Source organism: Ruditapes philippinarum, unplaced genomic scaffold (assembly GCF_026571515.1).
Source record: "Ruditapes philippinarum isolate M1 unplaced genomic scaffold, ASM2657151v2 ctg1374_1_1_1_1, whole genome shotgun sequence".
Classification (NCBI taxonomy): Eukaryota; Metazoa; Mollusca; class Bivalvia; order Venerida; family Veneridae; genus Ruditapes; species Ruditapes philippinarum.
Genome location: NW_026862168.1, coordinates 26,648 through 165,461, shown reverse-complemented (window position 1 = coordinate 165,461; position 138,814 = coordinate 26,648). Strand labels below are relative to the sequence as shown.

General features: G+C 33.1%; 9 protein-coding genes across 10 annotated transcripts; 5 read left to right on the top strand and 4 right to left on the bottom strand.

The window, feature by feature from the left end:
* Positions 1-1,880: 1,880 nt before the first annotated feature.
* LOC132718170 (b(0,+)-type amino acid transporter 1-like) lies at positions 1,881-12,594 on the top strand. The gene is made up of 12 exons (XM_060701797.1): positions 1,881-2,212; positions 4,701-4,802; positions 5,464-5,591; positions 6,165-6,303; positions 6,771-6,896; positions 7,392-7,491; positions 9,355-9,399; positions 9,731-9,854; positions 10,222-10,326; positions 10,692-10,787; positions 11,444-11,593; positions 12,193-12,594. The coding sequence occupies exons 1-12, from the start codon at positions 2,107-2,109 to the stop codon at positions 12,577-12,579; spliced, it is 1,608 nt and encodes a 535-aa protein (XP_060557780.1). The 5' UTR covers positions 1,881-2,106; the 3' UTR covers positions 12,580-12,594.
* A 5,547-nt stretch (positions 12,595-18,141) lies between these two features.
* Positions 18,142-37,766, top strand: LOC132718169 (glycine cleavage system H protein-like). Its single transcript, XM_060701796.1, has 5 exons — positions 18,142-18,280; positions 25,888-25,973; positions 28,401-28,464; positions 30,793-30,924; positions 33,302-37,766. The coding sequence occupies exons 1-5, from the start codon at positions 18,154-18,156 to the stop codon at positions 33,394-33,396; spliced, it is 504 nt and encodes a 167-aa protein (XP_060557779.1). The 5' UTR covers positions 18,142-18,153; the 3' UTR covers positions 33,397-37,766.
* A 4,088-nt stretch (positions 37,767-41,854) lies between these two features.
* On the top strand, positions 41,855-45,550 carry LOC132718162 (hydroxylysine kinase-like). 2 transcript variants are annotated; one of them, XM_060701786.1, is made up of 5 exons: positions 41,855-42,125; positions 42,493-42,612; positions 43,468-43,595; positions 44,520-44,694; positions 45,030-45,546. In XM_060701786.1, the coding sequence occupies exons 1-5, from the start codon at positions 41,930-41,932 to the stop codon at positions 45,464-45,466; spliced, it is 1,056 nt and encodes a 351-aa protein (XP_060557769.1). In that variant the 5' UTR covers positions 41,855-41,929; the 3' UTR covers positions 45,467-45,546. The 2 variants fall into 2 exon arrangements, with proteins under 2 accessions (XP_060557769.1, XP_060557771.1); XM_060701788.1 differs by having other exon boundaries at positions 41,988-42,125; positions 42,501-42,612; positions 45,030-45,550.
* Positions 45,551-47,449: 1,899 nt separating this feature from the next.
* Positions 47,450-51,169, bottom strand: LOC132718161 (hydroxylysine kinase-like). The gene is made up of 4 exons (XM_060701785.1): positions 51,067-51,169; positions 49,447-49,571; positions 48,513-48,687; positions 47,450-48,116 (listed from the first exon to the last, which is right to left on the bottom strand). Exons 1-4 carry the CDS (start codon positions 51,158-51,160, stop codon positions 47,662-47,664), a joined length of 849 nt encoding a protein of 282 aa, XP_060557768.1. The 5' UTR covers positions 51,161-51,169; the 3' UTR covers positions 47,450-47,661.
* Positions 51,170-57,760: 6,591 nt separating this feature from the next.
* Positions 57,761-68,693, top strand: LOC132718168 (low-density lipoprotein receptor-related protein 12-like). The gene is made up of 6 exons (XM_060701795.1): positions 57,761-58,027; positions 64,584-64,669; positions 65,370-65,532; positions 66,501-66,641; positions 67,302-67,576; positions 67,801-68,693. Exons 1-6 carry the CDS (start codon positions 57,955-57,957, stop codon positions 68,020-68,022), a joined length of 960 nt encoding a protein of 319 aa, XP_060557778.1. The 5' UTR covers positions 57,761-57,954; the 3' UTR covers positions 68,023-68,693.
* Positions 68,694-72,280: 3,587 nt separating this feature from the next.
* LOC132718160 (uncharacterized) lies at positions 72,281-75,494 on the bottom strand. Its single transcript, XM_060701784.1, has 2 exons — positions 74,979-75,494; positions 72,281-73,948 (listed from the first exon to the last, which is right to left on the bottom strand). The coding sequence occupies exons 1-2, from the start codon at positions 75,084-75,086 to the stop codon at positions 72,758-72,760; spliced, it is 1,299 nt and encodes a 432-aa protein (XP_060557767.1). The 5' UTR covers positions 75,087-75,494; the 3' UTR covers positions 72,281-72,757.
* A 2,022-nt stretch (positions 75,495-77,516) lies between these two features.
* Positions 77,517-85,105, top strand: LOC132718166 (uncharacterized). The gene is made up of 6 exons (XM_060701794.1): positions 77,517-77,946; positions 79,124-79,381; positions 79,686-79,826; positions 80,138-80,379; positions 81,040-81,574; positions 84,804-85,105. The coding sequence occupies exons 1-5, from the start codon at positions 77,865-77,867 to the stop codon at positions 81,544-81,546; spliced, it is 1,230 nt and encodes a 409-aa protein (XP_060557777.1). The 5' UTR covers positions 77,517-77,864; the 3' UTR covers positions 81,547-81,574; positions 84,804-85,105.
* A 5,364-nt stretch (positions 85,106-90,469) lies between these two features.
* Positions 90,470-100,449, bottom strand: LOC132718164 (uncharacterized). Its single transcript, XM_060701790.1, has 3 exons — positions 99,033-100,449; positions 91,954-92,078; positions 90,470-90,694 (listed from the first exon to the last, which is right to left on the bottom strand). The coding sequence occupies exons 1-3, from the start codon at positions 100,039-100,041 to the stop codon at positions 90,470-90,472; spliced, it is 1,359 nt and encodes a 452-aa protein (XP_060557773.1). The 5' UTR covers positions 100,042-100,449.
* Positions 100,450-137,350: 36,901 nt separating this feature from the next.
* Positions 137,351-138,307, bottom strand: LOC132718163 (uncharacterized). Its single transcript, XM_060701789.1, has one exon. The coding sequence runs from the start codon at positions 138,305-138,307 to the stop codon at positions 137,351-137,353; it is 957 nt and encodes a 318-aa protein (XP_060557772.1).
* Between the last annotated feature and the right edge of the window lie 507 nt (positions 138,308-138,814).

Here is a 138,814-nt window from a genome sequence, read left to right as displayed (position 1 = left end):
TTTTCACATGAACGATCATAACGTAGCATATACTTTAAAGTCTATATTTTTATAGCTCAAGTTTTTATCAAAATATGTTAATCAGCATTGTGCTTTCTGTGCTTGTGCAGTCAATAACCAACGTGGACAGAATTGAGAGGCGGAATCATATCTTATAAATCTAGTATTCGACATGTGTATGCCACATACATAACAAATTAAAATACTTTAGTTTAAATAACTTTATATATCACTATCCTCTCCCAAATCTAATTTCAAGAAAGACTGTTTTCCCTCTGTGACTGTCAGGTAAAACAAATGGCGCTTTTGATTACTTTGACATTGTGACCTTGAATTGTACTGACTATGACTAAGAAGCAGAAACGGTGTTTATTTTGTGAATACTATCCAGTATCTATGTTACATATACTTATTTTGTTATATCTCATGTGCACGGTGTTGCAAAAAAACAAACAAAAAAACAACAGCAAACGGCATCAAACAACAACAACAAAAACAACAACAAATAAAAAATACAAAATAACATGAATGTTGCATAATTACACTATTACACTGTTTTTTCTTCTTCAGATTTTGTCAGTGTGACCTTGAAAATTTGTTTACTATATGTTTATAGTGTTCATTAATTATTTGGTATATATTTGTTGTTAGTTTGATAAGTTTAAACATGAGTTTATTTTGACACATATTCTACTTGAAAAACACCGGCGGGAGAATTAAAAATTAAAACTGTATGTAAGAAATCAAGTGAAATTAATTCAGTGATATTGCTGAGTGATTTAGTGATATTTTGATAGTGGTATAAATTTATATGTTAAAAAACTGTATAATATATGATATTTTGCTCCCTTGAGAGACTTGTATAAATGTGTTGCAACCATCAAAGGAAATGCTTCAGGCACAGTTCATTAGTTAATATGTCGAATTGGTAACCTTTTTGAACTATAAAACGCGTAACAACACAAAACAAAGACATGCATTATTCTTTATATACCGGAAACTACATTTAGAGCACCATCTTCAGAAACCTATGCGTACTCGTTAAGTAAGCACTTCATTCGTAATAAATGTTAAGTTAAGCGCACTCGTTTCGTATACAGTTCATTCGTAATGAAAGTAGTTTAGTGGACTCGTTTCGCATACAGTTCATTCGTAATGAATGTAGTTAAGCGTACTAATTTCGCACACAGTTAATTCGTAAAGAATGGTAAGTTCAACGTACTCGTTTCTTGTAATGAATGTAGTTTAGCGTACTCTTTTGACATACAGTTCATTCGTAATGAATGTAGCTTATCGTATTTGTTACGTGTACGCGGGTTCCGATAATGATAGAGCTCTTGAAATTTTGAAAAGATGAGCTCCATCGAGAGTTGTGTGCGCAAAAATTTATCATTATTGCGCTTCTTTTTGGAAAATATGTCAAAAAACTATTATTTTCTAAGCAGCATCATAATAAATAAGTTTTTATTTTATTCTTTTTGTTTATTTTTTTCTTTTATTATTTATTTATTTATTTATTCATTTATTTATTTATCTAATTATTTATTTATTTATTTGTTGTTGCTGTTTTGTTTTTTTGTTGTTTTTTTGCAAGGAAAATTTAAAAAGATATTTAAATGATATAAATCATTTATAAATTTGATAAAACAACTAAATCTGATTCCTTACGTAACCCTTGAATTCAATCGATATGTTTTATTACTGTGAATGACTCGAAGCTTCTTGTATATTTGTCAATACAATGTATGAGTATAGATTTTTGATTGACAAAAATAACAAACAAAATGAAAGTTGTGTAGGTTTCTTTTTTTCCACTTTTTTATATAATTTGTGATTAAACTATGCGATGATAGGTGATGTTAAATAATTTGTTACATAATTACATCGTAGCGTAGACTATACGGATCAATGCGTATTTATTCTCATGTATTTTGCCTATTGCAATCATTTTAAACGCGTTGCTATATCCATATTCAATTTTATTATAAATTTATACAGTGATGTAACAGATCGCAAATGAAACATCTCTGGAATTAAAAGATCCCGACACGTGATTTCAACATTTAAGATTTGTTCACTGCCGGAAATTACTTGATTGGAAATAAAATGGGGATAGAAAATGGAGGAAGACCAAATACCAAATCCAACACAGAACTAGAGAAGAATGTCGGACTCCTGTCTGCCACAGCACTTATTGTTGGGACAATGATAGGTAAGTTTTCTATTTATTTTTTTTTTCTTGACAACCTGCATTTCCTAAACATTTATTGTTAACAAATAAATAAATAAATGAATAAATAAATAAATACATTAATAAATACATAAATAGATGAATTAAACAATTGATATAAAAAAAATAAGTTTTTTATTTAATATTATCCAATACCACCTGGCATTTTTGTTATTTTGCCTTCCTCTATATCGAAAGGACCTTGCCGGTCTGAGGTGAGCGTTTTGAATTCGGTTTGATTGATCTATAGATCCAATGAAATCACAACCCATGCTCTTGTTCAATACGTTAGTATATATTTTTTGAAATTTAACAATTCAGATGTGAACAACGTTATCTAGATTATAGCTTATTAAGACGAAAAGAAATATAAAGCCAGTGATAATATTGTGCAACTTGTTTAGAATGCAACAAGTTTCCAAAAAAATCAAATAACCCTTGCGTACTTACAAAGCATAATCTTGAATGTAATATCAGCACATCACTTTTGATGCAACTAGGGCACAGATATATATAAAGATAATTACAATTTACGAGCAAAGGAATTAGCAAGTATTACAAAATAACTAATAATTACATAAAAGTAATGAAACTCCTTTTATCTCGAGCTGTCTGATATATATTAAGAGTCCCTCAGAGCTATATTTTGTTTTATGTTCATTCTTTATGTCTGAGCGCAAATGTATAAATGTTTGATGTTTGAAGTTGCGTCTACTTTGAGCATTAATTAGATCATGTTAACTGCTGCAGTGTTTTAAAATATGAGTATTTTCTAATATGTGTTTCTATAGTGATTCGGATAGAACTGGCTTGAACTGCAACAGCTTGTGTGAATGTATACAAAATGTATTTTATAAACCAAAGCATGTTGTCAGGGAACAATCATGATCAATAATAATAGTAACTTGTATACAAAAGAGATGAAAAGTTATGAAATAGAATTATTTTAGATAAAGTCTTAATAGTAAGTAATCAATTCAAGTTTTTACAGTTATATGTGATCGTAGATAAAATTATAAAAATCTGAAAAAGGTGATCCCTCTGAAGCATTAACCACAAAAAATTACATGAAAATTGCAGACTCGGTTCAAGTGAGTCTATACATGAGGGATAATGGATAAGTGCAACATCCCTTATGTGCACTAGCACCGGCTTGAGCGGTACTCAATTTTCAACATTTAAAAGTCAATGGCCATCAAATATAACAACACTGTAGTGATAGGCTACAATGAATATATTGTAAACGTTCAATATATTTGTATATATATAATTACAACGATATTCGAGATATGTTTAAAAAAAAGCTGTTACTTGCTATTTTTATTTTTGAAAATTGTTCTAAAAGTTTCAACAAGCTCTGTCCTTCCAAATACGCGCCATCTACCTTCATGTACATCTTAAGCCGTCAGTTCATTTTAAAGGTAAAACTTTACAGTCTGAAATGAGAACACGCGGTCATTTCACTTTTTAAAGCATATTTCATGTGCAATCTTGATAAATTGTAGACCTAATGTGATTTTTGGTATTGTATCTGAGGATATTGGAGGACGGTAACTTTCTTGGATGTCAAATAAATTTTGTAAAATGCTTTCAATTTTCTGAGAACATTTAGAAATGGATTTATTAGTACCAGTGAACGTTTTGTTCTTATCTACCAAGTGCCTTATCATCAAAGAAATTAAATTACTTGTAAAAACCTTTTCATTGTTCGAAACAGTCCTATTTGTAATACCAGGGCTTTTTTTACATTTGTGGTGGCCAAAAGTCGATTCGAACACTTTGGTTTGGGTATAAGTTAAATCTTCAGTAATCATATCACCATAAGCTTTCTTGTTATATTTAAATACGTTTTCATGACCTACTTTGCTTTTTCCGCTTTGATACTCTTTTGCTCATTTTGCAACACATTTCATATCCATTTTGCAGGTGTTTTTTTTATCTTCCTCAGTTCAAGATGTGCAAAAATATGACGAACAATTTTGCATTACGGCCCAACATCTTCGATGAAAATCGGGCATCTTTTCCCAAAATATTGCGATTTTGTCAAGGTTACCTTTAGATTTAGTTGTTGCGGAACTATCTTTCCGAGATCTTTATGCTTCTTTATTTCGCATGTGCCTGCGTCCAAATTTAGCCACCGATCTACAAATAGATATTTTAGACATCTTATCAACCTTGTAAATGGTGCACATTTCACGGTAAATATTTATTTTATACCGTGCAGAGACCTGCCTTTGATACATACCCCTTTTTAATTGGATTTGCGGACCTCCTGCCATTCCTTATGATCATATTGTTTTATTATTATCATTAATGTTATTATTATTATTATTATTATTATTATTAACCATGCTTTTCAAGACATAGGACACAGATGGAACAACCCTCGTATGGATATAACAAAATTCAGATTGAATTTTGAATGTTATCAGTTTTCTCTCAAAATATATTATTTTAAATATCATTACAGGTTCGGGAATTTTCATTTCACCAAAAGGAGTTTTGGAGGGGACCGGTTCTGTCGGATTAAGTTTGATAACATGGGCTGCCTGTGGATTACTCTCTATGTTTGGTAATATAATAAATAGAGCATATATCATAAAATATATGATATTTGATCGTTTTACCCTTGTATTTCTATTAAAGTTTGTAATGGATTTGTCCTGTTTGAATTTGGAATAGTCCATTAAATGTTAAAGGGATTTCAGTATCAAACTAAAATACTGGATTTCAGCACTTATGAAATTATATCATATTTTTATATTTTCGCACAACATTTCAGCATATTTTACTATAAACTGATAATCGACACTTTACATAGAAATATATTATATACTATTCAAAATATTTGTACATGTTAAGTAAAAAAAAGAATGATTGTAAGAGCATTTCGGAGTCCAATTACATTGTAATTTAACTTTTATTCCATCCAAGCACAAAGAAGTCAAATTAACTTTATTTTTATACCAACCTACAACTTTAAATTTGACCTTTTTAAGCATTTCAAGTTGAACAACTATATATTATATTAAAAAGTCACACTAAGGGAGGATGATGATGTTATTTCTTTTTTAGAAGTTAACTACACAAAGTTATGCAATCTCAGGCATACCATTAGATGGTATATTTCAATATAAAAAAGGTGACAGTGAAGACACTACTATTTTTCAATTTATCATACAAATTATATATATGTATTTTGATTAATATACTTTAACATATATATTAATCAGGTGCATTGGCCTACGCGGAATTAGGTACAAGTATTCCAAAATCAGGAGGCGAGCATGCATATCTCATGTACACGTTTGCAAGTGGAAAGCGAAAAATTGGGACTTTAGTCGCATTCCTGTATGACTGGGTGGGTATAGCCTCAAATGGACTTTTTCGTAGGAGTTTATGGTGCCATGGTAATAATCTTATTTGCTGCAAAACAAATAAAGCTTTGCAACAAAGTCCATGAAAAAAAAAACGGTAGGGGTGTATAAAAATGTGAAATCCTTCTTATGGTGCTGTGAACAATTACTCAAAACTTAACATTCAAATATTTCAATGACAAAACTTTTGATTGATCAGTCTTTTATTTTTGATTTGGTGTCTTGTTTTAATTTCAAAAAATTATTCAGTTACCCACTGGCCCATTACCTGAACAAGATGAATCTTCTGTTACTTATTGCCAATTTGTATAATTATAGTAATTTGGCATTTTGTATGACATTGTTTGCATTTTGCCTCTTTTATAACAATCATTTCGCATTCATCGCTATTTTTTTGTAATTTCTTCTGTTGATAAATTAATATAAAGCCGTTATTTAAACGTTTTAAAACTCTTGGTAAGGGGGAAATCTTCATTTCTGAGGCATAATGAGGCGTAATCTGTCTTAAAGAAGGCATTATATATGAAGATAACACATGTTTTGCTTCCGTATTTCAGGTCGGAATTTTAATTCTAAGACCTACAATGTTTACAGTGATGACACTATCTCTAGGGACCTATATGGTTAAACCATTCTATTCTACTTGTAAAGATCCACCTGATCTACCAGTTAAATTATGCACGATAGCCGCCATGTGTGAGTCAAGATATCTTTGTTATATATATCATATATGTATAAAATATATAGGGTATGTATATTCCTATAGTATATACTATTTAAAGTGGCATTATGCTCATTTTTTTTCATTTTCGTGTTGAGCTGAATTGTCTTTATATTGGAAAAAAGGACTGCCGCACTCTTTTCGTAATTTGTAAATTGAAAACATACTTTGACTTTCGCCTGTTTATTCATTATGTACCCTTGGAATGGGCATAATGTCACTTAAAAAATCAGTATTGGGTATTTCAGACATAATATTTAAATCTGTTTCACTGAATTGTTTATATTTTCTGCGATATCCTCTCTAAAATAAAAGAATGGGATTTTTTATTTTTGAAGAGTCTTTTTCATGTATATATACATCTTGGCAATTTATGATTATTTTATATAATAAATAATATACTTTGACGTGAAAAAAAAATCATTTTATTCACGATTTTCAGTGTTTCTGGCTGTTGTTAATTCATACAGTGTAAAGTGGGCCACATATTTACAGAATATTACCACTTGCATAAAACTCTTTGCTATTGTTATAATAACTGGCGGAGGATTGTACAAAATCTGTTCAGGTATCACAAATTACATTGTAATAATAAATTTTTGAAGTACAATATAAGCAATAATATATACCTTTCACTTTGATATTTACACCTTAAAATCTCATTTTCGAGGAAGCCAAAGGCATAAGGACTAGATGTCAACTATGCCATAATTACAAGAATACAAAAACAACCCCACAATTTATCAGCGTGTAATCCTGTAGGTCATTTAATTAATATACATACAGTCAAAGGTCATTTTTTGTCAAGTATCAAGTGTTGATATTTGTGTGTATCTATAGGTGTATCTTTGACGATAAAACCATCAATTTAAAGTACACATTATTAACCTTCTGGTTTTTCCATATGCGTGTCTTCTCCATATCAACTTGGGCTTACATAATATCACATAAACGTAATAAGTCAAAAGTCAACATTCAAAATAGATCTAGTAAGACACCTTTTTCACGCCCCATTTTATAATATTTAGTTCTCAGAGTGTTTGTACATTTGTATTTAATAAAGGAAACACGATGTATATAGCTGAAGGTTTTCAAGACACTGCAAAGGATCCCTCATTAATTGCAATAGCATTTTACAATGGACTTTGGGCATACGAAGGATGGTAAATATATGCACTACGAAGAAAATATTTGTTTTTCTATTTCCAAGAATAATGAGATAGACATATTGTTTGGATAATATTCAGAAGAATTACATCAAAGAAAAAAAAAGAGCGTTTCTTTTATTCTTTGGTTGTTACAACGTTAAGTACAGGTAATGGAATATTTTGTAATTTGAATGCATACTTAGGTACAAATAATCAAAACATCTGTGTATTTTACTAACAAATTTAATCAAACGTGGATAGTTTTTTTTTGTTTTGTTATGCCCCCACTTTAAAGAAGTATATTGCTTTGCATTTGTCGGTCCGTCGGTCCGTCGGTCCGTAGACCAAATGGTTTCCGATCAATAACTAAAGAACCCTTAATCCTAGGAACTTCAAACTTAGTATGGTAATTGGTCATGACCAGTAGATGACCCCTATTGATTTTGGGATCAAGGGATCAAAGGTCAAGGTCACATTGACCTTGTAAGTAAAAACGGTTTCCGATCAATAACTAAAGAACGCTTAGGCCTAGGAACTTCAAACTTGGTATGGTGATTGATCATGACCAGCAGATTGCCCCTATTGATTTTGGGGTCAATGGGTCAAAGGTTAAGGTCATATTGGCCTCGTAGGTAAAAACGGTTTCTGATCAATAACTAAAGAACGCTTAGGCCTAGGAACTTCAAACTTGGTATGATGATTGGTCATGACCAGTAGATGACCCCTATTGAGTTTGGGGTCAAGGGGTCAGTGTCATATTGACCTTGTACTTAATGACGGTTTCTGACCAATAACTCAACAACTAAAGTTGCCTTGGTTGATATTTTTATATTAAACTAAAAATGCTTTTGGTATACACATTTGAAGGTCTTATGTAATATAACAATTTGGCTGTCATTAATGAGGCCTACATGATTCATAAAATTTATGCATATATTATTTGGTAAGATTTGTAATAACTTAAATTGCTACACACAACCTATGGGGTCACAATAATTATTACCTTGTGACTAGTCATGACCAGTAGATACTAGATAACCCTTATTAATTTTTTGTTCACTGGGTCAGAGGTCATGCATAATAACCTGATCACATGACTTATTGGCTGCCGATAGGGGGCAAACATATCTTGTTTTTTTAATTTCTAACTTTTTGTTTCAATATTTCTTTCTGCACATAAAGACATAGATGAAACGAAATGATTACTGATTCCGTATTGAATTTATTGAACAATTGAAATTGAACAGTATGAAAACAGTTTGAAGCGAAATACTGATGATATACACGAATTCAGTGTTATTTTTATTACATACCCTGAAAATACAAAGAAAGAAAATGCATCGGTTTGACTTTACTGCTATTAACGAGAGTGCGTTGTTAGGTTTTTTTTTCTTTCAAATTTTTTTCTGTTGTCAATATGAATAATATTGCTTTGAAAATATCTAGATATACGTATAAAAAAACATTCCTTGTTGACTAACACAAAATGATAAATCATTTTAACATTACATTTGTAAAACATTGATACAACTGCTAAAATATGTTTCATGTTTACGGAGTCAGAAAAGTGACACTAGTATGTGATAATATTCAATTCCATTCTTAAGCTTACCAATAAATATTGTTTTTATCTGTTGAGCAAAATCCATAGAACACACAGTATAGCACGGTGTTCTTATCTAACTTTTGGTTGGCGTGCGTCAATTCATATACCGGTATTTCAGAAAAAAGTAGTTTTCTTGATACTCCGTGTAACACAAATACAACATATTCACTGAAAACGAGAAACACACATCCTACATTAACGTTGTACCTTTAAAAAGATCTTATATGTCATAGGTATTTTCAACTTAATATAGAGACGCATATGCATTTCAGGAATAACCTGAATTATGTTACTGAAGAACTGAAAAACCCAGAAAGGTAGTATTTTTTATCAGTGATTAAAACGTTTTCAATACTTGATAGGCGTTGAAAAGGAGTAATGACAGTTAATGGTTATTATTTATAAGGCAACAGATGTAAAATTGAAGTCTATTTAATGAAGTATTAAAATTTGGCAACGCATTAAAATGGTTAATTCGTTTGCTTTTTTCAGATATTTAAGTATTACATAGATGCAATACATTGTCATGCTTTTGTTCATTTCCTTTTATCATATGTTTTAAATTGCTTTCAATTTCATCTTCTGAAAAAAAAATCCTCTTGCCACGTTGTATTTATGAATACAGTAATTCCATGTTTCTTGTTTAAGGAATCTGCCGCTTGCAATATACCTCGGAATACCCCTCACAACAGTGGCATATGTCCTCACAAATATTGGATTTTTCGCTGTTATGTCCAAGGAAGAAATCTTAGTTTCACACGCAGTTGCAGTTGTAAGTCAAATACAAATTTGTATCTGTGTCAATCATGTAATTTAACATGCAAATGGTAGACTCTCAGAGGTGAAATGGGAAATTTTGAATTTTTAAAGAAGATATATACATTGTATTTCATATTCATTCAAAGCAGGCAATAATATGTTATTGCTTTATTTATTGGTGAAAACTGTTTTGTGAAAAAAGTTAAATTTATACCTAACTAGTAACATAGGAGATGGGAAGAACTGTATTCTTTATTCGTTTACAAATTCGTTAGGTTTGCATATCTTTAAAATAAAGTGTGTTACAATTACATCAAATTGAAAACATCAATAAACATTTAACTATAACTTTTAATTCACAGACTGACTTTTATATTTAGACTTGGTCAAATGAAATGCTTGGTGTGATGTCGTGGATTATGCCTGTGTTTGTCTGCTGCTCGTGTCTAGGTTCGGCTAATGGTTGTTTATTTGCTTCTGGAAGGGTAAACTAATTTTTGTTCAATTCAGCTTCTACAATGCTTCGATCTTAATCTCTAACAATATCTAAAGGTTTTTTCTTTATGAAGATTGTTTTCCAAAAAGGTCGATTAGAATAGTGACCATTGGTTTATAGTGAACTAGCATCTCTTTTTCGTGAGCAAATTGTCAAGTATGCTCTGGAATTTGATGCTACTTGATTGCCTGCTTTGGCATCAGTAGCTTTAATCCAACCAATGACTTTCACTATAATTTTACCGGAACCACTCATACCATGAAACAATGAACACTTTTTTCCATTTCCTGTATTTTGAACATTGAACAATGTATATTGATTTTTATAAAAATGCATATTTTGTGATTTTATAGGCTATGTTTTGCTGCCGCCAGAGATGAACACATTCCTACAATATTGTCATTCATTCAGATTAAGAGGTTAACACCAATGCCTTCTATATTATTTACAGTAAGATCATTTCTTGTTTCATACTCAGTAAAAGGTAACTTTAATCCGAATTATAATAAACGTTAATGTTTTAAATGCAAGTTTAAGCTCACGGCATCATATTCAAATAACCTGCTGCATTTGTCTAATGGATTTACCAAGCTTTGTTTGAATTTGATACATTGCATTCACAGGTCAGGGGATTACACTATTGAAATACAAAATTTGAGCAAGACTGACCATGCTGCACGGTGGTAAACGCTAAAATCTTTTGATTCCAGCAGGCTTAGGTTTAAAATGTAATTCATGCAACAGTACTGACGTTTCAAGTAACCCAACGTTTTCGTGCCTTTAGGCACTTGCATAACCTAAATAAATGTACATTTAATGAATATACCATAATATGGCATAACAAAGTTGAAACAAATATAACCAGTCATCTTATTCGTTATATTGCTTTGGACGCACGAGCAGTTTGTTGTGTACAGGAAAATATTGATATACTGTAATTAACAATTACCTTTGTTTGTGATGCCAATAAACTATGTCAGCCCCTTTAAGCATTCAATCCCACAAAGGTGAACCTGATTTAAGCTATTTTATCTGTCTATGACTTTATATTCTTTTATAGCCCAAAACATCTATTTTATTTAATTCCTATCATTCTTCCTTTGCAGACGACAATTGCAATAATAACGCTGATTCCGGGAGATTTGAGTACATTGATAGATTTTTACAGTTTTTCCATATGGCTCGGATACGGGGTTACAATTTTAGCCTTACTGGTTCTGAGATATACAGAACCCGATCTCAAACGACCATATAAGGTAAGCAAGAGTCTGATCAAAAACCGGCAAAGTGCCTGATATAAAACGACCATGAGAGTGAAGGCAAGAATGAGATCTAAAATGACCATATAATTATATTATATATGGTTACCTGAAAGCGCCATTTGAAACGAACATATTGTGTTAGCCAAACTTTCAAATATTGGTATAAATTTTGATAATTACATTTTGTTTGTAAGAAGGCTCTTTGAAAATATCTTTGATAATAAAAGTACAAATGTTTAATAATTGATCTACAATTTTTTTTTTTTCATGGTTTTACATAATACACTTAAAATGAAGCAAAGTGTGGAAAAAACAAAGCAGCATGTTATCAAAAGCAAATGATCATTCTTCCTAAAAAAAGTTATAGATCTAGACATGTATTACATGCAATTTGAAATTTATAATGTTATATTAAGTCAATGATAGTTCTGAGCACGATTTGGAGTCTGAATAAGTTTAGCAATAATATTGTAATACATTTCAAGAATAGCATATTGAAATAGTTACTATTTATATTGTTCAATTTTCATGGTACAAATGTTGTAACATCTCTGAACGCTATAGAGTAAATGTAAATATATTGGCCATTTCAGGTTCCAATTCTAATCCCCATTCTGGTGTTACTGATGTCATTTTACTTGACTTTGTCACCTGTGATACAAACTGGTCGTGTTACATTCCTCTATGCTGTGTTCTTTATTATATCAGGACTGATATTTTACTTCCCATTTATCTATTATAAATTGAAAGTGCCCTATTTCAGTGAGTATTATAATTATTTACTTGTTTCATTTCTAAGCAAATGTCATCCAAATTTAAAGAACGAGTTGTTGAACATTTTTGGAACACATTTAAACATAATAAATCTTTTCGGTAAAGTATCGCTTTGTTTTGTATTGAAATGCAATTCTATAAAATCAAGCAATTACTTTAAATTGAATTTGAGCTCTGCCCATTTGTATAAATTAGATATTTCATAACAGTGATACCAATAATAACTACACAGGGTTTAAACAATTGGAAACTTCGTTCGGTTCGTATTACATTTAATATGTTTACACATCTGTTTATGTCTGTAAAAAGTCTCTTTAAATATGTATATACTTTTAGAGTTTATGTTTCTTGCTAATTGTCACATACATATCCAAAATAAACGATAATTATTCAAAGTAAGTAATAAATTAAAAAAAAATCCGTTGACTAAGAATTGACATTTTAATTATTCCAGGGAAAATTCTACATGTTTCGTACAGATACTGTTACTCAAGCGTTCCAACAAAGCACGAGTGATAAACATATATATACACCTTCACAAAGAAACAAAATGTGCGCTTAATTTGATATGATAAAGAGAAAAAAACTTGCAGAATGTGAAAATGCATTGTTCCTTCCCGGGAAACACCAAATCAATATTGCCAGTTGATATGACCTTAGATTGTGCATATTAAAACCGACTAGACAATAATAAATGAGTTCATGAGATATAAAAGTGAATTGAATTCGACTTCCTTCAAAGGGAGGACATTATCTTAACATCAGCACGTTGGCCGTGTTGTCATCTATTGACTTCATATGTCTTGCGTAATACTAAGATAGAAACACATGGCTGATTACTGGTATTAATTGAACGGCCAAGTACATGAGTTACAACTTTCTGAAACCTTCGAATATACATATTACAAAGGCAGAATTCCCTGCTAAATTGTTTTTGTTTTTTTCATATGAAAAACGTTAAATTGCTTAGAAAATATAGCTTTATTTGGAGTGCTCTACAGAATGAAATAATACGTTGTGCAGTACAGATGCACTGTATGAGAATCACGAGGGTCAAAGCAATGTGTAATACGTTGCTATTATAGAAGCTACAATGTGATCATAAAGAGTTGCAAACAGATATTAATTATTGAGCTATATGTTATTTTATTAATAAATTGAAAACAGTGCATGTTATTTACGACATTTAATATGTCAGGTGGAGTCTTTTAGAGTTTGCCGTTCTATATTTTATTATATAATATATGATAACTTTTAAGGTATTTATATATTCTGGAATTTATTTGCAATAAAATTGTTTTTTATTACATAGGGTGTTCATTTCATTTTAATGATTTTATCGTTATTTTTCTTTATTTTTAATTGTTATTATAAGTATTTTGGGAAAAAAGGTGTGAAGGTTTTTGGTGAAAGTTGTTAGTCATCCCTACAATGTAGGGGTCATTTTGCGATTTTCCAGCTTTACAAATGGAGGAAGACCTAAGATCCTACTCTTTTTAATAATCCAGGCATCTGAGTCCTCACATGAGAAGTAAAAGTTCAATGTAAGAGCTTAATAACAATATCGAAGTTAGGCCAAAGACTAGAAATACGAGACCAATAATATGTGCCAAGGTGTCGCCTAAATGTTACTAGATAGTAGTGGTAAAAAAAAGTTAGTTGGGGGGTATTTACATGCTTCAGAAAAATATATTATAAATTGAATGTTTAACAATATTGTCTGGTGTAAAAGCCTTAATTAAGAGCTTATTTGTCAACAGAGGTCGTTACTGATCGTCAAGATCAAAGGTACTAAATTCTGTAACAACTTCACAAAATAAAAATTATAATAGCAAGGTAGGCTTTGTTTTTGACTGTGAAAGTTCTAAGACTTGTAATTTATAACCATGTTATGAATAAACTTTTAGTAGATGACGATAAAGCTCAACTTAACATAAGAAAATGAACAATTACCTTAAGATATATGTATTATTTACCAATCTCTTTCAGATTCTTTATTTTAAGAAACATGACTTAAATTGCAATGATCTAAGATTCATGCAATTTCCACCAGAATCAACAAATTCTTAATCTAAATAATACCATTAGAGATTGAAATGTAAGCTTCGTTTTAAAATTAAAAAAAATACCCATCATATTACTAATAAGTATATTACATCAAAAAAGATAATGTTGTCCATACAATACCACAGACACCAAAATTGTATGAGTACAAGTTTGCAACCGTTATGCGCATGATCAAGATATTTGTGTGTATTGAAACTTTATTTGAGACATGCAAAGTAAAACATTCATACAGTTTACACAGAAACATATTTTCTGTTGATTGATGTACTTAAAAAAACTTACTTGCTAGGGGTCGTGAGGTATGTTGCACTGTACAGACAAAAATACCGAGTCTGTAATTTTCATTCAAAATTGCTGTTTTTTTATGCTTCCGAGGGATCACATTTTTTCAGATATTTTCAAAGATTGAATAAATAAGTAGAAAAAAAGACCAGAAAGGTCACTAGTCAAATCACAAAATATGTAAATGACCAGTTTATTTCTTCAGTAACTTCGTCAGAAGCTAGGAAGCTGAAACATAAAACCGTGTTTGTCATAAGCATTGCCTTAATGCATGGACATATTAAAACTCAAATTCTAACACTATCGGATTTTTTTCTATATAGACAAAGAAGGCCCGAAGCGTGCATTATTCTACAACAATGCACTCGCCGTTCTTATTACCTCCCTGTGTATTTTCACATTGAGGGCGCCATTTGTTTAAAAAATCTGATAAATAAAAACATTTTTTGTCGAATTTTGTTATGAAAGCTATCTAGAATGAAAGAAAATGGTCTAACTAAGAAAATGAATCCGAACACCAATATCTTTAATTCAGTCGTTAACGCTGTACAGACGTTTAAAGTGTTGTTTACGTGTCGTCACAATATAGCGCCAAACAGCACGTGCAAAACAATCAAATCAAGTACGCTATTTTAATGTCGCAAACAAGTTAAGTTTCACATTTATTTCACTTTTAAAAATTTGTATTTCGCTTGAAAAATTATAGAGTGAAATAAAATAAACAAGCAAAGTTTTACCAACGTTTTCAAAAATTGTTTTTCTCAAAATGTTTCTACACACAGTATAGATTTATCGACAGCTTTTTTCAACCAACTGGGACAGCCTATGGGAAACTCTGAGGCGAAAACAAATTAAACCACCAAACATAGAGTCCAACTTTATAGTAATAATTATATTTTTTCTTGACGTGTTAGAATGGAAATAGATATTAATTCTTCGTGCATTATTGTATAATAATGCACGTTTTTCGTTCAAATGCTTTGTAATTAATCACTCAGGCCTATCGGCCTTCGTGATTATATTACTACGCATTTGAACTCAAACCGTGCATTATTCTACAACAATGCACTCAGAATTGATATCTATTTCCTAAATAACATACGAATTAATACTAACTTGTATGAAATACGTGCGGGGGTTATTAATATATATGACTCGTTAGCCATTTTATCAGTTTCCAACCATTTCGCTCGCTCAGAGACTTTCAAATCCTTTCAAATGGGCTGCTGTGATTGACTGCAAGATAAAAAAAGATCAAATTTGAGCAGTAAAAACTATTGACAGTGCTAAACTGGTAAAACTGTAATTTGCGAGCCGAAATCTTAACCTGATGAATTTGTGAAATGGACTTATCAAGCCTCCATTTTGAAATTAACTTGTCATTGTCATTTATAAAGTTAGTCAGCCAACAGTACAGAGCAAGATCAGGTAATTTTAAGTACGAAGAATTTCGTGTTCTTTACCATAATACAAAAAACTTCCCACCACGTATTCTAGAAACAACCACTTTAGTTTTATCAATATTAACATTCATACTCGCGGGAAGTTTTTACATCTAACTTTCAAGATTTGGAAAATATGTCCTCTTGCAATATTATCATTGAAGGTCAGAAATTTATCAATGTCCACCTTTTCATTACTATGTATTATCTTTAACAACTGAATCTGATCAAATATTGAGCGTATATAGTATAGTCTTTAGTAAAGTGTTGGAAGATTCAAACATTTTAAGCGATTCTCATAAGACATATGATTTAAACGTGGTACAATTTTCTAGCAATTGGCGTATCTTTACTGTAGATGATTTCCAAACGGGCGATCCGTAGTTAAAACTTAATTATCATATAAGTGATTAGTATAAAAACCGTGTTTTACCAGGAAGGTGAAAGATTTTTTATCATTGCTAGTAACTGATTTGCTTTGCTTGTCTTTTTTGTTTATGTGAGTGTTCAATTTAAGATTTTCCTGGAGAAAAAAAATCAAGGTCACATTCTTCATCTTCGATAGGTAGCTCCTGAGAATCATTGCAACTGTCTGTCATCGTATATTCATGTCTTACATTTCCAGTCTGTATGCATTTGCATGAAATTTAATTTGTCATTCATTACTCCATTCACAAAATCAGCCAATGTCTTCTAAAAAGCTATCCTGATAGTTGAATTACTTATTGCAGCATAAATGTTAGTACCTGCAAACATTTTAGGAAGTTACGTACCTGATCAAGCATGTCATTTATATATATCAATAATATCATGAATAGTACAGGTCCTAGTGTAGTCCCTTGGGGGAATTCGCGATGAAACATTTCGCCACTCAGAAGATTGACCCCTAACTATGACACACTTATATCATAAAAAAAATAAATCCATTATAATAAATCACCCTGTATACCTTTTTTTTAAAGTTTTGCAATCAACCTGATATTGGGGAAACACTGTCAAATGATTTTTGTATATCTAAGTACATTGTATACGTATAACACCCTAAATTATCAATTAATTGCGAAAACATCATCGGCGAAATGATTTCCACTTGACGTAGGTCTAAAAAATCAGAATAAACTTTACAATGTTTTAATGTTTTATACAAGATTATATATATCTCTTACAAGCCGAAGCAATACATACATGTGCCCCTTATACCAATATTATATAACTTGAACCACACGGCATTTCTGTAATACTATCAAAAGCCTTTTTTTCAAAATCGACAAATACGTATACGCAGTATACACGTGCAATAAAATGTATCGGACATCTACAGTTGAATTCCATTACCATTTGAATAACCTTGAGAGTAACACAATTTTTGCTTCAAAATATAATCTGTTGTTGTTGTTGTTATTTGTTTTTGTTTTTTCTTTCAAATCAACTAAAAACAACTGATATAGATGCATTTGATAGTGAATATTTGAAGGCGTTTTTCTCAAAGTGGTAAAAATGAAGAGAGACCTTTGACTTTCCATAGCAGTCAGTGAATTCTTTAATAACCAGTGACTTCCAAAGCAATCAACTAACCATGGCAACCAGTTACATCCATACCAACTATTGATTTTTCCTAGAAACTAGCGACTTCCATAGCAACCAGTGACTTTCCATAGCAACCAGTGACTTCTACCGCAAACATTGATTTTTGCATTTAAACTAGTATCTTCGTTGGCGACTATTGACATTCAGTAGCAACCAGTGAATCTACAGTTGGGTTTTTTGTGAGTTTGTTAAAGAAGATACAGTATAGGTTTAAAAATTACAGTAAATATGTTAGAAAATAGAGCATATTTTCTCACAAAACAATTTGAATATTACATTTTTAAAATATCTTTAAAAAATGAAACTTTAATTCACATTAGACAGCGCATTTATATATCGGAAACTGTCACAGACTTGTACTTGCTGTTGTTTAATTTTCTTTGCGTTCATTAACTAATAGAGATGGCTTCCTGCGTTTTCCGAAATTTTGTAAAGCCGCAAGTTTTCCGTTGTCTTTCACAGACTACAGCACCGATTAATGTAATTAAAAGTCAGTCTAGAAAGATACATTCTACTCCAATTGTTTTAAGTAAGTTAGCATGTATGACATTTTATATTTACAATAAAACCTGTTTATTGTTTTTGAAGGACGCTCTTAAAAGATGAATTACCTCCCTTGGAAGTTGAGAAAAAGCAAAATTTAGGCTAGTTCTGGCTTCCAAAACTTTATTAGCCGCTCTTAGAACATTTTTTCTTTCGTCTGATGCGGTATTAAAGTTTTGAATTATACAAGTTATGAAACCTTGCCAGAATAAGACACGTTGGTAAAGCTTTCTTTTAATTTGCAAAATTATAAACACTCAGATAAACATGATACAAATCCTTTTCCTAATTATTGTAGATATAAATTTTGTCAAGGTTCAGAACTATTCACTAATAAGGGGAGATGTGTGTAAGTATCCAGAAAGCTCATTCGGTGAAGCCATGGCAGGGCATTTTTTGTCAAAATTGTGAAGGGGCCTGGACCTGTTCATTTTGTGAAAAAAGTGTGATTTGTCATAAAATTCAGTGTTGCATCTAGAATTTCAAAATTATGGGGGATTGTCCCCCACTCAACTGAAAAATGTTGGGGACTTGAAAAAAAATTGGGGGACACACATTTACAATACACTATGACTTATCAAAAAGAATTCATTTATTTTACGTTCAGGCATTTTTGACAGCTATCGTCCGCTCAAAAACGGAAGTAGTCATAGTCAGAATTGATTGTTCAGGTGTAACATGTAGATGTAGATGAATAAAATATTGACGAATACTACAAAACACTCGCGAGATGACCCAGTCGGCTGCTACACGCTTTTTAGTACGTATTTTAGTCATTACCACAAGTGAAAACAAACATGGCTGAAGCTTTCAAGGCACGATGAAGATGAAATGAATAAAGTTAAAAAATTGTCAGATGCGCGACTTGGCGCGCGTTGACTTCATTTAAATGCGCGATCTGCATAAAATATGCGCAAATCGCGCAATCGCGCGTCCTAGATGCAACACTGAAAATTGTGAAAAAAATTACATCATTATTTGGCATTTAGTGACAATATGAAACCGGAAAATCTGCTTCAAGTTGGTACTTTAACCCGCTTAACATATGCTTAAACCATTTAACTTGATTAAAACTATTTCTGTGTTCTTGAAATTGGCATAAATCATGTTTGACTGTAAGGTAAACAATGTATTTCAAAGACAAATTCCCAATATTTTGTGAAATTTCTTTTGAAATTGTGAATTTTTAGCTCGACTTTTCTATGAAAAGGGGAGCTATCCTACTCGCCCCGGCGTCGGCGTCGGCGTTGGCGTCGGCGTTGGCGTCACACCTTGGTTAAGTTTTTCGTACCACCCCACTTTATTTCAGAAGTATTACAAGTATGGCTTTGAAACTTACCATACTTGTTCACCATCATAACCTCCATCTACAGACAAGAGTACATAACTCTGTCAAGGTTTTTGACAGAATTATGGCCCTTTTTTGACTTAGAAAGTGTATTGAGCTTGGTTAAGTTTTTTGTTACCACCTCACTTTATTTCAAAACCATTGGAGGTATTGCTTTGAAACTGACCATACTTGTTTACCATCACGACCTTCATCAACAGACAAGAGGACATAACTCTGTCAAGGTTTTTGACAGAATTATGCCCCTTTTTGACTTAGAAAATACATTGAATATGGGTAAAATCCACTTATTGCCTTAACCCTTTGAGATATTGCTTTGAAAACTTTTAATGCTATTTCACATCATTACCCCCATCTGTACGCAAGAGAAGGTAACTCTGTCAAGGATTTGTTTTAAAAATTAAGGCCTTTTATCGACTTAGAATCTTGGTTAAGTTTTTAGTACCAGTCCACTTTTTGACTGAACTGTTTGAGATATTAATTTGAAAGTTGGAATACTTGTTTACAATCATGATTCCCAAATTTATTTAAGGCTCAACTCAGTTTTTTTTTCTTTCTTAACAGCCCTCTTTTGACTTAAACATTTCAAACTTTGCTGCAGTGTTCAAGGGTATCACACAATTCAGTAAAATAATTCTTCACTAAATATCTTAATGCTCATGGCCATTGTTCACTTTAAAAATACAGAGATTCTTGTATTGCCTTTTACTGCAAAAACTTTTTTTATTGGCAAGCAATAAAAAAGTCGAGCGCGCTGTCTTACGGACAGCTCTTGTTTTTTCTCCACTTAAAATTGTGAAAAAAAAGTGCAATTTTGAATTGTGAAGGGGCCTAATATCGGCCCCTGTTATAGAAGGAATAAAAGCCCTGCATGGTACAGTATTCAGAGGAATCTGAGTTGGAGTCCCAGTCAGCCTCAAATTTTTCTCTTCCTGTGACAAATGGTGTCCAATGGGGGACCATGACTGCAAATAGATCAGAGTTTCATACACATTGCTCTGTTACCCTGAAAATTTGAGGATGATTTTCAATAAAGCAGTGGAGTATGACGCAGCTCGGAACTGTTAACTAATTTGTGGAGATAATGTGTAAGAGGCCGGATAACTCAGTCGGTAGAGCCCTGGTATGGTATTCCAAGGGTCCTATAGGCTCGAATCCTGGTCAGGCTTAACATTTGTCTCACCCTGTGGCAATATAAATTCAACATCGTTCTACACTATTTAAATTATTAAAATATTAACACTGTCAATAAAGTTGCAAACCATATAGCATATCATCAATTAAACCGGCTGATGTCACCCATGACACTTAAGAAATCTATTATTTCGTGGGAACAGCTTAGAGTACTGGTACCCAGCGTCATCTCCTTTTCCTAAAAAAAAAACACCACTGATATGTTGATACTTGGGGCGTCCGTGGCCGAGTGGTTAAGGTCATTGACTTCAAACCACTTGCCCCTCACCGCTGTGGGTTCGAATCCCGACAGGGACTTTGGATTCTTTCATGTAAGGAAGCTATCCAGCTAGCTTACGGAACGTCGTTGGTTCTACTCAGGTGCCCGTTCGTGCCTGAAATAATGCACGGGAGGACACCTGAGGTCTTCCTCCACCAGTAAAGCTGGAACGTCGCGATATGACCTATACTGTGTCGATTTGACATAAAACCCGAAACAAAAAAAACAAAAATGTTGATACTTGGCTTATTAGTAGATTATGTATAGTTCTATCAGCATATTACTTCACTTTACTATTGAAATGGAGTTCTTCATGAATGAATACAAACAGACCATATTACGCAATCAATAGTTAAAAGCAGGTTAAAAGACTTCATAAAAACTTCAAAATCATTATCAACCTTTTTATAAAAAAGAAATAATGATATGTAGAAACTGTACTGGTTGTGAACCAGTTTCTGGACAGGACCATTTTCAGGACTTATAATACCGGCTTTTTAGCTCACCTGTCACAAAGTGACAGGGTGAGCTTTTGTGATAGCTTTTCGTCCGGCGTCCGTCCGTCCGTCGTCCGTCCGTAAACTTTTGCTTTAAATGACATCTCCTCATAAACCACTGAGCCAATTTCATCCAAACTTCACAGGAATGTTCCTTTGGTGGTCACCTTTAAAAATTGTTCATAGAATTTAATTCCATGCAGAACTCTGGTTGCCATGGCAACCAAAAGAAAAAACTTTAAATATCTTCTTTTAAAAAACCATAAGAGCTAGAGCTTAGATATTTGGCATGAAACATCTTCTAGTGAGTGTCTACCAAGTTTGTTCAAATAAAAGCCCTGGGGGTCAAAATTGGCCCCACCCCTGGGGGTCATTGATTTTCCCTATATGCATATAGTAAAAACTTAAAAAATCTTCTTTTAAAGAACCGTAAGAGCTAGAGCTTAGATATTTGGCATGAAACATCTTCTAGTGAATGTCTACCAAGTTTGTTCAAATAAAAGCCCTGGGGTCAAAATTGGCCCCGAACCCAGGGGGTCATTGATTTTTCCTATATGCATATAGTAAAAACTTAAAAAATCTTCTTTTAAAGAACCCAAAGAGCTAGAGCTAAGATATTAAGCATGAAACATCTTCTAGTGAGTGTCTACCAAGTTTGTTCAAATTAAAGCCCTGGGGTCAAAATTGGCCCCGCCCCGGGGGTCATTGATTTTCCCTATATGCGTATAGTAAAAACTTAAAAAATCTTCTTTTAAAGAACCATAAGAGCTAGAGCTTAGATATATGGCATGAAACATCTTCTAGTGAATGTCTACCAATTTTGTTCAAATAAAAGCCCTGGGGTCAAAATTGACCCCGCCCCAGGGGGTCATAGATTTTCCCTATATGCATATAGTAAAAACTTAAAAAAATTTCTTTTAAAGAACCAAAGAGCTAGAGCTAAGATATTAAGCATGAAACATCTTCTAGTGAGTGTCTACCAAGTTTGTTCAAATTAAAGACCTGGGGTCAAAATTGGCCCCGCCCCGGGTCATTGATTTTCCCTATATGCATATGGTAAAAACTTAAAAAAATCTTCTTTTAAAGAACCATAAGAGCTAGAGCTTAGATATTTGGCATGAAACATCTTCTAGTGAATGTCTACCAAGTTTGTTCAAATAAAAGCCCTGGGGTCAAAATTGACCCTGCCCCAGGGGGTCATAGATTTTCCCTATATGCATATAGTAAAAAACTTAAAAAATCTTCTTTTAAAGAACCCAAAGAGCTAGAGCTAAGATATTTAGCATGAAACATCTTCTAATGAGTGTCTACCAAGTTTGTTCAAATAAAAGCTCTGGGGTCAAAATTGGCCCCGCCCCAGGGGGTCATTGATTTTCCCTATATGCATATAATAAAAACTTAAAAAATCTTCTTTTAAAGAACTCAAAGAGCTAGAGCTAAGATATTTAGCATGAAACATGTTCTAATGGGTGTCTACCAAGTATGTTCAAATAAAAGCCCTGGGGTCAAAACTGGCCCGGCCCGGGGGGGGGGGGGTCATTGATTTTCCTTATATGTGTATAGCAAAAACTTAAAAATCTTCTTTGGAAAAACCCAAATAGCTAGAGTTTAGATATTAAGCATGAAACATCTTTAAGTAAATATCTACAAAGTTTGTTAAAATAAACGCCCGGGGGTTAAAACTGGCCCTGCCCCCGGGGTGACATTGTTTTTAACTATATGTGTATAGTAAAAACTTTAAAAATCTTCTTTTAAAAATGCCAATGAGCTAGAACTTAGATGTTTAGCATGAAACATCTTCTTATGGGTGTCTACCAAGTCTGTTCAAATAAACAAATAAAAGCCCTTGGGTAAAAATTGGCCCGGGGGTGGGGGGCCTATATACAGGTGAGCGACCTCAGGGCTATCATGGCCCTCTTGTTTCTGTAGTGTAGAGTGGTTCATGAGTAATGCATGGTGCAGAATGGTGACAAATATTATGAAAGGCAATATTTGATATTGTGTCTTATGAAAATAAATACTTCTTTCATGTCAGAGTAATCTTTGTACTTATTCCTGGAAATGGTTTCATTATAACAGGTTATTTAACCTTTCAATTGAGTTATTTGTTTCCAATGACAGAAGATATCAGTTCAGTAAATTTGCTTGTTCTTGCCCTTAGTCAGCAAAGATAAGAGAGGTATGGGCTCTAGATTGGTAATGCATAGTGGTGCCCCCTTAAGTCTGTGTTTAAAATTTTCCAAGGAACACAAAGTATGCCACATATGAATCTAGATTTTTTTTGTTAAAAAATAGGTGAATGTTAAATTACCCATTATTGAAATTCAATTAAACACATGACAAGACTAAGTGATTGACATGTAGCCTTTGTCATGATGATATAGTTCCTTTTTATTAAAAGACATCACATGTTAAATGACACAGGTTGAGATTAAGCAGTAGTTAATTATTGGAACTTGAACCCACGGTTATACATAATTATGCCCCCACTTCAAAGAAGAGGGGGTATATTGCTTTGCACTTGTCGGTCCGTAGACCAAATGGTTTCCAAGTGATAACTAAAGAACGCTTAGGCCTAGGAACTTCAAACTTGGTATGGTGATTGGTCATGACCAGCAGATAACCCCTATTGATTTTGGGGTAAAGGGGTCAAAGGTCAAGGTCACATTGACCTTGTAAGTAAAAACGGTTTCCGATCAATAACTGAAGAATGCTTAGGCCTAGGAACTTCAAACTTGGTATGGTGATTGGTCATGACCAGCAGATGACCCCTATTGATTTTGGGGTCAAGGGGTCAAAGGTCAAGGTCACATTGACCTTGTAGGTAAAAACGGTTTCCGATCATTAGGCCTAGGAACTTTAAACTTGGTATGGTGACTGGTCATGACCAGTAGAAGACCCCTATTGATTTTGGGGTCAAGGGGTCAAATGTCAAGGTCACATTGACCTTGTAAGTAAAAACGGTTTCCGATCAATAACTAAAGAATGCTTAGGCCTAGGAATTTCAAACTTGGTATGGTGATCGGTTATGACCAGCAGATGACCCCTATTGATTTTGGGGTCAAGGGGTCAAAGGTCAAGGTCACATTGGCCTTGTAGGTAAAAACGATTTCCGATCAATAACTAAAGAATGCCTAGGCCTAGGAACTTCAAACTTGGTATGATCATTGGTCATGACCAGCAGATGACCCCTATTGATTTTGGGGTCAAGGGGTCAAAGGTCAAGGTCACATTGACCTTGTAGGTAAAAATGGTTTCTGATCAATAACTAACGAACGCTTAGGCCTAGGAACTTCAAACTTGGTATGGTGATTGGTCATGATCAGCAGATGACCCCTATTGATTTTGGGGTCAAGGGGTCAAAGGTCAAGGACACATTGACCTTGTAGGTAAAAATGGTTCCGAACAATAACTAAAGAACGCTTAGGCCTAGGAACTTCAAACTTGGTATGGTGATTGGTCATGACCAGCAGATGACCCCTATTGAGTTTGGGGTCAAGGGGTCAAAGGTCAAGGTCACATTGACCTTGTAGGTGAAAACAGTTTCCAATGAATAACTTAAGAACACTTAGGCCTAGAAACTTCAAACTTGGTATGATGATTGGTCATGACCAGCAGATGACCCCTATTGATTTTGGGGTCAAAGGGTCAAAGGTCAAGGTCACGTTGACCTTGTAGGTAAAAACGGTTTCTGATCAATAACTAAAGAATGCATAGGCCTAGGAACTTCAAACTTGGTATGATGATTGGTCATGACCAGTAGATGACCCCTATTGATTTTGGGGTCAAGGGGTCAATGTCATATTGACCTTGTACTTAATGACGGTTTGTGACCAATAACTCAACAACTCAAGTTGCCTTGGTTGATATTTTTATATTAAACTAAAAATGCTTTTGGTATACACATTTGAAGGTCTTATGTAATATAACAACTTGGCTGTCATTAATGAGGCCTACATGATTCATAAAATTTATGCATATATTATTTGTAAGATTTGTAATAACTTAAATTGCTGCACACAACCTATGGGGTCACAATAATTATTACCTTGTGACTAGTCATGACCTGTAGATACTAGATAACCCTTATTAATCGTTTGTTCACAGGGTCAGAAGTCATGCATAATAACCTGATCATATGACTAATTGGCTGCCAATAGGGGGCATACATGTTTTACAAACATATCTTGTTATATACTGTTCTGCAGGGCTGGTCTTTTCCCTTACAAAAAACAAAACAGTAAATTTTATATATTTTATTCTTCTAAAAACAAATCTTAATTGTATGATTTCAGAGAAGTATTTCACAGAGAAACATGAGTGGATTGATGTAGATGATGGGAACACTCAAGGTACAGTTGGAATTACAGATTATGCTCAGGTATGATCTCATTGTCACATTTTGTGTCCGGTCCATAACTTGATAATTTATCAAGGGATGTTGAAATAACTTAGCACAAATTTTCACCATAAGAAGATGCTGTGTCATGGGCAAAATCAAGACTCCTACCGCCAAGGTCAAGGTCACAATTAGAGGCCAAAGGCCAACATTATCTGATGGACAGTATATTTTGTGTCAAGGCCATAACTTTTTAGCTCGACTATTCGATAAGAATAAGTAGAGCTATTGTAGTCACCCGAGCGTCCGCGTAACCACTTATGCAGAGATCTGCCGAGGATGCGATTTTGCGCCATTGGCGCTAAAAAAATGAGAATGGCGCAGGAAAATCGGCAGCAAAGGGCCATGGGCGCATCTAAAATCTGTGCCAGACTTATAAGAAAACAAAACTGTCTGCTGGGTTATTTAGTCATCCAGTCAAAACTGGTACCAACAGCAACATGTTACCCATGCTCCTGTAAAATATTTTCATTTTTGCCTGCAATTAATATTAGTTAGAAAGTTACCATGTAGGCATAATTTTTAATTATTGGTAAAGTACTGAATTATAAGTGAACCACTTGTCATAAAATATGATTTAAGTTTTATTACCGGGGAAATTCAATTACATGTATCTACAAACTTTTTAACAGTTATTTTGGTCAATGTTTACTTATTTTCCCAAGGCCCATACTTTGGTAAAAATGGCCCATCATTTTCAGACCAAGTGGGCCCAGGGCCCAGTACTTTCAAATTCTTGGCAGATCTCTGACTTATGTTAAAGTTTTTGTAATAGTTTAAATATTTTCAAAGTCCATTGACATTTGGCTTTGAAACTTTGCACACCTGTTCACCATCATTACCCCAACCTGTAAACAGGAGGAGGTAACTGTATCAAGCATTTTGACAGAATTATGCTCCTTTTTTTTTGACTTAGAATTTATGTTAAAGTTTTTGTAATACCTCAAATATTTTCAAAGTCCATTGACATATGGCTTTGAAACTTTGCACACTTGTTCACCATCATTACCCCAACCTGTAAACAGGAGGAGGTAACTGTATCAAGCATTTTTGTTTACAATCAAGCACTAAGAATAGTCGAGCGTTGCTGTCCTACCGACAGCTCTTGTTCATCCATCAAAGAGTTTTGAAATAACTTGGCACTTGTTTTCACCATAGTAAGGCAGCAAGTCATGTCCAACACCAAGACCCCCTACCCCAAAGGTCAAGGTCACACTTTATATAATTCATATCCATCAATGAATTTTGAAATGACTTGGCACAAATGTTAACCTTAATAAGTTAATTTGCTATCTGTAACACCCAGACCCCTACCTCCAAGGTCAAAGTCACTCTACGAGGTCAAAGCCTAACATAGTTATAGACCCTGTTTGTTTGTGGTCCACATTTTTTCCATTCTGAATAAGTTTGCACAAATATTCACCGTATTAAGGCACTGTGTCATGTGCAACCATTAAGACACCCTACCACTCAGGTCAAGTTCACACTTGCATGTGTAGGTCAGATTTCAATATATATCATAATCAGTACCGGTAATGAATTTATTGTTGCATGTGCAGATCTATCATTAATCAAGATTTTGCGTTAAAAATCCAGATCCTTACTTCAAAATTTTGGAATAATACTATAGGGCTGTCATTGAATATCGCGATATTGATATATCATAGATATTCTTCATCCAATACAATATCAATACACATTTTCAAATATAGATACAAGCTAAAATTTATTTATTTCTGTTAGTAAGTATATACCTCTCAATTTTGCCTAAAAAGAGAAGTTACTTTTTTCCAGTTTTCTTGAACTTTAAACTTTGTTTTCAAATGTCAGTGACAAAAATAACAGAAAAAAGAAACTTTCTGTTAGTTTATAGTATTTGTAGTCTAATACAAGCATGCATAACACCAATTTACAACACACATTTAAAGGTTTTTCATTGTACCTACTGTTAAAGTCAATATATGGATATATCGTTGACATTTGTTTCTCGATATATCAATACAAAATTGTCCATCAATGACAGCCCTATAATACTATTGTGTGCTTCATGTAAAACTTTCCTGTGGTGATATATCTCTGTTACAAGCTCTTATGAAATAGTTAATAAGTTAGATACAATTTGTAAAAAGATACAATTTGTAAGTAACATTTAAGTATTGTTTAATTTATAGCCTTGTTTTCTGGTAGAAACAATTTCTTCTTTGTTAATTTTGCCTGAATGTCACTGGATTGAAGCATAATAACTTAATAATCTTGGGTGAGCAATCTAGGGCCATCATGGTTTTCTGTTTATCGACTACTGAGCAAGGGAACATTTCATGCATATTCATATATTATAGCCAGTTATTGCATTTTTTTGAGATTCTTATTCCACATTAAAATAAATAATAATATTTTTCTTTTAAACAGGATAAGTTAGGAGAAGTGGTATATGTACAACTGCCAGATATTGGACAGACATTGGAATCTGATGGTATGTGTTATATTCAAAATTTTAAGGATAAATTTCATGATTGATAATTCTGACGTTAAAACTCAAATAATATGTTTGGTCCCTTGAAATTCAAGTTATTTATTAAAAAAAAATATGTTTTTATGCCACCGCAGCATCTGCGATGCGGTGGCATATAGCGATTCACCTGTGTGTGTGTGCGTGTGTTTGTGCGTGTGTTTGTGTGTGTGTTTGTGTGTGTGTTATATAGATTATATAGTGAACTTAAAAAATCTTCTTGTGAAAAACCACTAGTCCAATTTCAACCAAACTTGGCAGGATTGTTCCTTGGGTGAAGGGCTTCCAAAGTTGTTCAAAGAATTTCATTCCATGCAGAAATCTGGTTGCCATGGCAACCAAAAGGAATTATAAGAATAAATTTAAAAAATCTTCTTGTAAAGACCCAAAAGGCCTAGAACTTAGATATTTTGCATAAGGCATTGTCTGGTAGACCTCTGACAAGATTGTTCAAATTATAGCCCTTGGGTCAAAATTGGCCCCGCCCCGGGGTCATTGATTTTCACTATATGTACATATAGTAAAAACTTAAAACACCTTCTTGTAAAGACCCAAAAGGCCTAGAGCTTATATATTTTGCATAAAGCATTGTCTGGTAGACCTCTACCCAGATTGTTCAAATTATAGCCCTGGGGTCAAAATCGGCTCCGAACCGGGGGTCATTGGTTTTCCTTATATGTATATAGTAAAAACTTATAGTAAAAACTTTAAAAAAAATTCTTCTAGCAATTGACAAATGCTAGAGGTTAGATATTTTGCATGAAACATTGTGTAGTAAACCTCTAGCAAGATTGTTCAAATTATAGCCCTGGGGTCAAAATTGCCCCCGCCCTTGGAGTCATTGATTTCAAAATATACATATAGTAAAAAATAAATAAATCTTATTGTCTGAAGGTACAAGGCTTAGAGCTTTAATATTTGTTAAATAATATCATCTAAAGGTACTCTACAAACGTTATTTAAATTTTGCCTCTTGTGTCAAAATTAGCCCCGCCCCCGGTGGCCATAGGTTTTCCTTATATGTATATAGTAAAAACTTAAAAAATCATCTTCTCTAAATTTACAAAGGCTAGAGTTAAGATATTTTGCATGAAACATTGTGTAGTGAACCTCTTGCAAGATTGTTCAAATTATAGCCCTGGGGTCAAAATTGGTTCCGCCCCGGGGGTCATTGATTTTCATTATGTACATATAGTGAAAAAATAAAAAAATTTTTGTCTGAAGGTACAAGGCATAGAGCTTTGATGTTTGATATATAATATCATTTATAGGTCCTCTACCAAAGTTGTTCAAAATTTCCCCTGGTGTCAAAATTGCCCTGCCCGGGGCAGTGATTTCTCATTATGTACACATAGTAAAAACAGAAAATAAAACAAATGTTTTCTGAATGGGAGAAAGCTATAGCTTAGATATTTGACTTGAAATGTTGTTTTGTGGACCTGTATCAAAATTGTTTTGAATTAAACCCTTGGGTCAAAATTATGCCTTGCCCAAGGGGACAGTGACCTACTTTCTTGTCCTTTGATGTACAGTAATGACATTTTGACCATGTGCACAGTTTTAGTTGTAAAATTGAACTTTGATATCAGGTGACCTAGATTTTGATGATGTGACCTACTTTCTTGTCCTTTGATGTACAGCTATGAAATTTGAACCATGCGGTGGCATAGCATTTTTCTCAAATGCAATCTTGTTTTAACTTTTTAATTCAGAAATATAATGATTATAGAAAAAATTAATTGGGAAATAAAGAGAACCAGTAGATACCTTGACAATTTGTATAAAAACCTTGTTTTTTGACATGTTTTTATCAGGATAATTCAGATAAAATATCAGATAAGAAATCAAGGGTTTGATCTCTGGTTTGTTAAATCCTCAGGGAAGCATAGTTTGTCTGTGACATTTGATCACTGACATGTTAGTCCTATCTTCACTGCTGCTTCATAAATCATGTGGGATCAATAGTTGACCACATGCAGTGAAATTGATAATTACTAGTTATTCAGGAAATTAGGTTTAGTGGATGGACTTCTGAGATTGAGATATGACCAAATAATGTCTTAAAAAACATGAAAAACAAACAATGATATTAATAAATATGATAGTGATACAAAATTTCTATCTTATTTGACTTACCACTATCAACTTATGGTGCAAAAAAAGGCTGTTAAATCTGGTCAAGAAATTATTATGGTATAAAGGTAATGTTTTTTTAGTGTTCTTAATTTGAGTGAATGGATTTTCATAATTATACACATGAATTATGCTCATGAATACTATATATATTATCAGGTGATGCCGGTGTACTTGAAAGTGTTAAAGCAGCTAGTGATATATACAGTCCTGTTAGCGGGGAAGTGACAGAAATTAACCAGGCTGTTGCTGACAGCCCTCAAAAAATAAATCAAAGTCCTTTTGAAGAAGGTATGTCATTATATATTGTTTTTGTTTTTAAAGAGGCTTCTAACCAAAAAATGTCTAAGTTTTAAAAATTATAAAACTTAATGAAAGGAAATCGAAAGCTTATGAAATAACCTAAATAACCACCTTCCTGGTAGCAGTTTTTTCCATGGAATTTGGAATTTCAGCAATGTTGTGTGAAAAAAAAGGGAAAAAATGCATGACTCAAATTTGGCAGTGATTGATTGAATGCAATGAACCACTGTCTAGGATGGCGTCTTCAAACATTTAACCCTTTCACTGTTATTTTTGGCGTATTTGCCATATGGACAGCTTTCGCCGTTTCTATAATTATAATGATGATAATAATAAATTAATAATAATAATAAAAAAATATAAAGAAAATTATACCATCGACAATGATTATCATTATACTAACAGATTTGGAATTATATATAATTATTATAATACTAATAACAAATAAGTATAATTATATTAATTAATAATATAGTAATTTCTTAGAAAACCCTCTGGCAAATAGGTGATCAATAAAACAATAACCCTCTGGCAGCGAAAGGGTTAAACACCATAACAGTGAAGAAGCCCTTACTTTGAAAGATTTGAGAATTTGTTATTCAATATTTTTATTTTGTAACTTACAGTTATGAATTTTTTCATGTGGATTGGGAAAATAATATACTTTTTATGCCCCCACAATGTGGGAGCATATAGCGTTGCACTTGTCCGTCCGTCCGTCAATCAGTCCGTCCGTCCGTCCGTCAGTCTGTCCGTACGTCCCGAAATCTTGTGAACGCAACTCCTCTTAAACCGCATGGCAGATTTTGCTTAAACTTACAGGGATGAACAACCTTAATGTGTAGATGGTAGTAAAGGAAGGAATTTTCGCTGCGACCAAATTTAACAGAATTATGGCCCTTTGTTGATTTTTTCACTAGATACTATGTAGAAATTTTGTGAACGCAACTCCTCTTAAACCGCATGGCAGATTTTGCTTAAACTTACAGGGATGAACAACCTTAATGTGTAGATGGTAGTAAAGGAAGGAATTTTTGCTGCGACCAAATATAACAGAATTATGGCCCTTTGTTGATTTTTTCACAATATACTATGTAGAAATTTTGTGAACGCAACTCCTCTTAAACCGCATGGCAGATTTTGCTTAAACTTACAGGGATGAACAACCTTAATGTGAAGATGGTAGTAAAGGAAGGAATTTTTGCTGCGACCAAATTTAACAGAATTATGGCCCTTTGTTGATTTTTTCACTATATACTATGTAGAAATTTTGTGAACGCAACTCCTCTTAAACCGCGTGGCAGATTTTGCTTAAACTTCCAGGGATGAACAACCTTAAGGTGAAGATGGTAGTAAAGGAAGGAATTTTCGCTGCGACCAAATTTAACAGAATTATGGCCCTTTGTTGATTTTTTCACTATATACTATGTAGAAATTTTGTGAACGCAACTCCTCTTAAACCGCATGGCAGATTTTGCTTAAACTTCCAGGGATGAACAACCTTAAGGTGAAGATGGTAGTAAAGGAAGGAATTTTCGCTGCGACCAAATTTAACAGAATTATGGCCCTTTGTTGATTTTTTCACTAGATACTATGTAGAAATTTTGTGAACGCAACTCCTCTTAAACCGCATGGCAGATTTTGCTTAAACTTACAGGGATGAACAACCTTAATGTGTAGATGGTAGTAAAGGAAGGAATTTTTGCTGCGACCAAATATAACAGAATTATGGCCCTTTGTTGATTTTTTCACAATATACTATGTAGAAATTTTGTGAACGCAACTCCTCTTAAACCGCATGGCAGATTTTGCTTAAACTTACAGGGATGAACAACCTTAATGTGTAGATGGTAGTAAAGGAAGGAATTTTTGCTGCGACCAAATTTAACAGAATTATGGCCCTTTGTTGATTTTTTCACTATATACTATGTAGAAATTTTGTGAACGCAACTCCTCTTAAACCGCGTGGCAGATTTTGCTTAAACTTCCAGGGATGAACAACCTTAAGGTGAAGATGGTAGTAAAGGAAGGAATTTTCGCTGCGACCAAATTTAACAGAATTATGGCCCTTTGTTGATTTTTAGTTTTCAACTTGTGGCACATGTAATCCAAAAAATATTTGACCTAGAGTCATAAGATTGACAGAACAGTGGCGTGTGGGGGCATCCGTGTCCTATGGACACATTTCTAGTTTCATTTGGGAATATGACCAAATATCGGCTGTAAAATAAACAAAAACAAATTTCTTTGGAAGTGATCTCTATGTTTTACACAAGGTGGGCTTTATTTACAAGTTTTTAACCAATAGCCAAAATGGCAGTGCGAAATAATTTCTTTTTAAACATTTTTTCTTCACATTTTATAGGCTGGCTATACAAGATGACACTTTCAACCCCGAGTGAACTAGAGGAACTCATGAGTGAAGAAGGTTACAATGAATACCTCCAAAACATTGAATGATGAAAACCTGTATTGTTCGAATAATATATATTAATGTTTACCTTGTATATCTGGTGTGTGAGTGTTGTTGTTGTTATTTTTGTTGTTTTATAAAATAAATTACGCTGAGTTTTGATGAATACGAATGCCAAATAATACATTATTACTGTCCAAACAAAGATCTCCATGAATAATCTTGATTAATTAATAATTGACCCTTAAGCCTCATGAATTTGCCCTGTTTTGAATTTGGAACTCCATTTGATGCTCAAGGAATTTCATTACTAAAATACTAAATATTGAGTTACCAACAAATAAACTTAAGCCTTGTCAGACATACAGAGTGGGTTAAAATTGGTGACAAAATTAAAGCTAATTTATTCAGTGTCATTAGATAAAGGGTTAACTTATGAAATATTTATTGCTAAAAACCAATCGGACCAGTGCATTAAACCATCTAGCAATATTTATCTTATAGTAAGACCATCTAGCAATATTTATTAATCTTATAGATTGCCATCATTTACTTTCAAATAAAATGCTCAAAAGGGTATCATATAGAACATGATTGTAATTATGTAAAGTTATTTTGGTATTTTATGGTCTGGCAGTTAAAGTTGACAGCTGTGTTTGACTTTTTCCCCACCATTATCATTTATGGGTACAAATCTTAGCATTGACTTTGGATTTTTTTTTATGTAAGGGCATTATCCTGCTATGTGATGGAATGTTGGTCCCTACTCGTGTGCCAGTTCACCCCTCAAATAATGCACCGAGGGTTCTTGGAGGTTTTATTCAACAATCAACTGTGGCAATTTTCCCACTACAGTTCATATTTGTAGATGTGATTAGAAAACCCAACTAAATAAATCTTGATCTCTGGTTGATACTCATATAGACAAGTGTGACAGTTGTTAATAATAGGATTATCCGAATCAAGTGGCAATAATGATGGGTTACAGTTCTGTTGTACAGAATATAATTCATATACATTATACTTTATCTGGAAAGTAATGATGATTAAATTACTTGTAAAAAATTTTTTTTTTTTTTTTTTTTTTCTTTTTTAATCTTGAGATAGGCCTATTCCAGTATCTTTCTTTCCTTACTTTTATCACCATTAGGGCTACTTTACTTAATTTGTTTAAAGTACTATTTCAGCTTTGACTTTATAATTGACCAGTTTTAGTTGCGAGAGAATTTCAACATGGAATATCAATACAGATATGTCATTAAATGAAAGAGTTTTCAATTGCCTAAATAATGCATGAAATAATAAGATTTTATGACATACAGAAAGTAAAACACATAAAATGAATAGCATGTGTACCAGTCCGAAGGTGAAAGATATGTGTTGTTATGAAAGTTGTGATTTTTTTCAAAATGTATGTTTTATTATGATTATAACAGAAGCAATGCTCTTCTATCACACATGTATATATTATATATGTATATCTTTTATAGTTTATGCTTGCTGTATTGTTTAGATATAATTCTGTTAAGGCTTTGATGATTGAAAATTCTTTCATAGGTGATGAATTTGTTGTTTTTGAATTGTCAGTTTAGTGTCTTCTGGATGTTACATTCTAAAATGGTGATTGCACTTTACAGATAGATCTTTTCATTTAGAGCTTTAATATAACTGCATAAATGTACATTGTAGTAAATCATTAACTCTTAGCCTGCTGGCAGAAGCATATCGTACTTATACAACCAGTGCAGATCAAGATCAGCTCTGTTCATTGTCTGCATTGTTTGTTATTTTGCTGGTAAAATATGCTTCAAAATTGTCAACAACCACAACAACAAACTGATAGAAGGTTTTTGACCATTACCTTGGTAAGGGTTTTTGTTGTTAAGATCTGTTCATTGATTTTAGTGCTTTTTGATCACAGATACTAAAACCTGTCAGTTAATTAAGAGGTTATATAGATACAATTTTTATGGACTGCTTAGATCTCTGAATAAGTCTGTTACTTAATTAAGAGATTATAATGGTTTTGCTGGTCACATGCAATGTTGTCTTCTTACTGTTAAGCAATTATTATTTAATAAAAATTAACCTAAACAAAATAGGTATTTCATTGATGAACTCACCTTTAAGATCTACCTATAAACTGTTGCTTTGGAGATGATGAGAGTCTTTTCAGTACAAATCATGTGCATTTGTGGATGATCACCCATAGGCATTTTATAGATATGAGAAAGTGTGCTAGTAAATATGTATGTGAGTGAGTGTAATTTAAGCATGTTTATTGTATCAATAGAAGATGCTGTACTGTAGTGGATTATACAGTGATTAATACAACCTAACTGCACATTTTTTTCCAAGTTTTGTTAAAATGCTATTTATACAGTATATACAGCCAAGATCTGTTTGTTGATATATTTTTTTTTTGAATCTGTCTAGATTATTATATTTTACTTTTTTGTTATAGAAAAAGTGACGTTCATTAAAGAATCTCAAAATAGAAATGAAAAAACACCCACACATAAACAGCACAAATGTTAAAGGTGCTGAAATATCTTCTTTATAGACTCTTGTTATGATCTCACAATGTTAGTATTACATTTATTACTTTATTGAATACAGTATAACCATACTTTTAAGGTCAGAATTCTACGAGTTTTATATATTCCATTGTAAATCCCTGCCGATTCGAATACTTGACTGGTATGTTTAGAGGGTACGAAGGGGTTAAATACGAGACTTTCAGACCCTTGACTGTTGGTTCAAATTACGGTACAGAATGGATTATTGTAGATACAGATGAGGACACTAGCATATATCATCACCTTAGTGCAGTAATGGGTTAACTCTTTATGTAATTTTAATAGGAGTTAACGCGTTACTGCACTAAGGTGACACTAAGGTGACAATATGTATTAAAGGTTAGGGATTCTTTAGGGGTGCCTGCTTGTTACTGATTTAAAAATAAAAATACAAAACTTGTTTTACTTTATATTTTAATCATGCATTTACATATATATATTGTCATGACAAAACCAACATAGTCCGCGCAGTCTGATCAGGATCCATGCCGTTCGCTATCAGTTTCTCTACTTGATGTAGGGTTTGTAAGCAAACAGCACATATCCTGATCAGACTGTGCGGATGCGCAGGCTGGTCTGGATCCTTGCTGGTGGCAAACCAATTATGTTGGTTTTGTCATGATGCGGCTCATATACCTCAGTTAATAGAAGCTGTCTTATCTATTTACATGATTTAACTAACATATTGACATGTAATTATTGAAGCCATTTAAGTCTCATCTTAAATGCATTTTTGTTCTTTGAATTTTTTCCTGTTTACTGACAAGTTCAATAATTTATAAATTGTTTGATAAACTTGAGAGTTCTTCGAAACAAAATATAAAAAAGCAAAAAACCCACATACACAATAAATGTCAAAATGTGGGAGATATTTGAAGGAATGAGAGAGATTTATCTAAAAAAATGTAAATATTTCATTTTAAGCAGCTTTGTTTACACTAATCTCATTCCTGGGCATTACAGGTAAAGGTAAGCATGTTCTACCACTAAATTTTCTGCTCAAATTATACATTTTGATCAGCACGTCTGTTTTGAAGAATAAGTGGAGCTATTATGATTGGTGTGACGTCTGTGTGGTTTTAGCCTGGTTTGTTGTGCAAAAACTTTAATGTAGCCCATTATTAAAACATTTTAGAATTTGTCAACATGAATGTGGTTATCTTGACAAGGTGCAGTTGTTAGACAAGGAACATAATTTTTTTGGAGTTATGCCTCTTTTTAACTTAGAAATTTATATTTTTGGAGTTATGCCCCTTTTTTTGTTTAAAGTGTTTTTTACTGTGAGACAAGCATATTTTGTGCTCTTGTTTTTATTGAAGAATGATTTTATGAAATGCGGTGGCTCAGATGAATTTTCTAATATGTTGGTTTCATATGTACCGGTATGTCTGAAAAAAAAATTGACCAGGCATACAGTTGTGTAGATTGAGTGTGAGACTTTTTTGTGTGAATCATGGAGAATATGAAGACATCCATTTATTTGTACCCCTATATTGTGTAATTATATTGATATTAACTCTCGGCTGTCCTATCATGATCTGATCACTGTCTGCGCTGTTCGGTCCGCACTGTTTGCTGTACCGGTCCGCACTGTTTGCTGTACCGTCAGTAAATATTCTGAAACATTTTCCAAAGAATTAAGGAATGGCCTTGTCCAGATTAAAAAGAATTTTAAGTTATTTTGTGTGGTAACAGTTTATCCTGACCCAGTTTTTGTCATTATTGTACCCCAAAAGTGTGTAATAATTATGTATTTATAAAATAAAATGTTGATATTTGGTATCTGATCACTGACCATTTACAAAATTGTTGTTAAGATATAGATTTATTCCTGCGGATATAGATTTATTCCTGCGGAAAGAAATAAACAATATTTTAATGTGTAAATGTGTCAGCTTTTAGTTTGTAAACTTAACTTTGAATAAAAACGTATTAAGTAAGTTTTGTGTGAAATTTAAAGGTTTGTAAACACAGATTGTTGTTCAAGTTTATAAACAAGCGTGACAAATGTGAAATAAACATGCAATGGTATAATCCAAGCGTGAGAAAATTCAACTTGTATTTATAATATATGTCTACATATGAAATGTCAGTGAAATGCACAGAAGAATGTATAAGTTGTTGAGACTGGTCTTGTATGGTGATAATCTATACTTGTATAATAAGGGGGTTTTGGTTAATAAACATGATTTTTATGTACATTTATGTTTGTTTTCCTTGATACAACATGCATTTTGTAATGTAAGAGAATGATAAGCTGTAACTTCAAAGGAATGAGAGATATATAGGTCAAGATCTATTTGGTATAAACTGTACTTTATTTCTAGGTATGAATACAAGACTTTCATTTATTACCCTGGATAATGTAATCTTGGCTAAATCCAAAGGAAGTAAATTACTGGCTGGCACAATATTATAATACAGTGAAGAAGCTGGAAAGAAAACTTGTATAATGTGTGTGGTGGTGAAAGGAAACATAGAATGAATAGCTACAGTAAACTCTAAAAAATTTGAAGTACTTTCTACAGTTATGTGCTCTTCGCATTGAGCATAAACAAATTGGTATACAGTAATAATTTCTGACAGACTGACAAGTGAGCCCTTCTTTCCTCTTGTCCGCCAGGAGTTTGTTAATATTGGGAATGCAAACAATTTTTAGCATGACTTTTTAGCTTACCAGAACCGAAGGTTCAGGGTGAGCTATTAGTATCAAAGGGGGTTAGTCCATCATCATGTGTCAACAATCATCTTCTCTGAAACTGATGGACAGATTTACCTCAAATTTGGTCTGTAGCATCTTTGTGACAGTCACACTTAAATTGGCTCATTTTAATTTGATTGGCCCCTTTTAGGGGTCTCTAGTGATAAAAATAGAAAAACCTTTAGATATCTTCTACAAAACTAATTGATGGATGATCACCAAACTTTGTCTGTAGCATTCTAAGGTAGCCTTTTATCAAGTTTGTTCATATTAATTTGATTGGCGCCTTTTAGGGGCTGCTAGAGCTAACAAAAAGAAATATATTTAAAAGTCTCCTTCTACAGAACTAATTGATGAATGATCACCAACCTTGTTTGTAGCATTCTTAAGTAGTGTTTTATCAAGTTTGCCCATATTAGTTTGACTGGCCCCTTTCTAGGTGCCGCTAAAGCTAAAAATAGAAATACCTTTAAACGTCTGCTTCTACAGAACTAATGGATGGATGGTCATCAAACTTTGTCTGTAACATTTTTAGGTAGTCTTTTATCAAGTAAGCTCATATTAATTTGATTGGCCCCTTTTAGAGGCTGCTGAAGATAAAAATAGAAATACCTTTAAACTCTCCTTCTACAGAACTAATTAATGGATGATCACCAAATTGTGTCTGTAGCATTCCCAGGTAGTCTTTTATCAAATTTGCTCATATAGCAGCTTATGCTAAAAATAGAAAAAAGCTTTGAATATCATCTCCTACTGCAATAATTGATGGATGATCACTAAACTTCGTCTGTAGCATTCTTAGGTAGTCTTTTATCAAGTTTGCTCAATTTAATTTGATTGGCGCCTTTTAGGGGCCGCTTAAGCTTAAAGTAGAAAAACCTTTGAACTTTGTCTGTAGCATTCTAAGGTAGAGTTCTATCAAGTTCGTCATATTACTTTGGTTGCCCCCTTTTAGGGGCAGCTAAAGCTAAAAATAGAAATACCTTTAAACGTCTGCTTCTTCAGAACTAATGGATGGATGATCACCAAACTTTGTCTGTAGCATTCTTAGGTAGTCTTTTATTTTTAATTGAAAAAGCAGTTGTTTCTGGTGAGCGACTCAGGGCCATCATGGCCCTCTTGTTTTCTTTTATTACAGTCCTGTCAGTGTTGCCCTTGCCGTCCCCCAATCTTTAATGTCGATCCTAACGTTTAGTTCTTAGTGTACTGTCTTCACACTTGGCCACAACAACCCTTGGGACAACTTCACAAGATCTTCAAGTAGACCAAACAAAAGTTGACCTTCATTTATAAATGACCTTGACCTTTAAGGTCAAATGTCTAAATTTTGCTTGATTTTTGCTATTAGCAGCTATAACTTTGTTACTTTTAAATAGATTGTCTTAAAACTTGAAGACAACAATCTCTTAGGATAGACCTTCAGGTGAACCAGACAGATAATGACCTTGACCTCAAAGGTCAAATTATTTTAATTTTCTCCTTATTGTTAATTTAATTGGCAATAACTTTGTAATTAATGCATGGATTGACTTCATATTAAGGCACAATATTATTTAGGTTAGAAGTTTCGTGTACATGAATCTTAAATTGATCTTGGTTCATTTGTGACCTTGACCTTGAAGGTTGAATTAATCAATGTTCACTGATTTTTGCTATAATTGACTGTAGCTTGTAATTTATAATTGGATTATTTTCATACTTGGACAAACAATTCTTTGAAACCTTCTAAAAGGTTTAACTGACATTGACTTTGAGCTTTATATGACCTTGACAGTTAAGGGCAAATTATTGAAATTTGGTTAAATTGTCATAATTATGTTATTTATGAACGGATTTGTCAAAACGAAGACTTGCTACCAAACAAACATATTTATTAATTTAGATGTGACTTTGACCTTTAATTGACCTTTACCATTCTTTTGTCTTGAGCCCAATCTCAATAAATGTTTCAACAAGGGTTTGTTTGAATGTTAAGCATCGTTTGGTGGTAAGATTTTGTGAAAACTCTGTATTTGTATTTGAATACCTCGATGAAGACTGCATAAAAATCTGAACAAAATTTGGTAAATATAGAGGAAAGCCAGGAGGGTAGAATCATATTTCGAATTTCTTAAAACAGCTTTAATTTTATATAAATGTTTAAACGTTGAAAACTTAACCTGTGTGTGACCTATTTTCTCCTTCACATATCGAGTTAAAGCGCACACCTGGAGTAGGGGAAATTCACATAGGCCTATATTTTTTACCGATGTTCAATTTTGAGATCCATATGGGGTTCCACCCCCGTGAATATTTTTCATAAAATTGATCATCTTCATTCACGCATTATTACTTTTTTGGGCGGTCCGTAAACGCACTGTTATCTTAAGTTTGCGAAATAGTCATCATGCTCAGTGAGCGGTTGGCTGTTCCAGTTATTCTAACGCAAACATATAGAGGCCGCCCGGTAAGCACAATATGAATATAGGTAACACGTTGGACTGTGAATCGGGTTAAACGGATTCGATTCCCGGACGGTGCAGGTCACTTTCGTTGTGATTGATCATGAAATCCTTTCCCAGGTCATTCGCACTGGACCTATGTTCTGGCATGTATTCAAACGTTATTAGTTCCTTGCGAAAATGAAGGCCACATGTTCTGGTAAACTGCTTGTCAGGGTGCCCAGGCACGATCTGGTGGCTGAACTGTGCTCTGGTAAATTCAATGTGGCTACCTGTGGTGATCCGGAGTGAAAACTACCAACACCACTAGCGCAAAACATAGTACTAGCTACTTTCCCCGTGAAACTAGCTTCTTTCCCCGTGCAACTGTTTTACAATAACCGGCGTTGATATGATGTTTTAATTAAAGGTGCATCGGGTTGATTTTAATTAAAGAGCCAATTTTTATAAAAGCGAAATATTGTCTTTATATAAAATAATAATGTAGACATGCAATTATGGTTTGCATGTTTCTATAAATAAATAAATAAATAAATATGAAAGTAAACGCAAGCAAACTATATATACAATAGTATAATTCTTTTTTTACAGAATGTGTCGTTGTTTGTTTTTTGCATGTCAGATTTAAGGCTACATATATGCAAATTAGATCTATTCTTATATTTGTTCTAAGACACGATGTTGTTATTTAATATAGAATCACTTCTAATGCACGGCCTTCATTGAAAATTTAAAGTCTTTGGTATTATAGTTATTTGGAAAATATTACAGCGTCCATTTTGTTTAAGATTTAGTCATAACCGGATATAAACAAATGACATTATGTAGTGTAAATTAAAACTTTTTAAACCTTTTGACAATGGTTTGTGTAAATGAGGACGTGATTAAATCGGTTATGAAGGACGAATACGGCAAAACGGTCGTAAATATAACACCTCTTGACGGATATATAGATGCAAACTTTAAAATAGATATTGTAGATGGGATTTCGGATGGACATTCCGGATATGAATCGGTGATATTGAAAATATCGTCGGGGAGTACCGATTCAATAAGTATGCTTAGACTTTTATTTGCAAATTACTTTAAGAAGTGTTTACTTGATTTTTGAAATGATTAAAAATAGATTATAAATAAGATGGTGTACAGTTTGAGTTAAGTTGAAACAGTAACTGGCGAAACTGTTACAATTTCAAAAAACTTCAAATTGTTTTTATTTTTACTAAGTTGAACTTAGTAAGTTCATTTGTCTAATTTTACTGACAGCGACGTTTACATACCCAGGTCTAATTTAACGCATATCAATTACATATGTACAGTACACTGAACGAAAATATTCTCTAACAAAATATTTAATTTGATCATAATTCATTATTTTAATTGATTTTTAACTTATCTTGTCAATGAATTTAACCTTGTCAGTTTTGCAGCACAGTATTATGACATACCTCGATGTAAACGGTATAACTACATGTACACCAGTGAAAACAACATCTGGGAGCACTTATTGTACAGAAAATTTTCACGAAGATACTAATAATGGTAGGCATATGCATCACAATTACGTACGTAAATTAATAATGAGAAATATCTTATTGTTATATAATTATACTTCTGCCGAAATAAGTACATTTAGATATTTTTAATTTATTTGTTTGCAGATAAAATTAATATAGATCGATCTAATTAAAATGTGTTTCCTTAGAGGCATTTTGTTTGTTAAGTAATATTCAAAAAAATATAAAACAAAAACGTGTTTACTTCATATCATAAGCTTCTAATTAATTGCAGGTGGTCACTAATCAAATGAATGAATGAGTCAATCATAATTATCACCTAATTAATCGGACTCCTTAACATACTCACTTATTGATAATAATAGCCCATAACAATACACATTGTTTGACACTAAAGGTATTAAAGTCAGAAATACAGTGAGATATACGCAATCGGTTATCTTTACTCGCAATTTTACTGATAAGAAAAGCCTGTCTGCTGCTAATTCGTAAACTATCAATAGGTGTATTACAAATAATTACAATAATTACAATAAATAATGATAACACAAACCTAAATATTAATAATTGAAAAGTGGGCCGAGTTGACCCGTGCCGAGTTGGAATAGGGCCGAGCTGACTCGGGGGCCGAGTACGTTTTAGGGCCGAGCTGACCCGAATTCTTACATTGTGTATGGTTCCCGAACGGAGTATATATTTTAATAACTGTACAAAGGACTCTTTTAAAAAAACATGCTTTTAGGTACTTGCTTAATATTCGAATCTGCAGTTCTTTCTTATTGTACTGTTTAATGTGTGATTTTAACATTTTAAGACGTATAATACTGCACTTTATTTGACATCCATGTAATACTATGTGTTTTAAATACATTATTCTCAGATTCAGAAGAACAAGTATGCACGGTCCTTTCTTATTTACCTGGCATCACATTAAGGTCGGCAGGAAATCCAATATATTTGATGGAAGACTTAGGGGGATTTGCGGGTAGAGTTGATAAACTCCTGCAGGTAAAGTGTGCTGTTATAATTATATTACCCAATTAGACTACGTATATCAGTTCAGCTAAGAAAGTAAAGTGCATGGAGTTCCCTTTCATTTAATGCCAGGAAGACAGAACGTATAAAAGCCTGTTTTCTTGTAAGATATTCTTGAAGATGTACACGTCATTATAAACAACTGATGGCATGTGCAGATAGAATTGATTGTCGCAATTGCAGATATCAAAGTCTAAGACCTTACTTATTTCACGTGGCGTGACATCCAAGATTCCGTATACATTGCCTTAATTTCTTATATACTGCGTTGATTTCGAATAAGACTGCGAGCTGTTGTGGCATATAAGACCGCATTTATTGCCTAAAAGACAGCTGTTGCCTGATTGCGTGTATGGCAGCACATTTTGAGTATTAGACTTCCCTTCTTGCATGCGAAACATCCTAACTAGTTTAAACATACCACACCTTTCGGCTCGTTGATTGAAGTAGACTAGAATTGACCAGACGCCAAACGGCTTATAGCTCCGTCCACTTTATCACGTGGGACAAAGAAAAGAAACCTTAAGACAATCATTATCTAAATGAATACAGTTGCATATGCTTTACAATTTGTTTCTTTGGGTTATTTAGAGCAGAAATAGCTGTCAAAAGTCAATACCATATCAAGTATTTTATATGAAAGTTTACTGGAAAACAACTGCGATAATCGCCGTTATAATGCTCTTTTTCTACGTGAAGTTACTTCCAGAACTATAAATTATTTTCATCTTCACTCACATCAGACTGTGACATTGGGGATTGACATTGACCAGGGTCGTTTATACTATTTCAAAGACCCTGCATTGCCACTGCGTTATTTCTGGCGTATATTCTAAAACCCAATTATTTGCGATATTAATTTAATTGCTATGTGCGCTATATTTAATCTTGAAATAGACATTTGAACAAGAAGACATTCAACCCTCTGAGACAATATGGGAACTTACAGGAACACCAAAATTGAAACCGCTCATTGAGAAATACTGCGATAACGACATCAAGGAACTTGCTGAGAATATCATCAAAGCATTCGAGAACAAAATCTTGCCGGTTATTACCTCATTTCAGAAAGGTTATATACTATATGAAATAGTTTCGATATCTACCTTAAAAAATTAAATACTAGTATAAACTTTCTGTTTTGTTATGTTATTTGAAATAATTTGTGAGAACTATATAATTTAAGAGTTAATTTAATATAAGAATTTGTTACATAGGAACATTAATAATCATAATCATCATATAATTATTGTAAAATTATCAAAATACATCAAAATATCAACATTTGATTTCAGAAAAAAATTGTCCATTTGATAGACAATCTTGATATCAAAAGAAAAGATTTTCCATTTTGATAGACAATCTTGTAAGTTTAGAGCGTTATTTTATGGTCTTTTCTTTTTATAGGATACATTCACGGAGATTTCAATGACTGTAATTTCATCGTGTTGCAAACTTTAACAAAAGTTGATAAATATACTATTTCCGGTTTAATTGATTACGGAGACGCTTGTGTCAGCTTCTACGTGTACGAGATCGCCACATTAATGGCGGACATGATGGCAGTGTGCCAAGGAAAGCAAAATCCGTTTGAAGTTGGAAAACTTATACTACGAGGATATAGAAAAGAATTTGAATTAAATAGTGTTGAATTGGATAATCTTAGATTAATTATTTGTATAAGAATGATACAGTATTATGTACTGGGTGCTGAGATTTTAGAAAAGGATCCGAGTAATGAGTATGCTGGACTTGATAGGGACGAATACATCAGTTTGTGTAAATATTTGTGGGATATTGATGACGAGCGATTTAGACTAGAACTTGTCGAAAATTTGAACTAAGAGATAAATAATTGATTAAACACACTGCACAAATTAAACTTGGATTTTTCTTTATCTTGAACCAATAAACATGTATTTTCACACGTGTTGTCTTGACTGCTCGGCTCGCACAAATTAAGTTCACATTACATTCATTCACAAAACAGGCTTGTATCTTTTTATTGGAAAGACATTTTTTAAAGCATGCAATAAAATGCTAGTATGTACTTTCTAGTTATTTTCCATGTTGATTTATTTGTTTGATTGGGTTTTACGTCGCACCGACACAGTTTAGGTCTATGGCGACTTTCAAGCTTAATTAGTGGAGGAAAACCTCAGATGCCCTTCCGTGCATTATTTCAGACACAAACGGGCACCTGACTAGAACCATCGACGCTGGATAGCTTCGTCACATGAAAGAATCCAAAGTCCCCGTCGGGATTTGAACCCACAGCGGTGAGGTTCAAGTTGTTTGAATTTTCACGTTAACATTATATATACCGGTATGTGATTATATCATTTTAAACATGTTCAATTGTTCAAGGTTCTTACATATTCTCAGTAGATAAACGAAATCACATTACCCCGAATAGCGAGCCTATACCGCCTATACAGCCTATACAATTCAATGTAAGAGTACAACACTTGTTACTTTCAATCACTGCACCTGTCTTGGGAGCAGATGTATTTTAACTTGAACATTTCTTGCAATAACAGGAAATAGACTTGTTTATATACTGTGTTATTATCACCTGATCCCCACATATATTCAAAGACGCTTATTTATCATGCAACTACTATGGTAACTGCCCGATAACACTTGCCTGATAATTATTTTTGATATCAGGTCAGTAACCTGATATCAAAAATAAGCCCCGCTCATTTTAACGGACTTTTTTCAATTGCTTACATTCTCATTTTTACCAGCATGTGAATTCTACAATGTAATCTCATACCCTTACAAGTCTTGAATCAAGGTGCGATATTTAGGCCTATTATTTCGATTTCAATTACGAATAAATTAGATAGCGAATAGTTTTAGCTCCAACTAAATGAAGTGACGTCATAATTTATATTGCAAATGACATCATCGATGTTCACGTCATACTATACATGTAATCATAACAAACAGGCTAGACGATTTTCATTGAGATCTTGTAAATGTTTACTTTATTTCGCCGGATTATTATTCAATAAGTGAACAAATTGTTTCGTTTAAAAAATAAGACGCATGTTTGTGTAGCTTGTGTTTGATTGCCGATTTGACTTTTCTTTGATTGAAATTATCGTGAACTTTTGAATTTGACAATTCAAGACAAAAATTGCAGTAAAGTTTAGTTTATGTGATTCTAAGTGGATTTTTGGATCGATGTTTAAATTAAAGGTAAGAATTTTATCGTATTAGGCCTACAATCTGTTGTATCTTTTATCCGAGTCGAAAGAAAAAATGGCCGCCAATAACAAATTCTAAGTTTCAGGGGCGGAGGAATTTTTTTCAAGAATTATTTCTTTGAACAAAAATCCCCCTTTTTAACGAAATTCGCTATTTAAAAGTAGATTATTCTTTTATTTTGACAGTTGTTATGTGTTACATGATAAATAGAAAAACATGCTACTGTCTTTTGATATCAATTTTATCAGGCTCGGCTGATATGGGCAGAAAGGGCTCGGCAAGCCTCGCCCTTTCTAGCCCATATCAGCCTCGCCTGATAAAATTGATATCAAAAGACAGTAGCATGTTATTCTCTATTTATAAGTCAGCATATTTCTTTCTGTAATTTAAATAATATCGAACATGTTTTTTTCTTCAGGACTTCACAACTGGTTGCAAATGATATTGTGTAAAACCTGCTTATGACTATGTACTGTCACGATTTTTTGTCTGGGTTTTACTAGTAATAACACAGTAGAGGTCATACGGCGATTTTCCAGCTTTACTGGTTGAGGAGACCTCAGGTGTCCCTTCGTGCATTATTTCATGGGCACGAACGAGCACCTAGGTAGTACCACCGGCGTAACGTCATGCATTGTATTCAAAGGTATCAAACAGTTTATTAAACAATAAGGCGATTCAATCAATTGTTTACATGGAAAATTGGTTTAAATTGTGTAATTTATGTTTTAACGTCAGTACATTTTTATTGTTTATTGTTTCATCCGTGCGATACTCAAAGAAAATTCATTCGTTCATAGACTTGTATTAATTTATTTACCATCTATATATTTCCTACTACAGTGTCTGTGAAAACTTCATCGGTAACCATCCATAGATATTTGCAAACATCTAAGAAATTATGCCTACATTTTTCAAAATATTCATCATTCTGGAGATTGTCTTGGGTAGTTTTGATATGTTCAATAAGCAGATGAACTTGAAGTAATCTGACACAAATGCATAGCTTTAATAATTTCAGCTCTAGGTTTGTCAACTGAAATTGCTCTCTTATTCCTTCTAGAAGTTGTTTGCCGACAATGAGTGGGTAAATAGACGGGAAATACGTAGACATCAGTTCGGCAATTACAACGGAAATTTCGTAAATGTAGGCGCTTTTGCAAGCGTCTCCTAAATCGATGATTCCGGAAATGACGTACTCTATGTTACCAGACGAGCTTCCGTTTGTAGATCGTTTTACAATGATATTTCTGCTGTTGATATCACCGCATATAAATCCTGAAACGTATTATACATGTACATGAGATTTATGGTGGAATAGCTAGGCATGTATTTGTATTTAAAAAAAACCATCTGCAAATAAATTCGCGATATATATCCGCAAATCAATTACATTTATAATCTAATCATTAAATGATGCGAAGTAATGATATTTCTTACAGAATTGTCTCGCATGGGTTAATATCATGTATAGAACATTGAATTTTAAAACACATTTTAAAGCTGTGTGACAAGAGCTATACAAAAGTTCTGAAAATATAAAGCTTTAGTTAATAATAATATCATTGAAAATTCATTAAGACTTAGATAATTGAATTCATAATCCAAATAATTATTAAGAAAACAAAATAACTGTACTATTCTTCTATATGAACGCTAAAAAATGAAATTCACCATGTTGCAACTTCTCCAGATTTGGTTGAACTTTTTTGGCATATTGTTCCAAAATTTGTCTTGCCATATCTCTATTACATCCATTTAAATATTTGTCAGTTAGATTTTCCAACGCCAATGCCTTATGAAGAATAAATAAGGAGGTCGTTTCTTTGTAATTTTCAAATTGAAAATCCTGGAAGAGACACATGGTCTTGTTTCATCTACATTATTGTGCAATCTTCTCTGGTTTTGTTAACAGAACAGAACAAGTACAATAATTTTTCTTGACTATCTGACAAAGAATGTTTTAAAACAAGTAGTTATTATGTGGTTTTATACTTCATTAAAGCAGACTGCACACCTCCAGATGAGCAAAAATATTTTTTTAAATGAAAAATGTACGAAAAGTAAGTGTTCGTAATCCAAGAAATAATTAACATGCTGTATACAAATAATGATCTGATTTTACAGTATTTATCAACATATTTCTACTGCGTTACTAGCGTAGTAATGTATATTTTTCCCATATCATTATCTATTTTTGGTAATTTTGGTAGATTTTAGGTGCCGTTTGCAATGTGTAAGTTACTTCCTTTCTTCACCTGACACCATTGTACCTTTTAATTCATTTTACTTGTTTTTCATGAAAATAAGCAAGAATCTGGAGACGTGCTGCTCTTCTGAATTACGATGTTAAAGTTCGTGATGGTTGACGATTGCTATCTTTGAACGGGTCCATTCAGTCATTAACACGCATACAGTCATGTAATTGAAAGTAAAAAAAAAACAATTTAGAAACAAGTTTCGTACATTATTCTTATCATGCGTGGATAATGTTACTAAATGTGAAGGTCATTAAAAAATGTCGCTGCAGTTATTTTTTGTGTGACAACGGTGTTAAGTCTCAATGCTAACCTATAAAAAGGTATGATTGTAACATACATGTACGTACCTTTAGGGTGCTGCATATTCTGCCAACCAACACTCCAATAGAGTGGAGCAAATAGCTCGGTTTACCGCTTTCTTCAAATGTCACTCCATCAATAAAGTTCAACAGGCGGGCATATATCTTCCTATCTAGTTAAAAATGAAATATATTGAACATATACTATAGATTATAATTACGTGACTTCCCTTCTTTGTTTATTTGTTTGTTTCGTTGGGTTTTCTTGTGGTTGCTTTTATTGTTGTTGTTTGTTGTTATTGGTTGTGGTGGTGCTGGTCTTTAACTATAGTTCAACTATTTATTTCTTCAGTAATATGACTATTACGTATTTTTTTAGGATTAAACCTGTGTAATAAAGCGGCCTGTTTATAAAAGAAATTTGTGGCTGTAACTATATTTTGTCCAATGAAATCCTTCCATTTTTTTAAATTCTTGGATACATTTAACCAACTCCTCACTTTAATCATGTCATTACATTGATTTCTGCTGATAAAGTGCATGCCTGATAATTTAGCAGAATCAGTCACCTCATCAAAACATATTGAAATAGGATTTTTTTTACCTCATACTAGTTTGAAAATAATTATGAAACTGATAAACTTTGAATCGAATATATTTTGTTAATATTAAAGGCACATTACGACTCAGAAATCCCTTTTTCAGAGGCTCGCTAACTAGTTTTTGCTAAGAGTTCCATTGAAGTTTACGTCGAATGACAACTCCTTTTTTTGAGCCTATAGCAAGACCTAATGATATTAATATTGTGATTGTATGATAATTGAAATATTTGAGCATGTCTATTCTATCAATAACACGCACATAGCTATGTAATTAAAGTCAAAATTTTAATTAGACACAATGTCGCACATTTTCATTATTATGCGTTATTTTGCAATATGCAGTTACATGTATTATGAAACTAGCAAATAAAATAACAAATATTTAAAGCAATATATTAAAGAGCCCATATATAATAGTTCTAGACTGTCTAGTCATAGTCTTTGCAATCAGCACAGGCGCAATGCATGCAATGTATCTAAAAGTCTTGTCAGATACCATACTACATGTACCCTTAAAAGTCACCGGAATATAGTTCATTCAGAGAAGAGAAATATAAATAAAAAATTTGAAATTTACGTTAAATCTTCATTTGTGTAGCATTTGATAAAACAGTTTCAGTTTATCGAACTCAACTTTTATGCGGGAATATCATACGCTGCATTTCGGGTTTTCTCGAGGGAAAATGTCCTCGTTGTCCCCAAGGCCATGCTTTTTCCTATAATTTATTTATTTTTGAAAATTTTGATACAAACGAATTATATCAACCATGTAACATTTCTAGCAGGCGACAAATTTGAGGTATGCCAAGGGCTGTCTATATATGTACTGGATTGTATGCGGACATTACAAAACCACAGACACTTATGGTCAGATCCTGCGCCCCCCGCCCCTCCCAAACGTGATACGCCCCTGTAAACACTACCAAAACTATTGATATTTAAAAACGAATGGTACATCTATTACAACGATAAAAATGGTTTTCAAACAATTTTTACATATATGAAAAAATACCGTATACCATCAAGTCTCAATAAAGTTTATTGATGGTGAATAAATTCTGCAAACCTCCCATTGTTGTAAACAATTCAGTGTATTTTCCTCGCGTTGTCGCTTTTGGTACACACGCCACTATCCTATGGTTCGCTAAATACAGCATCATTTGGTTTTGAAGTTCTGAAATAGAACTTAAACTAGAACAACAATAATACTTTGTAACATGAATGATATACAAACATAATGTAAATGTGATATTTTAACATTTTGGTGTCCAACCATTAAAACATTTATAAACATAAAGAAGGTATTCAATTTGAAACAGACAAACGCCGCCCAGTCGATCCCCACTAAATGAGGGCCACACAGTAGAGCTGTTGTGGTTATAGTTGTCTCGGGTTCTACATGTAGCCCTCCCCACATGCGTATATTTTAGTATACTAGACAGTTACCATCCATGTAAAAAGTACTCACTGGTAGACGGACCCCGAAAGAAGTGATGTCGTAAAACAATTTACGTAACTGCTTTGTCTACGAGCACTTTATTCCTTTTAACCCCCCCCCCCCCCTTCCTTACCATTGGCCCCATAAACCCATACAAGGGAAAATAAGTCTACTTTATCTTAGGAAATTATTTTGTTCTTGTTTGGATTAATTGTCTGTTGTTATTGTTTTTGCTGTTGTTTCTTTCACACACAAAAGTATATGTGCGATGCGAAAAGCAGTTGATTATAGCTTGAATTTATAAAGAAATTTGTATGTTTTGAGAAAAATACTACTATGAATATTTGTTAAAATAAAAAGACATTTTCAATTGCATCTTCATGAATTCACGATTTCAACTTCACGAATTCACGATTTCAACTTCATTTGCTATCGTGAATTCGAAGTTAAAATAGCATGATGTTGAAATCGTTAAGTTGAAATCGTTAAGTTGAAATCGTGAATTGACGTGGTTGAATTCGTGAAATTTAAATCGTAAATTCGTGAAGTTGAAGTCGTGAATTCATGAAGTTGAAAAATCGAGAATTCGTGAGATTGTAATCGTGAATTCATGAAGTTGAAATCGTGAATTCATGAAGTTGAAATCGTGAATTCAGGATGTTGAAATAATGAATTAATAAAGTTGAATTTGTTAAGTTGAAATCGTGAATTCCGTGTGTTTAAAACGTGAATTCACGAAGTTAAATATTATGAATTCACGAAGATCAGGAATTCGTGAAGTTAAAATGTCCCCACAGGTCTTTCGTATCTTTTAGTATAACCGGGTACAAACAAGTAATTCCGAGAAACATAAAGCAGTTTCGAGAGTTCCAGTTATATCGACTATACTTCTAGGTACCATGGTACCAACAGTAGTACCCGAGACGTCAATTACCCAAACAGCTCTAGCAGAGGAACTATGAAGTTTGACTATCAAAGGCATGGTTACTATTAAAAAAAATGTTTCAAGAAAATAGAACCATTTACAATTACTTTCATATATTCTCAGTGTGCCAATTTATTTTAAAAATATCCATGAATGAGTTATAAATGATGACCAGACACAACCATCTACGTGCTATTTTGACGTTCACTTCGTCATGGCGTTTGTGTGTGACAAGTTTCCCTAATGTGCCATAAATGTATGTCTAATTATTTCACAAAACAGAAAAAATGGACTCACGGAGTTTGTGATATATTATTATTATTATTATCAAAAGAGCACCACCCCGACGAACCCCGCACTTAAATAGTCGTATGTACAAAATACGACTAAATATGTATGTCACTGAATGGACAAAGATATGGACTTGACATGGCTATCAATGCATCCTATCATGAATATGTTGACATTTAAGCATGAACTTGACAAATCTATGCACATAAGGAAACCATTTATTCACAATATATGTGACAATGACCTTTAAACTGAAATCCTGACTCCTATGCACGACATGTCATTATCTAGGCCAAGTTATTTTAAAATCACTCCGTAAATGGCTGAATTGTTGACCGGAGACAACTTTCAGTGCACTTTAAGAATTATTTTATCATGACTTTGGTATATAGATGTGATTTGGACCTTTAAGCTGGAGACGTGATTCTTGCATGTGACACCTAGTCACATCATGTACAATGAACAAAACACTTAGGCAAAGTTGTTTCAAAATCAGATCATGAATGATCAACATCATGACTTTGAAATACAAGTGTGACCTTGACATAAGAGCTAGCTACCTGACTTATGCGCACGACATATTGTCATTATGTCCAACACAAATATTTATGGTCATTTTTTAATCATTTTAAAAATGAACAAAATGTTGAACGAACACGGACATCAGTGCACTTTTAAATGAAAAAAATATCATACAACAATTTTGGATCTATAAATGTGGCCTTGACCTTTGAGAAAGGGTCATGATTTTTGCGCGACACATCGTCATTCTGGTCCAACCATTTATGAATAGTAACTTTTAAATCAATCCAGGAATGACAGGAACGAACATTCGTGCTTATATGAAAAAAAGAACTTAGAAGTCCAGGTGTAAACTTGACCTTTGAGCTGAAGACCTAGATCCTTTCCACCCATAAATGACAAAGTTATGGACGGACACAAAGTCGTTACGGAAACACGGACGAATACGTGACGGAAAGACGGACGAAAAGGCAGACGGAAGGATGGACACTGCAAAAACTATATGTCTCCAAATACATACTTCCGGTGGTGACATAAAAAGTTTGATGAACCCCTTTTACCAATCACATAACGCTAAATACTTTACTAAGTCGCACATGTGCTTAACATACACAATTATCACATACTACAAATATGACAAAACAAGAGGCAGGGAAGTTTTCATTGTTATATTCATTATAATGTGATGGGGTCTATCCTCATCAACAAAATTGATAGGTGTGCTATAAATATACTGATTGATATCGTAGTAAAAATAAAACAAAAGCATACCGAGTGTATTTATATCCGTAGTAAAATGTGAAATCTTGAAGACGTAAACATTATCAACTACATCTGTTGATGTAGATCTACTAGAAAGTGTTTTCTTGACTCGAACCTTTAGGTTAATGTCTTCATATCCCTCCAGTTTTGTTACATCCAACACATGTAGAGAATAATTTTCTGCAATGAATTGACACAGGTCCGTATCTGTCAAATACTGACTTAAGTCCATATTTCATTAAAACCTAGTTAAATCAGCACTGAATTAATCCGGTCAGGCGTAATCACGTATATTTTTTAATAAAAATTCAAAGTCCATTCAGAGACAACTAGTTTTTTAAATACTTTTTTCCCCTTTTTATGAGTGTCTCTACATAGAATGAGCGTTCATTATGTATATGTACGTTGCGATTATCAGATAAAAACGACCTGATATAACACAAATACATGAATGTTGAAGTTATTGAATAACAGTCTATAAATACATCATCATACCGACAAAATAACGCATTCATGTATGTCCTGTTACAATACACCTACTTTCAAATTAAATCAAACTCATCATGCACCATCAGTATATGCAGCAGGTCGAACGTATAGCGGTGCGATACTTTTTAAGCGAGGTGAAATTCGGTGAAAAGCGAGGTGCGATTCGGAATAATGGCGGATTTCAGAATGTAAACACACGTCAGAGTGAGAATATTTTATAAAATATAGCAGTCACTGACGATTAAAAATGAAAATTTTGTGTGGAGGATGTGAGGCTCTGACCTACATGTATTTCCTCGAAATCATAGAAGTTTAGGTACAATAGTAAAAAAGCTATTGAATGAAAATTGGCAATAACTTATTTTGTGTCCGTGACAAAGTCATAAGTTTAAATTAAGCCAGTATCGTGAATGCTAGTTGTTATTTCTACTTACAACTTACGTAAATACTCATTATTGAGCTGCCTAGCAAAAACTACTGTCCTAAGATATATACTTATGCATTGTTGTTAAAATATTAATGTTATGACGGGTTTTGGCACGATAAGACGACTGTACGCCACAAAAGGTCCGATAAGTTGACAGTGCTAATATAGCTACTTCAAATATATACCAGAAATAATCTTTTTCTTTATGGGGGAGGGGGTTACTGATTACTGCCGGCATTTACCTTGCTTACACTTGGAAGTACTCACATTATGCTATCACCTTTATCTCAAGAATTTTCTTCCCTTTGATTTTCGTGATGATTTCTTTATTTACTCTATAGATTTTCTCTCCTTTCTATTTTATGACTAAAGAATTACTTCGAATTTTATGCAGTTTATCGGAGTGCAAAACAGAAATCTTATTTGATCTATATCTAACTTCCATTGTTCATGTCTGATACTAGACCTTTTTCGTATAAAACGGTAAAATAAAATGTTTTTTACTTTTATAAGATATTTCAGGAAATTTTGAGGCAGTTTGAAGAAAGTAAGGGAAGTGGGAGTGTAATTTGTTAGAATGTGCACAAGGCTGAAGAAAGACTGCTCGAAAACATCGGGTTTTTATCATATTACCATCGCGACATCGCGATTTCACCATCGTACCATCGTGTTTTCACCATCGTATCATCGTGTTTTCATCATCGTGTCATCGTACTATCGCGTTTTCACCATCGTACCATAGTGCATCGCGGGTAAGGACGAAACAAAAAAACACTATTGTCCAAACGGAACACCGTAGGAAGTGAATAGAACACATTGTGTTTCAACGGTTTGTTTTAGAAAATGCTTTCAACTACCATTCCTAATGAAATGTTATCTCGTAGGAAGCAATTTTTGGCTTCCGTAGGTTCCATTCTATTTTCCTATATTTGGATATGAGTCGACCATTGAAACATATACATGGCGCAAAATAAAGGCTGTCACGTTTTATAGGTCAATGATAAATTAAAAAATTTAGATACGTGTGTCCATGTTAATACACAAAGTTTTAAATTTGAATTCTACCGGGAACACAATTTTTTGACCCTGTGCAATTCACTTCACCGTTCCTGTCATAATGTAATGTTTTCCAAAATGCTAAAATCGGGAGCAATTACAAAATTAAGAAAGATCACTAAATCATTTCATTTTCTTATTTTAAAAGAACGTAGCATTCATTTTACAATGACTCGCAGTGCATGACATTATTTCCTGTAATTACGTGCTCTAACACGCGCGTTTATGTCACAAACAACTTGATAACGTTTTCCGGAAGTTGCAGTTTTCGATTTGTTTAGTGCCAATTCGGAGCAATAGACTACAGTTTCACGTGGCTTGGGTCTCTATAAAAATGCTTGAAATCTGTCATCGCTTTAAAGGTCTAGAGAAAAAATACCGTTCAAAGAGCGACCATGCCAGGGCGGTCTCGAACGGCTAAATTGCTAAGATTTTGATTTTGGAATAACAAACAAAAGGAAAGGGCTAATCTACACCATAATCAGACAAAGGGCGTTTTAATGGCTGGCTGAAGAATTTGGTACTTTTAACTAACAATCTTAGACATTATGTAAGAAAGAACAAATCACCGAACCAAAACATGACCATACCACGCGGGCCTCTAGTGTATACATTTTCATAGAAACACTTTTTTTGGAGCCAACACTAAAAACATCATTTGCCTGATTCCGTTCCGTATTAAAAATTGCATTAGTGAACGTTTTTCCATACAGTAATATAAGACACAAAGCTACAACCCACGAAAATTGGCCTCGAGAGTTCCACATGGCATGATCGATTTCGGTATCACAAAATTCTTCATATAAATTAAGGAAGTTTTGTAATTCATTTCACTGTTAGCTTAAATGACAGTTTCGGCAATAAATAATTTCAAAAAATTTCTGTATATCATCTGTACTTTCACTATCAGGTATAAGTATTCCATTTATATTTACATTTTGGTAAAAAGATTAAAATGGCGCAAACCATTTAGATAATCTTGTGTAAAACCAATATTACAATTACAATCATTAAACGTGTAACATGTTTTATTTAAATTAAAACATTTACCATTAATATTACAATTACCTAATTTCATCCAAACACCTCTACATTGAATACATAAACAACAAATATTATTATAGACAATTCGTATCGGCGACTGGTAGCTTCGGACATACAGTTGTCTACCTTTTCAAGCAGTTCAAAGGTACTATTAAATTCAAAAATATAAAAATCGTATTTTTTCTTCAATGAAAGTTGTTTGTTTAATTGTTTGTTTGGTTGGTTGGATTTTTTTTTGTTCGTTGTTCGTTTGTTTGTTCGTTCGTTCGTTCGTTTGTTTGTTTGGGCTTTAAGTAACAACAACACTGTACGATCATATGGGATCTTTCCAGCTTTACTGGTGCCTTTATTATGCATGCATACTGTGAAGTGGTTCACCAAGAGACTTCTGACTTCGATCAAACCTTACCTTTTCTGTGAAACAGTAAAGAATGAAAAACAAACATATTTCAGGAAAATCTAAAATCCCTCAAGAGATATTTTCCTCTCTACAAATTAAAATGCGATAGTTGAAATATTGACGTGTACATGTCGCTAAATATATCTTCTTTGAAACATCGGTAGTTAAAAGCAAGGAAATAAATTACGTTTTGGTGGACTCATAATTCAAATTATCAAGGTCACTGCGTTAGATTTATAATCTTTTTTTTTAGGTATTATTTTACCTGTACCGGCGTTTTTTGTTCCCTTCTAAACAAAAAACTGACTAATTTTCCTTTTTGAATGTAATCGATCATGTTTTACACATTATGCAACGTTCTATTGATTTTTTTGTTTCTTCAGAAACTGAGTGTGCTTAGATTGACATCTGCCTTTTAGCGCCTAAAATTGACTGTCGTCTGCATTTATAAAGTAGTATTGTTCGAGAAATCTCCGCTCCAGTTCATGTTCAAAAACAACACACTGGTTAAGTCGCTTTACCCGTTAACTGCCTATTTTGAAGAGAAAGAATCTTTGTTTTAAAGAAAAAGAAAAACATTTTAAAGGACTAAATTCCGAAATGGATAGAATTGGATTTATTTGTGTTACGTTGATGTTTTTCTTTCCGCAATGCATGGCATCCTCCGAGAGATGTAAGTTTAAACTTATTAAATATCTTTACAATCATGTTTCATATTTAAACTCATCATTTTTGAAACGTTTTATAATTAAATAATTTTCCGCCAGTTTACAAATCGATTACATCTCGAAATAAAAAAAAAATTATGTAAGATTATGCATGATATTGTTAATGTAAAAGTAGTTTGAGTATCTATTCATTTAAAATATGACTTTAAATATAAGATGACAATAATCATGATTGGACGATCTGATTTGTTTAGAAAAAAAGTATGTATACGGAAAAAATGTAAGTATAAATGGAGTCCCTTCAACGTTTCCAAAGGGATCAAAATCTAACTGATACATGTTACAGGATCGTACATGTCTTAGCACGTGTGGTACATAACTTAGCACGTGTGGTACATAACTTAGCACGTATGAGTATGTACACTTAGAAAATAGAAATAAATGAAGCAAAATGTGAAACATAATTTATCAAAAACGTAAATTAGCAGTTACATCAGTAACATTCAGCCTAGACAGCGGTTTTTACCTCCCAGTTTGGTTATTTCGATACAAATATGTACATGCCATGTTTGTTATTATGTAACATTTGTCATGTTTGTTATTATGTAACATTTGTCATTTATGGCATTTAATAAATGCCCTATTTCATTCAACCTAAGTGTTGTGTTTTATCTCATACCAAACAAGTTCGTCTTGCCAGTTATATTTGCTTGACCTGGACAATACATAAAAATTAGCAGTTACATCAGTAACATTCAGCCTAGACAGTCATGGCTTTTATAATTATATATTATGTCAATGCCAAAAAAATACATGATATCTTTAAAGAAAAAATGTTTTACTTTAAGGCCTAGTTTGTTTTGATCGTATTTAAAGCCCATAAAATTACTTTTTTGATATTATATATCTCCATAAAGTTTTGAAGTTTTGGGTAAGTTCACGAAGTCTTTACTTAAAGTAACCTTGGAAATATAAGTAGACAGTATGGAAATTATACGTGTATTTGATAACTTGTATCTATTTTAGTCAAAATTTATATCCTATGTTACCGTTCTCATTTTGTAACGAAGACAAAATTGTTATTATATTTTGATAAATTTCAACATTTATATATTCTGTTTTACTGTACTTGTTTGTTTATATATGATACCCAACCCATTTCTGTTTGGATTTAACGCACACTGAAACTGTTTAACTAATTGATTCTCCCATTAAATACAACACATTCTTGTTACTTAAATTTAATGGGCTATTTGGCTTAGACTCAACATTTGAATGTTTAAATTTTACGCACTGGTTATGCAAATTACGTTTTATTTTCGACTTTCCGCACACATAAAATATTTATTTGTACTTGGCTACTGGGAGCGACACTGTAATTATTCGTAAATTAATCGCTCTACATTCCTGGCCATGAAAATTCCTAGCTATTGTTACAGTTTAAGCTCATTTTTAATACAGAGAAAAATATTTTAAAGAGCACAATAGGCGACAGATCTTCAGTCACGTTTAATAAATGTTTAATCAATCAGCAAGGAATATTTGACGCTTTAACGGTTGAATATCTGTCCATTTTTATCAGTTTGCAATCTTTAACTCTACATATTTTTTTGGAATGGGCACGCTCTGCTTTAAATTTAGAAATATTTATTCTGAATTTTGGGGATGTTAGAAAGACCTAACATTATATGTGAGTGACCTGACTGCACGGAAGTGCGTGCACTGGTGCCATCGGCATTTCATTATCGCCACTACCATTCATCTAGCATACATTGTAACTTTATCGTTCTCGATTATCGACAAAAATCGTTTCTAACTATTTATTGACATATCGGTCCTTTTTGTTCTCAGAGATTGTTCAGAATCTACACTTGTGTATAAAAGTATATGCCTGGCATAACACGTGACACGTGTAAGAAACAGCTGCATAACGACGTATACGAATTGATCAGCATGCTGTTGTTCTGATACCTGTAATAACCAGTTACCTTTAAATCAAATTTAATATTCCCCATTATTCGACAAGCTGTGTACGATATTTGATAAAGGGCTCGTCTCGACACATACTGTTCGTCTAAATATCTTTCTACAGCTGATAATAAATTCTCGTAAAATTTGCAAATATGATGGGGAAAAAATCCCTTTGCTGCATTTTTAATTATGACAGGCTGCTGCATTTTTATGACAGGCAATTATTTAAACATATTTTGTAATAGTCATATTCAGATTTAACGTCCATTTGTTAAATTAATTTTTCGACAGTCTTTTTAATGTAATTAAAAAGTGGGATTTTACGTCATAACCTTCACCTTTTCTCGTTCGACGCAGATCTCTTTACGAAATAAATCATCTTAATGCATTTTTCTATCTATTTTTCTTTCATGTTCGGCATTTGATTGAAAATGTTAGTTTATTACATAAAAGAAAGTTATTCCCCCAGAGCTACGTACGCACTTTCTACTTCATAGGTTTGACTGATTGAGGGTGGGGTGCCATACTTTGCGTTATTACATTGTTCCCTTCCCTTGCTTGATAGAGTTGTTGTTTTTGTTGTTGTTGTTGCTGCTACTGCTATTACTGCTGTTGCTGCTGATAATGATGTTGTTGTTGTCGTTGTTGTCTTTGTAGGTAGCGTTTGTAGATACAATGTATAGGAAAGTGGGTCAAAGTTAATGTCAATCTGTCACAGGATAATCTATAAATCCACATTTTGTATAGTATCTTATATATATAATAGCTTTTCATGCAATAAAATATCTAGTTCAAATACAAATTGCTAAAGATTAATTGCTAAAGATGATGATCATAAAGAAAACGTTTTAGCAACAAGAGTTGTAAAACAATTGCTTACAGCTAAATAAAGTAAATAAAATCGTGTAGATTGACAGATATTTCATTAAAAGTCCATTCAACTGCTTGCGGCATTATGACTTATAAAATTTTGATGATTGACAATATTTTCTTTAAAAACGCTTCCTACATTTTGTAGCGTTGTCTTATTTTTAATTTATAATCAAAATAGATTTAATAATTGTTACTCTGAACATGACCCGCCTCCATCTGTTAACATTTTGATTATTTATTAAAATTTTTAGAGATCACTCTTGAAGATTAATAAAAATCTATTTAAGTTCTTTGATAGTTTATAATTTGTTTGGCTGCTAGCTTGTTGGTTGGTTTTTAGTTGGCTGTTTTTTTGTTTTGTTTTTTGGTTGATTGGTTGGTTGGCTGGCTAGGTAGCTGGATGGTTGGTTAGTAAGTTACTTATCCGTGCTATCATTGCTAGTAATAAGGAGTTTGATTCCGAAATAAGCAGCATGTACTTAAACTCTATTGAAACTGATAGCGTCTGTTCATGCACGACAGTGGTAAATGTCTGTTAACGTCCTAGCCTCCCTAGCACCGGCCTTTAAGTTTTAACTATTTAAATTCTTCAAGATAACTAACTCGTTTGTGTATAAACTTAAGGAGAACCCTTGAAATAGAGAAAAATATTTGCATTAAATATTAATATTTCAAAATGGCAACAATATCATCAAGGGAGTCAAATTACGCGCAATTTTGTTTACGGTTTGAATAAGCTAACAATAACCTAGTTTTGATTTTTAAACTATGCCAGGTGAAACAATATGATATCGATTATCGATTGAGTCATGACAGTGACTTTGTCATATGAATAATTGATGAAAGTAGTATCAACTTAGATTTTTCTTAAATTTTTGCTATCGGAGGCACTGTCACATGGAAATACTGTCAAACTGATGACCTGTAAGGAGAGACCACCTTAATGTAAAGACTATGATCCTATCTACAAACATCCTGTAAATGTTTTGAATTTAATCTGTAGATAAATGCAATGTGTCAAAAGAGGTACATATGAACGTCTCCCCAAGAGTAGTTTTACCATAGATGATGTATATATTGATTCTAACGTACGATATGAAAACGTTACTATACCGTTTGTTCAAGATTAACTTAGTGCATCAATCGGGTATAGCATCTAACAACGCTCCTTTGTGACATCTAGGGGTAAATTGGCCGTAACCATGTCATTTTGTACGTTTAGACTTAAGGTCCGACCATCCATTAAGGCAGATAATTCATAAACATGAACAGATGATAAACAATTTATTGAAAGCCGATTATTATATGACATTTTTGTTAATGAAAAAGTAAATATCGATAATTTAGAGTTTCGATCGCGATCAGTTATTGATTACATACTAGTATAAATATTAACCTAATCATTATATTAATACACCATACCCGAGTGGTACGAACTGGCTTCAGGAAATGTCGGTCGAGTCCAATCTTACTAAAACCCTGTCTCCTAAATATTTGCTACTACATGTATATAATAAAATAAGTTGTTATCTGAACTCTTGGAGAGCAATTGCCGATGTCCTGACTTTAGCCGAAAGACGTTGTCCAACAAAGCGACCGGGTCGACGAGAAATGGTACTGGGATGCATGAACCCCTTATACGAAGGAGACGGATCGAAAAGCAGGGAACGCCACTACATTGTAGATGCAGGAACGACGAGGAATGCTTTAAAGATATATCTTTGGGTTAAAAATTAACACTTTAAGTGCGTGACTGTTGGCATTTCCGGTTTTTGTTTGCACTCGATAGCATAATGACTTTTTGTGATAACCGCACACGTTGTAACAATCTGTTAGCCTGTTGGCGGCAACTGGATCTATCAATGCGATTTGTGCCGACCAACCAGTGCAGACCAAGATCACCTGGCACATCCATGTAACACAGTGTACGGTACACGCTTGATTGATTTTCAGCAAGTGGAGGTGTAATATAATTGGCAGAAAGTTTGAATTCGAACCATTTTTATTTGTCTATTTATTTTAGTTTGTTTTTCTTGTAAACTCTGACAAACACTTGTAAAAAAATATTATTTTTTTCCTAGGGTTTCATAAAAACACCAAATACACACAACACAGCACTTATTTTCAACGTAAAACATTAATCTTATAGGTTTTTAGCAATTAATTGAATATAAAAAGTAAATTTATACCAGGTAACGACTCTTAAATGTTAATAAACATCGTAAAATGAAACAAATTGACATCGAAACGGGCGCAGGATCGATTACAAAAATGGCGGAAAACATGTTAAGGAGGGGGAAAACATTATTTATGTAGTTTTTTTTTTTTTTTTTCTTTTTCAAAACTTGTTTCAAGCATTGTATGTATGCTTAACTGGAAACCACATGCATCGATACAAGTTCTTGAGAAAATGCATTATTAGTATTAAATACATTTTACAGATAACCAAGAAATAATGAATTAGTGTTCATTTCATCGTATTACTGAGTAATATAATAGAAAATTTCAGTTAAGTTTATTATTAGATATATCTTCCCTGATAGCAAGATCAAATTATTAATTCAATATTTCAGGGAAAAAAAAGAAAAAAAAAACAAAACAAACATTTTAAATGCGATTCAATGGAATGTGGTAAAAAAAATGAAAAATAAATTTGAAGATACTTCGAACATGAAATAACCTCGCGATTAGAATGATTTTTAAATGATTTAAATTAGAATAAGTCATGCTTTAAGAAGCTGATGTTATCAGGAGAAAAAAAAATCTTGACTAATCCATGATAATTTTACTTAAATGTCCATAAAGCCCATAAAATGCTTTTACTTTTTGTCTCATAGTTTTTGTGTGTGTTTTGTTACTGTTTTTGAAATGGTACTAACTCGCTGGTCATATAGATAACTCATGTAAAACATTTGAACCATCAGTAAAGTTATGGTGTAATGAAGTATTTTGTATGAAAGACAAAAGCACACGTTGTTTACGTTTTTGCTACTTTTATGGCAAATTATTTCACATTAAACATTGTTTTCTTATGTGATATGCATCAAACATGCACTTAATCCATTATTATAACGTTATTAAACATGTGTTTGCTTTTCTTCTGAGTAAAGTCTGTTGTTTCTGAGGCTTTGTGCGAATATTTTTATATATTGTTAAGAAGGCCACATTTAGTTATTTTTGTGTTTTACGATTGTTACCTTCTTTAAATACGAGATATTAAATACGATCGTAAATATATTAATAAAGTTATTATCATCAATATCATTATCATTATCTGAGTTCATGTGGAAACATATAGTCTTAGTTCATGCGGTAACAAATTGTGTATTCATGTGGTCGGAGTTCATTAGGTATCATAGTCTGATTTCATGTGGCATCATAGTCTGAGTTCAGAGTTCAGGCAGAGTTCATGTAGTAACATACTATGAGTTCATGTGGTATCATAGACAGAGTTCATGTGGCTACATAATTTGTGTGCCTGTGGTAACATAGCCTGATCGAGTTCATGTGGTATTATAATCTCAGTTCTTCTGGTATCATAGCCTGAGTCTGTCTAAGTCCGTGTGGTATCATAGTCTGACTGCAACAAAGTGATCGCGAGTTCGATTTCGTGTCGCTCAAAATACTGATACTGATGAGGCGCTGTTTTAGAATGCTTTTATATTCTTTTGAAAGGAATATTAAAGAATGATAACATTCTCTTTTATTAAATTTCAGTTTTTATGGAAGACGAATGCGGGGAATTGATTGATATGGAAAAAAGAAAACTTGAAAGTATTCGAGTTGAGATGACGAAATATCAGGTTCGAGTCTTTGCAATGGTATTTTCTAAAAAAATGTATATAAAATAGATAGGGAGTTAGGAAAAATGCTCACATTTTTTAAAAATATAAAGTTCTTTATCTTTGATAGTGTTTATATTCATGCAGATTTCCTATCGTTACTGTCGGGAGAAAAAACCTGACGCCTCTACGTGCCAGACACGAGCGAATACCTGAGTAAAACCATCGTCCTTTTGTGTGCTAGCTGGATAACTTCCTCGCATAAAAAATCTCAAGTCACTGTCGGGAGTTAAGATCAAAGGGGCGTCCGCGGCCGAATGGTTAAGGTCTTTGACTTTAAACAACTTGCGCGTATGGGTTCGAATGCCCCCAAGGACTTTGGATTCTTTCATGTGAGGAAACTTTCCAGCTAGATGACAGAATGTTGATATTTCTACCAACTGCCTGTTCGTGTCTGAAGAAATGCTCGGAAGGTCATCTGAGGTCTTCCTCAACCAGTTAAACTGGAAGTTTGCATATGACATATACGAATACTGTGTTGGTGCCAAGTAAATCACAACCCAAAACAAAATTAACGATTCTATTCCGAATGCTTCAAGTGAATGGTATGATAGCAATTTGGAGGATTACAGTAATTTTCGTTTGACATTACTTGTCGGTCACTTTAGAGAGTGTTAATTTGTCATTTTTTAAATTCATTATTGTTCTATTCTATACACAGCTGTACCATAATGCGCTGGACTGTGTAATGCGACTTAGAGCTCCAAACGAGAAGCGTCTCGAAGTTAAGATACTCAAAAACAACATAGAGAGAAGTGAAAATTGCAATAAAGACTTCCTGCAAATATATGACGGGCCGGAACTCATAAATGACGTCTTACCAGGTTAGTATAGTATAATTTAGAAACTGACTTAACGCCCGCAAAGGTAAAAAAAAGTTTGTATATGCTCAGGTTGAACGCTACTAAATTTTCCCCATCTATTTTACCATCAATATTCAAGCAGAGTCCACAATAACATGTAATTCCAGCCGATGTGCGAGAGACGGTGCTCCTAATACATATAATTTACGTTGAATGTACGTATTTTTTACTTTTTGTTTCCGTCAAGTAATAAGTAATACAATGCTGTTAACAACAGATACACATTTTTATGAACATAAATGAGCCACGCCATGACAAAACCAACATAGTGCATTTGCGACAAGCATGGACCAAGACCAGCTTGCGCATCCGCGCAGTCTGATCAGGATCCATGCTGTTCGCTTTCACTTTCTCTACTTGAAATAGAGTTTGAAAGCGAACAGCATGAATCCTGATCAGACTACGCGGATGCGCAGGCTGGTCTGGATCCATGCTGGTCGCAAACGCACTAGGTTGGTTTTGTCATAGCGCTGCTCAAATTAACTCTACGTGGAGAACTTGTAAGTCTCCCTTTATTTATTGGCTGATAAGTATATATAACTCGGTTAATCATATGATTACCTTCATGGTATTTTATGTTTGCTGAAAAAGTTGGGTTGTTTTTTTTTCTCACTTTTTTGGCTTAATGGTATCAGCATATTTGACATATGCAATAACGAACATAATAATACTACTTGTCAGAGGCTGTCGATAAGTCCATAAGAGTCATTCTCGAATACTAGATGTTTTCGAATATAAGTCGCTCTCGAATTCTAGCTGTTCTCAAATACTAGTCATTTTCCAATTCTAGTCCTGCCCGAATATTAGCTGTTCTCGAATACTAGTCATTCACGAATACTAGTTGTTCTCGAGTACTGGTACTTTTAAAGTCAGTCACAGACTGAATATACATTTTACATATTGGTCCTCATAATCCTTTCATTATTCAGGATTAGATGTACGAGTGTGTTCTAGCTCTAACTTAAGAAGGAGTTATGCTTCAACCACAGACCACATAACTTTGAGGTTCAAAAGTGACCAAGAAGAGGCCTTAGATGGATTTCGAATCCTAATCACCGCTTTTCGAACAGGTAAATTACAGAAATAAACTTTGATTATTTCGACTTTTTCACTGCCGAGTTTATATAATGGATTTGCCGTGCCTTGGATTCGGAACTGTCCATTTCTATTGGAGTTCAATATTAAAGTACTTTAAGTGATCACCAAAAGTATAAAGTTTAATCAAACTGTGCGGATGTGCTTTTCTAGATCTATACAAGATTCATTGGTCTTCTATTATCACATTCGGAGCTGCGAGGGTTAATAGTGCAAACAATTGCACATTTGCTTCGTGACACAACAAGAACGATTGTCGCTATTATTGTGCTCACATTTTGATAAAATGAATACAATAGGTTTGATTGAGTTATAATTTGATTGAGTTATAATTCAGACTACATATACTGTATTTCTTGCCATGTATTACGTTCCGTTTGTCAACTGGATTGCTTTCTCACATTTAGAATCCTACGACAGTGGTGAAATTAACGACTTGGACATGGACTATGTAACAACGTCGAAAAGTGTATAATCGTCTATAAAACTTATGATATGATATTATTTCTGTTTACAACATTCTTAAAGCATACTGGAAGAGTCTTCGACCAACAACAAGACATGAATTTTATTATGCGTTGCTCTTTTGCTGTTAATATCTACTTGTTCACCGAAAGTTATGGATTTTTTAACAGATCCTGAAGACAAATGTAATGATAACGAATTCCAGTGCAAGTCAAACAAGCGGTGTATATCTGACGATCTCGTCTGCGACAGATTCGAAGACTGCTCCGATTCAAGTGACGAATGCAGTCTCTCGACGCCCGTCATCATTGCAATAGCTGTTGGTGGAGTTGTGGCATTTCTTATAGTCGTTGGCATTCTAACGTGTGTATGTTGCTTAAGACACAGGCGCGGTAGGACCGGAAGTACAAAGCGTCTGAACCAACATGACCTTCATGATACATCGGTGAGAAATATTCGTTTTTCATATGTGCTTTCAAAAGCAAATCATTTTATGCATTGAATATACGAAAGAAATGAATATTTTGCTACCTTATATTTCTATTTATTTATAATATTAATTATGTAAACTGACACTAGAGAATGGATATATTATCAGTTAACGTCTGAAATATAATTTTTTTAATAAATGAGATAATATTTTCCACGCAAATTTACCTTTCTATATAGGATGATACGGGAACTCACGTAGACGGACCGGAAATAACGGATATTCACTACTATCGGCCATCATCTCATCACCAGGCAGTTCACATCATTCCTTCAGATCATTCAGCCTTCATTGTAAAAGGACCTTACTATTCACAAGGCAAACCGGAAGTTGCGGGGAACACGCGCCATGTTTGGATTACAGCGCCACCGGAAGTGACCTATATTTCCGCTTACAACTGAGAAATGGAAATATTTCAAAAATTATACGGGTTTGATGTTTAAGAATATTCCGGTGAAAGAGTGATTTTAATTCCTTGTTCATAACTATGAAATATGATATATATGATATGAAGTTATATGAAAATCAAGTAGTGTACATTAACTTACTTATACACCTAACTACCGCCAGTTGAGGTCACAGTTACATGTAGTTGGAGATCTTAAAAGTGTAATCGTCTCACATAGATACAATATGTAATCTGTAACGCTTTAATTTTCGGTTTTCGGAAGAAAGAGTAAACGCTGTACCCTACAGTGACAATAATTATACCCTAGCAAACTGAAGTGAAGGTGTCAGATGCTGGTGGGAAAAATATATGGTGCTATTTTGTGACGTTTTCTTTTATACTTTCAGTTCTCTGAAACAGTGCAAATAAAATAATATTTAAAACACCACCTCTTCCAAACAGACAAAAAAAAACTGCACGAGGTTGATAATTTGTCTTTTGCATTCGCATGCGATTCTGAGAAGTGAATTTTTCTTCTTAGATATTTAACCCGTGTGCTATTCAGAACTAAAAATCTTCAGATTTTTATACAGAACAGACCATTTTTATTTTTTCTAATTCCCTTCATATCAACTTAATTTTTCCGATATTTCACCCCAATTCGAAAAAAAAAAACAAAAACAATGAATGCAAACTTTCTATTTAAAAAATCGTTTAAAGAAATATGTGATACTAGATAAACTAGAAAAAAGTACACCCTGATTGATGAGTACGAATTGAAAAATTTTTGCCGCAAGTAGACATTAACTAGACATAAAATCAATTTAAAAACATTTCATTGACACGACTTTTCTATACTTAAAAACATATTATATCGAAATAACATTGGTATGGTGTTTCTTTAATAGTATTACTTCATTTTTTTTATTTATACTAAGATTCCCTACATTTTGCATTGTAAAAAAATATATATGTCATTCGTTGTATGTGATGCATAATTTTTCATTTTAAACTGACGAAAAACAAAAATGAATAAATGAAATAAAAAAATTATACTCCTACCATAATATCATTAAACAAGACACGTTTATACGTTTGTGGTGTGCATTCTTTAAGCTTATACGAGACATGCAATTTTAATCATGACCGCATGATAAACTTTACAAATAGTTTTACACAGTGAGCCGAACTGCAGTTATAGTTAGGGCGCTAACGTAATACATAAAATTTTGATATATATAAATAATTATTAATATTAATTATATACCTCATAGTAAAAATAACTTTCTGTTGTCATTTATAATAATGACAGACACATTTATCTAAATGATTTCCTTGTATGCATTTATCATCTAAATACCGACAAACCCTTATTTAAAGGCCACCTTCGAATATGTTCCACTTATCAAGATACTTAAAGGCTAAAATTTACGAGTGGTCATTAATGCACGTGTCTTTCTCATTCAAATTGTATCAAGAACTGAAGTACTTTCGGTTAAAAAAATGCTTTTTAGTATACAATTTGAACAATTAGGCTAAAGATTTTGAATAACCACTCATAATAAAAACATATTTTCTAACCATAACCGGTCATAATGGAAAAAAATATTTAAGGGTATTTTCATCAAAGGTATACAATTAAGGGTACACGCCTTCAATAAAGACCGCCCTTTCATTTTCTTATTGTACATTATGAAAAGGGTTGACTGTACATTCAACTTACTTATTTTTTGACATACTGCTTATATGCACATATAGAAGTATTGTTTTGCTATATACCCTATCATCGTTTGACTGTATAGATGTATATTGAAAAATATTACGCAATAGACAGCTTAGGCCGCCCGCGTATAAAAAGGTTTTACAGTATAATCAAAATATAATACGCTGTAGTACGCGTACTTTATGGTATATACTATGATGTCTTATATAATTTATTTGTATGTAGTACATCATAAGTGACAGACTTTTTTGTCTATGTATTTAATTCATCATAAATTGCATTCGTCTATTTCTATATTTAGAAATAACATTATGTCAATCCAACATTTAAATTTTAAAACCATTCATTTATCCTTTCATTTTATTTTTATTCTATTTTCATCTTTGTCCTTTCTTTTATGGTACAGTTTGACATTACATCACAAATATTTAATGTAGGCAATGAAAATATTTCATACAGCATAGACTGTAATAGAATTTTTAAATGATAAGATGCAAATTACGTGAAAATTGTGTCCGAATTGGAGAAGTTTGTCGCCATGTTGTCAGTACGCGCTACCCCAAAAGTCACGTGATTCTCTTCCGTGATAACTGTGTCACATGCTTTATCTGATAACATAAATATGTAGTTAGGAGCTTTATCATTCAATAATCATATTTTTATTCATGTACATAGTTACGTATGTTAATGTCTTTTTTTTTTGTTAATGTTAGTTAATGTGCACATGTACGTGTTTATGCATTTTGTATTGAAAAAGCTTTTCCGTTTATTTATGCCTTTTGCATCAAATAGCTTTAACTGGTACACATGTGTTTAAGAATATATTTTTCATTGTTGTTTACATGTTTTTAAACTGTTAACAATTTGCTATGCAAAGAACTTGTATTGTGACATGGCCAACTTTGTGTTGAAAATTGCCACAGTCTTCAACGTAAGCTTTCTTTCACGGACAATAAAGCTACATGCCTCATGCTTTTTTCATGATTTATTTAATGTATTAAAAAGTAAAATATTGTTAAGTGAACAAAGAAAGAATTTTACACATTGCAGACCGCACTTAAAATCTACAGAAATTACCAAACATAGGTCAAAATACGAAAGAATAGCGTAGGTTATGTTGGTAGATCCTACAAGATCTGTTATTAATTGCATATAACATGTTAATTATTTTTTGAATTGTGAATAATTTTACTTTTCGTAAATTCTTAGTACATGTTTACATTTTTCTCAATATTGTAATGTTCGATATTATTGTTAAACATCATGCAACTTTAACGAAATTTCATTATAATACGGACAAGGTTAGCTTTTGAAAAAGCTAGTAGCGACTCGCTTCGTAATTTTATTCCAGGGGTGTGTTTAAATTTAAAAATGACAGTTCTGTACCTGAAGAGACTTCAGCGAACATCAAAATAAAAGTGACATATCAAGTTACGGAAGCCAGTTCTCTCAGTTTAACAAAGTGGAATATGAGTATATATGAAGATGCATGTAAACAGATAGAATGAAGTCCCTATGTCTATGCACATTAACTATATGGCCTGTTGACCTGGACCAAAAAATGTTAGATAGGTAGAATTCATAAAGATGTCTCTTTATACAAAGTTAAGTTGTAATATGTTATTTAGTATTGGAATGAGTGACAAACACAAGTCCTATACAGGAATATATTACTGAAGAACTCTCTTGGGTGTGGGCGAATTCATGGGGCATGATTATTTGATTTGTACAAGTTCTCAAGTCTCGTAAATCCCGGTCAAAATAGACCGGAAGAGACCGGAAGCGACCGGACCGGAGATATATCCCAGTAAATACATACACAAAATACCGGAAAGGATGAAATTACCGGAAAAAAAGAAAAAGAAAATATGCACAGAACCAGATGTACACTTATGTTAATTAACCAATTAATTGTTAATTATTTAACTTACTACAGAGAAAACAGGTGAAATCGCTACATCAAAAGTCAGTGTAAATATGATTTATTGAAAAGAATTCATGAAAACAACTATTTTATCATCATTATATCTTTGCGCTAAAAGCAATACTTGTTGCTTTTCAAAAATGGCGTGAAAATTGAAGGTTTTTTGACGCTATGTAAGATCAAATTTGATTGGCTTAATTATTTTGGATTCCAGCCCAGACAGATAAATTTTGTAGAAAGCTGGAACCCAAGCTTAGATTAAATGTTTGGACGGATTCGGAGTTTTAGGTTGTTTCTAAGTAAAATCCTAACGTAATACCGGCTCGCCGTGGCGAGCCGGCACAAAGACTGTCTACTTGTTTACCAGTAACCTACGTTTGTAAAATATGAAAACTTGTACGAAACACACAAACGATAAATCATATTAATTTGTCGTGTTTTCGATTGTTTTATTTTACCCTTTGGTTTTGCCCTTCCGATCCGACAAGTATATGTGGTACAAAACTGAAAGCCATAGAGTAACTTGCGGTACTTACAAGAAAAACAAAATAAACGATAAAAGTTAACAAATTTATCTATCATTTTGATATAAATATTATCACAGCATAACAATATACGGTGTAATAAAAAATAGAGCTGTTGATACGAGTGATTTACAGAAAAATTATGAAATCAGTTTGCATATACAATATATGAGATACAATTTATATGTGTTCTACAAAAAATCTAAGAAATCCTTCTTTTTTGTTTCATTTATTGTGTTCTCACATTGAAAAATTAACCATGTTTCTAATTTTAACAAACCATGTAAATATCTTGAAACGTGTTCCCTCGAAAGCATTAAAAACAGCTAAATTACATGAAAATTGCAGATTTAGTCTGATTTAGTCTGTACATGAAAGTTATTTCCCTTTCATCATACTCAAAAATATCTACTTTCGGAAAAAAAATATATCAACGTGGTATAATTGAGGTTTATAACTGAAAAAAAACAACATGGTAATTAATCCTGGTCGGCCATTGATCAATTAAAATTAAACGTTATATGTATAAGATGAGAACATCTGCACCAATTTCCAAACATTTTTCTACAAGAGCTAATTATGCATTTCCTTGCCTAATTTCATCGGCAAATAACTTGTAATATTCTGTAAAATCAGTTTTATCTTTACCAAATATGCGAGTCATTCCGTGTATTCCATCTCTTTTGCATTTTGGACCATTTAATCTGCTAAAATACGAAAACACGAAAGGTTTTGTCAACTGATTAACGAAATCATGCGATCTGTGGAAAATTAGACGCGCACGTGAATCAGCCAACGCCCGGATGTAGACATCTCTATGGAGAGGTTTAAAGTCCGGTAATTCCGGTCTTCTCATGTAGTCGTCCATTGACGTTTTCGATCTCTCCTGATCCTGTAAATTTTCTTTCGATTTAATATTCTTGGAAACGTCTATTTCATTTTGTGTGTGAGACCTTGACAATTCTACTGGCGCTTCTTCAGTAATACTTCCAAAATTATAATAAATACACCACTTCTGATGATCACCCGGTGATCGTCTGCAGAACTTGCAGACGATTTTTCGTTTTCGCGGTCTTCTTTGTTTCTGCTTGTCGAGTAGTGGAGGACTCAAAGTCCCGCCGTATAACGATAAAAGCGAGTTCGACCTATTAAATTCGGTGACCGGAAGAGATTTTTTATCCCCGTTGTTTCCGCTAAGACTCAATTCAGGATCCGTTAGCATACGAATAAGTTCGGGTTGCCCGGGAAGATTTCGCCGCGCACCCATTCCTTCACCATGCTCGTAATTAAAATGTGGTAGCTTTTCCTTCCTGGAATGTTTTTCACGGTGTCCTTTTTCGCGAGACTGTGCACTTGTTTCTACTGTACGATGAGAATTCTGACTCGAACTCGAGTCCTTCAGCACCATAGTTGGTATGATTATTTCCTCCTTCATTTTGTGTTTGTCAATAACACGGTCTAAGAGAGTTGTCGGTCGCAGAGGCAAATGTCGTTTCGCTATTTTCGGCAGACGAACATCTTTCGACCGGCTTCCATTATTGATTTCAATATCCTCACACGCGTCATTTGTGGATAAATCGTCGAGAACATGAATCTCGTGCAGATGATATTGGTATAGCTTTAACACTGTACGAAGTTCGTCGTTAGTGAGAGTTTGATTGCACAATCTATCAGCAAAATTTGCAACTATTCGTTCAGAACTAATATCCGCTTTAACTTCTCCTTTTAATTCCTCGTCAAATTTCTTGAGACTTTCGTGGACACATTTCTGAATATAAAATAATTTGAATTCATTTTAATTTAATGATTATTATATCTAAATTTTTAAAAGAAAGTTGATTTCAAATAAGTAATATCGTTTTAGCAGTTTTATATTTATTGGCATTTAACTACTAATATTGTTATCTAATATGTCCTTAAATGGAACGTGACGCCATTGTTTACATGTCAAAAATCCGTCAAAAACAATGGTTATATCAAATATCTATTATATTCAAGTAGTAAAGGCGTTATAACGATATTACACCGGTGCTATATAGTTTTAATAATATCGGTCATTTTGGTCGAAAAAGGGGGTGGGGGAGCGGCGTTTAAAGTGGAAAATAGATCAATAAGCGACAAAAATGGTGATTCTCCTAAAATGGCATTTTAAATCTATTACCGTATCAGTTTAACTTTTACACAGAAACGCATGATAAATACCCGAGTGTTGATTCTTGTAGACATAACATTTATGACAACCTGGCTGTAAAAGTGTTTTATGTTTAAAATTTGACATTATTTCGATTCGATTACTGTATGGATTGTAGCCAATATGAACCATTCTGATTTATTTGTTGGGTTTTTTATTTGTCATAAAGCGACTAGAGGTCAACACTAAAAAGAGTCTCTGTATTCTGGACAAGTATTTGTTTTCATAAAATGATGAAAATCAAATCGCCTTGGTCGAATATATGCCGAGACTAGTATTTAAACTATCTGTAAAAGGGCACTAACGGCATATCAAATGGTACAGTCATTAAGGAAACAGGAACGTGGTAGGTGATCCTATCATAACAGGCTTTGATTTCGAATTCCAAGGGCAGTAAACTTCTTTTTCTGTTGATTGTTCAGGTGTTCATTATTAACACTATTACAAAGCTGGGAAGGCAATTTCGATTTCCTGTCATTCGAAATAAACCTACTTGTATTGTCTAGCTATCACGCTTGAATACAAAAAGTTTAAACACAAGAATTAAGAATAATGTTCATCACAAATAGGACTAAATTCTTAAGAAATGCGAAAAAATAAACATTACCTTTTCCGATGTAATAATGAACCTGTCAAGATGTGTGATCAGCTCCGGAAGTCGAACACCCTCCGAGACCTTCCCCATCCTGGTTAGACTCTTGTCCCTTTTCCCCATTCCACTGGAGATAAAGTTTTTTACCTTAGATGCATAGCATGTCTATGCGCCGGAAACTTGGCTCTTCAACACCGTTACGTAATCAATTTACAGCTGTTATCCGGACAAAAACGAACTTTTTTTGTGCAAGAAAATATATCGTAATCAGTTGATTGTTTATGTTTTTGCAATTGATTAGAAAAGAAACTTTCCATTCTCACTAAAGCACTAGATAAAATGGTTATTCGAGTATGTTTGAAACTCTCAAGGATAAAATCAATGGTATTTATCCCGCACACTTCGCTCACAATCCTTTTTTCTCAAACCCGACTAATTTTCTGTTGATGTCTTAGGCCAAATCAAACTTGATTTGCTTCACGTTTAAGTTACAAATTATCCCTAAAAAAGTTTTCTCTCTGAAATAGTAAAATGTGTGTAACGTTTAGCATGCTAATTACTAATTCTACTAATAACTAATTCTACCCACGCGACAAGTGCAGAGCAAGGACAACAGTCATATCCATGTCGTCTGATCACGGTCTGCACTTTGGTCGCTATCCATTCAGTACTTATAAATAAATTGATGAATGATTTTGTCCCAAATGAAAGACGGGCATGTCAAATAAAGATATTTGCGTGAGAAGGGTTAATTGGATATGAAAACGAAATCGCAAGAACCCTTTTTGTTTTTTTTGCCCTAAACGTTAATCAAAACAATTTGTTTAATTTCATATGAGAGTAATTGTATTCTAATGTTTATACATATGTTTTCTGTTACATTAAATTTCAAATCGTTTTTATTTTAAGAACAATATAACCTCTACCAATCGGCCCTCTGTACAGCGATAACCTCTTATAACAACAGTACACATTTCCTAGTCAGACTTTGCAATCGTGAAAACCCCTCTACAACACCTCACAGCAACAACTAAAATCTTTGTCTACCAAGGGATTTTGCTCTACGAAACTTATACTACAACCACATGCTAAGCCCGCTATAAATACATCTTTTTAAAACTGAATCCTGAACTGTTGAAAATAGACAGATATAAAGCTAACTATAATATCTATTTCTATCTTCATACAAATCATACCAAAGTTGTCCGGAAGCTAAAATTAAGCGAGTGACCCATGCGCATGCGTAAAATCATCGCTAAACTGAATAATATTTTGTTAAGGAATATTTAATTCTGTTTTCAGATATAACAGAATACGCCTATTGTTAAAATCCTTTCCAGTCCCGAAGTTAAAGAATATGAAAAAAAAAAAAACATGTTTGTGCAGATTTTGATTTTTTTTTTTATAAAACACTCGCTACTTTAAGCTGTACTTATACATGTATATACTTTAATATCTAGATGTTCAATTAGATATTCTTAAACTTATAATTCCGTTTTTATCCATTATCTTGAATATATCTGATCTTCATTTTTCTTAACACCATAAATCCACGCACACGGTACATTTTACATGGACGAAATCGCAACATTTTTATTCACTTGGTCTTGACGCGATATTTATAATATGCAAATAATCTGATTGTTGAACTTATTTTATGCAAATAAGGTGATTTAAAAGTGTTTGAATACAATTGGTGAGTCAACAGTACACTTGTAGCCCTTTATTTGCAATCTGATTCTAATTCTTTACTTTAAACATTGAAACAATTTACATATTCTGAGTGATCGAACGTGTTTGTAGACTGTAAACATACCTAATTGCCTTTCATGATCAAATTATTGTACATAATGTATATCATTTTATAAATATTGCTAGGTCATTTCCTGCTTAGAAAATAGCAAATTTTCACACAATAAGATTCAGTAAATAGAGACTGGTTATTAAAAAAAATCTTTTTGAAGGAATTGTTGACCCACTTGGCGTGTCCCTGTGCACCGCCAAAAATGACAAGGGAAAATATACCAACTAAACATTTGAAATAAAAAGATTGTAAATTGAAACGGTAATGAACATGTATCGTTAAAATGATAAGTATTTTCTCGTATAGACGAACAGCATCAAAATTTAATTACAATATTCTAAAAAGAATCGGCAAAATCAAAAGTTATTTTTATTATTTCATATACTTTTTAAGCTCTAAAACACATTCTTTCTTTCTTTCTTTCCTATCCTTCATTCTTTCCTATCCTTCCTTCATTCCTTCTTTCTTTTTCTTTCTTTCTTTCTTTCCTATCTTTCCCTTTTTCTTTCTTTCCTATCCTTTCATCATTCTTTCTTTCTTTTTCTTTATTTCTTTCCTATTTATTCTTTCTTTTCTATCCTTCCTTCTTTCTTTCATATTCTTTCTTTCTTTCTTTGCCTCTTTCTTTCTAAAGCAGACGACCCATGCTGTCTTGGTGCTCGAGCCTTCATGTCTACTTAAAGCGTTAACTGACCGAGGTCAACCATACATCTTACCCAAAACCCGAAAATTTGACAGCAACATTCTTAAGTTTTAACTCTCGAACTTGATAAAAAAAAACACGTGACTTTGAAATGATCTAATTAATAAGTTATTGACAACTGATATTTACATGTAAGGTCGTCATTAAAAATTTGCCGCAATGAAATACTTTAACCGCTGACATTCATATCAAATATTCTCCCTGAAGCTATGAAATAGGGAGTTTTGCAGTCAGAAGTCACCGACCAGTTATGGTACATGACAGTGTTGGCCATGCGTGATCTAATTTCTCCTGTCAAGTTATGAATTTACGACATCTGAGGAAAATGAGTGGTCACTTAATTGCTTCATTTTAATTAAATGTTTATTTTAAAAACAAAGCTTGGACTGTGATAATGGAAGCGAAAATTATGATTTATTTTCTCGTTGGGATTATTTGTTATTGTACACAACTAGCAAAGTCGGCTATTCCAGAATGTAAGTTGATATAAATTATTATTATCTATCATTTGAATTCTTTTTCTGTTTTGTGTAGACTTTATAATGATTTAATTACGGCTTTTGTTGAATTATACATCAAAAATATATAATATATCTTAATACATATATAAGAATTTAAGAAACTATATAGAGTCAGAAAATGGCGTTTACTAATTACGTAGGCTTTTATAAAATAAATTCCAATCAAATGTGAATCAAAACTAAGTTGATAAACATACAGTATGTTGGAAAATTCGAAAAACTAATTTAATAAAACATGTTTGGTGCAATCGATTTTCTTTATGAGAAAGTATGACGATAATAAACTGTTTTCAGTTGGTAAAATAGAAATACAAATGAACGTACGGAAGCTTATCAGGGCCTCCTCTTATCTAAAAGTTTCACGTCATGTCAACTTGTTTCTTCTCGATTTGACCAAAAACATTCCATGAAGACGTTATGATTAATACGTAATACATAAAACATTCCATGAAGACGTTATGATTAATACGTAATACGTAGAAGGTTCTAATCATTGCAAAAAAAACTTTGTTGAATTACGTGAGCTATTTGTCAATGCGAGTAACGTCTTTGCGTCTTACTATATATTTCAGCAAAGTCGTGAAATCAAGAAGTTTTGACAGGATTTTTGTCGAAGAGGCAAAAGCTTCAAACATATCGAGAAAAATTCAGTTGCAATGCATAAAAGCTTCTTATCTTTGTCAGTAAATTTTATTTAGAAATACAAAAACATCTTATCAATGCGAATAAAAATAAGTCGACTTAGCGCAAAACATCTCACCAACTGTAGGCCCTGATACGCTTCCGTATGAACGTGATAGAGTAAAATTAGTCTACTAAATCCTAATTTCTCCGCCTGGAAAAGTTACGACTGGCATTTCATAAATTATATTATTGATACTTTAAATGGTAAATTAATCTAAATTTACATTTAAGTATTTAAGTCAAGAGTAACTACATAAATTAAACTAGATCTATAATGTTTGTGTTTTCAAAGTGTGTTGGTATAAAGTTTAAGTCTGCCAACAAGCAATTGGCAAATAAGCAGATTGGCATGTCCCTACCGGCACTCCATAGTTGACTATGGAATGCCATTGTCAGCACGCTAGAAATACGAAATAATATCATTTACGTTGCCTTTTTTTTCCTTTAGATTTTGTTGAAGAGCACTGTAGCCAAACTCTTGCACTTAATCACGGAAATGCCGAGTCCGTCAGACTGAGGCTGACAAAATCGTCAAAGTACTTGGACGGCATGCGCTGCGCAATGCGAATACAAGCGCCGGAAGGGAAACGCTTGGTAATCCACATAGAAAACCTTGACATTGACGGCAAACAAGAAGTTTTGTGTCAAGGTGGTGATTATATTCAGTTCTTTGACGGGCCGTCAGAATCTTCAATTATCCACCCTGGTAAGTTTTAGTATAAGATTCCGAAACGGCTTATATTTAAATGTTGACAATGTTATTATTATAGATGTGCAAGTGTAAAACAGAGTGACATCAATCATGAAATTCATATAATCATATGAAATGTAGAATCCGCAGTATTTCATGTCTACATAAACTTTGTCTTACAGCCCTCCTATCTTTCCATCTTTTAAAATAAATCGTTAATGTTTAACTGATTCTGTCAAGTGGTCCATTATATATTTTTGCCTTGTTTGCGCTTTATTTGTTTCACCATATATTACACGACATTATTTCATTTTTCTAGATTTGCCGGCGACGGTGTGCACGAAACCAAAAAAGAAGTACATTTTGACTTCCGGTCGATTTTTCGTAATGAGATTCGTCAGCAATACTGACTTGATTTCCGGGAGTGGAATGAAACTTGTGATAACAGCTTTTAGTGACGGTAAGACATATATATCTATTTGCATTACAATCAAAACTTGCCTGAAATAATAGCTGTGTTTAACTTATTAAAATCTCATATTCCATTTAAAACTGCCATTTATAGTAAACTAATTCATACCCAATAATGACGCTAGAAAAATCATTTGTCTTGTACAAACGTAATATAATTACATCGCACATGATTGCGCAATTATACCCACGCATTAAAAACTCGCATGTCAAATATTTTCACGTGTCCGCAAGCGTCGATAAAAAATCCTTGCTAAATATACTAAACTGCACATTACTTAAATTACTGTTGCTTTACAGCGCCATGCACCCAAGATGAATTCCAATGCAAATCGAGTTCACACTGCATACGGCGTTCTTTACAATGCGACCAACATCCGAGCTGCCCGGATGGAACTGATGAAAGCATGCCAGAATGCTTATCAACCGGTGCTATTGTAGGAATATCCGTCGCTTGTGTTGCTGTTGTTGTAGCAGTTGTCGTTACGATTGTTGTCGTCTGCATTGTGCGCGAGCGCCGGAAGCGCGCAAGGATTATCAAAGTAAGACAACTCTTACAAACATTTAGACTGGAACATAAATTGAGTAATGGACATTTAAGCACAGCATCAAATAATGGAAATACTAATAGCATGAAGTGGCTGGACAAGTCGACCGGATATTATGACTAACACAGTTATCAGTCATGCACAGCTTTGCTTTGCAAAATAACACTTGTTAAAAAGCGGTGGTGGAATTAGATAATTGTATTTTTCATTGCACTGCCACAATTGAATTCCAAGCACAAATTTGTAAATTGAACGAAACAATACAATGTGATAAAATGAAATAATAGTATTAATACATCGCTATAAAGTGTCAAACAGGCGGCAATTCTGAGCTGTTTTAATGTCGAACAGCGGACAATTTTGAGCTACTTTCAAAGCTTGAAAACAAACTAATATCAGACAATCATTACCGACTATGGCAATCAGAACGTCTGTCTGAGAATTTATATAGCGTAAATAATTGGTCTCATTTTGTAAATTTGTTATATATTTGTTACTTTGTTAGAATTAATAAAATTGTACACCAAAATCAGTCGTTTCAAATGTCAATGCACGAACCTGGCGCACATACGATTATTTCTTTAAGTTTTTAATGCACTAACTATATATAATAAACAGACAGTGAGCTTGAGCGTTCATGTTTCGGTGTTTCAGCGAGCTATACAGCACCAAGGAAGTCAGTCGACCTACTCCGGATCCTTGGCTGGGTCCTTATGGATACAGTCTCAACATCAAGAAGTACAACCATCTGAAAGTAACCCAATATGGGACGGACAAATAGATCCATCAAAAATCGATCCTATATGGGATGGGCATGAAGACCAGTCTAAAATTGAACCGGAAGTGAACGTCAACTCGGATTCGGATAAAATTTTACCAAATTCGGAGGCAACCAAAAGTCCAAAACATGCCCCGATTTGGATAAGTAATTCGACTTTATGGGAAAATTTACACAACGAATTAAGAAATATAAAGGCATATGACGTTCACAATACTGACAATGACATAGATACAAGCGTTAAAAGTTCGGTGGAAGTGAATGGAACAAATCAAGTTCAAGGTCAAATGAAAAAGGTTCCTAGTGGTTTCTGGGACATTGACCTAAGTGAACTAGGAATTGATATATCACCACCTTCGTCGCCGTCATCAACGGTTTTGTAAAACGACGTAATGCATATTTATTTAAAAGGTAACTGAAACCACTTTTACGCAAGGTGAAATTAAAAACCTTTGCTTATGTTGTATTTTCGGATTACTTCCGTTGATAACAAATTGGTTTTGTTTTCTGAGCATAAACACTGCGGTATACCGTACCCCGGATATTGCTCGATATTATGAGGTCTTTCATCCCATTTCGCGACTTTGAACGAGGAAAGAAGGTATGTTAAGTGACGATATTTAGTCATTTTGAATTGGTTAGATATAAATTTTGTAGAAATACAAATACTTCGATAATTTCTCTAGTTAATGAAACCCCAAAAATGTTGAGAAATAGCTTTGAAATGTAATTAGGAGGTAAAATTCGACTCTTTGCTCACGTGATAAATGAGCTCGGATCAGTCAATTTTGATGTTTTGTGCATATACATCCTTAAAAGAAAAACTTGAATCGAGTGAAATGTGATAATGATGATAATGTTTATGTTGTAAATGTTCAATCAACAATAAAACCTCAGACGACAGTGCATTTTGAGAATAAATACACATGTCAGTGTACCGAGTATTGCTTTGGAGTTGCCCGCCGGTGTCACGAGTATTGCTTTTGAGTGTAACGAGTATTGGTTATCAATAAAGAGTAAATGCAAGCAGTAAACACAAAGTATTTACCACATTTAATTTTAAATATTTCTTACTGTGTATACTTATTTACACTATATGTGCAGAATATGCAGAATTCGGAGGTACTTTACTGGAAATATCTGCGAATAATCCAGATTTTCATTCCTGCTCGTGAAAAATCTCAGTTTTCTGTGTTTAAAATGTTCTCGTTGCTATCGAAGGATCAACCTTTCCAGAATTTGTTAAAAATTATTGCATATCTTACTTTAAATAGTAAAAAAAACATCCAAAGTGCATTAATACTTCCTCAAGATTGTCAATATTAGACGGTATTGAGCAAGTGTACCAATATCTAATATCAACCGACTTCCTACTATGCCAAAAATCCATATAAAGGTAACTTTCGGGCATTTTGCACCTGCACTCTAGCAACGGCAGACCGTCTGCACGTGAAATTTTGTTACGCCTTAGCAAAGGTTTCCGTATGACTGCCGAGCAAGTACAGCTCAAAAAAACCGAATAATGGATTTTGATAAGATTATGATAAAGGGCAGCAGATGCAATAAAAAGGTTATGTTCCTTATAACCTTTTACCTCATAAAGGCGTGTTTTGAAAGCTTTACATCCCCATCCCTTTTGAGGCCTAGTGTAAAAATAGCGCAGCGTTTCCTATATAGGCCCCCAACACTGTTTTTTTCGTTTGAGAAATGTTGTTCAAAAGAGCGATCACTTTTTCGGCGCCACCCCCATTAAAAAGTATATCAAGGGGGTTACACAGGGGGGATGTGCACCCTTCTGTTTGGGGGTTTGAAGTGGGGCAGCAGCCCCTCTAATCGTCGAGAAGACTTGGATCTTGTGGGGGGGGGGGGCTAAATGGCCTCAGGTCGATTTAAAGGTACCGTGTAATCAACGCCGAAAACCTTAGACTTTATCTCAATCAACTGAGAAGTTGGTGCACCTTGAAATCAGTTTTGATGGGGAAAAACAACGCAAAATAGAGATTTTTGGCAATTTTGAGACGCCCCCCCCCCCCCGTTGCCATGGTAACTGAAAATTTAAAATTGAGCATGCTATTCCACAGGCTATGGTCTAGCTAACATTTGTGCCCAGTTTGATCAGTATTGAAGCATTTTTTATCGTTTCATAGCAGTTTGAACTTGCATTATGCTCATGCAGTAAAAGGTTAAGACGATACCGGCATGCTTGGGCGGCATAAGCCCTCTGGCCAATATTTTATGAAGTGCGTCGATATGTTTCTTAAGTCAAACTTGCCCTGTAAAAACCTATTATTAATGTCATCTAAATATGTTTTTTTATTCTTGTCCTTTTCAGAGATGGGTCTTCTTTATCAAAGTTTCTTGAGACATGTATTTAAAGTTTTTTATCGTCAATTTTGATGGTTCTACCCTGCTTTCGACCCTGCACACACTTTATTTCATCCATAGTGTGATTTTCAATCAAATGGGAAATTAAATCTCTGCATTTGCCAGTAGGAAAAGAACAGGAATAACAATGAAAAATTGAAAATGCATTGTTGAATCTGAAATATTTGAATAAATATCATATAAACAGTACATTATCAGAAAAATGAAATTGAATCGATAAACAGACGTGAAAATTAGACAAAAATATCGATTTTCCATACTAATGTGCTCATATTGTTTTGCAATACTCTGTACACTAAAGTTGGGCTATTTTGCAATACTCTGTACACTTAAAATCAATACTCGGTACACTTTCTTGTATCTTTTTTGGCCTGTATCTTTTTGTACTTTCACACTTTTTGCCTGAAATTTGGACAAGGCATACTTGGATTGAGAATAAAAAAAATGCTCGATTCAATTTTTTTTATATTGGTGATATAATAATTTCTAACGATTCTACAGTATCGCGGTCAGTATTTTCTAGTGAGCAGCGGATCGTTTAGGGGTAGTTTAATCAATTTTACAAATACCTGTAATACTTTTACGTCTTTTAGAGCTACAGAAATACCTCTAGATATATAAAACCCGTTGAGAGAAATGAAATAGCCATTAGTTTGGAAAATATCGTCGCTGAACTAACCTTCGTTCCCCGTTCAAAGTCGCGAAATGGGATGAAAGTCCTCATAATATCGAGCAATATCCGGGGTACGGTATACCGCAGTGATAAAGCATTTTTAAAATCACTGTTTTTGTTGACAAATTACTCAAGATGAGCCCACGATAACAACCAATAAGTTGAGGAGTAAACTTTGGGATATGGTCATTAACACAGCACAGCTTAGTCTACTTGCATGCCCACCAGTTGATATAATGTTTACAATTTTACTACCTAAATTTCACAAATTTCTTAAATCATTCTTTTCATTTAACAAATTCTAACTTCACCAACTGTCTGCAAGATTAGTCAGCACGTATATGCCGTCCGATTATGGGGTTCAGTCAGTAAATTTCCCTAAAAAGATAAATGGTACCTTCCAGATTCAAAGATGGACAAGTCCATTTAATATAGTTAGAGTTATTAGAGTTCGCTCTAGATTTTTTAATGGAAAGAGAAAGCAAAATTAAAAACGTATAGAAATAGTTCTTAATAATTATGTGATGGTATTTTTTGATGTTTTACATATGCTATTAATAGTTTCACTTTTCTTCTTTTCAGCTCAATTATAATACACAGCCTACAAAAACCTCAAGAACGAGAAATTCATATAGCCCTGGTATGGCTAGACCGTACGCGATCGCTTTGACTGCATGAAGAGGTCTAGATACAACTTAGCCAATAATTAAGCCAAATATCTCCAGTAACATCAACACGACATCTATAAATATATTTCTTAAAATCACTTTGGGTCAAGCAATACAAAAATTTCTCACCCAGGGATATTGGTTAGAAACAGACATATAGATGTATGAAAACTTGCTGATATACCGTTTCCCAAATGTGATGCAATTAGCCTCATCTTTATTGTATACATTGCTTGCAATGTATACAGAGTTATAAGCTATATCTCAGAAAAGATACAGGTTTAATGCATTACCGAACAACATCCACTCCCGGATAAAAACCGCTATAGAAACTAGTTCTTCATTCTGCAGTAGCGTTACATTCCGACTACACATCATTAAAATAGTGTTTTGCAAAGTTGTTTAAATGCTTTGAAATTTCCAAATCGTTCATTTTCATGAAATAATAGACTCTACATTCCTTTAAAGAAAACAAAAAATAACAGTTCATTGATAAAATCGTAGTTTATACCTACGCGTTAAACTTCGCATATACGCATGCGCTTGCTAGCAAGAATGAATACATCGTAAATATAGTAAAGTCGTCAGCGCTTATGCTAAAACAATACAAAATAAGCTTTTTTTAAACCGCTAGTTTTGTTGTGATTAAATGTCCGATTTTAAAATGTATTACACCAATAGAAAGCTTTGGATCTTAGCTTCATCACAATATAAACTTCAATACATCTTTTGACTCCAAAGTATTTAAATTAACTGTTAAACCTACCATATGTCAGACCATTTTACATGCGATTTATACAGTGAGATACGCAATGATAAGAATAGCCTGTCGTCTGCTAGTTCTAAAAGTGTATATCGGTGTATTATATAAATGGGACGAAACATCTCAGATAGATATTAAATCAAATAAAATTCCTGATTTACATTTATGCAATAAAAATTGCCCTAAAATGTTTTACAAAATGAGTATGGAGCACCGTCACAAAATTTACCAGCGTATACCGGAAAATGTTGTTTTTTTTTTTTTTAAAACTGGCAATTATCGTGACTTCGAAAATAGAAATTTCGTAAGCTATTCTTTTGAATACCTTTTTTACACATGATTTTCCTTTCACTTTTGTATGCCTTAGATTTTTGAAAAGAAATATGTTTCGAAATTCAGCGAAGATTGCCTGATTCAGTACGGGTAAAAATAAAGATTCGGCCGCTCGACCGTTCGACCCATTACAATTCGTCGAACTTGGGATATTGACGTATGGAGCTAAATATAGGCATATGTGGCAAGATTCGACGAGAAGAAATAATCATTTGAAACTGTAAATCAGTGTAAGCATTAAGAAATAAATACATTATGTTATTTTTATCTGCTTATAATTAATTGCCGAAAAACACCAAAAAAATACCGAAAAACACTTAAAATACAAAGAAATATTAATTCAGCAATATAAACCATTTTTTGATGGTTATTTGATGAAATTGGTTTTTTGTCGGTTATTTGATGAAAATGGGTTCAATAATATCAGTTTTAAATCGATGATATATACAATTGGTATAATTCCAACAAAAATAAGTTTTATCTACTTTTTTCTACCCTTTAAATGATTAAAATTTACTTTCTTTTTTGCAACCAGTGTAAATTAGAGAATGATTCTATTCTGTATTAAATGCGATATGAAAGTGTTTTTTCGGCAAAGTTACAGTCTAGCGTCAAAAAAACATGGAAAAGCCGGAAAACACATTTTTACGGGCATTAAAATAGTCGTAGTTAAAACAAGAGCCGCTATTTTTTTTTCCGACCTTTTAAATGAATAACTATTACTTTCTTTTGTTACCAATGTAAAATGTCAGTGATGTTATTTTTATAAATACAGCATGAAAGTGTTTTTCGGCTACGTATCGGTCTAGCGTCAAAAAAATGGAAAATCCCAAAATAAAAAAAAAAACACACACATTTTACTTGCGATGAAATGGACATTTCAAAAATAGAACTATTAAATAAAATTTTTAACCGTCTAAATGAATGATTATAACATTTATATTTTATGTGTAAGAAATGAAAATTATCAGTATTATTTTTTTGTAATAAACATTGTATGAAATTGTTTATCGGCTATGATACTGCCTAGCGTCAAAAACATAGAAATAATAAATAAACAAACAACACATTTTTACTTGCAATAAAATACTAGATATATTTTTTAAAAAAATGCTGCACTAAAATACATTTTCAATCGTTTAAATTAAATGATAACTATGACATAGAATTTATTACCTTTGTAAAATGTCAGTTATTTTTTGAAATAAGTACAGTATGAAAAAAGTCAGTGGTGAAACTTATAGGTTGGCTAGCTCAGGGTGAGGTTAGCTGGGTTCCAGTCTGTCGATTTTTTGTTATGTTTCTGTTTGGCAAAATCGACACTATCAAAACGACGAACGAATACGGAATATTAAGCGCATATGTTATGAACAAAAAATGTTATGAATAAGCAAAAGCTATCAACGCCTGAATCCCAGGCTAGGTGAGGTTTTAGATTGTTGAATGTCGGCCATCCCATCTTATGTCAACTCTGGTCTGTCCACATTTAGCATCGTCGGATACCCACGGCCGAACCATTTAACATTTAATCAGTTAGGTATCAACCACGTGTATCCGATGCTGACATTACAGTTGTTAACAATCTGCTGGTCATTTAGTTTTTTAACACTCTACTGGTCACACTTTTGTCCAAATGTCACACAACATCGTAAGAATGTGTGTGACAGGTTGCTTGCTCGAGTTTGAACATGGATCACCTTGGTTGAAAATCAGAAGTATGTCACAGTAGCCAAAAAATAGAAAAAAAAATGTTTTAGCTCAATGGTTCATCTAAAGTTAAGAAGTTGGTAACACAACCTGATTATGGAAAAACCCTTGTTAACTTGCTGTCCAATATATATGGATTTTTTTCGAAAGGTTGTTCATGAAGACTATATGTAACAATTATTGAATAATGAAAATATTACAGTACATTTGAATTGTTGTGATTATAGATTTCATTTTTATGAATTAACGATAAAGTAATGCATTTGAAAATTAATGTGTAGAGATTAATACAACACACCAGAATATATTTATTATTGCATCAAAGTACAGTACATAGATGTACTGTAATTTGGTAATTAAGTCTTGTAGGATGATTCATACCGCCTCCGTGGTCGAGGGGTTAGAGTCAATGACTTTCTAATCCAATTACCTCTCTGGCGTGGGTTCGATCCCCGGGAGATGCGCTTTGGTAGTTTAGCGCGGAGGAAGGTAGTCTAGTACTGGTGTAACTCTCCAGGAACGATGGTTAGGAAACTACCCGCCTATATGACTGAAATACTGTTGGAAAAGGCGTAAAATTAAAGAAACAAACAAACAAACTTGTAGGATGATTCAATTAATTGACTTTTGGTATAGAGTTCAAACAGATCATGGTATTTTATCAAGATGCATCACTGGAAACTCAATATGACTGTTTCAATATTCTATACTGCAGTCCATTTAACGGGGTGGTTTCAAAAAATGATTTCTTTATTGGCTCATTCTATCAGCTTGTCCTAGCAATACACAGATGGAACATTACATCTTCCTTGACTCATAAAAACTTTTGAAGAAAAAAGCCTTGGTGCATGTGAATCACTTGTTACGGACATTGAATCTTGGTCAGAAGATGATCCCCCTATTGTTTTCGAGTCAGTAGGTTAAAATCAACATGGCTTTGATGTCAAAAATGGATTATATTATCAAGCAATGTATACTTCAGTACTTTCAGTGCTTTGATTTATTTTTATAATACATTTGTATATGAACTTTTGCCGAGCAATATGGTATCTGACCAGGCGAAAAGTCGACGTCCTGTAAAGTTTTAAAGCTGTTTTTTGTAAATTCATGAAACCCTGATTTTCCGTTGGGGGGGAGGTTAAAAAAAGGGAGGTTTTAACCTTCTTTAAAAGGGCGCAAAATTCCCCCTTTTTGGTCTTTAAACATCGCAAAGGTTTTAAATTTGGTGATTTTTTTTAAAAGAATAAACCAAAAAACCCTTTAAAACTTTTTTGGGGTGTTTTTTAAAAACAAAAACAACAAAATAATGGTTGTAAAAACTTTTACCTTAGTTATTTAAAACCCTTGAAATAAACAAAATTATAATTTAAATTACCCCGGTCAGAATTCCCCCTGGGTTTTTCCGGGTTTTTAAAATGAAGGGGGTGACAAATGAAAAGTAAAATTTAAGTTTCGAGTTGGGGAACCCAAATTTTTAAAATAAAAAAAATATTGTAATTCTGTAACATAACATTTAAAATTATGTGTGTTTCTAATTGTAAATATTTTTTATGGAAAAATAAAACAAAATATATGTCTTACATTATGTATCTGCTTTAGACCTATGCTTAAGAACTAACAAAAATGAACAAATAAAGTTCACACTATCACAGGCGCCTTGGAAAATCCTTACACATGCTTGCATTTAACAATCATTTTCTTAATCAAATCATCCTTACAACTAAGTTCATATTTTTATATGTTTGAAAATAAGAAACGTCACTGACATTCCAATTAGAATGGAGAGGAACACAATATTTACGTCCCTTGCATCACGTACCGATTTCACACGGTTGAACAACATTATCAGTAACGATATGGAGAGTGGCCCACTGTGCCAGCCCAAATAAGAAAACTTTTAAACAGTCAGTGACATCCCATTGAATATCTATTGGCTGTTCCTATTCGATTCTAAAGCTGACGCATTTTAGTTTTTTTTCTAAGGGGGGGAAAGGGCTCTGTGTAAAAGGGGGCGATAAGGCGAAATTTGGGATTTCGTTCTAAAATGGGGAGTGGTGGTAAATTTCAGGGTACTTTTATTAAACCCGCATATCGTCCCCCCTCTGAAAAAAAAAGTGAAATTTTTTTTTTAAAAATCCCAACATTTTTCAGATAAATTTTTTTTTTTGGGGTGTTCCCGTACCTTTTTTTGAATATTTTTCCCCAAATTAAAATGGGAACGTCATTTATTCTACAAAAAAGTCAAAATTATACTAGTTTGATTTAAAAGGGTGGCCAATTTTTTGTTTTCGTTCAGATTTTTCGATGACAAATTTGGGTTTAAACCCCTTAAAAATCAAAAGCAGGTGATAGTATCCTATTTGATGCTTTATTCCCCTTTTCCATAAGCAGGGAAAGTAAAAAAAATTAAATCCAAAAATTGTTCATTAGTTACGCCAAATTGTGCAGATCTATAGCCGAAAAGAGTACCACCGTAAATAAACGTAAATATACGGAGTAATATATTTCATAGTATATCAAATTGAACGAAAAGAATAAGCGCATAATGATATAAAAAATTCATTTGTCATGACCACATCGGAATATGACCATTGACCAAAATCGAATGTGATAAGTCTTTACCACCAGTGAAGAGTCAGATCGGCCTGCATATTCCATAAGTCTGACAAGACCTTTGGCTGTCTTACGTTAAAGTTTCACCTTGATATAGCCAAAATTCAAAATGAAAGTTCCGAAAATCAAGGCATTTAAACAATGTAAGAAATAATGGGATAAAATTATTCACCATTATCTAGCTGGCAGGAAGAAATCACCGTCCGACAAAGTGGACAGGGAATGCCCTCATATCCTTGACTGGTCATTCTGCGTAGACATGGATCACAAAACACGTGACTGCACGGGTTGCAAATGCTTGGCATGTGGTACATTTCTAGACACACAGGACATGTGTACTTAGAATCAATGTTATAGTCATGAAATTCCAGTCTAGCACTCTGTAATTCCTGAAATATTCCAATGTATTTATGTACTAAAATAATGCATTTTATGCATAGATGTCTAAATATGTATTAACAACAATATTATGTTCATAGGTGATTCTTTTTTCTTTTTTTCATTTAAAACAATATTAACCCTTTCCCTCATGAGCATATTGCGAAAAATGGCCGTTTTCACTGAAAAGCCTCCTGTTACAAGTTCAAACTGCTATGAAACTATGAAAAATGCTTCAATACTAATCAAACTTGGCACAAATGTTGACTGGGCCATTGCCTTTGTAACGACATGCTCTGTCTTAAATTTCCTGTTACCATGGCAACGAGGGGACATCTCAAAATTGCCAAAAATCACTATTTTGCCTCGATTTTTTCCATCAAAATTTATTTCAAAGTGCTGCAACTTCTCAAGGGATTGAGATAGAGTCAAAGGCTTTTAAGCGTTGGTTACACGTTACCTTATGATCGACATGGGGTCATTTTTAGCCTCTCACAAGTCCAAAATTTTCTTGGCGATGAGGGGGACTCCGCCCCCCTTCAAACCCCCCAAACAGAAGGGGGCACATCCCCCTTCTAGCAACCCCCTGATGTATCTTTTGAATAGGGGGCGGCGCCGAAAAAGTGCTCACTTTTTTAGCAACATTTCTCAAATGAAAACATGTGTTAGGGGCCCAAATAGGACATTTTTTCACTATTTCAGGCCTAAAAAAGGGGAGGGGGGTCGAAAGTGCGTTGTTTCGCATATATATGAGGTAAAGGGTTAAACAAGATGTCTAGGATGGTTCTAGATCTCTCACCTGAGAACTACTGCTAAACAGGTTTTAATTATTCGATGCAGAAGTACATGTAGGTCATTTGGTCATACTGGGATGGGGCTACATGTATTTTGTCAATAGGGCTTGATTATTCACTTTAGTAGAGGTATTCAATCGATGCTACATGCTTAATAAATGCACCTAATCTCTAGGCCATACAATTTCAAAAATTAAGATTTTCATGAGTTCTCTTGTATATCAACAAAGTGACACAAGTCTGTATTGTGTCAGTATTTAGCATTAAAATCCAACATTTTATGAGTCATGATGATTTACATGTGGAAAGCTTTCATTTCAACATTAATTGTGTTTTACCAGAAAATACTCAAAACATTTATATAAATATCTAAATATAACTCAGTACAAAATATGGAATGTCAAAATAAAGTTTAATGTAAAACTAATTTGTTTACTTTCATTTCAATCGTTGTCTATTAAAACTAGCAGAAATACCTGAAATGATTGAGCAAACTTTCTCTTCACATTTTCAGATGCTGGACTTGCAACTGGTGGTTTCTTAAGTTTCAACAGTTGTTTCTTTCGTTTCCTAGCAGATTTGCTTTTAACACCTGTACAAGCTGAAAAAATAAAAACAAACAAGTGTTATAATTAAATATAGTTTGAAGAAATTCAATTTTCACTTTAATTCTATTTACATTAAAAATTTGCAAGTGTGTGATTGGGTGTGTGTGTGTGTGGGGGGGGGGGGGGGTGAGGGGTTGGAGTAGGGGGAATTGGGGTCTCAAATTATGATCAATCAATTTGGTGCATCATTTCAAGCCTTTCCTTTAAGAATTTCTTGTTCCAGAAATTCTTTTGTCTCGAATAGATTTTGCTAGACCAAGATTGTACAGAAATGCTGTGATCCATTCTTGTAACATTTTTGAAAGCCAAATACAAATGATAAATAATAGATCAAAGTACTCTTATCAAAACACAAACAGCCATATAATAGTCATGCAAGTACTTCAAGGCATTTATATAAAATTTTAAGACTAAATTATAGATAAGAATTAAGATATACATATTCATTTTTGTATTTTCTGATCGCAAGATCAGTAAATACATACATGTAGCTAACATCCACGGTCTAACACAAAATTTCCTAACAGACCTAACAACGCAAAGTAGTTCTCACTCAAAACTGCTTAAAAACCAGCAATTTAAAAGACAGAATAATTTTTAATGTAGGCATTTAACGAATTACAGTGCATTGAAAGTTCAGATTAGTCAATAGAAATATGAGGTTACGATCACAAGTTTCGCGGATGAATATCATTTTAATCAATGAAAATGCTATTGTTAGCTATGTCGATTACTGAATACTCCAGGGCGTAGTACAGAAATAAATCTGACTGCCGAGTAGTGGAATATATAAATGTCGGACTGTTTTGGCGAGAAGATTTTCGCTAAATTATTTTTATCAGTGTTAAACAGGTTTATCGTGAACAAAATACCTCGAAATTGATAAGGATTACAAACACGAAATGGAAATTCTCAATTTAGAATTACAATGTAAATTTGTTTTTATTCAGGCTACATATTACGTATTACTTCACTGTGGTGCAGGAGTATCGCGCTCGTTTAGGGTGTGAGAGGCCTAAGGTTCAAATCCTAGTCGAGGCAACTTTTTTTTGAAGTGTCTTTTTTAAGGAAGTAGCAACAATATGCAAGGATAAAGTGTGGCTGTCATAAAAAATGATTTTTGATGCAACTCTAGTCATGCAAAATTCCATATGTATCAATCTCAAACTGTTATAGAAAAAAAATCTTAACGCAGTCGCTGCGTAAGATGAATTATAGTATATAACAAGAGCTGTCACAGGAGACAGCCAAGCTCGACTAATAAAATACTGGACGCAGTAAGGAGGACAAAACTATGAAAGAAAAATCAATTATGTATAATTATGTATTAAGTTATAGTAAAAAAATAACATTTGTTAACATAAATTCCAAGATCAAGGGGAAATAATTCTAGAAAAAGTCACGCTAGAGTTATGAACCTTGTCACACAACATGTGTGTTATGATAAGAAATATGTATTTGAAGTTTGAAGTTACAAAGATACCTTAAAAAGTAAATAAGTTATAATATTTCTTAAAGAAAATCCTAAGTTCAAAGAGAGATAAATCTGTAAATATTGATTCAAGATGTATGAACATTGTCACATAAAATGTAATTGATCATAAGAAATAAGTATTTGAAGTTTGAGGTAGATACCTTTAAAACTAAAATAATTATAGTAAAAAATAACATTTTTCTAGTAAAAAAATCTAAGTTGATGGGGAGATAATTCTTGCAATATTGGTGCTAGAGTTATGAACCTTGTCACATAAGATGATAAGGTACATATATTTGAAGTATGAAGTTGATCCCTTTAGAAATAAATAAGTTACAGTAAAAAATAATGTTTTTTAAGGAAAATTCTAAGTTCAAGGGGAGATAAATCTGAAAATATTGGTGCTAGAGTTATGAACCTTGTCACATAAGATGGGGATGATGATAAGGTACATATATTTGAAGTATGAGGGTGATCCCTTAAGAAATAAATAAGTTACAGTAAAAAATAGTATTTTTTAAGGAAAATTCTAAGTTCAAGGGGAGATAAATCTGAAAATATTGGTGCTAGAGTTATGACCCTTGTCACATAAGGTGTGGTTGATGATAAGGAACATATATTTGAAGTTTAAAGTTGATACCTTAAGAAATGACAAAGTTATAATAGTGAAAAATATTTTACTGCACCAAAACTTTAATCTGAAATATGGACGCGGACGCCCACGCCGGGGCGAGTAGGACAGCTCTCCATATACTTCGTAAAGTCGAGCTAAACATAAACTTATATAGGAAAATACATACAGATAGTATGATTTAGATTGCAAAGATCAGAAAATACCACAGAGCATGCAGCCCTTTGATTAATCAACAGTTTCATAGTGTGGAATTATCCTTATATTAGTAATAATACCGATGCATGTTGAAAGATTGTCTTATTAAACTTCAAAGATTTCTAGCTGTATTTTTCACAAGTCTATTAACACAAAAGTAGTAAACATATCTGCTTTTTAATGAAAAAAACAAACAAGAGGGACATGATGGCCCTGAGGTCGCTCACCTGTATATAGGTCCCCCCAACACCCATCCCCCACCAACGTTGCAGGTCCAATTTAACCCAAGGGCTTTTATTTGCACAAACTTGGTAGACACCCATAAGAAGATGTTTCATGCTAAACATGTAAGCTCTAGCTCATTGGGCTTTTTAAAAGAAGATTTTTTTTAAAGTTTTTACTATACACATATAGTTAAAAACAATGACACCCCTGGGGCCGGGCCAGTTATGACCCCAGGGCTTTTATTTAAACAAACTTTGTAGACACTTACTAGAAGATGTTTCATGCTTTATAAATAAACTCTAGCTATTTTGGTTTTTTCAAAGAAGATTTTAAGTTTTTGCTATACACATATATAAAGAAAATCAATGACCCCCCGGGGCGGGGCCAATTTTGACCCCAGGTCTTTTATTTGAACAAACTTTGTAGACACTCACTAAAAGATGTTTCATGCTTAATATCTTAACTCTAGCTATTTGGGTTTTTTCAAAGTAGATTTTTTAAGTTTTTGCTATACACATATAAGAAAAATAAATGACCCCCGGGGCGGTGCCAATTTTGACCCCAGGGCTTTTATTTGAACAAACTTGGTAGAAACCTATTACAACATGTTATTTGCTAAATATCTTAGCCATAGCTCTTTGAGTTCTTTAAAAGAAGATTTTTTAAGTTATTACTAAATGCATATAGGGAAAAATCAATGACCCCCCTGGGCGGGGTCAATTTTGACCCCAGGGCTTTTATTTGAACAAACTTGGTAGACACCTATTAGAACATGTTTGATGCTAAATATCTTAGCCATAGCTCTTTGAGTTCTTTAAAAGAAGATTTTTTAAGTTTTTACTATATGCATATAGGGAAAAATCAATGACCCCCCTGGGCGGGGTCAATTTTGACCCCAAGGCTTTTATTTGAACAAACTTGGTAGACACCTAGAAGAACATGTTTGATGCTAAATATCTTAGCCATAGCTCTTTGAGTTCTTTAAAAGAAGATTTTTTAAGTTTTTACTATATGCATATAGGGAAAATCAATGACCCCCGGGCAGGGCTCGACATTAACGGTTGTCCGACTGCCCGGGGCAACTAAAAGTTTGGTCCGGGCAAGTTATTTTGAAAAGCACTTGTCCGACAGGGCAAGTGAAAATAAAAAGCATCATTGACAAAATGCATGTACAAAATGAATAGAAATAACATCTTTTCATTTATAAACATCTTTAAAACAAAAATACACCATGAATTATTATCAATAATGTGAATATACTACGGTCATCGCCCATTCTCAATAAAATAAAGCATTTGAGGTTGAAAAATATTAAAAATTTGATGTTGTCATTGTGTCATTTTTTATCGCTGAAGTAAAAGTTTAGGGTATTTTGCAAGTTTGCCAGAAATATTTTGAACAAGAAACTATGATGTAACAGGATGGCATTTATTTCGGTAATGACACTGTATTTCTTCGGTAACGTAGATTTCAGATCTGATAATGTAACATATTGGCTGCATATTAATAACAAATGTCTGTAAAATATATCCAAATCTGTAAATTCTCTATCTAGAGGGACTTTCTAACCCAGGAAAATTCAAAGAAGTTGGGTACCTTGCTAATTTTCAGTCAGTTTCTTCAAAGTTAAATATTCGTAGAAAGCAAAAATAGTCAATTTTGGAAATGATTATTTTATGTCTTCACTCAAAGGATATATATCATATATAATATATAAGAGGTCGAATGCATACACAAATTTTGTATGAGCATTTTTTTTTTCAAAACATTCAACTTTCCACTTCCTTAATATTTGGAAAATTTAGTACTAAGCAGTTCGATATTTTATCCCCATATAGGATGTCACGTATGTTTCCATTTTATTCAAATGCAAGTAAAGGTTGAGAAAACAATTTTATTTTTTTGTAAAATAATTTATATTTATGGATATTATTTTTAACATTATTATATATAGAATGAAATAACGGCCAGTAAGCTCTTTGCAGAAACGAATTAGTTGTTGCTGAGAACATCAATATCTTGTAATATATTTTCAACATTTCTGCTGGTACATCAACATATTATTAACATATCTTTTCCTTTGGTAAAACAATTTTGTGTCTTCTTACAACTAATACAAGGTAACCGTTACATAACAGGCATGCTAATCCCAACTTTATCTTTAATTTTCAAAAATTGTTGAATTGTAAGTTGGATCGTAAACGTATGTTTCACACTCGCTTATTTATGAACTTTATCACGGAATTTAAACTTACATGTAAAATCGACTTTTTTATTTAGGAATCAAAATGCACATCATTCTATTGTCATAAAATGCGATTTTATGTTTTTATATATGCATGTGTAAACAATATTAAGTCTGTTTGATAAAAGTAACGTTTGTTTCACAGTGGTTACTTAAACAAGTAAAAACTCGACCAAAGTTAAAAAAATTTACTTACTAATGTCAAATAGAAGTTAATGTTGCTGTTATACGTGCTTTCTGACTTCAATTTTCCTTTTTATAAACTTATTTTAAAAAGTTGATAACGTATGTTTCTGTAACGTATGTTTCATTTTTACATTGAAAGTGGGTTAAAAAATGACGCAAGACTGTTTAAGCCGCCATAATTTGTGGTTAATATATCAGAGTTACACACATGTTAATTTTCTTTCTTGTTTGGAATCTTCTTTGAATGGATTGGCTCTTAAATAATGGTAACGTATGTTTCTTTTTAAAGTGCTGTTGAATAGATTTGAATAAAAAATGAAAATTTCCGAAAATAGAATGATATTTGAGAGGCTGCAAGCTTATTTTTATTTATAATCATATATATGCTGTATTATTAAGCATGCATCGATTCAATTATGTAATTTGGGTTTCACTTCTTAATGTTTTAGGTTTGTCACTATTTATTTATATGCATTTGGCGACATTTGATCATCCATTATACCAATGCGATTTTAACAGTCAAATATAATTTTTTACCAATAATCAAAGTTCATATACACACACAGCAATGACTAATTGCACATGTTTCGTTTATTCTGGAACTTATTTTTCTGAAACATAATTTCAAAGTTGAAAATTATAGGTGGCGACAGTAACGTATGTTACATTTTAGGGCATTAATGGTACTTGTAAAAGAAAAATAACAGATAGAAATGTAAAACTGAGAGTGTCCCTATTAGACAAAGTGGCAGCCACCTTTCTAACGACATTTTGACCTCAAGAAAAACCTTCGTATAAGAGCTATACCCAGTGGAACATAAAATGCTGTGTTTTATTGAGAATGAGCGAGATGTACATTTGTTGATATAGGAAACGGAAGCAAAAATATGAGCATGCGCCGCGGTAAGGTTATTCTCTGTTCTAATAATAGACTATATCTAATTTTGTACAAGGTAATTCCTGGGTTATGCTGTTGTTTAAATTTTGATGTTTGCATGTAAAGATATCATTGAAAATATGTAGATAATCATATTGATCTTTAAATATAATTGTTAAATAAAGTTTTTGCATTAAAAATGATTTATTGTTTAATCTAATATAACAACATTATGAACTTAGTAAACGAAGACTCGTTTACGGCTGTTGACTTGATGATTGAACGGAGAATTTCCTTACCGCGGCGCATGCTCATATTTTTCCTTCCGTTTCCTATATCAACAAATGTACATGACCGTAGTATATTCACATTGAATAAACAGATGAACCGATGTTTTAGAAAAACTACTAAATACAAAAAATATTTATGAGCTTGTTTGTTTTTCTGATTTATACATTTTTACCATTTTTAGGTCAGGACAAGTAAGTCTTAGGTCACGGGCAAGTAGTTTTAAAAACTACTTGCCCGACAGGACAACCTGATTCAAAAGTTAATGTCTAGGCCTGCCGGGGTGGGGCCAATTTTGACCCCAGGGCTTTTATTTGAACAAACTTGGTAGACACCAATTAGAACATGTTTCATGCTAAATATCTTAGCTCTAGCTCTTTGAGTTCTTTAAAAGAAGATTTTTTAAGATTTTACTATATGCATATAGAGAAAATCAATGACCCCCCGGGGCGGGGCCAATTTTGACCCCAGGGCTTTTATTTGAACAAACTTGGTAGACACTCACTAGAAGATGTTTCATGCCAAATATCTAAGCTCTAGCTCTTATGGTTTTTTTAAAGAAGATATTTAAAGTTTTTTATTTCGGTTGCCATGGCAACCAGAGTTCTGCGTGGAATTAAATTCTTTGAACAATTTTTAAAGGTGACCACCAAAGGAACATTCCTGTGAAGTTTGGATGAAATTGGCTTAGTGGTTTATGAGGAGATGTCATTTAAAGTAAAAGTTTAAGGACGGACGCCGGACGAAAAGCGATCACAAAAGCTCACCCTGTCACTTTGTGACAGGTGAGCTAAAAACATTTATTTACAATTAAAGTACTTACAATTATTAACACTTGTTTGTGGCTCATCAAACAAAGCTGTTACTCCTAAATCATCACTCTCATCATTTCTAAATCTTCTTGTAAGGTCATACTTAACTTCTTTCAACAGCTCTATCACATTTAAGTCTTCATACCCAGAACAATTAACAGTTTCATGGGCTTCAAGCTGTAATAACTCAAAATTAGGTATCTGTGAGATACTATTAAGATTGTCAATGGGAAATTCTTCTTCAGCAATGTGATCAGATTCATAATCTATATGGTCAAAGAATGGTATTTGCAATGATTCAATTGGGTTTCCATGTTCAGTGTCATTAGAATAAATATCAGAAAAGTTACATGGAGTGTTAAGCAGCATCTCTCCAAAGCCATTTTGATCCTCAAATGCCAGTTTATCTTTATTATCAATAGCTACTTGTTCATTTTCATGTGAACTTCTATCAATGTCACTAATATCACCCGACAAACACTTACAATCTGGTCCCATATTTGCCTGAATCGGAAACTTAGCACTATCATTATCATCATCAATATCTGGAGCAGATTCAGAACTTTTATAACAAATAGCATTCTTAGCTTGAAAATCACTTGACAATAAACCCATTTTATCAGAAACAAAATCTTCAACAATATGAGCACTATCATGTCCAGGTACTATCTCTGTTAATGTGAAGCAATCACCATTGACAATGTTGTTGTCATGTAATGGAATAGCATTTGTTACCATTTCCTCCACTGGAGTAAATGCATCTATGCAGACATTGTCAGTTTGAAATGAACCAGGAAGTTGACTAGGTACTTTATTGCAACTATTTTCACAGAACAAATCACCTTGTTTGGACTTGGCAAGGTAAACGTTCCTCGAGAGGAAATATTCTTCCCCTAAATTATCTAGATTAGCAATAGAACTATCCTCAACTATAAGAAGATCTTGATGACAAGATTCATTTGTCCTCTCAATAGATTTATCTGGATTGCATTCAACTGTGTCCAAATTTAATCCATCCATAGTTGTTTTTTTTACAAATTTTAGAGTTATTTATCTAAAGTTTAATTTTTGATTTAATAAATGACCGAAATCTCTCATTTTCTTTACTTGTCCGTCGAATATGTCTTGCTCTATAGTATGTACCCTCTTTGCTTGTAGAGCTCCCCGATGATGTCACTCTTCATCATTAAACTGGAAATATTGTTACACATATTTTGTACGAAACGTATCCGAATGTCATAACACTTAAATAAACATTTCACGCATATTTCATCACCATCGTTTATTTTACCATTCTAAAACGATATATATTTGAACATTTATAGGCACGTTATGTTTCGACTTTCATATCAAGCATCAAACACAAACTATTGATAATAACTTGCTTTTGTTGCCAAAATTGACATGTTGACATTTTTATCAGTAGAAGATCATGACAAGGGGGATAACATAAGAATTGATGGATTTAGCTCAATACAGGATTGGAGCAGTACCTCTAGACGCTTGCAGAAATCATGATCACAAAATAGACAAATATCGTTTTTTTCGCCGATTTTTACATTTTTCCTTGATTATCGTACTTGATTCGGTGTGAAAAGATGAATTAGACCTGTTAAAGTTCATTCCGTTGGGTAAAAAGACAAGATTTTAGCATTTTATCATTCAAGCGCCTTGTCCGGTATATACCGGAATACGGTATTTAGTGTGGTGCTCCAATTCTTTTTGGATTTAGCTCAATACAGGATTGGAGCAGTACCTCTAGACGCTTGCAGAAATCATGATCACAAAATAGACAAATATCGTTTTTTTTCGCCGAATTTTACATTTTTCCTTAATTATCGTACTTGATTCGGTGTGAAAAGATGAATTAGAACTGTTAAAGTTCATTCCGTTGGGTAAAAAGACAAGATTTTAGCATTTTATCATTCAAGCGCCTTGTCCGGTATATACCGGAATACGGTATTTAGTGTGGTGCTCCAATCCTTTTTTTAGTCACAGCCATTCTTTTTTTAGTCACAGCCAGAATTGATAACGATTCGCCCCTTAACGACTCGCCCCACTTTAACTAGTGACGATTCGGCCCACTTTAAAACAGTTATTTAGGTTATATATATTAAGAAACAATAAGATCAAATGTTTGTTTTTGGTATATTTGTAACATAAAATGTTCTCTGTATCTAACTTTAAGACAATTATTGATACCAAATAGGACTCGTTATTTTCATTATTGTTCTTAACATTAATCTATCACTCTTAACTTAAATACAAAAATGAGATTAATTATTGATAGTACTGTTTTTTCTTTTACTCTAAATCAAATACTATCCTTAAAAAGTATACCAAATAAATGCAATAATTCCCAAACAATTAGTATTTTTTAATCCAAATGAATTTTAAAAAAAGCATGTAGGCCTACTGTACAGTATAGCCAAATGCGCCAGTAGAAAGAATGCAAAATTTATGGGATACTAAGAGATGTGCATATAGTCGCCTTGTTCCGGTCAGATACTTATAACTCAGATTTATGGCCCTTGATTAGTTATGTAGTATGCATACATCTCATTGGCATTTCCAGATATTACTATTTAACACAAAGTTATGGCTCTGTTATTGCCCTGAATATTTATCAAGTTCAAAGAATATTACTGTTTATGCCATGATTAATATATAAATAAAGCATTATGTCTTCAGTTGTTGTGTTAATAATAACCAGTACTCGGCGGGGGATATAAATTCAACGAATTTGCTTGTTTATATAATGTTTTTGCTCCTGTATTTGTATATATGCAAACTGAGCTGATATCAATAAACGAAACGAAACCAGGCGTCAAAAACCACCTCACCTGCCTCATTGGCTATAGCAATTCGAACCAAGATACTACTTGCCTTTAACGATCACGCATGGATAAACGATGAATGCAGTTGTTATGCCTTAATCATTTAAGACAACATTCCAACCACAAAATTTTCTAATTAAAGTTAAACTTGTATAAATATGTCATTTTCAGGATTAAGTATAACCAAGTTCTTTTCTATCACTGAATTAATTAAGCATGTCATTTGCAGTTACAAATTTTATAGCATGTAGTTTTTCACCTTTATGAGAAAGTAAAAAATATATTTCACTGAATCTTGATCGCAACACTTAAATGACTTTGTCAATTAGTGCAAGACATCTTTGTCAAGTGCAGGCCCAGACATCTACAAATTGTATGTGTGTGTGAATAAAATAGTTGTAAGAAGAATGATCCTAATGCATTGATAATAATGTCTTTAGCAGAGGCCATAGGAATCAATATTAGATTCATGACTGCTTCTTATTACAATTACAAATATCGTGCTTGTTTGATTTCCGTTTGATTGTTTCTTCTCCTTTTAAGAGACTTTATTTTCTCAAAAAGATTTTACAGTTAACCTAAACTAAACGTTAATGGCTAATAATAAATCCACAAAGTAGGAATAAATAAGTTACTATTGGCGTCATCATATTGCAGTTTATCAATCCAATCCTTGTTTGAAAATCAAATCTGTATATTGTTGTATTCAACGAATGTATATAAAATAATAAATTTCAATATCCGTCAGATAAGTCCAAGAAGTGTCATTCTTAATCTAAAGGAAAACAAAACAAAGAGGAAAATAGAACATGCTTTTTAAGCTATAGCTATTATGATTTAGATGTAAAACAATATAATTATTATAGAGACAACTTTATTGAATCGTACTTACCATATTGTCGTGATGTATATTTTGGGAAATTTTCTGACATCTTTTCTCAACATGTCGCTATAAATCAGAAATATAATAAGCTCATTGGTCCTTTAATCTTTCTTGTAAAGAACGTTATATACACGTACAATGTTTTAAATTTTGCAAACCATGATGGAAAGAACAACAACAATAAAAGCAACAACAACAACAAAGAAATAAAAAAATATGTTGTAAAGGTGTTCATGGTTTTTGTCACTAAACTCTCTTTATTAAGTATCTTTTTTCTTTTTCAAAACATATACTTTAAAAATATAAAAAATAAATTGACCAATAAAATATGAAATATAGTTGCCAAATGGCGTCGTAAAGGTGGTATAAATGCGTAATGTTTTCATGATTGACGGATCGATTGACATAAACTAAAGGAAATGAAGAAATATAGTCAGGTTATTCTTTGGAACATTTAATCAGCACCAGTTATGCTGTACCCTTTTAAAGTAAAATAAAATTCAAGGCGGCGTGTGGGGGCAGCTGGTGGGCGTAAAATAATTATTAATTTTGCCTTTATCAAGAACCAATATCCCTGTCGATATTTGTTCCCTTTATCATCAATATTTTATTCAATAACCACCTAAGAATACAATATACACAGACAAATATCATATATATTTTTGGAGTGGAATTTAACATCTGATGTGTTTCTTTTTAATGAAATCAATATATTCTTATTGGAGATAAATGTGCTTTGAAGGTATAACTCAAAATATTGACGTTCAATTATATACAAAAACATTATATAAAATTGAACAAATACAATTAAATGATTGTTTCTCGAAGGCGTTTCACTAAAGATAAAAAACTAAACATGCTATATGAAATCTCATTCAGGATGTCTGGTGTCAATATTTGTATTTAAAACACATCAATTAATATTATGTAGTATTTTGAATAGACAGGGGACTTTCTTCATTTTCATTTTATGGCATTTTGTAGAAACTTTTAAATCGGTTTGCAACATTTCGTGACAACAATTACCAGAATAACTTTTAAGTTTGACGCGTGTTAATTTAATTTTTATATGTGATATTAAATGATAATGGATAGATAATATAAATATTAATTTACATTATATTTCTTTAGAGACTTGTATATTTTCTACCGGTCTTTGCACGACTTTTTAATTTTACTATAACGCGTCCATGCATTCCAACTTATTATTTCTGACTTTATTTTGAGTAAAAAATAACTATTCATTAAATTCGTTTGACTCTTAAAACAGCATGGTATTTTACGTGGGTTGCAAGTGCCATAGATGACATTGATGAAGTGTTAACTGCTTCCTTTTGCTTACTTCACAATATCATGCCTATATATTTTTTTTCAAAAAATAAAGAATATATCATAAATCTTGACACATGCTGCTATAAAATAAATATCATGATAAACTAATTTTCAAAGAAAATAACAATGCTAAAAATGAAACAAAATCTTGACAATCAACAGTGCACCAATATGCACGTAAACATTATATTGATATATAGGAACAGAACGCTTGTGTCGACGTAAACTGTGATCATATATATTTAAACGATTTCACATAATGTTAGCGAAAGGCCTATATGTTTAAATTCACACTGTCTAACATTACGAAAGAAAACAAATCAATTTACTATAAAGATGTTTTGGATATCAAATATTTAACGTAATGTTTAAAGAAAAATAGACAACAGTCGTCTACAAGCAAATAGCAAATATATAGGGGAGCTCAACGGCTAACACTGAATCTTGATCGATAATGGTACCCAAATTAAAAAAACAAAACAAAACAAAACAAAATACCATTACAATTCGTGTTTCTGATACGTACAATAAGCCTTTCCTAATACCTTCGTACCAGTTTATTTGGCTTTATTATTTTATTACATATACCACGGCGTAATAAACCCATTTAATATAACAATATACCAGTTAAACACTTTAATGCCACATCATTTGCGATATATTCAACATAGAGGTATTTAAATGCTCACACCAAAAGCGCGTAAAGGAAAAGTGACTCTTTACAACTGTAAACCATTCTTTTTTAGGCATTTGACAAATCATGTAGATTCAATACTAAATTAAATTTATTTAGGGTATTCCTTGTTGTTAATTTTGAAATATAACGTCACAATATAATGCAAATGTTATATTATCATTTGTATATTGATCAATTATTTGTTCAAATTATAGAAAACAAGAGTTTTAAGGCGGTTAATTTGTGCATGGAACATTGTTTAATCATTGTTGATTTATATATGTCACATTCCTGACAGTTTTAAAGTGTTTGATTCTCTTTATTTAATTCGGGACCATTTGCAGGCATGTAAACATTTTTTTCCAACATCGACTAATTTTGTAAATTCTTAAGCCTGTCTTGTAGTGGGTCTCCCACGGTGTCATAAAAAATCTGCAATGATGAACCATATGGGAGAGTTTAAGAAGTACTGATAAATGAATTCCAAGCGGTTTTAATTATCTTATTGTAAATTTCTTTCCATAAAGCCTCGTGATATTAATTGTCCTGATGAAGTATAAATGTTTTATATATCATGAATATGTGAGCCACCATTGTGTTCCTAATTTCTGTTCCTAAAAAAAACGCTAGTGATATAAGTGCACGGTCTTCCACATTGTTTAACAAAACATCAAGTTTAAATGGCAATTTTTTTTATGCAAATTCTCGCTTATTGAAGAGCGTTCAGTTCCTGATAGGTTTTTGTATCATTTTGTGATTTTGTATCGCAAGAACATTTACACTTTACGTGAGGTTATTACACTTTTACGCTATCCGTCATGAACAGACTTAATCAACTAGAGTCTGCAATTTTTATGTTTATATTTCCCTTTGCTTCAGAGTGATTTCCCAAGCTCCAGATTCTTTTTTTGACAATAATGACCATAGCACAAATGTGGTCACCAAAGGTTATTTATATATTTCAGATTAGTTCAGGTCATGCTATAATGTACTTGAAATAACGTTGGATTTTCAAGGAGAAGAAAATTGCAAAATGTGCGTGTTTTTATTTATCTTGTGCACATATATTGTGGCCACGGGTTTCTATGTTGCGGCCACAATATCCTATGTCGTGGTCACAAGATACTATGTCGTGGCCACGAGTTACTAAGTCGTAGCCATAAGATAATTAAGTCTTGCGCATGGCATGGGATAAGTAATAGAAAGAGCACCGAAACACGAGGCTATCTGATTTGTACGAGGGGGCGTATCCCCCGAGTATAAATCAGATTGCCGAGTGTTTTGGTGTTCTTTCTCTTTTGTATCATAGTCAAACATGATAGCACGTTCCCTGTTGTCATAATACGAAACCCCAGAAAAAATGAACCAATGAACGAGCATTTGAATATGACATTTCTGCCCCTTTCCCTTTCTCTGCCGTCACAATATGTAAACCCCAGCAAAAATGAACCAATCAACTGGCATTATCTGGAGTGCGGGTAACTGATACCTGCACTCCAGTTACCGCACTGTGCATGTATATGTATACGATTTAACTCTGACATTTTTTCAACAGAAAGGTCCCCAAACTATGATACAATTAACCAATACACTATTCATATTAATTTTCCTACTTTTTAGACATGTGTTATAGGACGTCCCTACTCCACCTGCCCGTCAAAGTGCCATTTACACAAGTTATTGATTTGACAATGATTTTACATTTAGCATAATTGTGACCCTGATTTTTTACCCAATGACCAAAATTATTAGGTGCATCTACTGATCAGGTGCAATGATCTTTCTCGACTATATTATAATTAAGGCTTGTTTCTTCTGAATTATTCACCAAACAAGGATTTTATATGAAGTGTAATGATAATCTTGACCCTTGACCTCAAACATCTTTATAGGCTTTTTACTGGCCATGGGCAATGTACCTACCAAATACAATAAACCAGGACTTATTCCTTTTTCCCTAACGTTAACAAGGGGAACGACGTTAACGTACACCACCATTTATATCAAGAAATTCTCAAAAGGGGCCCTAATTTAAATCAAAAATTTAATTCTGATTTAATGCCTTGAAAAGGGGACTTTTTCTTTTTGACCTAAAAACATCTATCAAGTTTAAAGTAATTATCTAAGATTAATGGTGCCTGTAAAACAGAAATCTTTAAAAATACATAAAAATTAAGTTTAATCTGATCGGTTAATTATCTCGTCCCTACGACTTAATTCTTTTTTAGCCAAGAGTTACAGGACGACTTACGTTACTCGTGGCTAAACATAGTATCTCGAGTTCTATGTCGTGGCCACAAGATAATATGTTTAGTGACCACACAACGGTAAACTCGTGGCTTCAACAAGTATCTAGTGCGACGAGCAAAATAAAATACACACGTGGGTCACATTCACAACCGTACATATAACACTGGAGCATGCGAATTTAAAGTTACCCTTCCATGTAACTGAGTAATTAATTTGGTAAAGTATTGAGGCATTTATTCTAAAATATACAACATTTGCCCTTTTAAAGGATGCTCTACACCAGTTCACAGCTTTATACCCTTCCTTTGTGTTAATGCTATTAATTAGCCAGCTAATCTTGCTTTTTCCCACATGTCTTTTTTATGGCATCAGATGTAAAACTTTTGCAAAGATTCATTAATCTTTCAGACAGGTTCAAAGATATTGTGCCGAAATGAAAATAAATGACTTCCCAACATCTTGATAGACTGTCCAATGTAAAAGATCTTTACGACGTTTATGTTTGATATAAATAGAGGATATTTGTTTAGTTCAGTGTAAGATCGAAATATATTTCACCGAGTGAGCACCAAAAGGTATATTTCACGAGTGGCGCAGCCACGAGTGAAATATAAACTTTTGGTGTTCACGAGGTGAAATATATTTTGATCTTATACTAAACTAAACAAATTTTCTTTTTAATTATAAATGCAAAAACATGTTTAAAAAGACATTTAAGCATAGTACTAAATGAAAAGGGCGCCCAAATAATAATACAACGTGACGTCATTTACGACGTCACGTCATTAAGTTGGTTTCCATTATTGTGAACGCTTGTATTTCACTGAAACAACGTACCGGGCTCAAATATTCAAAGCAGTGAAATTATCAAATTGATAATTTCACTGTTTAAAACAGTGAATTATCAGTTTTTATTTCATTGATATATTTCTATAAACCACCGAAAAGCATGTAATAAATTGTAATTGTATTTGACGTCAGGATAAATGACAAATGGCGGTGTTCCAATTAGCACGATTCTGTAGACTGGATCACATATATACTTCAACTATGGACAGAGAAAGGCTCTGCTAAAATTATATAAAGACCGGTCTAGTGTCGAAAGTTGGAAAATCGAAATCAATCTGAAGTAGTTTTAATTAACTTCTTTGTTTGAAAAACGCAATAGTAACTTTATTAAGTGAAAAATCTTTGTGCCATATACTTTTCTTACCCAATATATATCTTGTAAGTCTAATCACATATTGTATTGAATTTAAATAAATTATCATATTATATTAGATTTTTTTCATCGAGTGAGTTTCAAAAATCAACAGTATTCCACTCATGAGAATACTGTTAAAAACAACATTGATTTGTGATGTCATTTATATTATTTATTTTTAACAAACAATATGAATGATCGCTTGTTTTAATGATTAAAAAAACATTTTTTGTTGAAAAAAGTTTACTGCGACCAGAATTTTACAGTATTAATCGTAGAATACTTAAATCGACACAAATGTCATCAATTATAGCAATGTTTATGTGGTATGACGTGTTATTTTCAGACTGTTTAAATGAAATAAAAAAGGACATAATATTTGGTAATTTGTAAATTAAATGAATGGAAACGAAATCTGTTTTATTACGTTTGAAATTTAAGTTATATATCAATGCCAGCATTGCTTTGCTTTAAACACCCTGATAATGTCGGAATTGTAAGCAAAAATAAAATGAATTTTTTTTCTTTAAAAAAGTGCGAAATAACTTTTGATAATTTTCACTGTGAAATTATCAAATAAAATTTTCACGGATATATAAGTATTTCACCCAAAAGAACAAATTAAAACTTGATATAAAGATAAGTATTTTTTAGTTTTCTTAATTAATTTTGCCTTTGAGGCATCAGAATTGCAGCAACCGTATATCCTGGCTTGACGGTATAATGCGACGAACTAAAATCTAAATCTAAAAGGTTAGCCAAACTCATATTTCTGTTTCCGCGCCCTATGACATAAATTGTTCTGGTATACCGTAAAACCAACAAAAACTATTTTAGACATCTCGTGGATAAATAATTCGCTTGCATTTTTCTGAGTTCTTGATATTGCCTTTATTTGTGTATTTGACTGTCAGTGTGCCCATCCTGTTTATACGTTTTGTTCCTTTTCGGTGAGGAATTTGGTTGCAGGTGTCTGTTTTTTGTTGTCTTTTTATCTCTTTGCATCTTCATTGCTTAGGAGAATTATGATGCATCTTCGAATAACAAGAACATTAAAAAACAATACATTTTTTATTACAATAAAATGGGACGTTACTAAATTTTATTATCTGTCAAACTATTGATTTTGTAGACTAATGTTATAACGAATATTTAATGTGGTTGAGTTTCGATTTAATTGCAATAAGTTATATATTTTACATCAATAGCAACAGGAGCTATATACGGTTAGGGGCTAGGGGCGTGGACGATAGCTTGCACGTTTCAATACCTAACATGAACAGGCTCAATAAAACGAACCTGCAACGTTTGGGTGTTCTTAAAGGATTCCGTTTTTCTTTTCTTCTTTAAGACATTGAGTTACAATTCAGGCACAAAGTACGTATTATCAACTCATAAAATGAATGTAAAGCAAGTAAAATTACGATAACAAGATGGTAACTAATTGTAACTAATTTTCTATTGAGTTAACAACTGAAATGTTTTAATGAGAAATTAGTCATCAAATTGATAAATCAGGTTGTTCTTATTGTACATACATTTTTGTATCTTAGTAAATTAATACTTATGTCTAAATTGATGACCATTGTGTACATCCTCAAACTGTAACATAATCCGCAAATAAAAGCATTCACATTTCATGTTGTTTAGTAACTACGGAAGAAAAAGCAAGTCTTTTTATTTACATTTTTCCTTGTCTTATCATTTTTGAAAATTTATATATTACTGTTGGAATATTGAATATACTATCTCTACAAAAAGTGAATTAATGGTGAGAATTGTATTTAGTATACGTAAAAACACGTACCGCTGACCGTAATGATATCATTTATGTAAACGAAAAGAAAACATATTTTATGATAATTTATAACCGACTTTTACAGGAGAAACCTCTTTTTTTCAGAAATCATGTCTGAACTTATTTATTGGCACACATGTACTTGTGAGTTTCATTCAAAATTCGCGCTGTAAACTTGGGACATGGCTGAACATTTCGTGCGTTACTCTTTGCTAAAAATAACAGTTTCTGAGGTGAAAATCCTGATTAAATATTACTTATATCAGCAGTTTGTTCTAAAAAATTTTACAATTAAACTAAAAAATCAAGTTAAAAGTGCTTCAGTGTTTAGAAATTAACACGTATCTACTTTAAGGGCATTACTTACTTCAATATTGCTAAAATTTTATCACCTTTCAAATTCCCATTTGGTTTTCTTTGTCTCATCTGTTCCTTTTAATGGCAGTTGAGGTTAATATCCTGTCTGCTTTAACATATTGATTAAGGATTAATGACCAATCTTTTTACTCCGATAATCAAGTTACTTCAGACAAAAGACATATTATTGTATTCATCAGCATAACGTTAAAGGCGCCGCTACTTTCACTTTTTTTAACAAGTTGAAGGTCAGTCGCATCATTTGTTATAACATTTTCTTAAAATAAACCTGATAATGATAACACCTTACTGAAATTGTCTTTAAACGTAAACGATGTTTGAGTATTTACTATTTTATTAAATTTTTGTTTTCATCTGTTACAGAAAATACTTCAACTTATCTTCGTGTTTGTTTATCTTGGTCAGTATTTTGTTTTGTTAATGTTGTTGGTTTTTTAAAAACGAAATTCAAGTCAATATCAAAGACAAATATTATCTAGCGTTTGCATAAATATATATAAAACTGATACAGATATATTCAATAAACAATTTATATGTACATTTATCAACCTCTATATCTAAACACTAATTAATCTCAAATTTCACTAAAACTGGTAAAGCTACTTTCTGCACATTATTTGAATGAACTTATTCAGCCATGATGTTTAGGGTCTAATACAGAACTGAATGAACATTTTACATAGATTTCTACATCACCTTGTATTATCTATGATACAGAAATGTGTAAGCTTTTGACAGCTTTATTTAAAAATGTAATATGTGATAAAATAACCGTTCAACCGGAATCAACCTACTATTATTTTGTTTTCTCGTGACGTCACAATGTAATTGTGCGTTGGGTGCTTCAACTGTTGCCGTAGTTTATATTATATTTTATAATAATTCCATGCGTCAACTATCGTAACAACAAAAATACATTAAAGTGTTTGAAGCTATATATCTGCCGCAAAAATTATTGCTTGATTTAAAGAAATGAATACTTCCAAAATGCTTGTATGACATAGCAGAATAATATTTTGTTCCGGTGTCGCATAATAATCACACATTCTATTCTATATTTATGCTGTTAGAAAAAAGAGACATTCTATGTTACAACCCTTTCAAGAAGAAAACATAAGATTATGGAAAAATATAATTTTACTTTTGATATATTTTATGCGTTCTTTGACTGCCGCCCTTCCTTGTTGATTTTGTTTTTCATATCTTATAAAAATATTAATGTTTGTTTTGTTTTGTTTAAACGATGCACTAACGCAATTTATGCCATTTGGTACCGAAAAAGGAAAGATGGCTTGTCTAGACTCGGGTGTAACAAACCTAAAGCAACAACAGGGGCCGAAACTACCTCACCTGTTGGAGGTTATAGATCTCGAATAATGCCAACCCATTTAGTCGCCTTATACGTTTACGCAAGGATAAATGGCAGTTGTAATTCTGAAGCCTCAGCACTTCAAGGCAACCACTCAGGGAAAAGAGAAATCTAAAGTACAACGGGAAAAAAAGAGTGATAAGTCTTATATTTAGACTTCTTGAGGCTTTAACATACCAGAAAATATATTTGCCAACATTTTCATAAACTGTTAAATAATATCTAATGACATGCGCTTAAATGGCAGCCAGACAAGAAGTCAACAGATAGAATAACTACTGGTAGTACAAGAATAATTACTGGTAGTACATTAAATGAAGCTTCATTTGAAATATTTTTAGTTAAAATGTACTAATAAAATAAGGCAGACAGATTGATTTTTAAAATAATTATGTTCTAAATATATTTCTTAATGAATGTTTTTCAAATTGAATGCAACAGTTGACCTATGTAATAAGCCTGTCGACTAACATCTAATAATACGGCACGAACTACCTCGCCGGCGTCAGTTGCTTCAGTAAATAAATTGTAAAGGTATGTTAGCTGATTTGTTGTGAGTCGCCAGGTATGAAGCCTGGAGAGAAGTAACACGGTTGTTGGAATGGGTGTTGTTGAAGGTTTGCTTGAAGTTAATTATTTCGAAGACTTTACAAGTTGTAGAAAGAAGAGGTATTGAACGATAGTTTGAAGGAATAGACCAGATTTCAATATAGGCGGGGAAATACCGAGGTACGCAGAGATTCCTTTAACAATTCAGCGAAAGGAGTAGAAAGCTCATTAAACAACTCTGTAAGAATTTTGTAGTTTATACCGTCTGGATCTGCTGCTTAACCTAATGGTAAGTGTTTAAGTATTAGAGAAATTTAATCGGGTATTAAAGAAAATGATTCTTTATTTGAGGTTGAAGGTTCATTGTGCTGATAAACTGCCAGAGTGTGCTCTAGTTCATTTTAAAGTGTTTGGTCTCTCAAATAGTCGTTCGTTCCGTATGCCCGCTTATGTCCACATCTCTTCATCTAGGGAATCATCATAATTGTCCATAATTATTTTGTCATAAGTGATGCAAGTTATTTGTAAATAAGGAAGAAAGCAAATGCTTAATTTTGTAACGTTGGTGTGAATGTTAAATCGAAAATACCTACTTGTCCTGAGATAAAAGCTTCCAACAATCATTATGTAAATTTTGGAGAAGTAGTGGCCACTCGGGAGTAATAATAACAGAAATAATAAAGACAATTACAGACTCCGTTCGATCGAATCTGTTCATGAAAGGCAACTTCAAAGTGCAATGGCTCTCACTGCGCCAGCAGTATTCAATATTCAGCAATACCGTGCTGAAATCAATGGTCACAAAGAACCAGACAAATATAACAGCACTAAACAAGCAATACAATAACAAGCGGTGTTGTAGAACTTTAATCAGTAATATCTTTAATATAAACCTGTTTTCAATCCATTTTGCTTTAAAGTCGTAAAGGATGTCTGCTGCAATTAAATAACTCCAACTTATTTAAGTTATGTGGTACTTAATAGATCATTGAACTTTTTAATAGCATTTTTAAAAGAATATATTAGCAACCTATTATAATGATTTTATAACGAGATAAATGTAAATTTACTTTTTTCTAATGATATTAAATTGTGAAATATTGCAAAGCAGACAATACAAACAGGAAGCTCTATTTTCTTTCTTTAGTGGTAATATTTGTTAGTTCTTTAATTTAAGCTCAAATTAACTCTTTCTTTAGTGTAAATATTTGGTAATTATTTCTTTTTTATATCTTTTATTACTACGTAGGTGGTTATGCGATCTGGTCTTTAAATGAATAATGTGTCACGATATTCTATTTTTCAAAGTACAATGTAATTGGAAATGTGTCTGTAGCAGTTCATTTTGCTTTAAGTAGACTGTTAATCAAAGAGTAAGATAACTTTTAAGAACGTTACATCGAATTTCGTGACAACTAAAATGTATTAATGATTTGCAAGAATCTCATTTGTAAAAAGGTCAAATTTTATACAAAATCCGCTTAGACTTTTATGTGTTTTGACTGAAATGCTGTAACAAAATGACGCTAGATTTTAGCTATTAACAGCCAATGCACTATTTCTGTTGGCCAATTGTACAGACCTAAGGATATAACCATCTCCAAAATGTCACTTGAATTCTAGGGCAGGAATTTTAAGCGGATTTCACACTGTTCATTTGTAAAGAGAGAATGAGGAAATAATTTAGTTAATGATGCTGCGGCTTACAAATGTGAAACGTATTTTTTTGAAAACATAAACCGTGACTAGGATTTGAACGTATTGAACAAAACAAAATAAGGGTTTGGGTTACAAATTGACTCCTGACCACAAGTTTTTTTTTGTAATAAAAAAATAATAAAAAATAAATGAAATAAAATACAAAATACTGTATCAGTAATCTGACCTGTACAATTATCAACATTTAATTTTTACGTCTGTGTCCTTTGCACACTTGTGGTTCATTATTTTCTTTGATGTAAGATTTTAATTCATTCCATAGGTAACCTAATCAATAAAAAGTCACGACGCAACAAGTAGCTATATATAGATGCAACTGTTCTTAAAGATTTATCTGAAAGATTTATGCTAGAAGATACATTATTTTAAGTAACAAACTTGTGTCTGTTTAAATAAAAAAGATCTGCAGAGGTATCCGATCAAATGCTCTTTGAATATGATACCCAATTGCTAAAATGTGATTTTTTTTTCATTAAAATTACAGTTTTGGCCAGAAGATCTGTCTTTAATTGTCCGTTGAAATCTACAAATCATGGCTATTAAATAATATAATTATACTTTTAAGACAACTTCTTAATACTGTTTTTCGGGCGAAGTCCGTCTGAGATCAGTTCGAGATTCATAGTTAAATTTACAGGGAAGAAATGAATATTAAAAGGATTTTCATTGGTGATTCAAAAATTGCAATCTCATTGGCCATTCTTTAATTAGTATGATAATCCTAAGAATCTTTCTTAAACGTATACACGTATTAATTATAAACTTATCTAAAGGAGTACCGGTAAAAAATTCTAGTTAATTTCTTGTATGATGTTTCCTGCTATAGCATGAATCATGCATTTCTAAAAAATATATGTCACTTATTTCTTTTTATGACAGACGCTTAGCATTTTAATACATTTTAAAACATTTATCTTTGGAATGGTATCACTAGTATTACAATATTTCAAGCTCATATGGCGGGATTAAACAGATACCATTCACTTTTTGAAATATCAACAACAGTTTCCCTTATATTATTGTATAACAAATCGATCCAAAAACTGGTCATAACAGACCAAACAGAAGTTGCTTAAGGAAAATAGGAACAGTAGTCTCTATTTCACGTCCTTTACTGGTTGTATTTTAATATTGTTTCCGTGTTTCATTTAGTTTTAAGTCGTTATCACAATAAATAATGATGCGTGAGTTAGTGAAATTTCCCTATTACTATCAGAAAGGTTGTATGCCCTCATACCGGATAACCTTCAGGACGACGTGTTTATACGGTTGTAGGGGGCGTGAGGGATGTTGCACTTATTCATTATCCCTCATGTACAGACTCAATCAAACCGAGTCTGCAATTCTTATGTTATTTTGTTGTGATTAATGCTTCCGAGGGATCACTTTGTTTCCAGAATTTTGTACTTCACAACAGCAGGTGTCAAGTGCCGTGTGGCAGCTGTAAAAAGTTGCCCCGTACTTCACTTCAGTGTTGTTATATTTTCTGGTCCTTCGGGATCATTGATGCCAACACTATAAAGTGTTGAGAATTGAGTACCGCTCAAGCCGGTGCTAGGGGCGTTGAGGGATGTTGCACTTATTCATTATCCCTCATGTACAGACTCAATCAAACCGAGTCTGCAATTCTTATGTTATTTGTTGTGTGATTAATGCTTCCGAGGGATCACTTTGTTTCCAGAATTTTGTACTTCACAACAGCAGGTGTCAAGTGCCGTGTGGCAGCTGTAAAAAGTTGCCCCGTACTTCACTTCAGTGTTGTTATATTTTCTGGTCCTTCGGGATCATTGATGCCAACACTATAAAGTGTTGAGAATTGAGTACCGCTCAAGCCAGTGCTAGGGGCGTGAGGGATGTTGCACTTATTCATTATCCCTCATGTACAGACTCAATCAAACCGAGTCTGCAATTCTTATGTTATTTTGTTGTGATTAATGCTTCCGAGGATCACTTTGTTTCCAGAATTTTGTACTTCACAACAGCAGGTGTCAAGTGCCGTGTGGCAGCTGTAAAAAAGTTGCCCCGTACTTCACTTCAGTGTTGTTATATTTTCTGGTCCTTCGGGATCATTGATGCAAGCACTATTAAGTGTTGTTGAGAATTTGAGTACCGCTCAAGCCGATGCAAAAGGGGGTGGGGGAGTGTGAGGGATGTTGCACTTATTCATTACCCCTCATGTACAGACTCAATCAAACCGAGTCTGCAACTTTCATATAATTTTGTTGTGATTTATGCGTCCGAGAGATCACTTTGTTTCCAGAATTTTGTACTTCACAACAGCAGGTGTCAAGTGCCGTGTGGCAGCTGTAAAAAGTTGCCCCGTACTTCACTTCAGTGTTGTTATATTTTCTGGTCCTTCGGGATCATTGATGCCAACACTATAAAGTGTTGAGAATTGAGTACCGCTCAAGCCGGTGCTAGGGGGCGTGAGGGATGTTGCACTTATTCATTATCCCTCATGTACAGACTCAATCAAACCGAGTCTGCAATTCTTATGTTATTTTGTTGTGATTAATGCTTCCGAGGGATCACTTTGTTTCCAGAATTTTTTACTTCGTTTAGATTCAAAATTTTTATGTCGCGCTTAATATTCCCACTTTATATTTACATATATTTCCCTGAAGATACGTTGACCGTTGTCTGCGATTCGCGAGACTTATAAATAATTCCTGAATAGGCCTTAAGCACTATTAAGATATCCGTTCTTGAAATTATGACACTGTGGTCAACATGCTCTTTACAAAAATTCCTGAAGATAGTCTTACCATCTTTTTACGATGTCTATTATTATTTAATGAAATAATGTAGAAAATTCGCCTAAAGTAAATAAAATAATGCTTAGATTTTACATTAATATGAGATTGAACGCCTTCAGATAAGCTTTAATTAATTCAAGAAAATCAAACTTGTTAAAAATGTACTCCGATTTTAAGGGAGAAAAACAAAACAGTTTCAAGATTTAATAATAAATTATTACCATGTTACGTGCGATTAACGAATTTAACCCTGTGAATAAGTTTTACACTTATTTTGTGCTAGAAAAGAGGATGACACCCTCCTTGAAGATTTCAGAATATGCAGCGTGTTTTCCAAATTTGTTGTTGTTGTTTTTTTTGTTTACAGTGTGAGACTTAACCGCCGTATGAAAACATCTGAAGATGTTTCTAAATTCAAAATTTCACCATTTTCGTATGAAAACATCTGACGATGTTTCTAAATTCAAAATTTCACCATTTTCGTGTGAATTCTGCATAAGCCGGTGCTAAGGGGGGTGGACGGTAACTTGCAATATCCAGTACCGTCCATGAACAGGCTCAATCAAACCGAGCCTGCAACGTTTTCAATTTTGTTGTGTTGTACTTTCTTTAGGAATTCTGGTTTTATCTATTTTAATACAGTGTGTGTGACCAGTGACTATCAATGACAGCTTGGAAGCGGCTTCTTATACTTCCTTTTAGGTTTCTTATCGTTCAAACGGGTTTGACTGCCAATTCTTGGACCAACATGGCTCCAAGCTCCTGGATGGTTCTGGGTTGCAGCTGACGAGCTGAAATTCTAATCTGCAGCTCATTTAACTTGTGTTCTATTGGATTTAGGTTAGATGAGCGCTCAATAGACTCCCTCTCTAAGTAGTCCTGTACCACCCTGGCCCTATGGGTGCGAGCATTATTGTCAATACAACCTAACCTGGTTGTTTAAGATGTTGTAAATGTATCACTTACCTGTAACTTTGCCTCTATTAAGCCCAACAAGGTCGGCTCGTCCATCCCAGCTGATGCCTCCCCACGCCATAACTGACCAACCTCCCTAGCGGTCATGCTCAGCAATATTTGCAGCCTGAAACCGTTCACCGCGTCTCCTCCAGACTCTAGCACGCCTATCTGTGAAGTCTATGCATAACCTGGACTCAGCAGTGAAAAGAACGTGTCTCCTGTGTTGTATGGTCCACCGTGTATGCCCAAACGGGCCTGGTGATGCCGACGTGTCAAGGGTATACGTATGCAAAGTCTTTTCGACCGCAAATTACCTTATAACGGATAAGTCAACACGGATTCGTGTCAGGGGACTGACTCAAAACAATGCTGAATCAGAATTTTCAAAAAATGGAAAGAAATTAGCTTTATTCTTGTGATTAAATACAAATTGACTTCTGATGCTTAGAAAAAAATGAGAAGTATATATTTAGTTTACCTACAATGTTGTCAATTGACCAGTTCTTAGGTATTAAAAGCATAGGAGAGAAAATCTGAATAAAACATAGATATTAAAAGGTCGAAAATTAGTTTTTGTCTGTAATATAAATAATGGTTAATACTTTATGACTATCTGTCTAAAATGTTGTTTACCATTTTTGTTCCGGTCTTGTCTTGCCGTTTTTTTTAATGACATCAAATGTGAAATTCAAGTGACATAAACATTACTGCCAAGATGCATTATCCCTTTGCAGTCTGGCTCTAAGATAAAACAAATCCTACTTGACATCTTCGATCTTTAGGACGTTTTTGTGATATTGATTATACTGTAATTTGAGGTCTGTCTCGGTGTTTAAATTTGCAAGATTCTGTTGCTAAACTGTTTATGAACTTCAAATAGACACAGACAATAAATTGTTCCGCTGATATATTTACATTTATATTTCGAGGCTTGTGCACGATTTTTCAGAGACGCATTTTTTTCTAGAATCTTATTAAATGTTTAACTTATTGAAATTTTCTAATTTTATTATGGCTACTTTTTGAATTTCTCTTTTTTTAAATGTTTAGTCACACCGACGATTCATACAACGACTTCAGGTATAAATCAATTCCAGGTGGTAAAAGGTATGTATTTGGGTTTGAGGTCTATTATGTTAAATTCATATTTCATTTCGACAAATATTAATATTTGAAATAGATACATATAGAATCCCTAAAGAAAGCCCAACACAGCAAAATGAAAAGTGCAGCTCGTTTTGAGCCTTTCATGACGGTACTGAAGTCAGTTACCGTCACCAGACCGCTTACAGAATTCACATTTAACGTGACAAATAGTAAATTTGAATTTAGAAAGCCGAAACTCGTGTACCTCCTGACAGACACAAGTTCACTTAAAAATAGTAAGAACAGTTTTGACCGTTTTAGACTTTATAATATTACGTGAATGCGATATACAAAGACACGTTTAGATGATAATTAGGGTTAGCCTTGAACTTGATCATTAGATGCCATGGAAAGTGTTACAGCTCTTACACCGTAGCAAGCATTATCTAAAACTTAATTCAACACTCAGCACTTAATCAGTTAAATCTAGATCCCAAAGTACCAGATGAATGCGAAGATGACGATACTATCTTGACAACTTTCGCAGCGATTACTCAATTTTACTCTTGCATCACCACATTACGCCTCGGCATTTTAATGGAACAGTATTTTAGACATTTTATTGTCAATTAAAAGCCGTCTCGCAAGCACTATATATTCATCTTAAAAAGCAATTATGAGACAGTAATCAATATTGAATTGTCAACCAGCTAATGGTGTTTCTGTAAAAAGACGATGTCACACGTGTAGGTATTTTGATATTTCAAAAGAAGTTGTTTTTTTTTCCAAATATTACAGAGACAGTATCCGCTTATTTAATACAGAGTTCAGAAGGTACCAAGGCAAGTATATAGGTGCATTATTTAACAAGGAACGGAAATACATTACAGAATGGTACAACAATCTTGTGAAGATAATTATGTTAATTTTTAATTTTCTGTGCAATAATTCTTAACACGATGAACATATTCCAAGGAATTAAGACAAAACTTGATCTGTTACAAGTCGGTTATAGCTGGATTCTTGATTTGTCAGATCTAGAATTAAGAGGGAAACTAATACAAGCTTTTTTCTTTCTGTCTTTGACAAACATCTCATGATAAAATAACACAATTTTATTTTGTTAATAATAGTTTTTCATGGAGTGAGCAAAATGATGAACGAACATTAAACTATGTATCATGAAAAACCGAAAATGCGAAAGCACAAAGTTACGATTCCGATTGTGTGTCCGCATCAACTTCAATGCTAAAAAGCGAAAGTTGGGAAAAATCAGGTTATAATGAGAAACATAACTTGTGAAGTAATTTTTTTCAATGCTTCGTCATTTTGCTTTAATGTCACAGTATGGTCATCCTAGGGTATACGACCAGGTCAAAATCAAAATAAGGTTCGCATTTTTCCATTATTCATTTCAATATCTTAATTTGAGTTTGCATGAACAAAATTTACTCAGGAAGGCGAAGTCATTTTCTGAATTAAAATTCACATCGACATTTACTTGTTTATTAAAAGAGTGGGACAGTCTTTTTTATATTAAAAGCAGATTTATATTTCATTTGAAACATTTTCCTATATTAACTGTTGGACAATCACTATTATAACGGTCAATATTTTGAAATATATAATAAATTCAGCCCAGTTTGTCAATAAAAAAGTGAGCATAATGTCACTTTAAAAATGTGGAAATGAGAAGTAGAAACAAACAGTTTTGCTACAGTCTCTACAAACATATTTTCATGACTCGCATGGTCCGCAGCTACGATCTATTAATGCCGCAGGGATCATTCTAGGGGGCGATTTCCGCGATTTCTCGCAAAAATATCACCAAAATCTCAGAGAAATTTGTGAAATGAGAGAAAATCTCGCACGGCAATTTGAGCCGGAAAATGTCTAAACACAATCTAAGGAATGCTAAAATTACACAAAAATATGATGAAAAATTCACGATTCCCATCAAGAATTTAATTTCAAATTGTTTATTAATGAAATCGGTGTAAAAAAAACTCCAAAAAGTAGTCCAATACTTCGAATTATTTAGCCTAAAATAATTGCCGATCGGAGACCGCAAATTCACCGTACAGAAATACGGTATGATGGCTAACCTTTATCTATCTGTAAGTCGAGAATTTAACAAAACACTTTTAATTTGATTTTAATAAAAAAAATTTAGAACACAGACTAACATAAAAATGGACATGTCAAAAAAAATCTGCCGGTAAAATTTGTCTTCTAAATGTCACATCAACCACGGTAAATTTTGCCGTAAAGAACAATTAAAAGTTTGTTTTACGATTCCTGATGAAATAGCCGATAATAAAGTTCTTTTATTGAACAAAAAATATTTAATTTTATAATAATGCAATCAGCAACAGCTAGAATTTGTGAATGTTTCAGCGGAAAACAGACCAATATTCATTTGTCACATATTTCGCATGTCGTGATTAAAAAAAATTCTAAAAGGAAGCCGAGTGTTTATTTAAAGGTGTTTTATAACACTAAAAAATGATGTTTATGAATAAAAATTACTTTAGTTATTGTTTATATTTGTGGATATGGAGATATTTGTCATTATGTGTCCAGGTAATATTTTTTAATGGGAGGGAGGGTGTGAAGAGAATCCTAAAGAAAACAAAATGAAAGGTTTTTTAAAAAATATTTCTTCAAATTCTCAACAATCACTTCTGTACAAGACAGTGTTGTCCATTTAGGAACAATTGACTGCAAATAATAGTTGTAGTAGATATCCATGTAAATTCTTTTATATTTCAGAATAAAGGTGTTATATTTATTTTCACAATTAGAATTTTATTATGTTTAAAAATCACAAAAGAAAAACATAGGATTGTTTAAAAGTGAAAACAAAAATCACTGTAATAAACAGAGCTACATCTTCTTATATCCTCATTAGATAAACAATGTTTATATGTACAGTGATTTTTAAAAAGTTAGAAATTTCCATATTTTTAACCTCGCCCATCATGAAAATTAAATCTCTCAAGAAAATCTAATTTCTCTCATCAAAATTTCTCAAATGAGAGAAAATCTCTCACTAAAAATCCTGACCAGGATGATCCCTGAATGCCTTTTCTTTGAGATATCTAGATAGCTGTATTAGCAGCTAGTAAAAATGACTAATCCCCTTTTTCAAATAAGCAAAAAACTTCAGACATAATAATTTATTCACTCACATCAGACACATCAGTCATCAATATTTTGTTACATTTAACTATATCAGAGTGTATGGCATTGATTTAATCTTTGTTAAAAGGTTTTTCTGACATCATTCGCTATCTAAATAACTTTCTGATTTTTTTAGTTCCACATTTTCATTCACTTATATTAAGCAGCTTTAAACTTTGTTAATTTTTAAATGAACCATTGGAAATAAAAAATGTAAATTGTGATCTTGGGACATGTTTTCTTTCCAAATAGAATGAATCTTAAGGGAAATTTATAAAACATAGCAAAAGAAGCCATATCACTTGCTGTTTTCATTACGACAAGTAGTCATATACCCCTCGCAGTAGCTTGATTAATTGTGGTCAACACTTACGTTGTTGAGTTACCTGTCCTTGTATTTATTTTTTGTTTGTTTTGTTATTATTTCTACTTTTGAAACATAAGTTTTCTTAAAAAGAATGACATGCAATTCCTCAACAGTTTTGAGAATGTGTGAAGTTGGCGGCCCAGGCTGCTAGGTTGCTTACTGCACGAACATGCCAACTTCACAAAAAATGATAAAATAAAAAAAATTCTCAAAGTGATCTTTTCTTTTTATATATCTTTTAAATAATAAGATATGTCTTTAGAACTTCATTAAATGCCGTTTTATTGTTTGAATAACATTTATGCAACATGCTGGCCGCCAACTTCACGCCGCCAGGCCGCTGGGTCGCCAACTTCACACATCTTAGTTTTGATACCATTTTTTCTCTCTTGAGGTTCAAAGTTTGAAAATTCTGTAAAAATACGACGTTTTTGTCTTTTAGAAATTTTTACGCAGGTTAAAGTCAAGAGTATAAAAAAAGTTTGCGTAGTGACTTAAACAAAAACCATCTGCATGAAAAACAGACATAATATTTCAACTGGCAACAATTATTTAAAATAATCTGTTACCAAGGAAATATGCAAGGAAAAAACACTGAAATGACAAACAATTATATAACTAAATACTCAGCCACATTTGTTTCACATTAAATGGTTTTATTTCGTTGTCTAAGGTCACAGAAGGCCGATATTCTAAGATACTGTTTTATTTCTCGTACTTGTCTAACTAAAACTATAGCAAACGTCCTTATTATCAACAACAGGAGACGAAAATACTGGATATGTAATAATTATATAGATTTTTTTGAATGTTTTATTTTTTTATTTTTTATTGTTTGGTTAATTATTCGTTGTAATCAAACTATATTTGTCTGCATTAATTGTGTTTATTGTTTGAAAAAAAAATAATGCAAAAGGTATCAATTAGACTGGCTAAAGCAGTTGCTTTGTTCTATGATAATGATCAAAGCAAAGTTCCAAAATCGGTTTTCTGCTTAGAGGCATGAAGGACAAGAGAAAAATGAAAACCGAAATCGTTGAACCATCAACGAAACAGGTTTTCTTTCTTTTTTAATTTCTTTGTCTCTTGGCAAGTTTTTTGACGTCTAATAATTGTTGTTTTTTGCATAAAAGAGGCATCAAATGAGTTCATATAATCAGGAAAAAAACACCATTCCATATCATTTGATGTTACGTTTTTGTTTCTGACCGTAATAAGTTGAATTATGTTCGAATTAAGTGAGAGAATGCCTTTGGTAAAAGAAAATCGAGTACTGTATCTTTATTTTGCTTCGATAATCAAATTTAAAGTAAAGACATCAAATTGTGTCTTTGTTTCTAGATGGTCACAGGGGATACTTTTATCTAGTTGGAACATTTGAAACAAATATCAGCAGCTGCGTTATAATTATAGACGAAGTGAAATACGAAATAACATTGTCGTCGTAACTGATTTTATAGATATATACAACTGCGAACATTCTTGTAACGAAACATGTTTTCTTTCTTCTTTAATTTCTTTGTCTCTTGGTAGTTTTCTTTGCCGTCTAATAATTGATTTTTTTTGCATAAACATGTTAACTCCTTGAAAATAAGCCAAAGCGATAAATTTGCTAACAGAGTACGTGTCATTCATCGGTATAATAACAATATCAAAAATGTCAAGTGTTTTTTTTATTGAATTAGACTATCCATAACTCGGAAACCAAGAAGATAATAACTTTATAGAGTTGAACAAATAATACACGGGATACATGTTTTCAATTTGTATAGGATTTTGACCATTTAGACAAATTTTTAATTTCTTCTCAAAGTTGTCCCGTTTATAATAAATGTACGTTATATTACGTATCATCTTATCAACACAACTTAACATATTTTGAAATGCTGCTACCTTGTAACAATGCGGTCTTGAAAACTTAGTTATAGTCTGTGATACATTGCGGACATTATTGTATAACATCGAATATATTGCCAACCGATAGGCTAGACTTAGCGTTTTTCTTTATTCAAGCTGTAAATAGAAACAGGTCGTTGGCGACTTGTTGTTATTTAATATGTTTATGTTCTAGATTTTATTATAGAATGCTCTTTAGATGATGAACTGAGGTATAAAAACATATAATAAACCATTTGTTTAGACCTAAAGTATACAGTTTTCATAGATTTCATTGATAATGATTAACCTTATAAGTACAAGAATGCTTTGCTTTTAAATAATGTAACGAAATATATCAATTTTAGCAATAGGTAAAAGCACATAAAGCCCCCCAAAAAAATTTTTTCAACAGTAAGAGTTTCCCGAACGGTTAACATACTTGATTAAAAATGATCACTAGATAATGACAGGACTCATTTGAACGTTATATACATTACAAATATACATTGCTTTCAAATAAGATAATAAACTATATTAAAATCAAGGTAGATAATATTTTTTCCTTCCCAAAAAATTTTATATATTTTCGATGGCCTATTAAAACCCAAAAAACGGTAACGACTGTTTGCCACTTAAGTGTATATACGAATTTATTTTAGTCCGATTGTGTTTGAAGCTATAAGACATTTAAAAAAACTCTTGAATCCGTTCCTGGAACCAACCACTTATAAACAACGAGTGTAAACCTTCTTGAAAATTTAACATGCGGTTTCGACGTGTGCTTTAAAAATTTCAGAATTGCAAGTACCTAGATTAACATTGAACTTTTAAAGGGTAGATGTTCTACTGATGCCTCGATTTAACGGATGGAATAATTTCCACTCAAGCTGTATATTATAAGTGTGTATATTGCGGGAGGCATTGCATAAATGTATTCTACTTTTTTTTTACTTTTTAATATAAAAATAACATAATATCATGTGAGGAGTAGTGAAGTTTAACATTATACAAGTCGCTGTTTTTAACGGACATTAAGAGGGTCAAATGTAAGACAGGTAAATAATTCAACATATCTGGTTATCTTGAAAAAGATATTCCAAAGAACTCTATTTGCTAACGTGATACTTTGAAATTTTACATTTCTGCTAGTCTTTTGGCGTAATGATGAAAGTGATAATAAATCAAGTATTTACGTCCATAAACAAAAATTGTCGTAAACGAAATAATTTGCATATTAATTGTGATGCATTTACAATTGAATTTGTAGAGAGACATAAACAAATAATATTAAGATTTATTTACAAAAGCTCCTGTATTCTTTATTAACAATTATTATTTGCAAACAAGCACTTAATACTAATAGCACATTAAAAGACATAACATTTTGGTGATACATTAAAGATATCGCCATCCTGGCGATTTATAAAATAACGCTTCCTTTACAATTGCCCTACTCCAAAATGAATAATCATTTCCTTACAAAATATTTAATATGAACATAAAACACATTTTACGAAAGCGGAAAATATTAATAATGCATGCAACTTTAAGCACGCTTGAGACATCATTCACCCTTTAGAAAATTTTACTAAGTGTTTTTTTAAACAGAATTAACAGCAAAAACACAGCAGCAACACTATCTGTTATTCACAAGAATACTCTATATATTTACAGCGTTAGTTTTCTCCTACAATGGATTTATATGAATGTAATATATGACGGCATTTCTCGTTCCTGTTCAAAATAAAGACGAAACATGTTATATCTCTCTAATAATGTTCATGGAATATAGTATTGGTGTAACAGTCAACCCTTTGTAAATCAGATTTAGTCTGTGACTATCCTTTCAATGTATCTAAAATGTTATTATTTAAAAAAAAACATCCATATAAAGAGAGAGAAAAATCAAAGTCTGAAATGCCAACACATTTAGGCGCCTTTGCCATTTTGCATTATTCAGATCACATCATTTTATGCTTCTATAAATCTCATTAAATAATTATATATTTATGGAAAACATCGTCGTTTTCATCAAGGTGAGTTCAAAGAAAACGGAGGAAATTATCTTTAAATTCTTAATGAGCCAAGTGTGGCAAACTAATTTTCTTAAATTCTATAGATTCTCGTTAGTGAAATGTTATTATACAGAGTAGTGTCTACCAAAGCATTAAGAACCCTAAAATGTTTATATTCATGCCATGACGCCATAAATGTGAAACATGAATAGCGCTCATTTTTTGCCTGATATAAATTTCATTATAATTTTGATTTGACAAGCCAATCTTAGAAATGATTGTCATATGATAATGAAATAAAGAAGTATAGCTTTAAGTGTTTAAATATAAAATGCTTTCTGATCGTTGAGACATTTACTTTCAAACTGAACATTTGACTTTGAATAAGACGTCGGTAGCCTTTGTTCAGTATTGGAAAATTGCCTATGTATTTGCACAAACTGTGTCTACAATATGTGCTAGTATAGTTGGCAAATACAAACGTTGCAGAGACTAAATTATCAATATAAACCCGAATCTGCTTTTAAGTTAATAGCTTTAACTTGGAACAAGTGTAAAGTCAAAAATCTAAATGTTCCGTATTATGAAGATTGTTGAAATTGCTTTTACAGCTATAAATTGCAGTTGTTGTTAATTAATATCAATCTCTTAATATCTGAAAAGTGAATGTATTTTGATTCCCAAATTGTAGCATATTTTCTTAAGAAACCACCAGTTCTATTTATTTTACTTGATTTTATTTCACAATAATAGGTGTCGAAACAGATTTTATGTTCATTGATATACATGGATTAAGGACGTGTATCTATGGCACATTCTCATTTGTTATCTTAAATGTGTAATTTGTAGTTATGTCAGGTAACCAAAAAGTAAACAAAGCATCAGAAATGAATTTACAAAAGCAGGAATAATTCATTCTGTGAAATTAGAAAAAAACAATATAAACAAACACAAACAAAGTCAATGATTGTACAGACTAGCCTATTTCTTGAAACACGAATAAATATTGAATAACTAAAACGTTCAAAATTTCACAACTCAATTTCAGCTCCTTATATACTTATACCTGAGGATAAAGTATCCGTGGCATGTGAAGCTAACTACCTGTGGTATTCCGCAACCACACATAGTCCAAAAGTTACGGTAGCAATGAATCACCGAGTATTGTTGATGAGATCGTTTGGATACTAAATGTATTTATCAAACATGGTATGAAGAATAACCATCCAATATACCAACAAATCCAATGTGTGGTTACAAATGTAGGTTAATAAGAAATTATATAAATGCTTGCCATATGTATATTTATTTCATATAACCCGTCAATTACATCTTCCTAATAGTGTTTATAACCTAGATGATGACTTTTGACGTCCTTTAACAATACATCGGAAATGGTCATAAATATATAAAACCGTTAAAAGCAAAGTCAGAATTTCTTAATGGTACATCATTGTTTGTATCTCTAAAACGATTAAGTGGCATATCTAGTCCTGCTCATTCATTAACGATTTTGTCTATATGTACATCCCTATCCTTTGACTATAATATATACTTGGATCTGAACGACCCAATGCCATACTCCCTTAAAAGAAGCATAGAAAGATAATTGAGTTTACTTTTTCTTTACATTACAAATAAGTAGTTTTATCTAATTTTCAACACTTGTTATATAAGATCAAATTAGCATTATTATAATTATCACTATTGCTATTAAAATATGAGTAATAAATTTCTACATTTATTGAACGTTCTTATTTCGTGCAAATTCTTGATGAAACCACAAGAATATTCAAAAACGTGTTCAGTTTGTGGCAGTGAATTAGTTTTCAATTCAAAAGGTAATGAAATGTAATTCTGAGTATTGGTATTATTTTGACCAATTTTTCATTTATCTATTATAATTCATCTTTTTCTGGCATAATTGCGAAGAAAGAAGATCATTTCTAGAAATAAAGTATTTTACAAGTTATGCAAAGATTGAAATTTTAAATTGACTCAAAAGAGCTTTTGTCAATAAAGAAACGATAAACCTTTCAGAAATGCCATAGAATTACAGCTTAATTTCTTTCTAATTTATTTTTTTCGTTGCTAAAATTTGAAAAATATTTCTCAGTTGTAATAAGAATTAAAGAAAAGTAACTGTTAGTACTAAAATTGAACATCTGAATACATAAGAACGACTTATTCATACAGCCAAACATGTAAAATCTGTTTGCAAAAGTCGTTGACATCAGAATTGCAGTGAGAGTTTCCGAATTCCTCTTTAAAATTTCTTGATATAATTTTGCAAAAGCAAAAGAAAAAGCATTTGGAGGCAAATTATAATGTTTTTTTAACATAAGTGTTTCTATACAATGTTACTGTTTTTCTTCTTTATGCTATATATTTTATCGAACGTTGTCTAAATTGTTATTTGGCTATTCTACAAATATAAGTATATTATAAGCGTCATGTATCCGCAAAAAATATACATTCATGGTACGGAAACAGTGGTAAATAAAACCTTTTCATTTACAGTATATTGTAAAGAAGGATTTATCTATTTACTCGATAATGACGCCTGTGTTGTATGAGACTAAAGTGTATATAAACGCCTGACATCCATTAATGTCCATTAATGTATCATTTTTAAAGCTTATGTGTAAGTGCATTAATGTAAAATCTTGTCCTTAAATGATTTTAATCCTATTTGTATTCTTCTGGTCTGAAATCAGTGCTTAAACAGTCTGACATTTAATGGTCAACATTTTCGTTTCTCAGTCGCTGTTTTAATTAACGCGTAAAAAAAACATTATTGCACCATGAAGAGTGTATAAAGAAGATGTTTAATATGTATATTGATATTTACTGCAAAATTTTCTTCGTTTCTCAAAACAATTTACAATGTACGCGTGAGTCGTTTCTTTAAAATCTCAGATAGTTGCAATAAATATTCAGCAGTTTACAATATTAAGTGACATTCGTTGTTATTGTATTTAAACAAAACTTACTTCTCTTTGATTTTATTTTACCCACTAATAATCATAGTATCCGATGATATTTTTTAAATTTCATTTCGTTTTATACCCTGTTTTGTCTTTCTATATTTCTTTGTCTCAAATCTTTTTCTAAAAACGGAAAAAGTCCTATTCATTTAAAATTTAAAGCAAATGTATGATGCCGATATGATACATGTATACTGTAACGTAACGCAATGTAACGCAACGCAATACTTCACAATTCAAATTAATACTAAAAATTGTAATTTAATCCAATTGGAAAGCATCAATGACTTTATTTCTATGTAGATGTTTTACCTTGAATTATTGCATCCATCTGCAGTATTGCATTTAAAGAGTTCTATATATCTGACTAATTGATCATGTACACAATAATTGCACAGAACCAATAAAAGTTTAAGGCCTTATTTCTCTATGATTATACTGTTGAAGTATCCTTTCATGACAGAAAATGAATTCAATAAAGCAATTCTATATCAATGATGCGAGGAATTTTGTTTAATTTTGTTTTAAATAACTGATTTAATTATCCTGTATGTACATTGCAGAGAACCGAATCCATAAGTATTAAATACCTTATTTACTTTTAATTATGCTTAAAATGTATCTATTTATTACAGGAAGTAAATGCAACATAGCAGTTCAATAATGGAGTGTTGTTTGTTTCCGGCCGGTGTTAATGCCCAATTCATGACACAAAGCCTTTAATGCAATAATCAGACAAATCTCTCAGTTAAAGCCTTTCAAAGAATATGATAAAAAAGATCAACGAGGAAAGGCGGTGGTCAATGAACGCAACCCCAAACGCAAAAATCTTATTGCGATTCTTTACATTTCCCTGTAAATATATTTACCAATACGGATATGAGACAAGTGCATAAAATGGCAAAAGCAAAATGTGTAGAAATGTTTTTGTCGTGTACATGTTTAGCTTTTTTGGAAAAAGCTACCTCAACTACAATATGAAAGCAGACAGTAACATAAAACATACTATAAAAACATAAAAATACATGTATATAGTATAAATATCAACAAATCCTAACGTAATTTAATTTACAGAACCTTACATCGCAAAGTACAAAGAATATCCTTTACCTGTATCAGATTCAATGCCTGTATTAGTTTCAATGACATTTTTATTTATCTGGAACTTTCAATGTTTTATTTACAAAACATACAATGAACGTTAATTTTTTTATATTAATATTGTAAGGACATACCCCCTAGGGTAGTTACCAAATCCTTATTAATCAGGATACCGGCCACTGTATTAACTAGTAAGTGTATGGCAATACTTCTACCCCATATTACATACACTTACATGTAGCTGTTCTTTAAAACTTCAGACATAGCTTCAACACATCTTAGCCATCTTTGTAGTATACCAATACATCATAAGAGGTAGGATCAGATCATAATAGAGACATCGTAGTTTCATCAAGGGATCCTTTGTAAGTATCTGGTCATCTTGTCAGGATATTTATATAACCAGGATTTATACAACCCATTACTTAGTATAGAGTGAACAAATATAGGTAAAAAAAATCTGGAAACAAAGTGATCAATGAAACAAAGTAAGTCCTGCATTGGTAACACAGGAAACTGGTACAAGACATCAGTAACTCGATTAACATGTTTACAAACTTCATTTAATAATGTGACATCATATACAACAAGTGCATATCAATAAATATGTATATGATATCCGCTGGCAATACTAGATGCGTTTATAATTGAATTTGTAGAGAGACATGAATAACTAATATTAAGATTTATTGCCAAAAGCTCCGGTATTCTTTATTAACAATTATTATTTGCAAACAAGCACTTAATACCTATTGCACATTAAAAGACAAAACATTTGTTCTAACAGACATAAGTAGCACATTTATGGCTTAAATGAAAAGCCACATAAACATATCTGAAATAACATTTGAAAATACATATTAACAAAAAGCCGGTCCAAAATTCTCGAGCGTAGTAATAAATGCAGACGTCAGGCTTACAATTATTCTTACATAAATAAGACATCCTGAAAGTTTAAATGTAAAAGATATACATTCATTAAAAGCCAGACTGAAATACAAATAAGTAGTTCCAAAGTTCTGTGTTCGCCATTTTTAAACATGGAAAATGACAGAAGAAACCGCCGTCTTAATCGTCCAGTAATGTCTGTAAATACTCACTTTGTGATATATAATAGTAACTGTAAATGTTCTAAATTGTAAGATATTCATCAGGAAATAAATTAGGGTCATCTGACCATTTTGTAGCGAGAGCTATCTATCCTAATGTGATACTCTTCCTAAAAGAGAACTGTCAACAATGCTGATATTCAATTTTTACGTTGTGTTTCGTGGAATACAGTCCATTTGTTGAAAAGGTAGTACTATTTGATAATTGTTAATGCATTTTTAGTAAGAACAGCTCATGTTTTATAGAATTATGCACATGTTGTTAATCTGTTGAAGGTATAACGTAAATTGTCATGTCATTTGAAATGTCCATAATTTGTAAGGGAGGTATTCCATTACACGCTCCCCACCTTAAAGAATTAGATACTCCTGTATCTGTTACACATATATTTTAAATTTTAAAGTCCATGATATTGTCCCTCAATTGTTTACTTACTTTTATCAATTAAGATTACACTTTATATTTCAGGTATTGTTTAGATCCTGATCGGAATGTTGTTTAAACTTTGGAGAAAATCCCTGTTGTGTCCTGGTTGTGCTGAAAAGCTTTTTTGATATCCAGCTACATAGATGGCGATAAGTTTGTCGGCTCTAACAACAGGTTTCTTCTGAGCAATATTACGGACAATAGAAAGTTTGTATGGCGGAGACGAGCCTCAGCTGAAGAAGTCTCAACATCTCTGGTTCCTGGGAGGGCCAAAAACTGGAGGAGCTACATTTTCCCAGTCACGCCTTGCTGATGGGAAAAGTAGCATCTCCCTAGACATCAAAAGTAAAGTTTCTATATCTTAATTTGAAATAAGGTTATTCTCAAATTCACGTTCAGAAGTTGAAATAGTTGGAGCTGGCTTCTCAATTGTGACAGTCGGAACACGAATAGTTGTAGAACTGTCCATTGAAGATACAATGTCACTGTGTTTTGATCTTTTCTTTGCTGATGTAGAAGTGGGTGACATGTTAACACTTGAATACACAGTTGAAGAAGAACAAGAAGTGGCAGCAGATGTTAATGATGATGATAATGTAGTTCATGAGAAGACAATCTAATTAGCAGTAGTATATAACATGTCAGGCATAGCTGATGTTGCTGTAGAACAAGTTGATGACGTAGCTAAAGTTACGGTTTCAGTTGAAGTTGTTATAGATGAGACCGGAGAAAGAGGCTGTTTATGTGGCGACTCTCGTTCTATATTATCAAAATCAAGGTCTGGTTCATGTAATGGTGAGAGAATAGGAGGCATTGACAGTAGGGAAGAAGTAGAGAATGGCGAGATTGATCTCCTCTTTGCTGGTGGGCTTTGGCTATCAACAGGTGGCTTTCCTCGACTTATCTCCACCTTGTTCACTGTTATACCATCCGGACCCACTGCCTTTAACATCTTCTCGACATCTGGAGATGACTTAACAGTTTCCCACTGTTTTGGAATGAATGATGGAGCTTCCCTGATGGCGGCCATGGTTCTCATCATTCGGTCTCGAACCCTATGCTCAACACTTTCCAGAGACAGTCGGTAGTGCTCGCCCTTTCCACCAAACACAACAAATATTGAAACAAAGGAACCTATCTCCAACGATTCAGCTGTTCACATTGCTGGTCTCGTAGGGGAATACGACCTTTCCCGGGCGTTACATGATCCATACTGTACAGTAGACAGAGGGCCGTGCCTGTCCCAACCATGTTGCCACTTATCAGATGAATAAGAGGGGCACTTCAACAGTAGCTCCTTCATTTCGTGTATGCCTGGAACTTCAGCAGGTGTCCCATTTACGCCTGTCCGGTATGCCCTAGGCTCTATTGCAGCGAAAAAAGTTTTCTTATCAGATGGAAAGTTAGGCCCATATTTCTTGGCTACAGAACGATACTTGCTATTAATGTGTGAACGTAGGTCTACTGGTCTTCTGAACGGTTGAAAACACCAGACACACATAACCTCCAGAAATCTGTGTGGTTTGTTTATTGATTGACATTATTGCTGTGTATATATGTTTTGTGGTATTTTTAGTTTCTTCTATTTGGCCATTTTCAACTTGGGTGGTTCCAGTATTCCTACTTGAATACTGTATAATCACCCTTAGGATATGTTGCCTGGTTTTGAAATTTGTCTTTTGACGTCTTATCTGTGATATGCAGGCATCATAACCTCAGATCCCCTTTCTAAATTCCATTTATTTAGTTCCGCCCATTGTTTTCTCGTTTAGGGCAAAAGCAATCTTTTACTTGGGGACTATACGCCGCTTTTCATGGAATGGCACTATTGTGTCACATTGAAAGTTACATGATAACCGTCGTATGAAAACATCTGCGGATGTTTCTAAATTCAAAATTTCACCATTTTCGTGTTAAATGTTGAATTCTGCTTAAGCCGGTGCTAGGGGCGTGGACGGTAACTTGCAATTTCCATTACCGTCCATAAACAGGCTCAATCAAACCGAGCCTGCAACATTTTACAGTTTTGCCGTGTTGGGCTTTTTTTAGGGATTCTGTTTTTCACTATTTTATTTTATTCATGTAATAAGTACGGAGTTGATCCTTGGTCTCAAAACCTTTACCACAGGACCAGCATTTGTGAACCATACTGAAAATACAGGTATACAACATCTTGTTAAGTTTTAGGCCATGATATTTTATACATGGATTCCCATTGCATAAGCCAGCCATTCCTCTGATACATGTTCTCGATTTATTACGGAATTTGAAACGGTACAGAATTTGATATGTCTAGGGTTATTTGCTTCCGAAGCATGCTGATTTGACGGACAAGTTGATACGCTTAAATGTAAACGTCATGTATATTTCTGTTGCTGTAACGAATGATGTTAAGGCTTGTATATATAGTCCAAGATTGATGGTTACCTCATCTACCCACCAATAACAACCGTGAGGTAAAAAATTCTCGGAAGCATTAATCACAACAAAATTACATAAAAATTGCAGACTAACAGTTAACAGTCTAAGTTTACAGTCTAACCTGTGCACAAGTCTGTGTCGTGTGGGGTTGCGTTCATTGAACGCCGCCTTTCCTTGTTGATATTGTTTATCATATTTTAGACAACCATGTATATACCACATATATATAAAGAACACAGAGCCCGCCTTGGGTCCTGTAATCATATATTCCCCAATATATGAACCAACATCATTCTTCTTACCTTCAAACACTCCTTAGTGAATGAACATAGGTTAGTTAAAACCATTTATTGCAATGTACATACAAGTTGAAAATAAAGAAACTAAAGCTTGCAACAGTAAATATCAATTATTCTTTGGTTTAAAGTCTTGGAACCACTTCGGTAGATTTGAACCTCGGTAAGGAAGAAGACGATGAATATGCACCACCTTTGGAACCATCTTCGGAGATGCACGGATCAGGTAAGTCAAATCATCAAGCTGCTTCAACACCAGATATGGACCCTTCCAATTATTAGTAATTTTATTGCACACGCCAATTTTCCTTACTGTATTATGTAACCACACTGGTTAATTTATTTCCAATTTTCTGGACTTTGCTTTTGAATCATAGTGTTTCTTTCTATATTTTGCTTGTTTCTTAAGATTCTCTCGGGCAATACTGTGACATCGACGAAGGTTATCTTGAAGATTCGCAACATATTTATCAACGTCCCTTTCGTCCTTGTCTGTATCAGGTCTTCCAATCACGGCTTGACTAGTTAGAGTTATATTGCGCCCTAGAACCATCATATTTGGGGTAATATTTGTATTGGAATGCTCAGTAGCCCTGTAAGCCATCATTCTTGAGGTAGGTGAACGTCCCAAAGTTTCTGATTTGATTGACAGTATGCTGCAAGCCTCCTCGTCAGACTTCTGTTCATTCTTTCAACCGTTCCATTGGATTGCGGCTTGTAACTTGTTGTCCTTGTCTTGTGTATTGCAAACAGCTCACACATTTCTTTTACCAGTTTAGACTTAAAGTTTCTTCCTTGGTCTGTGTGTATCTGCAAGGGTGTTCCAAATCTGCAAATGAAATTATTAACAAAAGCATCAGCTATAGTAGAGGCCTTTTGATCAGGAAGAGCTATAGATGCAGTCCACTTTGGAAACTCATCACATATAGTGTTAACATATTTATTACCCTTTAAAGACATGATAAATGGGCCCAATATATCCATTGATACCTTTTCAATAGGACCACCAATGTTACGTTGACCGAGGGGAGCTTTGTTAGATATACGATTCGGTTTACGAGCACTTTATATGTCACACCTTTCACAGTAATTCTTGATATCAGTTTTCATTTCTGGCCGCCAAAAGACATCTTGTTGTATCCTTTTCAGTGTAGGTTTCTGACCCAAATGAGCTGCTGTTGGAATGTCATGAAATAGATAAATACAGAATCCCTAAAGTCTCATAACTTCGTCTCTGTACTTTTTAGGAACTATCAGCTGAGTTGACCGCTTCTTGGCAGTTTCCATGTTACGGTATAACATACCGGAGTGAATTGACAGTCTGTCCCATTGTGCCCCATAATATATTTGTATGTGGTGATGCTTCTGATATTTCGCGCCATGTTGGTTTCGCTTGTTCCCTCTCGATAAGGTTGTAAATTATTCCGATGTCTCCATCATTCTTTTGTTCTTCTTTTATTGTCTCTGAATCCCATCCTTCTAACATTTCGGCCATATGTTTATTTTCTGTTTTTGATCTCGTTATCACCCTGACATTGTTATTGGATATTACTCTGTCATTTATTTCAAGATTGCATTGTTCAAGCTCTTCACTCTCATCAATATCTTCAGGTTTATCCCCATACCTTCTGCACACTTTGCATGGTACTCTTGTTTGGGCATCAGCATTAGTGTGTTTCCTTCCTTTTCCATGAACAACTGTAAGATCATAAACGCCTAGCTTTTGAATCCATCTAGCCATCTGTCCGGTTGGTATCTTTAAATTTTTCATTCAACTTACAGCTGAGTTTTCTGTTCGCATCAATACTTTCTGGCCATACAGATAAGTATGAAACTTTTTAAGTGCGACAATAACGGCCAATAATTCTTTTCTTGTCACGCAATATGTTCTTTCGTGAGAGTTTAGGCTTTTACTCATGTACGCGATCACTCCCTCTGTACCATTATAGTCTTGCGAAAGAATAGCACCTGAAGCAAAATCACTAGAGTCTGTTTCTAAAATAAAGGGTTGACCTAATTTTGGATAGGCTAGATCAGGAGATGTTGTTAGTGCAGTTTTAAGAATGTTAAAAGCATTTTCAGCTTCATCTGACCATTGAAACTTCACAGCTTTTTCGCAAAGTCTGTGCAAAGGTCTGGCAATGGATGAAATCATGAACAAAACGTCTATAATAGTAGCATAGACCAAGAAAACTTCTGACCTGCTTTTTACTTGATGGTCGACTCCATTCCTTGACCACTTTAACTTTATCAGGATCTGTCTCGACACCATCTTTGGAAACGACATGACCAAGGAACTAAACACTTTTTTGAAAAATACGCATTTAGATGGCTTCAGCTTCAAATTTGCTTTTTCAAGTCTTTGAAAAACATGTTCAAGTCTTTCTAGCTCTTCTTAAAATGTAAATGCCGGTACAATGAAATCGTCCATATAGACTTGACATTCTTCCCAATGAAGACCTTAAGTACATTTTTCCCACCCCATGAAAACCTTCAAATGTGGACGGAAAATTTTGCAAGCCCAAACGGCAAAAACCGGAACTAATAAACCCCCAAGGGGCCCCCAATTTAAAAAACGCTGTTTTTTGTATATCTTCAGGGGCTAATCCAACTTGCCAAAATCCACTATTAAAATCCATACACCTGTACCACTTGGAACCTGAAAGAACATCTAAACATTCATCGACACGAGGAATAGGATATTCATCCTTCACAGTAACATCATTGAGGCGTCTGTAATCAACACAAAATCTATCTTGTTGAACCATCTTTCTTTGTGACCAAAACTGTAGGGGACGACCAGTTACTTATCGAAGGCTCAATAACACTTTTACTTAGCATTTTATTTACTTCTTGCTTTTCTGTATCTCTTTCGCCCAAGGGTTGCCGTCTAGGTGGTTGAGGTATTGGTGCGGCTGAACCAGTATTAATTTTGTGTTGTTCTGATTTATTCATACCTAAGTCATCTGATGATTTAGCAAATATATGTTGGTATTGTTTTAGTAATTTAGATAGTTGGTCAGCTTGATCATCTGTTAGTTCAGTTTTACTTCTATCAAAAAGGTCCTGAAGATATGTAGATATTTCATTATTTTCATTTTCTGTGTGAGCACCTATGTTTATGTTTCTACTTGCAATTATAGCTGCATCTTTCACTTCGTAGTATGATTTGCATACTCCCACAGGAACATTCTTTGGTATTACTTTGTCCGAGTCACTGGTATTTACAATGAAAAAATAAGGTTCTTCAGTGTGAGGCTCTAAAACTTCTTCGACAGCTACCGTAGTCTTTCCGTATACTAGTGAATTTGATGTGCTTATGATTGCCAGATTAGCTGATGAACCAACATTTTCTATTTTCACAGATGTTTGTACGAAAGATGAAGCAGGTATCGTCACTTCATGGTATGTCAGGACACTACACCTGGCTTCAGCTTGCCCAAAAATCCAACAAGATATAGGTGTTTTATCAGTATATATGATAGGTTTTCTAAAATCTATATTTGATGCATTACAGAGAAGAAAGTCTTGACCAAGAATACCACCTGGAACAATATCACAAACAATAATAGATACCTCGAAGTTGCCATTCCCTAACTGAAGTGTAGTATTAACCATTCCAAAGATTTCTATGCCATGGCCGTTTGCACCTTGCATTGTATTATTAATATGACTAAGCTCTGGCCTGATCTCGTTGCTCTTATTCATTATCTCTCATGTACAGACTCAATCAAACCGAGTCTGCAATTCTTATGTAATTTTGTTGTGATTAATGCTTCCGAGGGATCACTTTGTTTCCAGAATTTTATAACATCACCTGGCCAAACATCACCCGCTAGCGTTTGGCCAATTAAACTAGCGGTTTGTAGTTTTCCGACTTTTGTCCCCGCCTTGGACAGTCCTTCGCATAGTGGTCCATACCGCTACATAAGAAACACCCCGTAAATTTTTGGTCATATCTACCACTTCTTTTTCTGTTGTCTTTTTCTGCTAAGCTTGCCTTCTCAATTTTTGTTTCCATTTTTTCAAGTCTGTTTAAGATGTTGTGCATTTGACTCATTAGTTCACATTCAACTAAAGTCTTGTTGTTTGTGGCTACATTTCCTGTTTCGATGCTTGCTATATTGCGTACAGTTGATCGCTTTCTATCGTCTGGTCCCAATATTGATTCGCATCTTTCCACAATCTCCTCGGCTTCTTCTATTGTGCTACAAT

What these genes read in the sequence shown, in the direction of transcription:
- LOC132718163 (XM_060701789.1), bottom strand. Translation starts at nt 138,307, where the DNA reads ATGAATAAGAGCAACGAGATCAGGCCAGAGCTTAGTCATATTAATAAT.
- LOC132718160 (XM_060701784.1), bottom strand. Translation starts at nt 75,086, where the DNA reads ATGGGGAAAAGGGACAAGAGTCTAACCAGGATGGGGAAGGTCTCGGAG. An exon ending in TCATTATTACATCGGAAAAG is followed by an intron (nt 73,949 to 74,978) that starts GTAATGTTTATT and finishes TTTTATATTCAG; the next exon opens with AAATGTGTCCACGAAAGTCT.
- LOC132718168 (XM_060701795.1), top strand. Translation starts at nt 57,955, where the DNA reads ATGGATAGAATTGGATTTATTTGTGTTACGTTGATGTTTTTCTTTCCG. An exon ending in CATGGCATCCTCCGAGAGAT is followed by an intron (nt 58,028 to 64,583) that starts GTAAGTTTAAAC and finishes ATTAAATTTCAG; the next exon opens with TTTTTATGGAAGACGAATGC. An exon ending in TTGAGATGACGAAATATCAG is followed by an intron (nt 64,670 to 65,369) that starts GTTCGAGTCTTT and finishes TTCTATACACAG; the next exon opens with CTGTACCATAATGCGCTGGA.
- LOC132718162 (XM_060701786.1), top strand. Translation starts at nt 41,930, where the DNA reads ATGGTTTGTGTAAATGAGGACGTGATTAAATCGGTTATGAAGGACGAA. An exon ending in TCACGAAGATACTAATAATG is followed by an intron (nt 42,613 to 43,467) that starts GTAGGCATATGC and finishes CATTATTCTCAG; the next exon opens with ATTCAGAAGAACAAGTATGC. An exon ending in GAGTTGATAAACTCCTGCAG is followed by an intron (nt 43,596 to 44,519) that starts GTAAAGTGTGCT and finishes ATCTTGAAATAG; the next exon opens with ACATTTGAACAAGAAGACAT.
- LOC132718169 (XM_060701796.1), top strand. Translation starts at nt 18,154, where the DNA reads ATGGCTTCCTGCGTTTTCCGAAATTTTGTAAAGCCGCAAGTTTTCCGT. An exon ending in TTCTACTCCAATTGTTTTAA is followed by an intron (nt 18,281 to 25,887) that starts GTAAGTTAGCAT and finishes GTATGATTTCAG; the next exon opens with AGAAGTATTTCACAGAGAAA. An exon ending in ACAGACATTGGAATCTGATG is followed by an intron (nt 28,465 to 30,792) that starts GTATGTGTTATA and finishes ATATATTATCAG; the next exon opens with GTGATGCCGGTGTACTTGAA.
- LOC132718170 (XM_060701797.1), top strand. Translation starts at nt 2,107, where the DNA reads ATGGGGATAGAAAATGGAGGAAGACCAAATACCAAATCCAACACAGAA. An exon ending in CTTTGGGCATACGAAGGATG is followed by an intron (nt 7,492 to 9,354) that starts GTAAATATATGC and finishes TATGCATTTCAG; the next exon opens with GAATAACCTGAATTATGTTA. An exon ending in GAACTGAAAAACCCAGAAAG is followed by an intron (nt 9,400 to 9,730) that starts GTAGTATTTTTT and finishes TTCTTGTTTAAG; the next exon opens with GAATCTGCCGCTTGCAATAT.
- LOC132718164 (XM_060701790.1), bottom strand. Translation starts at nt 100,041, where the DNA reads ATGGATGGATTAAATTTGGACACAGTTGAATGCAATCCAGATAAATCT. An exon ending in ACAAACAAGTGTTAATAATT is followed by an intron (nt 92,079 to 99,032) that starts GTAAGTACTTTA and finishes TTATTTTTTCAG; the next exon opens with CTTGTACAGGTGTTAAAAGC. An exon ending in AGTTTGCTCAATCATTTCAG is followed by an intron (nt 90,695 to 91,953) that starts GTATTTCTGCTA and finishes GGAATATTTCAG; the next exon opens with GAATTACAGAGTGCTAGACT.
- LOC132718166 (XM_060701794.1), top strand. Translation starts at nt 77,865, where the DNA reads ATGGAAGCGAAAATTATGATTTATTTTCTCGTTGGGATTATTTGTTAT. An exon ending in AAAGTCGGCTATTCCAGAAT is followed by an intron (nt 77,947 to 79,123) that starts GTAAGTTGATAT and finishes TTTTTCCTTTAG; the next exon opens with ATTTTGTTGAAGAGCACTGT. An exon ending in ATCTTCAATTATCCACCCTG is followed by an intron (nt 79,382 to 79,685) that starts GTAAGTTTTAGT and finishes TCATTTTTCTAG; the next exon opens with ATTTGCCGGCGACGGTGTGC.
- LOC132718161 (XM_060701785.1), bottom strand. Translation starts at nt 51,160, where the DNA reads ATGATGCTGTATTTAGCGAACCATAGGATAGTGGCGTGTGTACCAAAA. An exon ending in GAATATGCAGCACCCTAAAG is followed by an intron (nt 48,688 to 49,446) that starts GTACGTACATGT and finishes TGTCTCTTCCAG; the next exon opens with GATTTTCAATTTGAAAATTA. An exon ending in TCTGGAGAAGTTGCAACATG is followed by an intron (nt 48,117 to 48,512) that starts GTGAATTTCATT and finishes AATACGTTTCAG; the next exon opens with GATTTATATGCGGTGATATC.